Genomic DNA, 144,179 nt, shown 5'->3' with positions numbered 1-144,179 from the left:
GTGTAGTAAGTAATCTAGATTTTAGGCTCAATAAATTGGTTTGACTGAGCAGTTGAGGGCGATTACACATCCATCTTTAGAAGCTTGATTTTAAATATATTAATTTTATTAAGCTATCTGCCATTACCAGAGAAACAGCAAGAATGTTATGCGTCGTTAAACTACCAAAAATATTAGCTTAGAGGGCACACGACAAATACGGTTCTACTTCTGCTTCAAATTATACTCTCTTCGTACCTCCGTCCCTTTCAGTTATTAGATTCTATTTCTTAGTTGCTCTATTGTTCTTCTCTGTAGTCTACAATTCATTATTAAAACGAGGTAAGTAGCTAAGCGATAAAAAAGCTTGGGTGTGAACTATTGCTCTACCAGGTTGTTTCTTATACTTTGAAATGACAATGTGAGATGGTGATAACAAAAATAACACCCGGCTACGTTTTTTTGTGGACGTCTTCTTAGACCAGGGCGCGTTTGGAAGTCTACGAATGTAGTTGTCGCCATCACTAGGTACTCACTACTATGTACACATTTTGTATGTAATCAACGTATCAAAAGTGCCATCTATGTGCCTATAAGAAATATTTGACTTTTACTTTGACTTTAACAATCTATCATTCACTCATCAGATAATGCCACAGCGCCCACTTTTCTTGTGAACGCAAAAAAGTCCAAATATCTGAACACGAGAATTAAGCAATGTTAAAAAACTGAAAGTTGTTAGTTGTGTGTACCTGCACAAATCGCCATACTTTGAGAGTAATCCTGCAATAAATACGTGTCGAAAAGTAGTCTGATTTCCTTATAAACCTAGGTCACCCTATTCCCAGGGATGCAAGCTGGCGCGAGGGAGCACATCCGGCGGTCGCCATGGCTACCGCCGCGTGCCTAGTCTACCTCCTATACACCCATACCTACCTGGTCCAATACGGTTCGTTTCAATTATTTTACCTACAAATTTTGCCATTTCCTTGAAAATTTTAACGTTTTAATTTTTTATTTGACTCTTTTTTAGTCTATGTACAGGAACTAAGGATAAGCTTATACGTGATAGCCCAGTGGGTAGGACTTCCAATTCACTTTCGGAGGGCCGAGTTTGAATCCCAGCACGCTCTTCTAACTTTTCTAACACTAGCTGACCGGTGCAACTTCGTCTGCACCAAATCAGTTATTATCGGAAAACTTTTCATTTTCATTTATTCAGAATATTGGTAAGTGTACAGAATTGACACAATAAACATGGTGCCACGATAACTGTTGCAGTAGTATAAACTGTGTCGCAACAATTAACGCCCACCTCCAACAATCATTGTACAAAACAAGAATAAAATGACATTTATCGCCCCCGAAACCCCCTGTATACTAAATTTCATGAAAATCGTTGGATCCGATTCCGATACTCCAATTATATATATATACATATATAGGAATTGCTCGTTTAAAGATATAAGTTGCGTTTAAAGCAAATAAAATATCATTTGCTTAGCGGTGAATGAAAACATCGTTAGGAAACCTGCATGCCTGAGAGTTATCCGTAATGTTCTTAAAGAAATCTAAATAATAATCGAATCTAATAAAAATCTGTCATATTTTGCTATAGTTCATAAACAAAATAAACTAAGCTAAATAAACTAAAACAAAACTAATTAAATATTAATTGTAATTATATAGCTTTAATGAAATTAATTGTAATAATTAATCAAATTCTGAAGGTTATTAATTATCTTTAAGTTAAGATTTGCATGCCTTTAAATGGGCTAAACATTGTTCTGTATAGCTTTTTGTAACATCTATAATTTGAAATGTTTTTTGGAAATAAATAACTGATTATGATTAAAGGTGTGAGTCCACCAATCCGCACTGGGCCAACGTGGTGGTCTAAGGCCTAAATCCTTTCACATTGTGGTTGGAGACCCGAGCACTGTAGTGGGCCGGTAATAGGTTCATATGATGAGGCTGAGCTGAATCGATTTTGAGTGAAAATCTACATTTGGGTAAGAAGAAGATTTTTCGGAAACTTACACTACAGTTCTCCAATCAGAATGAGAAGGGTTAAGACCTTTTAGAATATCTTTGAAATATTTATCTGTTAAAATTTATAAAAAAAAAATAATAAAATTCTTATTCATGCAATATATAGAATGAGCATTTGCTTAGAAAGTTTCTAAGCAAATGTAGATTCGCGTAATACGAAATAATGTTGAAGGATGCAGTAAGTATATTTTATAAGGAATCACCCTGTAAAAATATTAAATCAAAAGAAACATATTTATTTTTCCATACAAAATTCAAAACATTCTAAGCGTTTACTTATCTCAACCCTATTGAAGATAAAAGACCGGCACGCGCATAGTATCTTATTTCTTTCCGGAAAAACTATGGCAGTGGCTAACTCAAAAAGTAATAGGTTTTCGGTTTCACAGATAAGCCTCAGATACAGTACATAATGTACCTCTAAATCATGTGAAGTATTATGTCGGTTTTCATTTACACGTTGTATGTAGCTTGCGTCCTAAAGATGGAGACAGTTTATTCTGGGAAATTAACAGGATAACTTTCCTGGTGGATTTATAACCTTTTTTACCTTCGAACGACCTTAAACCTAAACCGATCATGGAGAAATCTTTGAGAGATGGCTTGCAACAGACACGGATATAGGAAAATCACCAGGATAACAAAAACTTTAAAAATTGAAAAACACCGAGTACGAACAAGCGTTCCACTGCTAGTAACTGTTTTTTTTTATTTTCATCAGTAGCTAGTTACCTACGTACTTATAAACTAAATCAGTTTAATTTATAACCAGCGAAAATATATAATTCCCAGAGCGGAGGAACATCAAAAGCTTAACAAACAGCCAGACGTACCTACCTTGTTAAAAGTCACAACAAATCTAAACACTGATTGAATAATCCATTAGCGAGCTATGGCATGTACCTTTGGCAGTTTGTATAGCGATGCAACGGGGTGCATCGGGGGGCAACCCGCTCTGCGTTAGGGCAGGTCGAGTGCGGCAATACAGCGTCGAGACCAACTCTTACTCAACACTCTCTTATTAAACCACTCACTGCTCGCAACCATACTTTCGTATCCATTGCTGTTTTTAAAAGACTCACTTATATTTCTTTCAAATAAAGCAAGCAGTGAACAACTTAAATATAGGCGGTTAGAAAACCCGTAGCTGTAGCCGTCAAGCTAAACTTTTACCACGTCCCGCTTTATAGACTACACTATACGATTGAAATTCATATTGTTTATCCATTGCTGTATCTAAAGATATAAAAGTAAATTGGTCTATGTTAAGCAAGTAATGAATGGGGTGAGGCGGTTGTTTGTGAGAGAGAAATTTGAGTTTGTTATATGTAGTGCAGTCAAATTATAATTTCCCAAAGAAAACAAATCGGGAAATGCACTCGTCTGAAGTCGGTACATATTTAAACGGATTGCGTTGATTCTGCGAGTTTCGTGGATAATTATCTGGGTAAACTAATCGCTGGTGTGTGCAGTTTATCTAGATTTAGTAAAACAACTAAGATCTTTAGTCTTAGGCATTATTAAGTCAGTTATTTAGTCTTAGAAACTACAATCAGTGGCGTGCATAGAAGGTATGCCCAGATAATGCAGATGATATAAAATGTAGAAAATCTTCAGTACGAGTTATAAAAAATTTAAGGATAGGCACTGTAAGAGTAAAGATATGTCTAAAAAGCCTACCCTTAAGTATTTATAACTCGTACTGGATATTTTCTTTATTTTGTATTATCTGCATACCCTGTGCATACCCTCTATGCACGCCACTGACTACAATTATTTCAAAACGTTTATAGCCATCCGGAATCAACTGAGGATTTTAACGAAAGTTTATATCATACATCCGAATCTGTTCAGGTATTCAAAAGTTATAGTGCTCTGAAGTTATAGTGGAATAAAGAACATCACAAATTTACATACATGAACCCTGGAAAATGACACCCGTTTTGGTCAATCGTGTAAAAGCAGCCACGACGATAATACAATTTACTATTTGTATAAACGGTATGACAATTGTATGTAAACAGCAGACAGACGGACTGAACAGTCAATATATAAAACGGCCATTTTCACGCCGGAGTTAAAAAAAAATACCTCAATTTAAAGAGCATCCAAAACTTTTTTTTTAAATTAAAGAACATCTGAACGCAAAGTACCTACGCTATCTCCGAAACATACAATAAAATCGCATAAAAATTTTGGTCAAGCAGTAGTCCAATTATAAAGCAAGCATAATTGGACTCCCAGACACTCTATTTCACGAATACATAAAAGAGGAAAACGTACAAAGTCTACAATGTGGGTGGTTAATATTAAAATCCTATATTTTCATCTTGGAACCACAACTCTTCAGACCCGGAAATGCAAACGAACTTTTATCATTTAAAAATGAACCAACTATTCATTAACAAAAGACTTAAATTCCGTCAACATGTTTAACGTTTCAGCTAGCACTTTTGTGATGCGAATGCACTCATCATCTACATTAAAAAATGAAATTACTTTCACAAGACTTACGGTTGAAAATGAAACAACACTAGTAAATGTAGATACGCTTCTTCAATTATGATATTCCGGTGCATAATACAATGTAATTCTAAATGCAACTCTACAACTTAGAAGTTAAGGTTGATAATAGAAAGTTGTGCCGTTGTATATAGGCTTAAAAGCTATAGTTTAGTATGCACAATGCATAGCGCGTAGTCTGAGCCCGGGAGTTTCGATCCGTCTCCCGAGCTCGTCCCGACTCCATACAGAAATATAACACTGCATGTTGCAGAATCAATGGAAAGCCCCATTTTCCTTTTGCTTTGAGTATCTGAGTTCTCGAATGTTCTAACGCATTTTCCTCCGGAGAAACTATCTTTGATAACGTAGATTAGGGTAGTGCGATGGTAATTATTGTACTAGGGAAGCAGAAAATTAAATAGTAGTACGCAGGAGTATCGTTTGATGGGAAAGTGTTGATGGGAGCACATTCCATTAATTTTAAGGTGGAACACAAACGGAACGAAAAGTGAACACAACTTGAATATGTATACTATAAACGATTGTCTGGTGTAACGTATATAAATATTGTAAAATTCCTTTGTCACACAGATTTTTCTGATAATTTTGTCATTAAGGCTCAACCTCGGAAACTCGTCCATGGCCCCACCCTTAAGGCAAAAGAAAAGTACAACCTTTATTTGTACGACGTTTACATAATCTTCCCAATCAAACCTTTAGATCAATAAATCCTCAACGAGGCACTCCAAGTTTCTACATACTGCAGGGCTAGCGTCTCAACATTATATCCCCCCCCCCCCCCCCCCCCATTGTATCCCTTGACAAGGAATATAATAAACGTGTCCACCTGCTAAAGCACGGAAACTTGGATTATTGGAAGTTTGCCCCCGTTTATTATTACACTTATATTATTAGGATCCACTTGTGCGCCAGTGCTCTGAGAGTTAATAAAGCTGTAGGAGAAAATAAATTTTTATCCTTGAGGGAAATAACTGACGGCCGAGTGGCGCAGTGGGCAGCGACCCTGCTTTCTGAGTCCAAGGTCGTGGGTTCGATTCCCACAACTGGAAAATGTTTGTGTGATGAACATGAATGTTTTTCAGTGTCTGGGTGTATTTATATATAATAAGTATTTATGTGTATTATATTCATAAAATATATTCATCAGCTATCTCAGTACCCATAACACAAGCTACGCTTACTTTGGGGCTAGATGGCGATGTGTGTATTGTCGTAGTATATTTATTTATTATTTATTTAACTGTTCCCTGCCCATGCTAGCCGTGCTTGTGGTTCTACATATGATGTTCAACTAACATAACTCATCATAATATCAACCCATTACCGGCCCACTACAGGGCACGGGTCTCCTCCCACAATGAGAAGGGGTTAAGGCCGTAGTCCACCACGCTGGCCCCGTGCGGATTTTCGTGGACTCCACATACCTTTGAGAACATTATGTAGAACTCTCAGGACAGTTTCCTCACGATGCTTTCCTTCACCGTCGAAGCAAGTGATATTTTTAATTACTTTAAAACGCACATAACTTAGAAAAGTTACAGGTGCGTGCTGGGATTCGAATTCGGCCCCCCGATAGTGTAGTCCAGCTCCTACCCACTGCGCAATCACCGCTTCATTTCACCTATCCCTCAAACTAACATAACTAACATGCCATTAAATTAGTTAAACTTGTGTTTTATAAATACGTGAACAAACCATTAAAAGTGTAAACAGTGAGTACAATCGAACTTAGTTATAGTATATTAATATACATAAATAACTGATTTCAATTAATAACTTTTTTTTCCTTTTTTTTAAATCTGTCTTTAATTTTTATTTTGTGTTAACTTCTCAATTTTGTATATGGGTCCCCGACCTGAAATAAAATGATTTTATGTTATTTTTATTCATATATTTTTGGCTTAGAGATGATTGAATCCAAACTAATATTATATATGTTTGTTTATTTGCCTGTTTGTTTGTTGGTTTGTACTTTCTTTGCGACCTAACTAAGCAAACAATCAACTTGATTTTTGGCATAGAATAAGTTGAAAAGACTGAGAATAACATAGGCTACTATCCCCGAACGATTCCCACGGGATTTGTAAAAAACTGTTATATAGGCGGGCAACAGCTATTTACTTAAATAAATAACCAATAATTCGTCTCTTTCGTACGGAACCCTCAGTGCCTGCTGTTTTTTTAAAGAAGCATTGTAGCACAATTACCACAGTACGCAATAATGACTAACGCCGGCTGCGTAAAAGGGCCCAAAGGCTGAAATATGATTTGGTATAAAGAGCGGCGTTTCCTCATTAAATCCGCACGCCTCACTTTACTCCTCTACACTATAGCCGGGGGAGGAGCGTATTTCCATACTTATTGGATTTTACGCTGTTCTACAACGATGCTGTTACTTCCTCGTTGAATAGCCACTTTTAATTTCTTTTCACACCACTCTCTGGACCATGCCATGTTATCATCATCATCCTCATATCAACTCATTAACAGTTTACTACAGGGCACGGTCCTCCCACAATGAGAAGGGGGTAAGGCCGTTATCAACCACGCTAGCCCATTGGTGGACTCCACACACCTTTGACAACATTATAGACAACTCTCATGTATGCAGTTCACGATGTTTTCCTACACCGTTGAAACAAGTGATATTTTAATTGCGTACATTACTTAGGAAAGTTAGAGGTGAGCGCTAGGATTCGAAGTCGGCTCCCGAATGTGAAAACAAAGGAAGAAAAAAAGATTTTTTTATATTTGCCCACATAATTGCTTACTTTAGGTAAACAAAAAAAGTTGCAGTCCTACCCATTGGGCTATCAATACGCTACGCTTCAATTTATGCTATATAATCAATTTTTTAAGACCTGTTAACTAAAGGGAAAGTACATTAACACGTATTTGTAGTTATAGTAATGAAGGACGGGCCAAGCACGTCTGATGAGGAATGGAAAATCATTGCCTATGAATAGAGCAACTATTCGCATGGCAAGCAAGGAGCTCGTCTTGCTATCGAAAAACCTGAGCTGCGGAGATCATAGAGATTATTGAAAGAAAGAAAGAAAAATCGTATTTATTGTCACACATTTGTGTAAAATGTTACACTTGTGAAATAAAATAATTGTTAAAGTATAAAAATTAAAAAAAAAATGTGTGACAAAGGAGCTGGCTCAGTATAGCTGCAAACTTAAACGCGCAGCACTGGTTTTCAGCCAGCCCCATTATCTTCGTCGTCACTGAATCCTCGCGACTAAACAATAACAAAATAATCATAAAAAAGAACAATAACATATAATATAATATATAAACAAACAAAAGATATTTTTCATTAAAACAAGCTTATTTACATAAAGAAATACAAAATCATCAAAGAGGTAAATAATAAACAAAATCAAAAATTATGTAATTAATAAACATGAAAAACTAAAAAAAGAAAAATACTAAAAATCTAAAATCAAAATTAAATGTAATGTAAGTGTCTTAATGTGAAAAAAAGGAAAAATTATATAAAATTATATAAAAGTACTAAAAGGTGTGAAAAGTAATAATTTGTTATTTATTTTTATTTTTTTATTTATTTTTTTTTTATTTTTTTTTTTATTTACTGGTGGTTATTGAGATTTTTTGTTATTGAAATAACCCTCTGTTAAAAACTTATTTGTTATTGAAATTGTTAATTATAAATTTCATTTCAAACTCAAACTCCCACTGTCAACGTTAGCAGCAGTAATTTACAATACACATACATTTAAAAGTAATAAAATAGAAAGCTTGATAAATTATTAGCTATTATTCACACAGCCTTGATTTTGTTGATTCGCGAAGTTTAAGAGTGGATGTAAAGTAATATGTGGAAAGGTATTAGGTAGTGTATTTGTATTGGACGCCCCTAAACCCAAACGCCTTGCTACACTCAGAATTCCGGATGAGAAATAAACGAATGATTTAGACTATAAGTAACCCCAGTGGTGTGCACAGGGTTTTTGACCAGGATATGCATAAAGAAGGAAGATGGCATAAAGTTGAAAAATCCTTTCCCTTTATGAGTTATACAAAAATTTTAGTGTATGCAGTGCTTTTGTGCATGTATGAAGTGCACGCCACTGAGTAACCCTATAGATGTGATACTAAAGTAGCTTTTTTTATTCTTCATTTGACGGTTTGACGGTGGGTTGACGCAGTGGGCACCCTGCTGTCTGAGCACAAGGCTGTGGGTTTCAGTGTTTGGGTGTTTATCCGTATATTCTAAGTTTTTATGAATAATATACATTTATTCATTAAAATATTCATCAGTGGTCTTAGTACCTACAACACGAGCTATGGCTTACTTTGGGGCTAGATGACGATGTGTGTATTGTTGAAGTATATTTATTTAATTGATTTTGTTCTGTGAAGTCTCAAACTCCCGGGATGTCCCGAGACTCAGATCCTGAGTGGTATCGTGTCCCGGGTCTTTTTAAATAACTTCCTTTCCTAGATACTAGAACTAATGTAGCATCCAAACGCACAATCTCTGAACGGTTTTATTACGTCATTTTTGGAATGTTGGTTAGTGATCTCGTTGGTCTAGTGGTGAGCCTATTCGACTGCAGTTCACTGGGTCCTAGATTCGAACCCCGTGTCGAGCCCATGAATATTAATTATTTAATTGTTTAATTTTATTATTGGGGTTTTTTGTCAATAAATTGTACCATTAATACCAGCTCAGAGTTTGGATACTGTTTCAGCCACGTGCCGCGGAGAGTAAGCTGTCGGTGCTGTGGCTGATCTCTTTCCGGTCGTGTCGGATCTGCCACCGGACTATGACAGTAATAGTCTAGTCCCAAAGTAAGCGTAGCTTGTGTTATGGGTACTAAGATAACTAATGAATTATTTTATGATTACCATGTTTTATTATTCATGTTCATCACACAGACATTTTCCAGTTTGGACCAGCCTTGGACTCAGAAAGCAGGGTCTCTGCCCACTGCGCCAATCGGCCGTCCAAAGACAGACAGACGGACAGTGAGCAAATAGAGAGTGTAAGTGGAAAATCTCTCCGGATTTCGGATTGACCAAAGTGGCCGATGTCGTGGTTATTTAGTGACGTTGGACCGTTCAACTTATGAGACGCTGTGAAACTGACGTGTTCCTTCAAACCACGTAACAATAGACGCAATTTATGATGCGCAATGATACGTGTTTTGGAGGAACGCCAGTGGGGTAATGGACAAGGTAGCAATGCTCCGGAACAAGAGGTCAACGAATTGTCTCGAGTTGGGCGCATTCCAGCTACGTCTCCGCTACAACTTATGGGATCATTAGCTGAGGGGATAATTTGTCGTTTTAATTTCAAACATTTGGAGGTTTTACTGCTGTTTTTCCAGTCTTTGTATTATCATTATCAACCTTATAGTATGGGACGTACTTTAAGATTGATAATGATAAAATTATCACCTTATATTGGGCTTCTATATCCACAAACCTAACGTTGGTGAGTTTTGACGTTTATCGTGGGAAATTAAACCTAGTAACTGCACCTAACTTGATGTCCCCGATATTTTATTAAATTTATTAGTATTTCTAACTTAATTGCTGATAATTCTTGTGACTCAAACGATGCAAAGTTATCAGGTATCTTAGTCGTTATCAGGTCACAACGTTCTAACTTCTACATCACCTTCATTGAAATATCTTTCTTCAATTTATAAGAAAAGGGTTTTTTTTGTTTGACTTGAAACAGTTTTGATAAACGATGCTATATATGTTCAGTTATAATAACCTATTGAAGGCATCACTTGATCTACAAGACACGGGTGTGACATCGTTAATTGGATAAGTCCAGGGTGGTTTTCTTGTCAATCCAGTACTAAGCGTTTTTGGGCCGTAGGTGGTAATGAACTCAAAACATGCCGTATAAGGTTACTAGATTTAGAATAGAAACATTGTTCGACACCTTTGTTCTCGTGTTAAAAGCCGACGTCGTCTAGACAGCTTTTTCACAGTATATCACAGAATGCAGATACCAATATATATACACGCTATATAGGTCCCTTAATACTCAGGCCAGTAAAGATTATTTCCTAGCCCCGCACCTTCCGCAGGACTTATATGTTTTAGTATACTAGTGAAGCGGTGACAGCGCATTCGTTAGGAGCTTGACTACACTTTCGGGGGGCCGAGTATGAATTCCAACACGTACCTTTAACTTTTCTAAGTTATGTTCGTTTCAAATAATTAAAATATCACGGGCTTCAACAGTGAAGGAAAACAGCGTGGGGAAACCTGCATGCCTGAGAATTTTACAAATTGTTCTCAAAGGAGTGTGGAGTCCACCAATCCGCACTGGACCAGCGTGGTGGACTATGGCCTTAACCCCTTTTCACTGTAGGAGGAGGAGATCCGTTATCCTGTAGTGGGCCGGTAATGGGGTATATCTAGTATATTCCACTGCATGTATTTAGTAGAACTCCATCCTAGAGTAGATCTTTTATTCAGATAAATAAAATTTAAATGGAACCAATTAAACATTAACGAGCGGTAGAAATCTAGGTTTGTCAAGATGGTATGGGCTACCATACTTTTGAATAATAATAATTGTAATATGCAATAGAAATATAACGTTCATGAGATACAGCACCCTGGCAGACAGACGTGATGGACAGATTGACAGCCAAATGAAAAGCGAGGTATTACTATCCCGTTGGTACCCTTCGGGAAATATTGGTAAAGTAACAGATTTTTATTTTATGGTTATTTGATTATGGTAACTATAATTTCAGCAACCGGGTAAAACTCGATTAACTAATATAATTTTAGCTGCAAAACGCGCTTTACTGGAGCGCTCTCGGTAGTTCTTGGTTCTATCTAATAATTTACATCGTTGCATACACAAAAATATTTATGGGCCTAATTTACAAAAAGTGCCTCGGTCTTTTGGGGCAGGCATAAGAGTGGACGTACATTGGCGAAGGTTTATTGACCGAGTGCATCTTTCAGGACATTATACATCACTACATAAGGTACATAATACTTAAAGTCAAAGTCAAAAATATCTTTATTCAAGTAGGCGGCACTTTTGATGCGTACATAAGAACTACACGGTAGTGAGATGATGGCGATAACCACATTCGTAAACTTAAAACTAAAGCTACGAGGGTTCCAAACGCGTCATGGTCTAAGTAGAAGCCCACAACAAACTTATGTTTCTCCAAGACATAAAAAATAATATTATAAATGCGAATGTCTATTTATTTATTTGCTTAAATCAATTTTGGTGAAAATTGGCAAACATGTAGCTTACATCCTTGTTATGGACAAATAATAGTACTTATTTATACCAGAAAAGCTGCTGGTAGAAGTGCGGCCGGCCTATCTGCGAACGTATGCTCCGAATTACTTTTACGATATGCATACTGCATATCAAGGGGATTGGAATACAATGGCCGCAGAAATAACCTCACGAAAACATTTTGAAATATACTCTCTGCGAACTTACTCACTACTGTGCTGAATTTTTTTTTATGCAAAAAGATACTTTTCCGAATAAAAGTGGTTATTAAAAATATTTATAAGCTTTACCCGCCTTAAATTATAAAAACAAATCCTCTTACTCGGGAAGCTTGGGTTTTGTAAGTATTTTTTAAATAAAAAAAATAGTTTTAACTTTACAATAGCAGTTATTAAATTGTATGAGGTTGACAGCCGATCAGTGCATCAGCCAGTGACCCTGCTTTCTACGTCTACGGTTCGATTCCCAGAACTGGAAAATGTTTGTATGATGAACATGATTGTTTTTAGTGTCTGGGTAACTATATGCCTTGTGGTTCCTACAATTATGAGTAACAACTTGTACGATTTTTCAAAACTCTGTGTTAATTTATTTCACAAATTTTTTTTTGCTTGACTGCAATCCCACCTGATGGTAAGCTATGATGCAGCCTAAGGTGGAGCGCGCTTGCCTAGAAGATGCCTATTAACTTTTGATTTGAAGGTACTCATATATACTGGGGAAAATGGAAGTTGGAAGGGCATTCCAGATCCTAGCGGCGCGAATCAGAAACGAAGATCGTACGCGCTTCGTACGCGTCCGCGGTATATCGACCACGTAGGGATGCAGATCCTTACGGTGCCTCGCGGTTCTATGGTAAAAATTAATAAGTCATGTTATTTCAGTGAAGTGAAATTACACTGTGAGACCAAATACTAACCCTGTTGCCGAACCGCTGCGAGCACGCACGATACAGTTATGGTTCGCGCGCTGTAACCGATGTTCCATTACAGAGTAGTAATAAGTAGAGTATCTTTGTAAAATATTGATTTTAATATTTCACAGACTATTGAATTAAAAAAAAGTTGTAGGACAAAAGTTGAAGTTTTAATGTGAACTACTACAGTTCGAGGACGCTTTCTAGTATTTTTTATTTTTATTTTACCCTGAATATTTCATAAGCATTTATGTATATTATTCATAAAAATATTCATCAGTTGTCTTAGTACGCATAACACAAGCTACGCTTATTTAATATTTTATTGTGTTTTGAATAATTTGCGTAATGTCTTTTTTTATTTCACTGCATGAAAAATGAATTTTAAATTGCAAATTGTTAATTTTGGAATAGAACAACTACTGAGTTTCTTGCCGGCTTCTTTTCGGTAAAGTCTACCTTCCGAACGGGTGCTAAAGTAACTGCAAACCGACAATCGGCTTGTCGTATTAAAAGTCCGTATAGAGTGAGCCTACTTGAATACCATTTAACATTTAATTTTTTTACCTACTTGAATTTCGAATTTTAAACTGTGAAAGATCCTTTAAAAGATAAAGATAAACTAAAAAAAAACCCTATTTTCAATATAGTGCACATGATTTTACAAGCCGTTTTATTTGATACCCATATTATTAACGCAGTTGTAAAATTAAATAAAAATGTTATGCGCCATTTTGTGGCGGTGGCCATCTTGGACCGATTTTCATCAAACATAGCCGAATAAAACAAAATCAAAATCGGTTCATTCGTAAATACGTTGTCGCAGACACTATTATGATGATGTTGATTTATAATTCAAAATTAATCAAAAGTTTAGAGTATCATATTGCGCCATTTTTAGAACAGAGCTGCCAACTTGACAAAAATAAACAGCACTGCATGAATATCAAGACATTACATCAAATTTTAGAAACTCACGTTATTTACTATGTCATAGCTGCCAACTCTACAAAACCGCAGGATATACTAATATGTTCTCGATAGTCGACGTGTAAACAAATAGTTGTCACAAATCTCGTGAAATAAAAACCGGAAAAACATACTACGCAGCAGGCTGTCCACCATTAGCCTTAATCCCAGCTGAATAGGCCCCCTGTAGCGGAGGATTAGAAAGAGGGGTTTTTCCAAAACCATTTCGTTTTTAATTTTTATGTACTCCTGGACGGAATGAGGATACGGGAGAAAAATTAGTTTGAAGTCCTTTACGTATTTTGTGTGCCCGGAAAATAGCTTAAAGGCCAAGTCGAAATACCTAGTCGATATTGGAGCATAGACGCAAGGGAATTGGCTATTTACATTATAAGTTTAGATATAGTCATATTCAAAATGTGTTTAGTTTAGTACACTAGTTAAAAAAATAACATTGAATGCAGCTTTTAAAGTTCATTGTATTACGGACCGACCTATTCGAAAATTTTTTTCTCTGCAGTGCATGACCAGAACAGCAGCTAATACAATCGCACCGCACGGCTGGGACTGACTATAGGGTGTTTCTTTCGCACCAAATTAATATAATATCAGGTACTTGCGAAGCATCATTAATGTGCGGTGAGCGTAATGAATACCTTACGTATTAAATTAGGCCCCCTTATTTGAAATATTTTGGAATTTCCTTACTGGTATTACAAACGTGAAAGTAGGTTTGTTTGTCGTTGCTTTACGCACTAACTTACCAACCAATCCACCTCATTTTCGGCAAAGAGTAGCTGTTAGCTGAGATTACGGAGAGGCTACTTTTTTATCCCATGAAAGTTAACGGTTCCCACGGGATTTGTAAAAAAATCGTAATAAAATCACCCTGTTCAACTTATAGTCCACGTCTCTCTGTGCTTCCCACTTCAGTATAGAAAGCTATAGAGTATGTACAGGAGTGAAGCCAGCAGGGTGTCCAACACTGGCGCCCGTCGTGATGGATTAATACGGTGGGGCAGTGATCCGATAATCATTTCACGGGCTTCCCGCTCTGTGTTGTTGAGATGAAATCCGATTTTCCTTTTCACTCGTATTTTGCGCTCTTTGATAGAAACGTATTAAATATTTTTAATAACAGATAGGTTGAGGACTTAATTTTATTAGAAGTCTATCCGAGGTTGTACATGTGTAAATGATATTAGGAATGAACGGGCCTTGCGCAATTCGATATTCGAGTTTTAAACAGTTGTAAAGGTTCAAATGACTGTTAAAATAGACTAGTGACGTTTAGATTAATGAGAAAATATAGACTAACTAGCTGTTGCTCGCAACTTCGTCTGCGTTTGATTTAGTTTTTTGATGTGGCATTAAATTTAGTTGTAGTTCTAAAAAATTTAAATTTTTTTTTCGATTTCGGATTCAGTATCGTCTTAAATGGGGGGTTTGCTGCCGTCCGCTGAGGAGTTCTGTCCTCCATCTCCAACCACAGTTTGGGCAAAATTAAACACATATTATAACCTCTATAGTACAAAAATAATTATTGAAATCGGATAATTTGTCGGAGTTATGGTGTAAAATCGTCGAACACTTAGCCCCTCTCCCAAATGAACCGAGCTTAATATAGGTATTAAAAGTATCCTATATTACTTCTAACACTTCCAAGAATATGTGTACAAAGTTTCATGAGGTTCGGTTAAGTAGTATTTGCGTGAAAGCGTAACAAACAAACTTACATTGACATTTATAATATTAGTAGGGATAGGGATAGGGATTGATTAGAAATAAGTTTAACGGTGTGTACTCAAAGGAATGTGAAAACCACCAATCTGACCTTCCAGCGTGGTGGACTACAGCCTTAACCCATTCTCATTGTGGGGGGAGACCCGTGCCCTGTACAATGAACAATTGTTACGTCAACATCTCCTGAAGATGCTCCGGTTTCGGAGCGAAACGTGCGTAGAGTGTACATTGCTGAGGATCTATTTGGTGTGGAGTATACGGATTGAAGAAATTATAAATTACACCATACAGATTCTCCTGCTGTTCGCGAAGTATAGCCAATTAAGCTTAATTTTCATGATACGTTAGGATGTTATCCTTCACCTTGAAGCAAATGATATTTTCATTGCGCAATAGGCACATAACTTATATAAGTAAGAGGTGCGTGTTGGGATTCGAATTCGCCCCCCGAAAGTGCAGTCGAAGTCCTACCCACTGGGCTCTCACCGCTACAAAACATTTACATACTTATAATATAAACATCCAGACACTGAAAACATTCATATTCATAACACAAACATTTTATAGTTGTCGGAATCGAACCCACAGCCTTGGACTCAGAAAGCAGGGTCGCTGCCCACTGCGCCAATCGACCGTCAAAAGCTCAAGCCACCTTGTCATTCACCACAACAAAGAGAATACCCAGCTAAGTACCCAGCAGTTGGAACCCTCTTAGCTTTGATTTGACGACCTTCGTTTAGTTAAAACCTGCGACTTCATCCGTGTAGATTTTTATCTGGTCGAAACGACAGACAAATAATTTAAAAACGTGTTTTGTGCTACCTACTTATTTTTGTACATTGTAGATATAGAAAAAAAATGGAGCGCGGATTTCCCAGGAATTAATAAAAAGGGCGGTACAGTACCAAAATAATAAACAATTATTCAATTTAGTAATCAGATTTATTTATTTGTATCGTTTTATACTCGTAGATGGATCTTACTTCTAAGTAAAAAGATGGATTTACCAGGAATTCATAAAAAGGTATGATAATAATATTATAATATTGTGCAAGATACTCGTGCATTGAAAGTGTATTGGATTATAGAAAGTCGTGGAGACGCTATGAATCGAAAAGAATTTTCCAATAATGCCGTGCACTGAAGTTACTCGTACTTTAGCCGGGTGCACCGCCCACCGCGGTCTCCGCGCCTCGCCGGTTGCCACGGCAACCAGCGTTGCAGGAAACTGCAATCGATGCCGCCAGACGTTGTGGATCAATGTGTCTCTAGTACTACGCCCGGGCCCGGGAAACCTGCGTGCGGTAGTGTGCGACTGCCGCTGTAGCTCCATCTCGCTTTAGACCACTGAGCTTGAACTGCAGTGTGACGTCGCGCACCCACAAACCCATACAAACGATACCCACACATGAAAATGTCGCAGCTCTATTCAAATTGGCCCGTTTGGCGTTCGTGTGGGTAAAAGTGTCAGCACGGAATACGGATCCCCGGCTGGTTCACGTGTGTGTGTTAGCCGTGTTCTATTTTCGAACGTCCGCGTCGGGAAACTTAATGGTTTGTATGTGTGCGAGATTGTGTGTGTGTGCGGAGTACCGGCAACTATTGTTTGTTTTGTTATTATCGTTCAAAAACCGCAGTTTTGCGTTTGATGGTGATGCAGGTGAATTGTTTTATTTTTTTGGGTTTTTGGATCATTGTCCGTTATTTGCCTGATTTTAATAACGACAAGTACCTCGTTGTGGCTTTATCGGATGACTTATTAGTCTAGGCCTGGTAGCAAAAGCCACAAATACAAATGATTGGTTATTACTTTTGTATGCGTTGATATAGACCTAGCAGATAACCTTTTTATTCTTTGTACTCTCTGCTTTAATAATTTTTAGTAATGGATTTTTTGCAGTCATCATTATTGTCAGTCTATATTATGATATTTAAAGCATAGAACAATCACGCTGATCCAGTATTGTTTGTGTGGTGGGTTTTAAAGAATTTTGTCACACAATTGAAATAATAACCGGGACAGATAGCTTAGCGTGCTCTCCTAGGCACGGGCGTAAACATAGCCAATTTCCTAACTACAAACTGGTGAGCACCTGCTGAGAATTTTCAAAAATTCATTCCATTAATCGGATTCGAACCTAGAACCTTGAGGTTCGTACATGAGACCAACGAGCCAGTTTTGCAGTATCGTATGAATTATAAGTCCACCCTTTATATTTTTCTTTTTATAAATTGCACTAGTTAGCAATCGACTTCCATCTCACCTTCTCTCATTTGCAGCCTTATAACAGATTTGTTCGCTCGAAATCAAGAAACGTTTTCGAGATACGCATTAGCATTTCATAAAGCATAAGAGATTGTAATAAACTTACCACGTTGTTCACTGTTAACAATTTTTCATTGTAATAAACTTGCCACGTTGTGTACTGCTAGGTTTGTGAGTACAACTTAAATGAAAAAAAAAAATATATATCTTAATACCATGTCACAAAAACCCTATGTGGTTTGAGACGAGGTGACTTACGTAATTGTCGTTGATTGTTTGATAATTAAAAATAAAAAGTTAAAAAAAGTTAGAGTTTTATCAATTATAGCTATATTGCTTTCTCCGATTAAAGTACTCTCCGTGTTTTCAAGTTATTCTATGCCAAAAATCAAGCTGATTGGATGACAAACAAACAAACTTACTATAACATTTATAATATTGCTAGAAAATGGATGCCTTATCTGAAGGACGTTACGCCCTGGACGGACTCGCTTTTCAATTCCTTCTTTTTATTTTAAAATTTGAAAAGCACGTCAAGAGATTAAGGCATACAAAAGTAGGTAGCTATAACATTTTTAGGTACTTCGTTTCCAGAGAGACGCCCTCAGAGAATTTCGGTATCCAATAAACAGGGGGTGGAAGTTTCTTATAAATAAACCTTGATAATAGGCCAAATGTATCCTTACAGCCGTAGACATTGGGCTTATTTTTGAATAATTAATTAGCGTGGAGGGAAAGTGCTATTGACAATATTTTGATGACTGGCGAAATATTGATATAATATCTCAGTGAGATGTTATTGCTCCTAGAGTCCGCAATCCGTTCAACTTCACTGAGGAGTGACTGCCATCCGTGCGTAGGGTTTTTGTTCTAAAACAGAAAAATATTCTTCCACCAACTCGCATAGAGATATAAGAAAGAAAAATTAAGGGTGCTTTTGTGCATCTATGGAGTCCAAGCAAGCCACTGGTCCACGGATATCAGCCCGGTTTGATTGCTAGGATGCAAGTTTGAATCCTTACGCCTATTAGTAGTATCCCACGTCTAAGTTCAGGATGCTAGCTATTTTTATGCAAAATTTCGTTAAGATCGGCTTAGCTTTCAGTCAGTGTATTGTACTACGCACAAATTGTAGGCTACTTTTAAATCCAGTGGGAATTGTTCCCGGTTGGTCAACGATTCAAAAGTATCCTATGCCCATCTACATGACGGCCTACCTGGTTCAGCGGAGAGCGCTGTGGTTTTAAGTGATAGGTCCTGGTTTCGAGACCCGGGGCAATTTGAGAATTCATAATGTATGAAGTTTCTCTGATCTGGTGGGGACTTCGGCCGTGGCTAGTTACCACCCAACTGACCACCTTAGCGCAGCGCTGGTCGTTTTATGTGTGAGGCTTTTATATGGAAACTTATAATAATATTCTGAATTTCTGGTCCTGTGGGAGGCTTCGGCCGTGGCTAGTTACCACCCTACCGACAAAGACATCTAAGCGATTTAGCGGATTAGGGGGGTTTCTATAACTGCCATACTCCTAAAAGGTTAGCCCGTTCTTATCTGCAGGTGAGATCGCGGTCGAGGGCTAACTTGTAGAGGAATAAAAAATAAGGATTGTAAATAAATATACTGCGATAATAAACACAACGCTTTGGGTACTAAGATGACTGATAAATATTTTTATGAATAATATACATAAACACTTATAACATACAAATAAACACCCAGACGTAAAAAAACATTCATGCTCATCACACAAACATTTTCCAGTTGTGGGAAACGAACCCACAGCCTTGGACTCAGAAAGCAGGGTCGCTGCCCACAGCGCCAATCGGCCATCCAAGTCTGCAGTCAATATACAGCTAAAATTTCATAAAAATCAATGCTGCAGCCCAATATAACTACAAACATACAAACTCACTTTGGCTTTTGTAATGAATGAATGATGAATGAATGAATACACTTTTATATTAGTTTTTATTTTATTTTAATTTTATAATATTAAAAGTCTAGATCCTAGAGACGGTAAGAGAAGAAGGGGAAGACCGCGACAGCAGGACCTCTGTGGACAAGGAAAACCCATGATCGCGAAGCATAGAAGAACCTGGGGGAGGCCTCTGCTAAAGCAAGACAATCAAGCGTAACCGGTAAGCCCAATCGATAAGTAAATAATAATAGTAGATGGTAAGATATAAATAGTAAGATAAGATTTTAATAGTAAATAGTAAGATAAGATTGTTGGAAAGGCTATAAATAAATAAATAAATATTAAAAGTATGGAATAATTTTAGTCAATAACCGAACTTATATCTGAACTTATGACAAAATTTCCCTCACACGTAACGGAACACCACTTCTGATGGCTGGTGTACAGTCACGAGTGGCGTCTGGATAATGCCAGTATAAGCCCTTGAGACTTGACGCCTCGTCGGGTGTATCGCATCGCAGGTGAGTGGTGCATAGAATTAAGAACACACAGAAACCGTGTACACGACTTATGTTGAAGTATTAAGAACCGCTCCACTTTGTTTATTTATTTATACTCTTTATAGAAAAACGAGAAAAAAAAGAACAAACACACTTTAGTATTGTTTCTCGTACTAACGGTTAGTCCCTTATTTGTTTATTGTTTATTAATTGCTATATGCACATACATGAGACATGCCGCCCCGCCGTGGCATTGCAATTAAATTTGTCGAAATTATTTTTATTTCTTTATTTAATTTAAATTATTATATCCAAATTAAAATTTACTATTGCAATTAATTTAAATATTAAAATATGTCAACTTAGAACTAAATAAAAAAAAACAAAATATTAGAATTTGTCAACTTAAATATTATATAATAAACTTCATACCATTTAGCAGTTGACAGTAATTAATTTACCTCTAATGTTCTAAACGTTTACCATGAAATGGGAAAATTGAAAAAAGGTTTGTGAGCTACCAACATTCCGCGGGTGTAAAGCGAGACGTGCGCGGGGCGTTTTCACTGTTCTTGGACACAATGCATTACATACAGTAATGGCTGAATGAGGATTCTGTATGTTCTTAACTCAATGGAGTGGTATATTTTGCCCTTTCGAGTTAGGTATCCGTAAACTTCTTGTTATATTTATACTAAGTCTACATAAATATTTTGTTTAATTTTATTATTCCACTAATCTGCTGAGTTTCTTGCCGGCTCTTCTCGGTGGAATCGTCCTTCCGACCCGGTGGTAGAGTCACTACAAACAGACTGACTTGACCTTTGAAAAGCGCTTATAAACGGGGCCTAGTTGCAAAAAATGAATTTAGAATTTTTTGAATTTTGAACTATAAGTAAGAATTTGTAGCCTAAGGTAAAGGGCTAACCTGTCATGGCAGTTATAAAAATCCATACTCCTCATCAGTTTACACGCGACATCGTATCGGAACGCGCAATCGCTTGGCGGCACGTCTTGGTCAGCAGGGTGATAACTAGCCACGGCCGAAGCCCATAAGAGCAGGGAATATTCAGGAATTATAAATTTCTATATTTCTCAAACCCGGGACCTTAAAACTACCGGCGCTGCGCCAACCATCGTATATACTACAAAAAACTTTTTCAAATGTTTTTCTTTGCAACTTCGGAGACAAATAATAAGACCAATTATGTTTATAATGTAAGTTTTAAAGATAATTCATAAACTTTGGAGTTTATAAAAAAAACACGAACGTAAACCCTTCATTTATCTGGTAACCACATTTAAAAATTAAATTTTTCACGTTTTTGCCCTTTTTAATAAATATAATATTCCAATAATATGGCCAATGCACATAGACCCGGGCCACATAAGGGTGGGTACAAAACGTAGGCTCACAATGTCCATTTTTGAAAAACGACTTGAAGTACACTCGAATAGAACACAAATAAAAACGTGTACCACAGCGATAGCATAAGTACAAAGTCGAGTAGGAATCGATGTACATACTCGTAGTTCGTAACAATGTTTACAATGGAGTGGCAATTACTAATTAGTGGGGTACTAAGCCTTAATTTTCAATTCCCATTGGAGAGTACAATACTGGGGATAGAAACTCTAGATGCGTCTTATTTAATAAAAAAAAACTGTACACAAATAGGCTTTATCGGGATTTTTTTAAAGGCCTATTAAATACCTTTAAACATCCACAGAGTTAAGAACATACAGATTCAGTGATTATTGCGAGCAGTGCATTGTCCAAAAACTGTGACTGTGACAGTGACAGTGACTGCGACTGCGACTGCGACTGCGACTGCGACAGCGACAGCGACAGTGACAGAGATAGTGATAGTGATAGAGAACAAAACAGAACAGAACAGAACCGCATTTTCTGAGGTAATCGCGTTCAACCAAACAAAATTTAAAAGCTGTATAACATTTCAATAATGCCTATCAAAAAAACCACGTCAATCTAAAATTCCGTTGCGTGAATTTTGAGAGATAAATGAAAAAAATTGCGATACTATCCTGTAGAAGCTGTTTGCTTTTCCGGGATAAAAAGAAGCCTATGACCTATTACAGACTACGTTGTAGGTATCTCTGTCGAATTTTAGCCAAATCGGTTCATTCGTTGTGGCGTTAAAGCGTTACAAACATCCATCAATCTATCCATCCATACATACATCCATCCATCCATACATCTATTCTCACAAACTTTCGCATTTATAATATTAGTAGGATGGTACGCATGCATTCGATCGTTGTCCCATATGCCTTGCGACTTGCTGTTATCTGTAAAGAGTTATGTCCTTGATCTCCGACAATATTCATCAGATCTTCATTAAAATTAGACAATAATGGCTCGGTAGTACTCACTGTCAAATATATAAAAAAATTATTAAAATCGGTGAAAATTTAACGGAGATATGAAGTCATTCCATCCCATTTCCTGGAGGAAACTTATTGTTTATCGGGATATAAAGTATCCTATATGTTGACCCGGGATACCAGCTACCACTATACCAAATTGTAGTTGACAGACAAACAGACAAAAATTTAATAAAAATCTGTTTTGGACTCAGTATCGATTATATAGCATCCCCCGGTCAAAATTTTAAAAATATATTAAATGTACAAAAATCTTCCAGTTACAGATTTATTATAAGTAAAGATAACATGAATGATAAAAAAGCTTGGGTATGAATTGCTCTAACCTCATAGCTGAATTTTAATTTGAGTGTAAGATGGTGATAACAAAAAAACCCGGCTTAGTTTTTGGGCTCTTCTTAGACCAGGGCGTGTTTGGAACCCTGCTAGATTTAGTTTTAGGTTAACGAATGTTGTTATCACCATCACCTCAAAATAAGTTCTGTCACAAAAGCAGTAGCAGACCTTTTTGTGGCAGAGCTCGCCCGAGAAAGTCTTCGTGCTCATTTCTCAAGCCTAGTAGCACGGACCGATAAGAATATGAACCATTCGCATTTATATTCGCTTCGCCGGGCTAGATTTTGCTTTATTTTATTTAAACAATAAACTTACACCATTAAATTTTTAATTTAAGTCTCATAATATATTAAATCATTTATTTCTCTCCGTATTCATTCTCTTCTATTCTCTTCTCGAGCGGGTGAAGATCATTATCTACACATGTACACCCAACTATAGAATATCATCATAGTAAATAAAAGCTGTATTTGACAGTTTGACAGTTCAAAAATAGGATTGCTCCGATCGTCACCAAACTTTACAGCATTACTTGCCAGGTCAATCCGGAGATTCCCTGAAAGTTTCATTAAAATCAGTCCAGCCGTTTCACAGCCTATACGGAACATACCCACACACTTTCTCTTTTATATATATATAGATAGATAGATAGATATTTCTGTGAATATTTCTGATTAGATCACGTAGAGATACTCCTAACATACCTCTTACCATCGCCTCTGAGTGACTCTGATCCTTCTTATGAGGCACATAGTTAGCGACCACGTTTCAGATCCGTAAGTTATCACTGACAATACGCACTGTTCGAAGACTAAACAATAGGTTTAATAGAAAAGTTAAATTAGAGATAGAACGTAATAAAATGCACTTAACTGTCTCTATGCTTCGTTTATTAATATAGCTAATTCGTGTAGGCTATATCTACATAATATATCTGCAGCCGTCGTAGGGGAAGGAGTGGGTCGTGGAAGAACTGAACTTGGGTAATTTTCAGATCGCGTGCTGCGATTTACGGGCTGAATACAATACGTTTACATAGATATACACAGTTTACTAGAAATCTTATAATAATATATTAAGCTATAAAGTTTGTTTGTTTGTTTACTTGAACGCCCTAATCTTAGTAACTACTGTTCTGATTTGAAAAATTCTTTCAGTGTTGGATAGCCCATTTATCGAGGAATGCCATTGTTTATATATCAGCTATCGCTAAGACGAAAATTAACAGCACTATTGAAAACTGTTTCAAAATCGGGTTTTTTTTTCTTTTGAGAGGTACGGTTAGTCGCAAGTGCTACTTGCTCTTACGTAGTCCATGGATGCTTAGCTTTGTATAGTGAATGTATGCATATAAAATAAGTAATGAAATAAACTAAAAGTATCGTATTAATGTACTTAATACGATACTTCTAGTACTTTTCATCAAAATAAACTAAAAGTATCGTATTAATGTACTTAATACGATACTTTAAGTACGTTTCATCACTTATAATTATTTAACTTTAATTCTAGATTTTAATTAATTACTGTTTTTTTTTTCTTTATTTATTAATTTTTAAAATACGTCTTTTATATTTATTTTATGTTAACCTCTTAATTTTGTATATGGGTCCCCGACCTGAAATAAAATGATTTTTTTTAATAATTATTATTTTAATTCAGCAATTAAAACAACACTTGCTTTAACAGTGAAGGAAAACATCGTGAGTAAACCTGCATGCCTGAGTGGCGAAGGCGTATGCAGTTAAGTAGGTACCAGTCCGCACTAGACTAGACTACGGCTAAACCATTCTGAGGTTGTACCCGTGCCCGGTAATGGGTAAATTTATAAGCAAGAACGAATATAGCAAGTAATTCACATAACAAGTAACAGTTACCAAAAGTTTTACTTTTTACCCAGTTTACAAAATTACTGTAACAATAACTTATTATCCTCAATATGGCATACACAACTTTTTTGTAAACGCGTATTTTTTACTTTGGTGTTTTACTAAAGAACACAGATATAATAATTGCAGATAATTACTCCACTCTACGAACTGACAAAGGCCAAAAATATATTCGGGGCAGGGGAATTTTGGCCGCAGGCATTTCTTTACAAAAGTGGTCTTTTTGAATGTCTATGTTTGCCCACGCGCTGAGGTAGTAACAAATAATCCTCAAATAAATTCAAAAGTGATCCATGCACCATGTTCCTAAGATTTATTTTAGGGTGTTTTTCTCTTGGATCCCCCAAGTATGTGTTACAGTAATTTAGTTATTTGGGTAATTAATAAACCTTTTGATAACTTTTAACCTTATATCTGCTAGATTTGTTTTTACTATTTTATTAAAAATTTAATTTATTCAATAGTTTTCATGAAATTGTTAAAATTATATTTGACTCACAGACATTATGTCGGTGAGTATTTTGATATATATTCTTATTTATTCCTCCCAAGTGAGCCCTTCACTGCAATCTCACTTGCTGGTAAGTGATGTTATTGGTAAGGATTATATTAAACCCCTTTTAAATTAAGGAAGTTATATTGAATAATATACCCCTAAATCGCTTAGCCGCACATCTTTTTCGGTAGGGTGATATTCGACGGCTGATTGGCGCAGTGGGCAGCGACCCTGCTTTCTGAGTCCAAGGCCGTGAGTTTGATTCCCACGACTGGAAAATGTTTATGTGATGAACATGAATGTTTTTCAGTGTCTGGGTGTTTATATGTATATTATAAGTATTTACGTATATTATTTATAAAAATGCTCATCAGTCATCTTGGTACTCATAACACAAGCTACGCTTACTTTGGCGCTAGATGGCGATGTGTGTGTTGTCGTAGTATTATCCGAAATAAAACCGCCCGCCGCTGCGTCCGGGGTCCGTCATATACGATATACGAGTAAGTACCTGAATATGACTGCATTAGCGATAAAGTTCTGTCTTGAGACTCAGACGGCGGACTTACCAGTATATTAGACATACTACTCTGCTTGCGAGCATATCTAGTGGAAAGCATTATTTGCACGCTCAGCTCCGTGTTTCATTGCTTCCACGTTGTAGGTCAGTTCCTGCGGGTTAAAAGCTTCGCGTAAGCATTGTTATGGGGAATTAGGTAAAAACCCCCGTTTACTCGCTGTCTATTTAATGTACATCAAGACGAAAAGTCTTAGAATATCCTAATTTAATAACTGGTTTAATTTCCGGTTAATCTACATCCGAAAGTTTGGAGAAATATTTGTATATTTTCTTTCGCCTTACAAACTTTGGAGATAAAGGGGAATGACTATTTTAATTTAGTTACAAGGATTGTTGTATTTATATATTTATTTAAGTAATTATATATTTCTACGTTTATATATATTATTTAGCACCACCTCTCTATTTTCTGGGTTCATTTTTATTCGCCATTGGTTGCTTGTTTTAATTTAACGCATGCAGTTATCACCATCACAAACATTAGTAACATGTTTAATGTGTGAACGCTTCGTAAGTGCCTGTGATAAGGTTTTTTTTTCGAAATCCCTATGAAGCGGTAATTCTGCCTAATTGTATACATCGTTTTGTTATACTTTACTTTCTTATATACGAGTACTTTTTGTGGTGTGCAATGTAAGTATATTCATTCATTCAAAAAAGGTGAAATTCGAACTCGTATCGATTAGCTAGTGCTAGTGGTACCACTTATTTATTCCCTATCTTTTTCGCGAGTAAGTTAACTTCTATCCCGTCTCATATTTCTTGTGTATCTATTAAAAATCTTTCCCTGGATGATGATACACTCACAACATTATACATATATATTTATAACTATATATGTTTATTTTATTATATATATATTTATATAATTATTTCTTATATGTGTATGTTATATAGTATATATTTTTTTTTGCCTGTGTATGTCTTATTGTTTGCACCTTTAAATAAGACCGCCTTTGCACACAACTGTATTTAACTTTTTTTTTTTTCTTGTTAATTGTTTTTATTTTAATTTAATTTAATTTTCTTTTCTTGTGTGTTTCTTGTATTGTTTCTAAGTTTGTGCAATAAAGTATTCTAAATAAAATAAATAAATAAAAACATTTTCAACTGTAGAACACAAATCAAATTTAATGAATAAATTACAGTTGTTTGATTACAAACGAAATTATTATTTAGCGAATGCCGTACTTCAAGGTCTTTGGGGTTGGAATAATGAATGTGGAGCAACGAGCACCTAACGGGAAAACCTGTGAGTAAACGAGGACTTTCCCGCCATTACTAGGATACCTAGAACAATGATCGATAGGTTTGTTTTTAGAACTAACACACGCTGAGTTTCTAAGGCGGACAACCTATCGGGAAATCCAGATAATCTATGGACGTCAATAAAATCGCGGACTTGTATTTTTCCCCAATAAGCCACGCATAAGTTTTTTGATTTGCTTTTCTTTTAACGTATCTATTTTTTTTTATAGATCTGTCATCAGTAACTTGAAATTCGAAAGAATAAGATAAAAGTTTGCGTAAACAATGCAACTGCTTCACAACGTTTATCATAAACCACCTATTTATCATTTCAACATTATATTGTATTTGTTTATTCTAATTAACGTTTTAATAAGGAGATAATAAGTTTTCCAAGCTTTTATGCAAGCTTGTTTACTAAGTTCAGCAAATATTTTTTCACCGACCGCCCCAGAAAATAGGTTACTAAGCATAGTTTCTGCAATATAACTAAGCTGGATAAAGAACAGAAACGTGAGAAAATTGCGAACTGAATTGAGCACACCTTTAAATCAAAACCTTTTATTATATTAACCGCAGAACACAAAAACAAATCACGGTTAAACGATCGGCGCACAAAAACCGTCCTGTCGGGTCATGGGAACGCGGAGGATGTATAAAAATAATAAAAGAAACTGGCCAAGCGAGAACTCTCCGTACCGAGAGGGTTTCTGCTTCTTGTTAATATTGTTACAGTATCAGTGATAGTAGTGTGAACCTAGTAAGGCTTCGGATTTCCTTTCGTGGAGATCGAGTTTGATCCCCAGCACGCACTACTGCCTTGTCTAATGTAAGCAATTTAAATAACACATGCTTTAAACGGTGAAGGAAAACATCGTGAAGAAACCTGCGTGCCTGTTCTCCATAATGTTCTCAACGGCGTGTGAAGTCTACCAATCCGCACTTGGCCAGCGTTGACTATGGCATAAGCTCTTCTCATTCTGTGAGGAGACCTTGTAGTGAGCCGGGTGGTGATGATGATGATGATGATCAGTGATCGCCCGTAGGGTAGGACTTTGATTTCATTTTCGGTGGGCCGAGCTCGAGTCCCAGGACGTACCTCTAATTTATCAAAGTTTTGTGCGTTTAAAGCAATATCACTTGGTGAAGAAGAAAACATGGTGAGAAAACCTGCATGCCTAAGAGTTCTCCAAAAGGTGTGCAGTGCGTGGAGTTCACCGATCCGCACTGGGCCAGCGTGGTGAACTACGGCATTAACCCCTTCCCATTGTGGGAGGAAACCCTTGCCTAAATCAATTAGCTTTCCGAACCGATGGGAGAGTCACTACATACACTGCTTGTAAAGAAGGCCTACTTAGAATAAATGAAGTTTGAATTCTTTACCAACCAAGCCGTGCCGCCAAGCAATGGCGTTCTGGGGGAATACCGATTGGTGTGTAGCCCTAAACAAGCTACCATTTTCGACTGGAAATTAAAAAGTAGTGAAAAAAGTCTTTGTCATTTTCTGTAACGCGCTTTTTAGTACGCGGTCTAACAGATCCCTAAAAAAGTAAAAATGAAGGCTGTTGAAACGCGAGCGACGGAAGCGAGGGGCGGATGCGACCACCGCAGCCTGTACAACCTCGATCTTGGATGGTGGGATGAATGAAATATTAATTACTATTTACTTGTTCACCTACGTTACTTTGTACGCAGGTTTACTTTATAGAACTAATTGACTGACCCAGCATGAGCTGATGGTACGTGGAAACAGAGCGACACTTCGCAGGGCATGCAAAGAACACGTCCAGCAATATGCCTCAGTGTGTCCATCAACCTGAGACGTAGTCAGCCTTCAACAATGCTGTATAGCTTCAGAAATAAGCAAAATTGTAAGGGGATGGTGATAACTTCGTTCGCCAACTTAAATCTAAAGCTACGAGGGTTCCAAACGCGCCCTGGTCTAAGAAGAGCCCACAACAAACAATTTTTTTTGTTATCACCATCTTCCAGTAAATTTATATTAAGCTATGAAGCTAGAGCAATTCACACCCAAGCTTTTTTATAGTTTAAGTAATCCTTAATATTATAATAGGATTTTTTTGTAAGCTTACATACAAACTTTGAACGTATTGTGAGACATCTCAAGGTTTCATTTGGTAATTTGTTATAAAATAATATACAATTGCCCTTGAATGAATTTGCAATTTTGTGTAGCACCTAGTAACTGCACAACGAGTTTATTTTTGCTTCTAATATTTAAATTGTTACAGTGCATTTTCTTTTTAAAATTTGATATATTTTTATGGTCATAAATTAAATTAAACTAAGTAACTTTTCGCACAAATGGAAATACTATCCAAATAATCTGAAGCGGTGATAGCCCGATGGGTAGGACTTCGACTTTACTTTCGGAGGGGCGGAGGGCCAGTTCGCACCTCCAACTTTTCTAATAATGTGCGTTTTAAGCACTTAAAATATCACTTGCTGCAGAGGTGGAGGTAAACATCGAGAGGAAACCTGTATATCTGGGAGTTCTTTATGTTCTCAAAGGTGACAAATCCACCAATTCGCACTGGACCAGCGTGGTGGGCTACTGCCTTAACCCCTTCTCATCGTGGGAGGAGCCCCGTGCCCTATAGTGGGCCGGTAATAGGTTGATATAATAATATACGAGTAATAATAAACTAGGTAAACTTCCGATCTCCTGTTACCGTGCTTTGACAGACAGACGTATTCATTTTATCCCTTGTCAGGGTATATAATCGACTGATTTCCCGGTAATTAATTATCATGAGCTATCTTAGTACTTATATCAGAAGCTTCGCTTACTTTGAGGCTAGATGGCGATGTCACCGATGTGAGTACTGTCGTAGTTTATTTACTTATTTATGTTTATTATGAATAAATTTTCATCAGCTATATTAGTACCTAACTATATCAAAAGCTACGCTTACTTAGAGGCTGTGTGGCGATGTGTTTATTGGCGGAGTATATTTATTATTAAATTTAATTTATTTAATCGCTCACAAGTGGAAATAATATCCAGTAGTAAAATACCCTTCGAGTAACAAGGACAATCTTGTCCTATTCCCTGTTAACTTGCTTTGAGCTTTAAGCATTAACAATAATAATAATATCTTTATTTAATCAGAAAAGCTAACCATTAGACCATCGCAGAGCTCTTTTCATAATCACATCCAATACTTAAAAGCACATCGCACCCTGTCATCCGAAGCTGACACCTGCGGACGAATTTAGTTTACTTCCGATGGATACACGAGAAAAACGTGTGATCGTGCCCAAGTAGCGGGCGGCGCGACAGATGGCGGGCCCAAGGACCTATTGTCAAAAATAGGGTGACCATGTTCTTTGACATAACGTAGGACTAAAGCTGGTTTCTTGGACACTGGTATTGTTTTTTGACGTCCTTCTTTTGAGTGCTTCCACTGCGCCAAGAATACACGGTGGGGGCTATTTGGGAATTTACAATTTCCGAATTTTCTCTGGTCGCCTGGGACTTTACTACCATCGCTTCAAACTGGCTGTCTATTAGGCATACCTGGCCCAGCGGTGTGCGCTGTGGCCTTAAGAGTGGAAGCACCAGGTTCGATTCCTGACGGTATTGAGGATTTATTATTTGTAAACTTTCCCCGGTCTGGTTTGGTGGGAGGCGTCGGCCTTAGCTTGTGACTACCGTAGGGTACCGCACGAGTTGGTCGGTAGCGACCAACTCGTGCCACCGAGCGATTTATCGTACGATTTCATAAGCACATTTAAGATTGCGTAGAAGGGCCAACTTGTTCGGAATAAAAAAATACCTTGACGTCCTAAAAAATAAGTAATTATGTAACAAAAAGTCAACAATATTATAATAATACTGCTTTAGAACCCAGGCGACCAGATGGATCGACGTCCAAGAAATCAGCTCGCAGCTCATATTAACGTACCTTCTGTTATTTAGCTTTTCAGCTTTCACTTATAGATCCTGCGGGAGATTAGTTGTTTCCGAAACAAAAATATATATTATGTTCCGGATTCATCTACATCCTCAAAATGAGCCTAGTGATTGTGGCGTGAAGAAGTATCATATGTACAAACATTAAAACTTCCACATCTATAATATTATATTTATTCTTTCATTTATTTTATAGTAATTATTAACGGGTGATGGCCTATCTATAATACGTGTTCCATGTATGTGCTGCGAATGGTTTTCCTCTTTATAGGCGATGGTTTGGCACTTAAAAAATTCAAAATTCATTTAAATTTTTTTGAATCTTGCATGCATGGAACACGTCCTGCAACGTTCTCTGTGTCCATCAAACTTAGGATTATGTTAAGCCTTATGTGCCTCTAATTACACCGGCAACCGGAAAACGCCGAAGCAACAATGCTGCTTGGCGAAATAAGCATAGCGGTAGTAGGTACTTCCCCGGACGAGCTCTGTCAAAAAGAGCTGTAACAACTTCTTACCTAATGAATTTCAGACAATTATTCACAATCATAAAAGACACTATTCTCTATTTGGAATAATGAAAAAAAGTGCAGAATAAAGTTTTTAAATTTTAATCTTAAAATTCGGTGCGGTGTCACCCTAATCAAAAAACTTTGCACTCATTCTTAAAATGATTTTTTCGAATTTCAACTTTCCAGCCTTTATAATAAGATGGTAAATGAATTGTAGCGCGCAGAAGTTGGTCGGGTTACAGTGTCAGGTTACAGGCTCACATCCTGCGAGATGAGGTCCTTTAACGATTTTGTTTATTGGAAATTAAATAGATTACGTCTACATAAGCTACTTTAGTAAAGTTTTGTAGATCAACAAAAAATCAACTATGCTGTCAACATTGGTACGTTTTGTAATTTTCCAAAGATGGCAGCACTGACATCTTGGACATCTTTCCATTCAACATCTTGGAGATGTCTCTTAAAAAGTTCAACTTCAAAGTTTGTATAAAACGTAAGCTTATAGAAAAGTCCTATTATAGTATAAAGGACTATGTAATCGATAAAAAAGTTTGGGTGTGAATTATTGCTCTAACCAGGTTGCTCTTCTCATAATTTTAAATGACAATGTGAGATGGTGATAACAAAAAAAACACCAGGCTAAGGTTGTTGTGAGCTTCTTCTTAGACCAGGACGCGTTTGGAACCTTCGTAGCTTTAGTTTTAAGTTTACGAATATGGTTATCGCCATCTTCTGACTACCTTTTAATTCTCATGTAACATACGCATCTAAAGTGCCACCTATGGACTGAAATAAAGAAATTGTTGACTTTGACTTTGACTTTGAATTTTCACCAAAAAAATATTCAAACAAGCGATGTAACTCATTAGACATAGCTCCAGTGATGGGTTCTTCAATGTTCACTTGAAGAACCACTGCTACTGCTGCTGCTGCCGCTGCTGCTGCTTTCTCAGATATACTCGGTCTTAGTAGTTGGTTTGTACGTCACCTTCGGGCAGAGGAGGGGTGGTGACAACTGTATTCTAATCTGCCGTTACCACACAACACTGTATTTTGATTTATTATGGCAATGACATTTTATCGTTTCGAATAAAGCTTCACGGGAATCTTCAAGTTTGTAGAAAGTAAGAATACTTCCCTTCGAGTTTTAATCTATATTACACTATTTCTGTTTCCTTTCACGTACAAGTGGGACATCAGTGGGTCACATTAAGTGAGTAGACAACAAGTGCGCTACATGGTAGCAGCCTTACGGCACCTGTTCCAAAAACTCACCTTTCCTATTCCTTCAAAGATTTCTTCATCAGCAACACATCAATCCATTACCAGCCAACTACAGGGCATGGGTATAACAATGAGAAGGGGTTAAGGCTGTAGTCCACCACGCTAGCCCAGTGCGGATCGGACTCCACACACCTCTGAGAATATGATGAAGAACTCTCAGGTATGCAGGTTTCCTCACAATGTTTACACACACACCTTTACCATTGAAGCAAGTGATATTTTGATTGCTTAAAACGCATATAACTTAGAAAAGTTAGAGGTGCGTGCTGTGATTCGAACTCGGCCCCCCCGAGTATGAAGACCAATACCCACTGGACAATCACCGCTTCGGGGGCTTTTTTATCCCTTTTTATTTCTTCCATTCTATTTTTCTAAATTCGTTAGCATTTCTTAGTTACTTACTTAGGTATATTAAGTTTAATACATGTAGAAGTATGCAGTAGATGCTTTAGGTACGTACGTAATATAGATAAGTAGGCCCCGGATCTCGGGTATACGCGTTGAAGTTCTTTAACTTCAAAGACTCCGACTTTTAACACTCAACTTTCCAACACAGTTAAATGAAGGAGAAAATTTAGGTCACACCTTAACTGCGGAACACACTAGCGACTAACGACGACTTGCCGCTTGATAAAATATCGCAATTTTTTTAATTGAGTTGTACATATATTTACTTAATTAACTAAGCCTGACTTTGTTAGTTCCAACCAGAGATTTTATAATCAAATACCTTAGGTTACTATGTACTTTTGCTTCAAAATTTGCTATCCACTCATCCACTCTCTCTTATTTTTTTTTTGTGTTAGATTAGCTAGTTTTTTTCTATAGTATATATTGTCAACATTTTTAATATTATTTTATATATAATTTAAGTATTTGTTTTTTAAATTTATTCTAAATGTATGTTTTTGTTCGCGGTGCTAGATTTGTCAAGTTTATGTCACAGCCTGATGGATCTTACAGCTTATAAGTACTCTCATGTCTCTCTTAATCGTTTTTTCTCCTTCTAACTGACAATATAGCTTTGTATTTTCAAGTTGTGGCAGTCTTTAAGTGGGTCTACCATATTACATTTATATGTTTTTTCATTTTTTGTTTAGTTTTTAAGAGTTGTTGTTGTAACCTGTTGATTGTCCCTTAAATAAATAAATAAATCACATCAGCTTTTATAAAGGTTTCGTACAAATCCCAAGGAAACCGTTTGTTTTCTGGGATAAAAAGAAGCCTTATTGCTCTCCGTCTTTTCAACTAAATCTATGCCAAAAATCAGGTTCACTTGTTACATAGTTAGGACATCAAGAAAGTACAAACAATACATCCCACATTTGCATTTTTTATCTATAGGCAGTGGCGTGCATAGAGGGTATGCAGATGATATAGAATGAAGAATATCTTGTCCCAATTATAAAAAACGTAAGGATACACTTTGTAAGAGTTATTAAATACCTACCGTTAAGTATTTATGGCTCGTACTGGAGATTTTCTTAATTTAATATAATCTGCATATCCTATGCACTGTCTATAGGTATATATCATAAAACGGAAAGATGTTTGCTTGTTTGTACCCAATAGGCTCCGACAGTAAGAGTTGGACCGATTATTTCGCCAATTGTATATTAAACTAGCGTACCGAGCCCGCTTCGCCGGGCTAGATTTTGCTTTATTTTATTTAAACATTAAACTTACATCATTAAATTTTTAATTTAAGTCTCATAATATATTAAATCATTTATTTCTCTCCGTATTCATTCTCTTCTATTCTCTTCTCGAGCGGGTGAAGATCATTATCCACACCCATGTACACCCAACAATTTAATATCATCATAGTAAATAAAAGCTGTATTTGACTGTTTGACAGTTCAAAAATAGGAGTGCTCCGATCGTCACCAAACTTTACAGGATTACTCTCAGGTCAATCCGGAGATTCCCTGAAAGTTTCATTGAAATCGGTCCAGCCGTTTCGGAGCCTATACGGAACATACCCACACACTTTCTCTTTTATATATATAGATATATAAACTAAGGGTTTTCGAGCATCGGATTGAATTGGATTTTTGCATATCTAACTACTTAAACGTATTAACGTAACGTTTTTTTAGTTATAATTTTAGGACGGACCAAGCAGATGGCCCACTTGATGGTAAGTGGAAAACCGCCAATAGACTTCGCAGCTGGCTTTCCTTTCGTGGAGACTGTGTTCGAAATCCGGCACCACTGACATTTCGGAGTTAAGTGCGATTTTAATTTAAGCAATTTAAATATCACCTTTTTTTTGAATTTTCCGGCTGGTAAATGCGTTTACGCATCCCTTCCGGAAATATTTTAGTAATCCAGTCCACTTCCGGAAGAGTATGTGGGACTCAACAGCCGAGAGGCGGCTGGAATACCCACTAAAAGTAGTCAGTACCAAATAAAGTAGCTACATTTGTATGTCTTAGGTCACCCAGTGTTCGCAGATTAATCTTAAATTAATGCTAAATATAATACGCAATCAATTAATACCACTTGCATTAACGGCGGAAGAAAAGATCGTGAGGAAACCCGCATGCCTGATAGTTCTCCATACTGTTCTCTAAGGCATGCGAGGTCTACCAATCCGCAATTGGCCAGCGTTGGACTTCGGCTTAAATCCTTCTCATTCTGTTGACTGGGTTGATAACGATCAAAATGATGAAAAGTCAAATTAACACTATAGCATACAAGATTTGGTCACTCACATACGAGTAGTTTTCGCATATCAAACTCGATAAACAGAATTTAGAACATACAGAAACCGTGTACACTAATATTGAAGCATCAAGAACCACTCCACTTTATAAATAAATATACTACGACAATACACACAACGCCATCTAGTCCCAAAGTAAGCGAAGCTTGTGTTGTGGGTACTAAGATAACTGATGAACAATTTTATGAATAATATACATAAATACTTATAATAAACTTATAAACACCCAGGCACTGAAACACAATCACCGCCCATTGTACTTGTGTTTTATTGTGTTGTTTTTGTTTATAATTTAATTTCAGTTAGGTGTACAATAAAGTGTATTTTCATTTCATTCATGTTCATCGTACAAACATTTTCCAGTTGTGGGAATCGAACCCACGGCCTAGGACTTAGAAAGCAGGGTCGCTGCCCACTGCGCCTATCGGCCGTCAAACGTCAAACTTTAGTAGTCTTTCTCGAACAGGCGGTTGGTCAGTTCATTCCCTTTAGCAGTTGACAGTAATTATTTTACCTCTAATGTTCTTAACGTTTACCATAAAATGGTAATCATTGAAACTACTATAAAATGAGGAAAATGGGAAAAGTTTGCGAGCTAACTTCATTCCGAAGCGAGATGTGATGACTTTAACTGTGGCTAAATGAGGGTTCTGTATGTTCTTGATTCTGTGACTCAGTATCGTCGAAGTAAGATGGACCTAAGTGTGACTAGTTTTAGAGTCGGAAATCCCGTACTTCTAATGTTTGTTTCACAAACGTTCTGGCAAAAGCCCGAGCTGAACAATTATAGTCAAATTTGAGCTTTAAGACAATGTATATAAGGTCCATTTACTACGATGTTCCAAGCAAGTCCGTGCTCAAAAACGACTACTCGATTGCGAGCTAGCAAATCTTGTACAGCTACTGATATCAAGTTTGTTTCTTAAAAACTCGTAATCGAATTACCAAATATTTATAATTAAATATTGTAAAATACTGTTGTTTCTTTAGTTTCATCTTTCATTTTTTGATAGTGGTAGGATTCGATTCATAAATTGATTAAAACTTAATCGAAATAACTTTCGATTGTTTTGAAGCCCACGCGTAAGATTGAAAGTACTAGTAAACAATCGTGACAGGGTAAATGTAAAATATTTTTTAACAGATAGTCAAATGTTTCTGTTAAGAAATGAGCCAGGGTTTCTACGTTTGTTTACTTTAATACTTATAATAGTCTCTGAGCCCTCAGTGCAACTTTTTGAGTGAAAATTAAGGCATAGGTATTGGCGTAAAAAAAGACACATATTCACAAATTTAACACCATATCAATATTGACTAATTTGAATTCTATGATTTTCCCAAAGCCACAGTGGGTTGCTCAAAGTTAGGAACCAAAAAAAAATTTTTGGGGTAAATTTGTCATTCCGTGTGTCATACAGGAGGTAAAATATAAAGGGTATATGGGCATATGGGACTGCGTTTGAACGCAAGTTTCGATGCAGTTGTAGTTGATACAAATGCACTTTAACTGCAAATGGCTTGCAGTTGGAAGCAAGCAAGTGGAACTGCATGTCATCAACCACGATGTTTAAACTGCAATTTTGAAATTGGTTTGCAGTTCAAATTCAGTCCGTCTATATGGAAACGAAATAAAAGAAAGTTTCGAAATTTATAGTTTATATTAGATTTATAATAAGATATGTAGTCTACAAAATTTCACAAATTTTCACAACGTTATTTGAACCTAAAGCGTCTACCCATTTTATTATGAAAATAAAATTATATCGAAATCACTGGATCTACGTACGACGGGGGCTGGTTTTACGCAACCATTATTTTTTAAAATATAATCTAATAGGCAGTTTTTTTATTCTCGCGTATCGATACATGAGTAAGTCAAAAACTAATAACGGTAAAAAAATAAAAAAATATCAATTCATAAAAACAGCCCCCCGTTAAACGAAATAACAACGTCGTCCGATACAAATACAATTAATATTTATTATCGTTATATTTAACTAGAGTTATACAGAATAATGATTCCTATGAAATATAATTATGCATTCTTTAAATTTATTCAATATAATAATAATAATAATACTTAATATGTATCAATAGGTAATGATTAGTCAATGTCGTGCTACAAACTACTGTAGTATATAATAATAATAATAATGAATGAGTCGTATTATTTCTTTATCATTTATTACTTTAATTTATTACTCGATATTAACACTAACGAGCAGCCTCGGCCCGCGCCGGCGGCCTCTGCGGCGGCGTCGGCGGCGCGGGCGCATAATCACAAAAAAACATCGTCAACACATAAAATAATAATCAATAATAATAATCGTACAGATAAAAATCATTCATAAAAACATTACAATAAAAATCTAAACATTAAAACACACTTAAAACAAACATTATATTAATATTATCATAATCATAGTGTGTACGTATGTATAATATCATTTAAGCGAATAATCGTATAGTAAAAATAATGAGCAAGGCGCGCGGGAGCGGCTCGGGCGGGCATTTCCTACTCTGCGACGCGTCTCACACACCGCACTGCATTCGCTAATCCATTGGCTAGGCCCGCAGCTCCGCGCCGCCCTCGCTGCGGTATTACAATTATATTACGATATCTTAATACTTTACGCTACTACGTTAGGTAAGCTTTATAAATTTTCGATTTCTCATTTACGCTATCATCAATAATAATAATTATACAACTTTTTTTAAATTTTATGCTTTTTTTCGAAATTCTATCGTAACGTACCTCGACTCTCTCTGCGGCGGCGAGCGCGCGGGCGCTTGCCGACCTAATAAAAAACGTTCATAATAAGAAAATATATCGTGAGTAACTCTGCCGACTTACGATAGCTACGACCGCGGCGCGGCGGACGGGCCGTGCCGGCGAGGCGCCGACTTTTGGCACCAGGATTTCGATTACGCGACTTTTTTTTTAATATTTTCGTAACGATTAAGTAAAAAAGGTCAGTCCCGGTGGGCGGGAGCGGCGCAGAGCGCGCGCTTACGACAGGATGCGGATGGCCTGGTGCGCGGGCGCCGCGCAGGCGGGGCACGGCTGTGCCGCCGCCGCCAGCCGCTGCGCGCACTCCAGGCAGAACAGGTTGTGGCCGCACGGCACCAGCGCCGCCGCCACTCCACGCTCGCCGCACACGGCGCACGTGCGCGCCGGCGACGCGGCGGGCGACGGGCGCGGCGGGCCCCACGCCCACACGCCGCCCGCACCCGGCGACTCGAACGACGGCGACTCTCCCAGCCCCTCGTCGCGCTCCGTGGACGACCAGATCCCCAGCAGGTCGCCCAGGCGGGCCGACGAGCCGCCCGACGAGCACGAGCCGGCCGACGAGAAGGCGGCCTCCTGCTCGGGCCGCAGCAGCGAAGCCAGTCCCGCGCGGTACAGCTGCGCCAGCGGCTCGCCCTCCGCGCCCGCCAGCGCGCCCGCGCCGGCCGCGCCGCCCGCCGCCCCAGTGCGCAGCGCGATGTGTGCCTCGATCTCTTTGCGCGCCGCCTCCACGCTCTCGGGCAGCCCCGTCACCTCGAACACGGGCTCGCGCTCGCGCGACGGTGTCACGATGTACGTGTGCGTGGTGTGCTGGATGCGCTTGATGGTGGCGCCCTTGGGGCCCACAACCAGTCCCACCACGCGGTACGGAACGCGCACTTGCGCGGTCACGTGGCCGGGCGCTCCGGCGGGCGGCGGCGGTGCGGCGCCGCACTTGCGCGATGCGCGGATCTGCGAGAAGTGCTCGGCGGCGGAGAGGATCTCGCGCTTGGCGCGTGCGACATCCTCCTTGCGGCCCGTAACCACGAACACGGGCTCCTCTCCACGCACCGGGGTCTTTATGTATGTGTTGGTCTTCGCGCGCAGCGCTTTGATCTTGCATCCTGCAACAAGAGAAGGGCCGTGTTTCAATATCATTCAAGTTTTTCCAATACCCAAATAGATTTACTATATAAAAAAACTTTCAATTTCATTCCTAAACACAACACAAAACTAAACAGTGATGGTCCCAATTGGGTGCCAAATAACAACAAAGTCATATTTGGCGCCCAAGTTGGAAGTTGAGAAATCCGCCCACAGACCAAAGTAATCAATATGAGACCACCATTGATGGAAAAGTTTCATACGAACAAGACATACGTAGAAGCTTAACTGAGAATATTATTAGTAAATGTAAGAAGCTGAAGTAAGGCTACGATGGACCAAAGTTAAGAACAAAAGGTCCTAAATATTGATTGTGTAATTCACTATGTATTAAATACAATTTACACTAGGAATATAGTGTATCACTGGCTATCGTAGTATTGCACTGCACCGGCTAGACGCTCCATTATCAGTCCTGCGAGACGCTCTACCGGCGCGCGGCGTCAATGCGAGCCTCCCGCACGCTACGTCACGTCAGCCCGGCCGTTGCCATGCGGTTACTAGAGCGGACACGTCACTCGCCGGCTGAGAGCCGCGCGAGAGAGACGTCCCAAACCTACCCCAAATAATTTTCAGAATACTGACACAGCTACCAATTTCGTAAGTGTATTTTCGAGGTAATAACTACTAGCATAAATAACCGAAATAACCATTTAAATGATATGGATAAGTAAAGTACACAGGCACCACGTGGTCCCAGGCTCTACGCTACGTATCCCGTACTGGCTTGTGGTTGTATTGTATGGCTGTCCCGCTCGCGCGACCCCACTGCGGCAAATCGTGGCAGCGTAGCGTGCAGTGTCCTGTGCGAATTCACGAGTACATAATCGATACCACGCGTATTCTTAAGACGCTTTTCCTAGGTCCATTGCTTTTTACCGCATAAGAATAGAAAATAAGCAAGTTTTCGGCTAAGCAACGTTTTTGTTATTTACGTCGCATAACATAATTAAAAAAATCAAACTCTGCCACGAAAAGCTTTCTATCCACAAGATTTTGGTTGGTATTGTCGGTATTTTCACAAAACCCGTGACAACCGTTTATTTTCCTGCGATAAAATGTTACTTGCAATATGCCAAAAATCAAGTTGATTGATTGCTTGGTTACGACGTAAAGGAAGGACACACAAACATACTTTCGCATTATAATATTAGTAAGAATTAGTAAGGATCATGGGAATGGACTATCTCTTTTGCAATTAACAAAAAATAAATCCGCAGCAAAACCGAATCTACCATTCAGTAGTGGGCGAGCCGTAATTCCGGAGCTTAAATTTTATGGATGGAGCTGAACATTGGCTGCGCTCCAGCGGCACTACGCGACAAAAAAACGCTGACCCGACTCGAAATAGTGGGGTGCTGTTGATATAACAGCCATTGACGTATAAAAGGACCAGCCTTATAGAGCCAGCCAGCAATCTCATAATTACGTCTAATGTATCAAGCTAAACTTCTGCTGAAGCTGATCGCGAAGAGCGTGTTTTATACGAAAAATGCCAATCGTGCGTGAACAATGCCACACTAATAATACCATTTTAATACCGAAATAGTAAAATGAACGGAAGCGAACTATATTAAAAAAAAATAACACAACCATAACGTCATGTAAGAGACATAATTTCGAACAAATGACACGAGGAGTTTTCTACAATAGCGAAAGAGGTAGCCGTATGCTTGGAACGCCGTATTTTAGCAAGTATATCATTGACACAAGTACCAAATTGTACAATCGTTTTCTTTGGATAATTTCAAAGGATTTGTTAGAAATCTTATGCAGTAATAGTTTATGCTTTGCTCAGAGCATACCAATAGCATACATGATACAACCCATGTATATTCTTTATTGAACCTTAACCTTTCAATGCTTGGACGTTTGTGATTATTATAAGTATCTGTACACATCATCCCGTTTATGAAATAAATACTAAATTAGGGAGCCATTTTCAAAAAGGGAAAATCAAGTTTTTTTTACAACGGTAATTGCGCTACGAAATGTTATTATATTTTTCAAAGTGGCAATATTTTCTAGAATCATGCTGCAATAAATAAGCTTTGCATAAATTACCTGTCTCCAAATGGGAAACATTTCAAGTGACAGCTTTAATTTTTATTTCATCGTAAAGTCTGTCAAGTATTATTTATGCAACTGATATGAAATGAATATTTTTTATTTCAAAAAATATGTTTTCGCCTCTCATCTCATTAGTTAAGAGGCGCAAATACACTTGTTTTTTAAAATAATCATCGTACTTAATATAATTATAATAAATGCGAAAGTGTGATTTTGTTAGAATTTAATTTCACGCAGCAACTGGTCATGTGCATATTTATATTTATCGAGTCTGAAAGTAACATAATCTGCTACTTTTGTGCCGGAAAAACAAGCTCACGCGTATGATTTCTACTAAAATATTGTATAGTGCAGTCATGACAAAATCCATTATTCAAAGAAGAAGAATCTATTTATAATAAAGAAAAGTGTTTGTCTGTGTATTTAATATAACATCGTGTTTCTTCCTTAGTCCTCCAAATAATCATATTATATAGGGGGTATCGTACTGGAAAACTAAATAGCTTGACAGATCCTCGGTGGTAAGCCTCCCCCCACCAGTCCAGGGGATCATAGATAGTGCTCATCGCTGTGCTAGGAAGGTTATCACATTAGTCCTTATTACTCAGATGTTACAGTGTAAATTAGAGGTCTTTTGATGGGCGAGTTTATCAACGACTGGAATCAAGATCGGACGGGAGAGCTGCGGAGAGTCGGCAGATCTTCATACAGATGCATATGTAAATAGGTTGTTGCCATAGCGACATGGGGACGGGAGGCCCGTTGAGATGCGCTGAATTATTTAGCACAAGGCCTATTGTAGAGGCGCAATAATGAACGTGGCAGAGCTTCGCGCTGTGAGACGACGCGGATGGTTAAATTGTTAATGTGACTGAACGTCTATTTTTCTGAAGCTAGCTACATCGTGATAATCACAAGCACGGCTAGCATGGGCAGAAGATAATTATATCCCTGGGGAAAGGATAAAAATGTATCTCTTCCCACAGCTTCATCAATTCTCAGAGCACTGGCGCACAAGTGGTAATAATATCCAAATAATATATGTGTAATCTTCTCCTATTCCATGTTCCCGTGCTTTAGCAGGTGTATAATCAGGGGATATAATTCTTGTCTCCTGGCTGTGTGGCTGAATGAACCATATATCATGACCATGTCTGGTTTATGTATTAGTATGCAGTTATTTGTATGATGTTCTTAACAGTGTGCCTCACCTTTTTGTCACCTTTTTAGTTTTCCTAATATTAAGGTTGCCTGGCAGACAATCTGTTGTACTTTTTGATTTTCTGAACTTGACGTGGAGTTCAAACAAAGAGTATAAATAAATAAATGAAAACTTAATTCACGGACTCAGACCGCATCTCTCATAGGAGACGGTTTTAGAGCATAGATCCACCACGCTGCTCCAATGCGGGTTGGTGGGCTACATACTTTTTTTAGTTTATCTACGTAGGTACTTCCCGTTGGACTGCTTTCATACGTTCTCATACCACCACAAACTTAGGTAAGGGAATATTAGTCATACTAACATGAATGATATTCTTCATAAAAGCCTTCGTACTGAATACCTTAAAGTTAAGATGCGTGTATCGTATAAACCTAACCTTGTTATGGTTTCCAATGTCGATAAAACGGAAAAGGTGTCTGTAGAAATGAAATATATACTCGCAGAAAGTCGTATATCTTACTAGGAACGAAATACTCCCATACTCTAGAGAAAACACCCTTCTTGGAACATTACAGTACAGTATTACCGTACGTATCTATTATGTATAGGACATAGGTATTTTTACGAGATCCATTTTTGTTTTTACTTTTTATTTTCACCCCATTAAAGTTAATGCGGTGATAGCCCATTAATAAGGATTCAGACAGCATGAGTATCGGGAGGACTGAGTTCAAACCCCGGCACGCACCTCTAATTTTTCGGAGTAATATGCGTTTTAAGTAATGTTTTAAGCCTGTATAATGTTCTAGAAGCGTGAAGACTGCGAATCCGCACTTGGCCAGCGTGGTGGACCTTTGTAGCCCTTTGTAGCACCTTGCTTAGCAGAGCTCGTTATTCGAGTGTACTTATTTCTGTCGATAGTTCTAGAATTTTAAAATATATTATTCGGATTTAAAAAATGTACAATATGAACCAAATTAGATTTAAATATTAATCAGACTGGTTATCAAGTCTAACGCAAATTACAAAGGTTAAATAAAAAGGTTTAGAGATATGTACCAAACATCCTGTATGTATTTATGAATGGTACAATATGGGCTACATGATACAGGGTGTGATTTATTATTCAAAGAGCCGGATTACACGCGTTCGCGTCCGCGATTACTCATGCTGTGCGGTTTTCGAAAATATTTTTTAAATGCCGCATTGTATTTTAAAAATTTAGATAGAAATATTTACTCGTACATGAATTTGAGTATTTATTATATAGATGTTATCAATCAATACTAGATACGTTTTATACTGAAAGATATAATTTGCAAAGAATATATATATATTACCATCTCTCCCTACATCTCTACCCTTGAAAAGTTCCTTCTGTAGGTGTATTTGTAAAACTGAAGTTTTGCATTGCCTTTGAGAATGTAGTTAGTAAATTTATTTTACTACCTAACCGAGCTAGTTTTTTTTTATGTATTAAATAATACATACGGTTAGGTTAGGTCAGGTTTCAGTTTTTGCTTTCTAGTTTTTAAGTAGATGTTCACGTTTCTTTTGCACTCACTTTTTAATAACTAGAATATAATGCAAGGCTTTGTATTCCGACGTCATTATGTCAGTTAAATACTATGGTACTATCAATTAAAAGCATTCAAGTAAAGACTTCGTAGCACTAGAGCCGTAGAGCCTAGTTCTCTCTCACCTACATTCTGTATGCGTAGCGCTGTCGTAGCGGCCAGTGCACTCTACGCCGTAGAACCAGGTCAACGCTACGCTACAGCCATTTTATGATTATTATTTTTTTACTCACGTTTTACGCGAGAATTTTAGTGGTGCTTTATTGGATTTTTATCTTTATGACTCAGTTGACTCTTCCTTTCATATAAACTTAATTTCAAATAGATGAAATTAGGACCTAATACATCAATAAATACGTGTTCTTACTCGTTTGAAAATCAATCTAAACCATATTATGTTATAGACGTACATTTTAAAAATTGATCTCCATTAATATTGTTCCTGTATTTAACATGATCTACTATTGTGACATTAATTCGGAATACGTATGAATGTTTGCAAACGTTCAGTAATTAACATAATAATGTATACAATTGGTTAACTTGTATTGTTTTTGAAATGTGCATGTCATAAAATTATAATCTGATATTAATTACAGGTAGGTAACCTTTTAAATAAGCGTATTATACATGATTTATTATATTAACGATTTTTTGTAAAGCAAATTAAGCTAGAAACTATGAGTATCGAATCATTAAGTAGCGTTGTAAAGTCTACAGCACTGACGCCTGTTTATCATGTTTTAACAGTATATACTTTTGTGAATGTGCTCTGGACATTGGACTGAAAAGTGAGACGCCGTGAAACTGATTCTTGTGGTTTAGACATAAATTGGACCAGTACGGTACTTTTTTGCAACCGACAATCGGCATTGTCTGGGGAAGCGCGCCTATTACTCAAGAAAGCGTGAGGCTCTCTACCTAAGACGTTTTGAAAAATTCAATGTGAAATCTGTCAGTTTGTATCGACTTTGACACCAGTTCAGAAGGCTGACCAAGGAAAAGCTTATATTAACATCGCTAATAAATAGAACTTAATATAATAAAGGTGATACGTATGGGCATAAACATTGGTTAAACCTCTATGCGAAGAGTAGTCGAAATAATTACATTTTTTTTTGACTACTCTTCTCACAGTCACTTGTTTTTAATAGAATTTGAGGAGGACGCGGGTCTTATTTTTTTTATTGGTATATTCAAAATAGGTCAAACATCCCTAATAGAAGGGAAGTTTCAATAAAATACCAGGAAGACAGAAATCGTGAGACGTTGCCATAACAACGGCTGGCTGGCGGGGTAGTGAAACGTGGCCGCTCGAACCCCACGCGCAAAAGGTACGTACAGTTTTCCCGCGCACCCTACAGCTGTTTCTCCATACATTGTTATAGATATACAACCTACAATGGAACCCTGGGAATGCGCTCTCATATATTATGCGTAACAATGTTATGTTTCCCTAGTACGTTTCTTTTTAAAAAGTAAGACCGTGTTCCAACTTATATGTATTTTCAGGGTTCCTTTAACGAAACGAAACGTAAATTTGTTTGTCTGCCTGTCTGTCAGAGTATCCAAATATCAAGTTGAAATTAATAGTGATATGTTTTGATATCACGACTGCATACCACGACCCTACTGCTATTGTAACTTAATAAATAATTAACATAACATCCTTGTGGTAGTACAACCAGACACTTCGCATACATATAGGCACATCAATGGGGATTCCAATTTTCCCGTTAGGGTACAATCCCTCTTGGAGAGCGAGTTTAACTACAGCTTAAATGCCTTTTTTATTATCGTTCCACGATTTTTAACGGAAAATACGACAGAATGTTGACTATTATTTCATCGGAGCTAGAAGAAACGTTCCATCATAGCGATTTGGCGCTGAGCCAGCAATGACGCATCTCGATGTCACAAACATGGGGCGTCACGCTGAATACAGCCGAGATAGGCGAGGTCACACAAATTAAGAAAACTTCTAAATAACGAAACAAATACAAAAATCCGCAGTGAAAATTACTATTTCATATTAAACTTGTGTATAATACTTGTTCCCCTAACCCGCATAAAGCAGCGCAGAGGGTCTGTGACGAAATCCCTCTGTTCCACGAGAGGCCACGGAGGACATTTCCCAGCAGTGGGACAAAAATGGGCTGAAGATAAAATCAAAGATGATCATAATGATATTAAGTTTTTTTTAGAAAGGAGTATACTTTCATTGATGCCGTCCGTCCTGCAACAGCTTAAATTTTTTTTATTTTTTTTTTATTCTACTAAAAGTTAAGACTGCAATCTCACCTGGTTGTAATTGATGATGCCGTCTAAGATGGCAGTGGCCTAACCTGTTAGGGTGTATGGTAGTAATATTAAACGCTAAATAAAAAACTCAGAAATTAAAACTTCACGAATTTCCTGCCGGGAATCGAACCCGGGAACTCCAACTTAAAACCACAGCACTTACCGCCACGCCAGTGAGGTCTTATATTTGATAATCTTGACGTTTTGTTTTAGAATTATTGTCCTTATTTGTAGAAAGTATGGCATTATATGAACTGTTATTTTAGAATAAAATAAATCTATTTTCCTATAATAATTAATAAGCGATGATAGTAAGGCCCAGTAAATGAATTTTATTGTATTTAAATAAGATACCGATAATCTGTCTATCCATGAACTATCTCCTTAGTAGTAAACTAGTTATGCCCGCGGCTTACCCTGCTTTTAACCCTCGTGTACAAAATAGATAACATACGCTATTCAATAATTGATTCAAAATGTTCCCCGTAACCTTGTTCGACTGCTTTCTATGACCAGGGTAAAAAGTATCCTTTGACACGCGTTCGAATTTATAATTTAACTAAGTATGTTTGAACCGGCTATTCAATTCGTTTATTTGCCAGAAGGGCTTTGTTTTCTAATCTCTAAGCTTACTGACTAATCCAAAAGAATAATGGCTTTTTATAGGGCTACGAATTTTTCATGGCCAAATATTTGCTTGAGCTATAGCTAATCAAAGGAACTATCTATATAAATATATAAGAAAGTTTAAAGGAATAAATATGTGCAGAAAATGCTGCGGTTAATTACTCTTAGTATACAAACTACTAAATGACATTTGGTCTAATATTATTTAATTTTAACATTAACGTGTTTGTAGTCACGTGATATTCTCACAGTACCGCACGTTTTAACAACAACCATCTCGGTTGTACACCGATCATAAAAGGTTGCAAGCACAACCCTATTTATTCATATCTAAAGTTGTGATCAACGTTAGATAATAATAGAATATAGCTGATGTAATAGGTATACCTTTTTCATTTCCCGCGCAAAATAGGGTAGAGAACTTGGAAGCCGGTTCCTAAAGTGGAGCGAAATGTCGCATGCGGTGTTTCAGCGTGTGTGCGTGTAGGGGTAGGGGGTAGGCGGTGTGGTAGCAAGGGGAGTGGGAGCATGCGGAGGGCGCGGCGCCGCAGGGGCGCGTTCGTCACCGATCGATACCGGTCAACGACCCCGGTCGGTGCATTGGCAGCCCCTGGCGGGCGCGAGTTTAACCCACATTTTGTATAATTGCGCCTATCGGAAAATTATCGCTTGCACAGGTCATGTCCACAGTTTAACGGATGTTAGCTTAGACTGATTGGTCCCTAGATTACGGTGCCTCTGATATTAAGATTAAAGATTATGTTATTTCATAGCTACCTACTTATAATTATTAAGTTAATGTTTTTTACAAAAACGATATAAAATGTAAATAAATACATTTAATATTAGCGTAACGGTAAGCCCTACATTGAAGGGCCTACACTATTTTAGAAAATAAATAAATGTATTTGTAACATTTTTTAATTAATGTGTTACTAACGATTTATTAAGTCAAATATTGATTGTATAGGTACGGTTAACAATTTATTCAACTTCAAGTTTTATGACACCAGCATAAAAATTTCGATTGCAATTGTTTTATACTCATTTTATTGGATGGCAGATTAGTGCAATAGTGAATACGCTATAAATCGAACCTAAGTATATACCGCTAAGTGATGCAAGTCTTATTTTTAGTTCAATAATAAGAAACAAATATTTGCTTACGGTTATCCTCTCAGGTGGCAGAAATAACAACCTCTTTAACATGAATGAGGTACAGGTTAACATAATAAAAGAAAAAAATTGTAAAAACCGGAATGAAAGTAAAGTATTCAGGAAGTGAAACCTTGTTAAAAGAACAGTTTCGCGGTTCTCCAACAAAAAGATCAACGAATTAACATTATTTTAACAGTAATGGTAAAGAATTAAGGTCCAAAAGAAAAATGAAGCGGAGCAGGAAAACAGATTTTCCTGGTGTTTCCCGCGGCCATTGCACTCGGATTACATAATACCAGGGCTACAGCGGTAACGAGGAGTCAGCGCAAACAAACGCAGGGGCGTAAGTCATCGACCCTTAGCGATCTGAAAGAGGCTTTAGTAACATAACAATAGGTTTCTTATTATAACGGTCTGTGGTTACTAAAGCGTTGGAATGATTAATGGTGTGTCTTTAGGTGTGCGGTAGGATTGCGGGGGGAAGGCCGGGGTTGATCGAACTGAATTTGAACCGTTCATTGCCCACCTGACATTTTGTTTATAGAACACACAGTTCGCACTAATAAATTATATCATCAAATATTTAAGTTCAGAAATTATTGAGGACGAGTACCGTGTTGTTTCGAAACACAAAACGAAGCGTTCGATTTAGAAACATTTTGAATTTGGAACAGGCGGCGAGAAGACAAACGAACATAGCACGCGGGAAATACCACCTTGCACTATTGGTTTAAAGTCTGGATTACGTTGCAGATGGTTTGTATTCCTTTACGTTTTTGTCCGTACAACGTGGTACAACCGGGATGGTGTTAGTTACTTAAGTAATTAGAGACTTTGTTACAATAGCAATAAACGTTAATATCGTTTATGGCGGGGTAACGACTTGATACTTTATGCGGCTGGCTGACACGTGGCATCTAGGGATAGTAGTAAGTGCAAGCGAGAGGGGTGTAGGTTGTTTTTCTCTGATCGGCCGAGATAGACACGTTTCCGAAGAAAGAGAAATGGTAAGACGAGTGGTTATTTTAGTACGGTTGTCCTTTTTACGGCTCACTGCAAAGATGTGGAGTATGGGGATCGTCTTGAATGATGAGCTTTATTAGGCCATAGAGAATAGAGATAGTGTTTTGAAGGTCGGGTTTCTTACTTGGTAGCTTAATATTACGTACTATGAACTTTCATGGCACGTCTAAATCAGTCCTAGCGTTAAAGTGGGTACAAAATTAATGAAGACTTAAGACTATGTGAGTAGGTATATGTTTTATAGACGTATACGTCAACAAATTCTAGTGGAAAGATTAAGATAAGTGAGTGTTAAGATGTTCGGAAGGTCCTAGGTACTAATAGAATGGTTTGACTGAACCTAGGTCTGACTCAATAAATTAACATCGTGAACAGATTCTTAAATTTTATGCTTGAGACCGTACTTGGTACTGTTGTCATCTCATAGGTGTTTTTTTCCTCTACAAGATAGCCCTTAACTACAATCTCACCTGGTGGTAAGTGATAATGCAGTCTCAGATGGTAGCGGGCTAACCTGTTAGGGAGTATGGTAGTCATACCCACTAAATCGCTTAGCGGCACGTCTTTGTCGGTAGGGTGGTAACTAGCCACGGCCAAAGCCTATCACAAGACCAGACAAGAGAAAATTCAGAAATTATAAATTCCCAAATTGATCCTGCCGGGAATCGAACCCGGGACCTCCTGCTTGAATTCACTGCGCTCACCGTTGCGCCGGGGAGGTCCTCTAAAAGGGTCGGTTCAGTTTAGGTAAGAAATCATCATAATCAGTATCATCTCGTCAACCAATGAACGTCTATTGTTGGACATAGGTCATTTGTAGCGAGTTCCAGATACCACGGTTATAGGCTCCCTACGACTTGAAATCTGTCCACAACACGTAGAGAAATTCCGAACATAACTCTCTCCATCGCCCGCTGAGTTACTCTGAGCCTTCTTATGAGACCTATAATTAGCGACCAACACTGGCAACCAGCACTGTTCGAAGACTTTGGTCTTTAGGCACTGACGTATTTTTTAATCTTCAACTACGCCAAAGATGAGAGGTTGCATTTGCGAGTCAAATATTGTTCTGTATCCCATTGTAATATAATAATATAACATAATATACTACGACAATACACACATCGCCATCTAGCCCCTAAGTAAGCGTACCTTGTGTTATGGGTACTAAGATAGCTGATGAATATTTTAATGAATACAATACACAGTAATACTTATAATAAACATAAAAACACCAAGACACTGAAAAACTATCATGTTCATCACACAAACACTTTCCAGTTGTGGGCATCGAACCCACGGCCATGGACTCAGAAAGCAGGATCGCTGCCCACTGCGCCAGTCGGCCGTCATTTTGGATGGAAGATGGTCGATCATACGAAGCGAATACTTTAACGCACCAGAATTTAGGCAAAAACTTCAAGAGTATGTAGAGGATACTTAAGTAAAAGCTGTGTAGGTAAGTATTACGCAATTTTTCCAAGAGGGTTTCAGTTGTACAAGGGGTGTAGGAGGACATAGGAGTCTCTCCTTCACGGGCCCTTTGATCAAGGCCGGGTCGAAGAGCCTTATTAATTAGGCAGTCGAGCTCAAGTTACAATAACAGCTTTGTAGACAGATTCTGTACAGTAATACTCTGTTTGATTAGAAATTGCCAACTATAATTTTGTTTTAAGTTCACATTAATAATCGCTATGATATAAAATCGCTAATTACGCAGTATTTTTATTGTTGTTGCTTAGTTATCGGTAAGAGATATACACACATTTAGTCATCATCATCCTCAGTCTATGCCCGCTGCTAGGCACACATAGGGCTCCTCTCTCTCTCTCTCTCTCTCTCTCTCTCTCTCGCTCTCTCTCTTACGAAGTGATTTACGGATTTGAGCTCAACGCTTCTCTAATTGGGAGATTGCTGGTTCTACAGATTTATATCGCATTTTACTGATGGTGTCCAGGAAAACGGGTTAACCGTACTCAGTCACCGACTCTCAGGGTGGTGATATATGAATGGATTTCAGGTGTATAGAATGAAAGCTAAAATTACACAAGCTGTCATACTAACAGACAATCGGATGGACAGATATTATTAATGGTTCCTATTTGGCTTTGGAAATGTAAAAAAATATTTTTAATATTATTGGATATTTCTAAGCAATCAGAGTATAAATTGGGAAATTTTAACATCAATCAAGTGTAATGCTGAAGAAATGTAACGGATGTTGGGAGGGATCATAGATATAAGGGCAGGGGGAGGTAGGAGTGCGGGGAGGGTACGGCCCTCCGACCCTTGGAGTCACATTTGTATGTAAAACTACGACTTAGGAATTGTTTTATTGAAGACGGATTTGCTGATCTCAGACCCTACAGATGAAATTAAAGCGAAATATGAGAAGAATGTCTTTCGTGTATCAACTTTAGGATGGAAACACCATAAATGGGCACTGACGTAACCAAACTATATGGTTTTGATTACCGAAACAAATTTTTTTCATCAAATGAAAGGGACTAGTAGAATAATGAACACTATATTGAAAGTCGGGGGTTTCACAAGTAAGCTCTTGACTGCATTACGGCGGGCATTGTGAGTGGTATGGCAGTTATATTAAACCCATATCGGTTTCTACGCGGCATCGTACCGGAACGCATAATGGCTTGGCTTGTGTGTACAGTATTGTACCGAATATAGTACCTATAGTACACATGCAGTTATTTTAGTGCCAAATGTCGCAAAGGCAGGCGGGTGCTAATTTTTACACATGTAACGCCATAAGTGTCTTCGCGGCCGTTACTCCCGCGCCTGACTAAATAAATGACTAATTATTGTTTTAGCCGACTTCAAAAAGGTGCTGTAGAAAGCAAAACTTGAATGAACGAATGAATACACTTTAATTGTACAACACATAAACATATCGTAAATTTATAAATAAAAATTTAACAAAAAGTTTACAACTTGCCTTGGGGAGTAAGCTGGTGAAGAACAGAGCGTTACCAACAGTGTGATCGGGCGAGACAAACGGAAGTTAAGAGGGAAATAAAAGTTAGTGAAGACAGAAAGAAAGAGAGAAAGAGTTACGTTTGGTATATATCTTAGGGGCAAGAGAGAGAGGTTCGAGAACGTTTCTACTTCAGTATTGTGGTCTAAATAACATTCGTTGTATTTTTATTATTTGAGCATAGTATTCGATGCCTGAATACCAGTCCAAGTTTATAAAATTGACGGTCAATTGTGATCACAAGTGTGATCAAACCTGCATTTCCTCCAGCAGAAACTAGGCCCTGTAGTGTCGTCAACCCTGGTTGGGTCAATGATGATGATGTGTATTCGATGACAGCGTGTAGGGTCAAAGCTTTAAATACTCTTACTCCGATGAGAACAGACGGCAATGGGAAATTTTAGCAATATCACTAGACCTTGCTAAATCGCGGTGAGGAGAAAACATTGCGAGGAAACCTGCTTTCCTGAGAGTTGGCCTTAATGCTCTTAAAGGGGTGTGAATTCTACTCCGCACTTGGCCAGCGTGGAGTCTTAAACCCGTCTTATTCTAAGAGCAAACCCTTCATCTGTGGGTCGATTATGATGTTGATGAAAACTCTTCCGGAGACGTCACCAAATTAATATTTTAAATTAAGCCATACAATAACAGTAGCCGGTGGGTCTGTAGTAATTTACCTGAAAGAAAGAAAAAAACAGGTCAGTAAAGTGTTAAAGACATTGCTTTTTTTTTAATTAAATTCGCAAAACTGTCTATCAATGAACTTACTCTAAGGTAAACTATAGTAACGGTGGAATAGGGAACTATCAGGGTTACGGGAGATTGAATAAGGCTAAAACAGTGACTTTAAATATTTAATAACTTTACAATTAAACTGACATACAAGGTGGACTAGTGTGAGCGGCGGGCGAGGGACAACTGACTCCCTCACAGACGTTCCTACAAGCCTTTTGGCGAAACCGCTGACGCCGGCAGGCCCGCTACATACGTTTGTATAAAATGGTGCCTTCTCGATGCGAACATAGCATGCATATCCGCTTAATTCCTATGTAGAAATAAAAATTATCAGCGAGTGATCCAATGAAGTCTAACACCATGCAATTTATCTCAGCAGCCCACCACTCTGTCAAGAGTTGACGACTCAGAAAAGAATTCAATAGATAATTCAAATTAGGCGCACAAATCGTAAAACTAAACTAAATTGACAGTTTTAGTTAAAGGTGCTAACTATCCCTTTCTTTTTTGGATATTGTGAAAAGGAAAACACTAGACCTGTCAAATTAGTTTAGCGTAGAAATATGTGTGCAGCCGAATAGCACCACTGTAACATTCACTTAGAATCAGAGTTTACACTTAATTAATCTCACAATATTATAAATGCGAAAGTATTTGTTGGTTTGTTTGTTTCAACAGTTTAGTAACATAGTAATTTTTACCCCGAAAAATGCGCAGTTTGATATTTCACGCCTTCAAAGACTTAATATATTTTAACCTCAAATTTCACTAACACATAGGATCCCGAAATACTTACAATAATATTTCCATGTCCAAGGAGGATATAAACACTACTTGGTTTACTCCTTTCCTGTAGCCACTTTTACATTATTGATTTGTACATTTTTTTTTGATACCAGTACACGGTAAAAGCTTTTTATTAAGCTTTTAATTAAGGCACATATACTTTAATTAATAAATGAGATTGTTAATTTGTTTGTTTGTTATGACTTGACTATACATATCTGTGAGGGGCACAGAAAATGACGTTAGTAACTAATAATACCACTCCTAATAACTTTCTAAATTATTTTCAGAAAAGTATAACCCGAATTAATTGATAATTGATTGATAATCTGCATAAGTGTGAGAGAAACCGCGGGTATACTCTTGTCGTCTATAAAATTTAAATTTCAAGTATCAGCTTACACATTAATTTACAAAACAATAGCATACGTAATTGTTTAAACAGAAACGCTTAAAACTAATATAATATATTAAGTGCTTGTATATAATGTATCGTTCGAGATAAGTCAAAGGAAGGTGAGTGAACAAAAACTGGTGACGGCGGTTAAGCTTGCGACTGCCCGCGCGGTGCAAATCTGTCGCTTTTAATAAATATAAAGATGTCGGAACTTGTATTTAGTTTTAATCTTTCTAAGTACCATTTTTATTATTAATCAAAGATTTAGGTCCAGAGAATCGGATATGTGTAGCTCGCCCACCCAACTGGAGATTTTTTACTGGAAACTATATCTGACTAATAATATTTAAAAAAGGCTGCATGTTATAACCGTCATATAACTGCGCTCCTACACTTCACTACAAAATACAGCAATATTTTTCTGTTGTTTTATTGTTTTATAGTTCAAATTCTTCCACGCTTGTGTAGTAAAATATGAATTAGCAGTAGGTACACAGTTTCCAACGCTAAAATGGTCCATATGTCCGTATGACGTTACACTGTTTTTAAGAACTTACTTGAAAATTTCATAAGATTTCGAGCATACAAACTAATCTTCTGGTTAGGATGATTCAAGCGCTGTTGAAGAGTGTGATTTCAAGAGTTGGTGGATCCGAAGTTTTACAACTTTCTTTGTCTTTCTTTCTCTCACATACATACACGTATGCACACACAAACACTCATATGTATAACTTAAAAGAGAAGTAGGCTTACTGAAAAATAAATGAGCAAACATCAGAATCCGCAAGTACCAAAGCAGGCAGATGTACTTACTAGGCAAACATAATCAAGTGGAATATATTTGAAATTCCTTGCTTTTCCCTCAGACAAACAAATAAGTTAAATAAACAAAATTAAATGAAGGTACATGAGCCATTAATCACTATATATTATAAAACAAAATCTTCTGTTGCTTCTGTCAGTCAGATGTTTGTCTGTTTGAACACAAAAAACTCAAAAACTAGCGACCGTATTTTCATACCGTTTTCATTAATGGACGAAATATGACGATGTTTGTTAAAGATTTTGGAAAAAACGTGCATTAACTAGCGTGTATCGCGATAATAATTGATGATACATTAAAATAATTTATTAAATGTTTATAGTACTCATCATTCAATTAAAAAAAGTCCGCGAGTCAGTATCAGTGAAGGTACGTAGATATGTACTATCAACTATATAATGCTTTTCGTTGTCTCAAGGCTGAGTTTTCGTCTGCTGCCCGAAGCAACGCTTATTATTGAACAAATTATTTTGCTGTCTTATATTAACAACACCGTAATCTTATTACAAAACTCCGTTTTAACAAAGTTTCTCCAGGATTCTCAGTAGCAAAAAACGTCCGATTTTAATTAAGACTCGAATTTTATTTGATTGCTGATCAATAGCGATTTGAGTTTTATGCAGTCCTGGTATATTACCCGTCTGAAATTAGTAAGATTTTTAAGTTAAGTGGTTTTGTTAAACATTACCCATTTTTCAGTTTCACTTATAAACTAAATTTTAAAGTTTTAACACTTTTTGTTTGACAAAAGATTGAAAAATCTACAATGAGATAACGATTTTTCTAGTATATGTAGATAATTATATAAAACACACAATATATCAATCAGAAATGTTATGGCCATAGAGAAATACTAATTTATGGTTAATTTATGTATGACGTCATAGTGTCAGATTGTGTCCATAACAAGGCCAAGAAATGATCTTGACCGTTAACTTTGAATACAAAACTGTCTATTCCTAGTTAGTTATATAATGAATATCAAAGTCGTACAAAAGACATAAATAATTTGCAAATATTTTCAATTATGAATGATTTTCCGATTTGTTTACTGGAAGGTTCTACATCCAAGCATTTCCCAAACAAGTACCTTCGCTAGCATTTAAATACATTAGAAGGCTATTTATAAATATTTTCTTTTACTTTAATAAACCCTTAAATATTGTTATCCGGCCTATGGTTTTATTCCTTCTAAGTAAGTAATAATGTAAAGACATTGTTTTTAAATGGCTACGATATTTAAAATTCGGTTACTAGTGAGCACATCAGCTGATTGCCAAGAAATAACAAAATTAAATAATAAAAATCAAACCACTGCTATGTGTTCAGACTTCTGAGACCTGAATCTATAATAATAGATTCAAATTGATTTGAGAAATTCGAACAAACAATGTTCATGGCTATAAATTTGCAGGATTTCCCTCGATTGCTTTGGGATCCTCTCATCCTGTCTTTTTGACGATCGAATATATGTAACACATCAAAAAAAATTAAATACAGACATAGAACTTTAATAAAATTCGGTTAAAATATGTCGACGTGTAATATATTTTAAGTTGGATATAATTAATAATGTTGGCCCGCTACCAAGGTTAAATGGTAGCATACGTCTACATTACATACTCGTTTGTCGAAATGTTAAAGGATTCCATTGACACCAGAAGCTTACATATACCTAAAGTGTAAAATAAGATATATAATATATCCTTATTTAAATGGCTTCTATAATTAAATTTTTCTTTTATTATTTACTAGAACTTGACGAGAATTCCGCCGCAATTTGTTTTTAAAAACCCTGCGGGAACCGTGAAAATACCAAGAAAGTACCAAAACTGTTGAAACAACCAAAAAAATATTCTATGTATTTTGGAATGCAAGCTATCTCTATCTAAAATTTTGACAGGATCGGTTGAGTTATTAAGTTGTGAAAAATGAGACTTAATGATTCGCTGTCGAATAAACTAACCTCAAAGAGGCAGTTCAAGATCTTAGCATTCATCTTTCGGAACTTTCCGCGTAAACGTAACAGAGCAGTGCATAGTAACACTCCAAAAATATATCTTATGTGCTTTTCCGACGCTTCTCGTATTTATATACAACTATTCTCCCGTGAAGGTTTCAGCGGATGCTCTACAGGCAAAGAACACTGTACGTCAACCTTGTCACTCCACTCAGTAGGGTACTCGTATGTTCTTACTTTTAATTTGACGACCTCGCTGGCACAGTGTGGTGTGGCCTTTAGGTGGAAGGATTTGTTTCCCAGCTGAGGCCAGTTCAGTTTTTCATATATCCTATCCTCGTTGGAATAATGCTCAATTTCTACTATGGATAGTTGACCCTGGTTTCTATTATTGAGTCTTGCTAAAATTAGGTATTGAATTTTTCTGACAACATATTCAGACTTGTCCCCAGCTCGGAGTTAGGCTGTTGAGTTGTCCAAAGAGCATGTTAAGCCATTTGTCCCGGTTATTAGTACTAACACTAGCAGCATGTAGTGTGTAACACGCTTTAAATCCTGGAGTTCTGTATCTAATAATAGCTTCCGTATAAGAGAGCACGCATTTAGTTTTTCTTGCAATACTGATTTTATATTTTATAGTATTCAATATAAAATAGCGCATCTGACAAAACTTGTATAAAATCTAGCCTAGCCTAAACTTTGCCTAGGAACATTCGCTGTTGAATTATATGTCGTCTGAAGAATATTTTTTCTCTCCTGTTTATGTCTAAGTGAGATGCACTTCTCCCTTTGCGGCCGCAAAATGGCATTTTTCTGATTAGCACAGAAAAAATGAAAATCACAATGAGCGAAAAATATGTTTATTGCTCAAGTTCATCTAACGATGACCATTTGTCGAAGCGGTCCAAACATGTTATTTAAAGCATTACATAAGCATTCTAAACACGTAAATGACCTAGAATTATGTAGGTATTAAAACTTCTTTAAATGGGTACAAAAACCCCAAAGTAACCGGATTCAAGAAAATCTAGTACTCTTTACGTCACTTGATTATTTCTGATACCATCTATAGTCTTAGCATAAGATTAGTGAGCTCGCTCGCTATCGAGTATCGAATTGCTGTGACGTCAAAGTAAAATAGACCTAATTTTGTTAACGTTGGAGTAGGAAATATACTGAGGATTTTAATTTCTCAAACGTTCCGCCGTGAACGCTGGTTGTAGATGTGCGGTAAAAATTTAACTTTAAAACTAGAACAGTAAGCTTTAATTTAATCTGACGTCTGACGATCCTCGAAATCGACTACCTACAATTGCGAACGTACAAAGCTTATTTTAAGATTGCCTACTGGAAGAATAAGTTAATGTCTTTCACGTGAAATTGTCACATTTTTGCTTACCTACTGATTATTATACCTAAAAAGATTTTAAACATTCAATGCATTTTTTTTTTTAAGAAAACGCTAGCAGTGTCAGAATAGATAAGGAGTATTAATATGAGGAAAAACGAGTAGACGAAGACCAAACAAGATAGGAAGGGATTGAGCGAAATAGGATATAGGTCTAAAAGGAATGGGATAGTGAGTAAACGACCGATAGAAGTGAGTTTAAGAAGACTGTGCAGAAATATAGATTTTTTCCAAGTTTAAAATGTACTTATCATAATATCATTATTCACACTGCTTCAAATATTATCATACTCGTATTAAGAGTAAATTCACTGGTGTAGTAAAAGCAATAATTAATTTATTAATATCCTTAATAGATTATATGGAATAAACAAACTTTGTTATTAACCATAAGTATAAAAAGGGTTTAACAATCGTAAACATCTAAAGAATTTACCTGTTAAATGACTCAGTGGGTTAATATGTATCAGGTTTTGAATCTGTTACTAAATTTACTCTGCCGGTCCCACGGGAGCGTGTGTACACAGTAAATACAATATTTCGTTTTAAACCGAACTATTAATAACACCCTTATGTGAGTACAGATAAGGTTTAAAGTTCAACAATAAATTTAAGAATTTACTAAGCTAACAAAATATCGCTGAAGATTGTACGTGACTAAACCTCAATATGCAAATGTATTTTTGAAAAATCACATTTTTATTTATTACTTCATTACAAAATTGAAATTTACTTTCGAAAATTTGAAGTACTTAGTTTCGCTGGGAACACTTAGAAATGGGTATTTTCTCTCGTAAAAAAAAAAAGGGATTTACTGCTAAAGGACTTCGGCTACACTTTCGAAAGGCCGAGTTCTAATCCCAGCACGCATCTCAAACTTAAAAGTTTTGTACGTTCCAAATAATTAAAATATCACTTGCTTCAACGGTGAAGGAAAATATCGTGAGAAAACCTGCATTGCCATATTCTCCATAATATTCTCAAAGGCGTGAGGAGTCCACCAATCTGCACTAGGCAAGCGTGGTGGACTACAGCCTTAACCCTTCTCTTCTTCTTCTACTCATTGTGGGAGGGGATGCCATGCCCTGTAGTGTACCGGTAATGGGTAGATAGGATGATGATGACGATGAACCAATATAGTGTATACCAATAAGGGAAACAAATTAAATATTAATATTATACATTTCGCTTTAATTTATTGCTACGCGAGTGTTAAAATATACTCATCGCGATTGAACCTCAGTTCTGAACGACACCGCAATTGTTGCATACAATGCCGCATAAATTTTTGTCTGGACGCGCGTACACCCAATAAATTCGCGAGTTTTCATGTATTTGATTGTTTACGAGGCAGGTTACAGGCAATGAAACGAACGTTTCCTACGACCGCTTAATCCTAATTAATGTGTAATAAACTGATGTGTACATAACAATGTAACATCTTCTGTCGCTCGATTGCCTAATAACTTTTTATTTACATTCCCAGTTAATGACGTCATAGTGCGGCTTGCTACTCTTCTGGAATAAGCTGCAATGACTGGAATACTTATCCATAGTGCATTAAAGAAAAACAAATCTATTATGAGTCACGAATAATTTTAATGTACGAGTATATCCATCCGTCTGGGCTCTAGCTAGTTCAACTCTACATTTGTCAAGAAAGTTTACCTCGTCACACACTATAGACCAGGGACACATATACAAAAGGAGTTTATTAATATCCGAAAATATGAGCCCCAAGGTACATTTTAAGGCTGTGCTTGGCCTAAATTCACGCCCTAACTGGATGGCACTCAATTATTTGTGTCGACTAAACCCTAATTTAGTAATTTGTCCTTCTAAAGTAACTAAAACAATCAAATGCTAATATGTTGAGATATAAATTCTCAATGAATCAATAAGTTAATAAATATTGTAAATATACGTATAATTTTATAATTACATAGTGTGTTATTGGCTGTATCTAACAAAACAAGCTGAAAGTAAGTCAAAGTAAACTATAGGCAATGTTATATAAACGTCTTAAGTTCCCTTCAAAAGATCGTATCCATGGTATCATATTATTATGAAGTCAAAGTCAAAGTCAAAGTCAAATATTTCTTTATTCAAATAGGAGCATAGATGGCACTTTTGATGCGTACATTACATGTAATGTACATATGACATAGAAGTGAGTTGATGGCGTTAACTAAATTCGTCAACTTAAAACTAAAACTACGAGGGTTCCAAACGCGCCCTGGTATAAAAAGAAGCCCACAATAAACATTTATGACATTGTCACTGATGTTAAATTTGGAAATTTCAGCTTGATTGGAAGCCAAGAGTGTTCATATTTAGCCGATAAATAATTAATGGAAATTATTAAACATCAAAAAAATCCATTTCTTCGGTGAAAAATTATTTCCAATACAAAATACAAAACTATTGGTTACAATATAATATCAATGGTAATTTTATTTGCAAATATCAACAAAACTTGCTCATTTAAAAATACAACCTAATTATGACAGATCTCGTGGTTCCTTGTACTCCTATTTATCTCGGTACTTTGGTAGTTTTTTTGGTTCCTATTTCTGCCTTAATACATCCAAAGTAGTCTTCTAATTTTAGTTCGTTTCAACGATCGGGCTCTTATTTATGGGTAGTTCAATGATCTCCGCAGCTATGCTTATGAATCAGGTGTGAAATTACGTATTACTACGTACTTGGTATGCTCAGGATTAAATCTACATCCGAAAGTGTGCTTTAAATCAAACGTAGTAAGAAACGGAACCGTCTACGCGAATTTACGGTCAGATCCATGACGTAAGAGATTTGTGATATTAGGTCAATAGTATTGGAGGCATGGCTAATGGTGGTGTCAAAAGCAAACTAAGATATATTCGAACATCTTAATTTTATGCATTTCTTAACTAAATGTCGACTTTATTCTAATAGCTCTGTTTCTAAACACTCGTTGATACATGTTCAGTATTCCTTAACTTGAAAACTATAACTCATTTAAAGCTGAAAAGTGTTTAATTTATTGTTTGATAGCGATGAACTAATTCAGCGAATTAAAAATTATTTTTGTGTTAGATAACCAGTTTGTTCAGGAAGATTTTATCAAGAAAATACTATATATATTAAAATAATAATTGTTTTTTCAGAGAACAAACTGACCTCCGTAGCACACTAAAAGTAGACTAGGACTACTTTTTTTTTTAAATATGATGGATACATTATAGCTGAGGGCAAAATTTAAAGGGCTAGGCCAAGGCTGAGCGGCCATATCGGATTTGTCGCCAACGCTCGCAAAGTCAACAAATCCGCGGTTTGGTAAAACGATAAGGCACGTCGAGTAAAGTAACAGTCAAAATGTTTCGAGTATCGTGCCGCATACGCGTAAAAACAATCGTTAATTATCTTTTACGAGGTGTTCTTATGGGTGAATGTACTGGCCCGCTTGGCCCGTCGCCAGCTCTCACGGTGCGCTCCTAATCGCATCGCCGGTTACAGAGCTCCTGATAGCTCATAAACGCCTAGTACTTGTAAAACAGTTGCGAGTTACGGGCGCTTGCTTCTAATAATGTTCTGAATTCCTAGTTCGTTTCCATTGTTGTTGGTGACTAAAAATTAATAAATTATCATACGCAGCCTACTTATTAGTGGCCCAGCGCTGGGCGAAGGCTTTCTCTTTCATACGACAGATGAATTAAAAGATTAACTTTTTCACGCTGCTCCAATGCAGGCTGGCGGGCTTAGAATTGTTTTAAACTCATAGTTAACGATTATTATAAGGTCTTAGTAATAATGGCTGGGCTAAGCGTGCTCAATGCACTAAGATAAGTCAAAGGCTAAGCTCGAATATCGGAAGTCGCACATCCATTCATTTAACGCAGCTTTACCAACACCATTGGTTTATTAATTGACAATTAATTTTATTTTCGCTACAAAGCGACAGCGTAAATAAACCAATAAATAAATCTTGTTTTTAAGGTGTCATCAACAATTAAGATGAAACGCATGAAACTTAACTTTTTAAGAAATATTTTTTTGTAAGACATGTCAAAAACAACGTTAACTTTGTTGTTACGCAATTTTGGTGATATTTTCGTTGAGTCGGGATTTACGTAACAGTTAACACGATAACATTTCTTATCGGTTGATCAACCCGGGCTGCAGATGGTGACATAGACCTCAAATAAAACCGAATTATCTTTTATTTACATACCTATAAGCAAATTCTTAGATTTTCTTTATTGCGAGTTTTTTGGTCTGCATCTAGTAAAATATAATGGTACGTTTTTTTGTTGCCCCGTCGGCGAAATATCAAAGTTGCTTTAGGAATGTGTGGAGACTTATGAGCAACGTAAGTCATGAATATTTAAAATCACACGCAAAATTAGGCTTCAAGGCAAATAATACAAGTGTTACATTTCTATACACACGAAAATGTTAAGATGACCACTGTACTAGGCCACCATGAACTTAGATGTTGATATAGTGTCCGATAGCACAGCCGAAAATTTGACTCCGCGTTTCCGCCTCAACGATCGCGAATACGTGAGGTCAAACCTAGAAGGTTACATAACTAATGCGCAAATTTTGATGTTCAAGGAAATTGACATGACGATCTACTTCCACGAGCGAAAAGTATGTTCGATTTTATCTATAAACGTAATTGGCTCCTTGGACACGATTTTGAAGATATTTTGCGTCGCAAAGGTCGTTTAAGTACTTTGAACTTTTTGGCTCCTTATAGAATAGAACCTTTTGAGTACAAAACACCTGTTGAAAGGAATTATCTTTGTGTATTCTTACAGGTTATTAGGATTCTGTAATGAAACAAGGAACCCACCCTTGTTATCTCGCTATGCCAGTATATGTCGCAGTCTTAATATTCGGATTTCTTAAAATTTGAAAAGCTAAACTGAATAGAACGAACAATTTCTTGAAAATAAAAAAATGCTTACAGAAAATTCAGTGCTAAAGAAGAAAAAAGTTTTACTTCGGTAAGTTAAATCTCTTATCGACATGTAGTTATCAACTATTTTAAATCATCTAGTTTCAATGACCTTCAAAAAAATTATAATAGTCAATTTAGTTTTTACGAATATAACCTGTAGTCGCTTCAACTGCAACTCAGAAGAAAAAAAAAAGAGTTTAATCGTAAGTTATTTATTGGAATGCCTGCGGAACTCTTCTTATGCATGTAGGCACACCCTTGACCAGTTTTTCTTGTCTGGTTCACTTGATCTTGCTATTTGTCTGCCTCGGATCGTTTGATCGAGAGGTAACCGTCCTTACTGGCGTGTTTGTGACTCAGTAACAAATAGTTCGAAAACATGTTCTGAAGAATCTTCACAATAATAATTCATATTGGATTTTTCCAGAACAGTGACAAAGGATATTTGTTTGCCTGCCTGTATGTTCGATCTGCCTCGTTAAAGTAATTATTTTGATAAATAATATATTTATAGCCGTCGTCTTGCCGTTATGTACACGTGTCAAGACTAAAATGGGAAAACCTAAAATACGCCTCTTATTAAAATACAGAGAAAATATACCGAAAATACAACTTAATAAAAATGAAACTTTTTATTCAAATACGCCTACATATGGCACTTTTTGTACTTCACATACGTCATATATTTTTTTAATGACCCGCGATTCCAATACCCTACTTGAATAGAATAGGGAGGGGTGGAGGTTTACAATAATTAATTGCTACTTATTTATTTTAAGTTGAACTAAATATACTAAAATTATGAAGTTTCTACCAGGGTTGTTTGAAAAGTGAAGAGTTCCGAAAACGATTCTATTTAGGAGGATCATTGTATTACAGTACTTTGACATCTGGTCTGGGATCTCGGGTTTATGCTCCCCGAGGATAATTCCACGGAATATAAATTGAAAGTCTACACGAGAATGGAATACCCAGGTATCTTGTATTATAACTTTCGTTCAGATATTTTAAGGATTTTCACTATCACGATGCGTATCAAGAAAGGTAATATGTCAATAATGTGGTATAATGATTTAGACATTTTTCGCAAGAATATTTTACTTACGTTTTTATTAAAGTAGACCATAATTAAAATAATGAGTATGGAATACTAAAACATAATGCTATTGGTAGGCAAAGATTGCTGAAAGTTTTTTTGACTAAAATTAACTCTGTTGAGTTTACCATAACAAGTGGTCAGCGAAGAAAAAATATTGCAATGAAAATCCAATACGCAAGTAAAAATAATCTCCAGATAATATACCTGTAAAATGAGACATTATGCCCGCCATTAAGTACTATAATATAGTTATTTGTTGTCTCATTATAGGCGATGAGAAGTACCTAATCAAAAATAATTCGCCATTCACTTCCTCGCAATTTAACAAAAATGAAATTTAATACGTAAAAATCAAAAGTTAAATCCGTGTGATAAACGTGTTAATATTAAAGGTCAGGTGTTGGAGTATAATGTTTCAGCACAGTTTACCAAGTATACAGTTCGGATACAGTCCAATATCGTCGGTACGGGCTCAAAAGTCGCTTAACCGATAAACGCGCAGTTCTGTGTATTAGACTGTTATGTAGTTTTGTGTATCTGATCGTCTTAACATCTAAAAAGATCCTGATAAATTGCACGGAAATATTGGATAGGATTCTACACTATCATTTATTTTTATACATTTTTGTTTCAAATTTTCAACAGGGAATATTATTATTATTATTATTATTATTTATTGATTTATTTATTATTATTAATATCTCTGTCTTGTGAGACATAAATTATATGCATACGAAGCAGTAATAAGTGTTCCACCTAATTACTATTAGTGCTTGTTGTTAAAGTGCGATTTATAAAAAAATAATCATACATACATATACATATTAAAAGTTAAAACAATATAGCACAATAAAAACAGCACAACGTCGCTTAACGGTACGATAGTTCATCTGTGGTCTCAGAAATAAAATTATACGTTCATGCCACCGCTTTGGACGTGTTCCTTCTTATCAGAGTTATGGGGACAACGGTTCACTGAAGGTCAAAAGTGGTTTTTGCTGAAGACTAAAGTTCCCAACCGTTTCAGACACGTCCCTCTTTTTTATCAGTCTATTAATGTCCCACTACTGGGTTTACTCTTTCATATGAGAGGGGGATTGCAAGCTTTGAACCACTAAGACTTTAATAGGGTGAGGTATAATAAGGGCACACCAGGTCTATACTGTTAAGAAGAAAATGCAGTAGTGAGCTCGCTACAATAGTAATGAATAATGTATAGTTTTAAAATCTAGGATTACTTATCAAGCTATTGAACGAACGCAGACGGTAGCTGCGTCTAATCTATAGTTGGCGCCCGAGCTGCAGCTACAAATACACGTAACTAGAGCTAGCGCGAATGTCGAACTGAGAGCTTTTGGTTCGCAAACAACATTATCATCCGCTCCAGTCTATCGTTGACCCACTGTTGGGCACAGACCTTTTATTTGGGGAGAAAGGGCTGTGTTGACACTGCAGCGATACAGGCTTAAAATTCATACTAAATATGACAGGATGTGCTTTTTAACGCACAGAGGTAGATAAACTAAGTTACCTTACTTCTTTGATAGTTACCTACGTTTGTAACTTCGAATTCAAAAATCTTTTATTCATGTAGACCTTATGAAGCGTTCATACATATAGCATGTTACCACAAATGTTAGGTGATGGTGATAACTACTTAGTTTACTTAAAACTAAAGCTAGGAGGGTTCCAAACGCGCACTGGTCTAAGAAGAGACCACAAGAATGACAAACTTAGCCAAAAATGATTTTTGAATCCTCATGATCCGTACTTAACATGCTGAACACTAAGACGACCACGTAGTAGATGGAGATGTTGACTTGACAATGAATAATTGTTTAGATAGACCTTCACTGCTGGACATGGGTGTCTTTTTGGTTGAGATTGTCACACTCGGCTGTTGTTCTGCGTCCTGCGTATAGAAATTCTCTCAGATTCGCTTGATGTCATGCGTTCACCCTGTGGGGGGTCTACCAACGCTGTGTTATCCAGTACTTGAACGCTAATCAGACGAAAACCGCATGTGTTATTTTACATTTGCTGTTGCCCGTAACGGAATTACGTTCTCCATCTCTGAAGTTCCTCGGTCAAGAAATGGCACCGAATTCAACGGATAATGCACTAAGAAACATCTATATACAAACATAAGTTATTGTCCGCGTAATTCGCTCGGGTTTATTACGTTTTATGCAAATCCCGTGGGAACTGTTTGTTTTCTGGGATAAAAAACCTGTGGTACTCTCCATACTTTCAACTAAATCTATGCCAAAATTCTTGTAGATTTGTTGCTTGATCGAGGCCTCAAGTAAGAACAAACAAACACACCTTCTAATTTTTAATATTATAGTATATAGTATAATTTTTTTTCTTCAAATCGATTGATCCAATTTTTTAGAACTTGGTTTCAATCGAGGATTCTCAACTCGACTCTTACATAAAATTTGACTTCAAGCTATTAAACAAATTAAATGTTTTGTTCTATTTCTTAATTTATAGTGTGGTTCTCACAACGATCTAACCCGTATCCGTTTATCCCACAACCCAGATAGCAGTAAAAATGCAATTCGGGTTTGGTAATAAAGAGGAAGCGGTAGGATGGTGTGTAAAAGCGTATACACATTGAAATGTTTACAAACACTCGGTTAAATGAGTTGAGTCCACAGGCATCATGGGACCTTCAACTTCGCAACAACGTTCAACAAATTCGCCTGATAAACAAAGAAATGAACAGAACTTTTGATCACGCGAACTTTTGCTCTATTAATTGGGGAAATAACAATTTAATAAACTCAATGCAATTCTTAATAGCTCCAAAGGGTAAGTTTTAATCCGTTGAACTATTTCTGGCACAACAAGGATGGGACTAGAGTATCATAATCTTTTTACTTTTAAATATTTACAACAGTCCTTTTGTCTGCCTGATAATCTTCAAATTATTTTTATAACAAATATTATTTCTATCCCACTAACCATTGGAGTAGCGTGGTGGGTCTATGCCGTCTCTCCTGTAAGAGGCCTGTGACTAGCAGTGGGCTTTTGATAGGCTGCGGATGAATGTTGATGATTATTTCTATATAGCTTTAAATATTTTGTGACCCAAAGGTCCAGTACATTGGCAGAGGGGAACATTGTATTAGCATCTCCCTCTCGAGGTGACTAAGGAGCCTCGTGGCTTTTTGCGCGATCCTTTACAAACAAGCCAACTTTCCGTATACGCGAGATATTTACCGACCGACCTTTATTAAATAATCGATTGTTATTTCTGGCTGCCAAGTGTCAAAGTTTTTTGCCACTCCGTCATTATGACGGGTCGAAATTGCTATGCACCGTTGCGGTTGCGGGTCCGTTTGAAAAGGTTTTGAAAACACTCAATTAATTTCGGATTCGATTTGACAGCTCCAAATTACATACTGACAATTGAGAACTGAGAAGGATATCGGTGAGTATAATGAGCGATAGAAACATTTGGGTCGTCAAAAAGTGTGTCGGTATTGCGTCATGATGGGAGAATCACGGTGGACGCAATCCACTACTTTTAAAGTTATTCAATTAAAAGATTAGTAAGAAGCAAACCGTATATTTAAAAGGTTAGCTGGACATAGTCATTTTGTAGTAGCGATGAAATGTAAAGGGTTGATGAACAATAAGGAACAGTTGAAAACAAGAACGATAGCAAACATTTGGGTCGTGAAAAAGTGTGTTGGAACGCGATGAGACAACATCGATAGACGTAATCCATTACTGATTGACAGTCGTATTCAAAAAAGTGCAGGAAAGTCCGTCGATGTTAAAGACCAGCTGGGCTGGAATAAAGAAGCTAGAAGGACAGTTGATGAAACTAGAAGGACAGTCGTAATACTCTTGTATTACGAGCGCAAGAAAACATTTGGGTCGTCAAAAAGTGTGTCGGTATTGCATCGCAATGAGGGGATTTAGTTGCATGTAATACATTACAGATTAGCACTAGCACCGAGAATTGTTCGTGTAAAGAAAGCCATCGATGTAAAAGGTCAGCTGGGTGGAATAGTGGCGATGACGAATGTTAGGGGTTGATGAACGGCGGATCTATTTCCGAGCGACTAAATGCGGCGGCGGCTCACCGAGTGACATTTCGTCCGACTAGGTGCATCCGAGTCCGACCCTACTATCGAAATACTAACAACATACCGTCGACGAAACTTGGATGACAACGTGACTCAAATTTCTGACTTTATTTAAATGAGATAAAATAGAAGTAAGAAATATAACAAAAATAAAACGATCGATTTATGCAGGATAAAAATTATGTAATGCAAATGCATATGGAATTTCTAATTTAATTGAAAATAATGAGAATATTAAAAAGATGGGAAACAACAGACTAAAGATGATTCCATGCATGGAAAAATCAACGAATTCTAGAATATTAAATATGTATTCGTCCTGTTATAGAAAATTCAGTATTTATGCTCAGAATATTCGATTACACCTTGATTGATCGTAAGCGTTAAAACAAACCGGCAATACGATAAAGCGTTAAAAGATTAGCCTCTAGTCACTTCGAGCAGACGGGAAGCCTAAAAAGTTAACGTTTGCTTTGTAATCCAATGCCTAATCAAAAGAATGTTTACAAATGCGATCGTTACACGGCACGTCCATTTTTTTCAGGCCAGTTTGCGCCTGAATACTATGCTATCTTAGTACATGTTAAGTATACAAAAAGTTGACCCCTGAGTAACACCTAAATCGTAACTATTCATATATTTATGATATGAACGTGAAAACGCTAAGGAAATTCGTCATCTAAAAGCCGATGCATTTTAAACTGTGTAAAAAAAACTCAGTGAAAAAGTTAGTCATTTGTCATAAAGCGCTCACATGGAACGTTAGAAGGCATTTTATTTAACTCTTGTGTTGGTAAATAGCCTCGGCTGAAGACTGCAATTAGTAGGGCAGAGTCACATCCAGAGTTTTCCTTAGTCTAGTGTCTACCTAGCAAGAAGTTAGCATAGAAGGCAAAGCTGCAAGACCCGGTCAAAAGCCTAATTTAAAAATTCAAACAGCGACGCGTAGCAAATTAGATTAAACTGTGAAATAATTAGTCCGATCGTTACAATAAATAAACGCACGAACTAATCGTTATAATAGTCATTCGCGGTTCATATTTTGCGGGTATTATTACTTTTATGGCCGTTATAGAAAAACAAATTGGTTAAGTGATTGTCAAACAATCATATTGCAGGTTCCGTATTCTTCGTATATTAGATAATGGACGTCCACATAGTAATTTTGTTGACATATTTAAATACCATGGTCTTCTTTTGCGACTCGTTTGATGCCATTTGCCTACCCAGTACCCCGGGTCTACCAACTCTGCGATTTCTGGTTGCAACTCCAGCGTCTTTGAAAATCCGACGTCTACCGGTTCTACGTGCTTTGTGCCCTCTTATTACTTCCTTATTCTCAATTCGTTGTATGGTTTATCGTATTTCACTTGTATGTGTTTCTAATGGCTTTAAAACAGTATTTTTTTTTCACAAACCTTTGTTAATTTGTAAAAGTATAGTGACTTCGTCGATTGACTGGCTTTAAAAGGATCACTATAAATGATCTCAAAGACCAAATTTAACTTGTAGATCATTTAAAAAAATAATTGTGTTGGATCCACCAATGAATTTGTAATTCGTGTGAAAATATTGGATCTACCTAAACGTCCACGACGTATGTGGTCTTTGTATAAGGAAAACGATTTAAATTATAAATTGACCATACTCATTAAACCTGCTATAAGTTGCATAAAAATGGGCACAGTATAGGAGAGTCAACTGATGTTTATCAAGTTATTGAAATGGGTATTATTTTTCACGCTAAACAAATAATAACAAAAATATAAGATAGGTGGCATCCCATTAACGGAATGAGTAATGAGTGGCAATTCGGTTATACATAATTCTAAACTAAATTAGCACGTCTAAAATTAGAATTGTGATTAGCACTATTTTTAAACAGTGATGAGAGAGCTTTTCTATAAAACAACCACCAAACTCTCAATAGGCGTTCAATAGGCAGTCAATAGGCAATCAATTAGAATTTGGTTCTCTTTAATTTTATGTTCTTCATTTCACTTTTTTATTAGTTTCTTAAAAATAGTAAAAGGTAAAGTAGTGTGTACTTTTGCGATACATTCATATTGTTAGTTTCTTTATCAAGTTTTTATCATTACTTAGTAAGGTTTTTTTTATACATGTATTACAATAAGAACTTATTAAACCTTAACACAAAGGCTTCGCTTCGCGGTTTACTCGAAAATCTGATAACTGTCAATTGTTTTTAATTAGCGTAATACATGTGTGCGATATCTACGCAGATATATGCAGACAAAACTGAAAGTGAAAGCTCGAGGATCTAGGGGAATTGAATGAAGCTCACAAAATCACTAGCTTTTAACAGAGAAAAAAATTTCAATAAGTCTTTCGACACTGATTCAATCGAAACAAAAGGCGTGTGCCCTAAATGACCTGCGCGGTTAGGAGCAAGTTTTTACTTTTTAGACGTCAAAACGGCTGTAGAACGCACCATTAAACAAAATTGATACCAATCTCGATCCGCGACCGCATGGATTCGGTTTCAAACATTTTAATTAGGGTACAGATTCAACTGGAAAAAACGTAAAAAAATAAACGCTCGAAGGTTGCATTTAAGATATCTATTGTGTTAAGAAGTTATTGATATTTTTAACGCTTACGAAGCAGTGCAAAAGGCTTTAAGGGTAAGTTGCTGGCATTGACGCATTCGACGGCCGATTGGCGCAGTGGGTAGCGACCCTGCTTTCTGAGTCCCTTGGACTTCAATTCCCAAACTGGACCTGGTTGGTTGGTGTTTAAGGAGTTTATTATCATAACCAAAATATGCAGTTTTTCTTTCCATCCGAGTGACTATCATATATAAACTGAACCATAATATGATCCATTCGGGCAAACAAAAAAAATACATAGTAGGTACTGGCATCCATTGAGTCACGGTATGTGATTTATGTGTTGAGTAAACCAGTACGGGGAAATGTCAGACGATGCAATTTATATATATATTTTTTTATAATCTATCTACACAGATAAATATATTTTGAGTGGGAGCTGTTTCTGATTTCGAAATTATTGACTAAGTTATCTTTAAAAGCCCAACTCACGTTGCGGCATGGTGGAGGGTCTAACCTCTAAATGCCATTTTGTTTTCTATCTATTTGTCAGTTTATCCACACGAATCTTCGGAACGGCTGAAATAACTTTAACGGGACTTTCACAAGCCCGTGGAGTAGTTTAAGCTTCTTTTTGGCTGAAGCGATTTCGACGTACCTTATTCAAATTCTAAACTACTGTGACTATACATTAGAGTTATTAAAATCTTTAATATTTCTTATGGGTAACACTTATTTGTGTTGTCCACAGTGAGAGAGAGCCACAGTTTGTCTCTCTCTCAGTCTAGATCGTAAAGCGAAGACGTATTAGTTTAATTAAAAAGCACATAAAGAAGAAGTTCTTCTTTGTGTTTCTCTATAATAATTAGCACTAAAAGTGAACAGCAACTTTATACCGAGGGAAACGGGAAAAGAGAAATACACCGCCGATATTTAAAGTCCCATAAAAGCTACTTTAAAAATAAAACAAAATGAGAAAAAGATACTTATCACCTATACTTCTTTTTAATTTAATTTCAGTGGAACTCGTCTAACTTCTATTTTGAATTTAACTTATAATCATTTATTAAGCATTTAAGTAGGGAGTATCATTTATATAGAGGAGCAATTTAATCATTATCATTTTTAACCCAATACCGGCTCAGGACTCTCTCAGAATAGGGTTCTTGGTTAGGTCTCCACCATTCCGGTTGGTAGAGTTCGCAAATCTTTGGAAACATTACGGAAAGCTCTCAAGCAAGCAGGTTTCCGCAAGATTTCGAATTTTCGGAGTTATATTCGTTTCACTGTTGAAACGAACATAACTCCGAAAATTTAGAGGTGCGTGCCGGGGATCGAATTTGGTCTCCCCGGCAAGGAGGCACCATTTGGCTAACACCGCTTCAGCCTTTTTATATGCTAATTAAATAATGTAACGTAGCGTATACTAAGGTCACATAAATACGACGCAGTAAAATTATTGACACTGTAGGTATTTTGAACAAATTGGCAGGTCATCGACCGCGGAATGACCTAACCACCAGGATATCTAGCTTTGCGAGATCTTTCGCACGCACAATCGAGCAAGTCATCATAATGATTCAATAAAATAGATACCTTTGACATTCTAATTTGATCTGGCTTACAATATTATCAATACAAAAACGTGTGACAGTTGGCGCAGTGGCAGCGACTCTGCTCTGATTCTGGGTCCAAGGCCGCGGTTTCGTTCTATGTTTTGCTATCACCGGGTATAAACTAACTCTACCTTGCGAACACAACTTTACATTTTCCGCAAACAAGAAACAACGAATTCATCGACTTTAAGTATTCATAATAGAAGTCTGTGAAATAGGTGTATTATTTTATGGCACGAATTGTTAGTATAAATAAAATCTGTCAATGATTTTGGATAAGAAATCGAGCTTCGAATAACGAAATCAAGATTATGGGTCGAAAAAAAGCTCGAGCGAGTCCCGTCCAGAGAAACAGCGCTTTCATTTTTACTCGTCCTCGCGAGTCGCGAGTCGCATCTATTCAGGTTTGGGAGTCACTTTTTCTTTCGTTGCAGCTAGATGCCGATTCGCCTTGACCTTCAGCGATCGGTCGCGGCGGCCGTTCACCCCCACTCCGCGAGCCTTCCGCAAATTGTGACCGTTCCTTCAAATCGCTATTTTGTTGCCTAGTGGTCAACGATATTACTTGAACCAGTTGTTCACAGGTTATTTGTGTATTTTAACGTTGTTCTTCATTGTCACGTCAGCACGGGTTAATAAAAACATTTAATGAAAAGTTTATATTGTTTTGTACACTCCTTTCTTTTTTTTAAGTAGATAACAATTGAATTCTTCAATTTTGGATTTATGGGTAGATTAAAATATAATTTGATATACGTACAACAAGCTTGTCGCTAACGTTGATGTTAATGTTATGAAATATGTCACAACTAAGGAAGAAGTAAAAATCAATCAATCAGAAAGAAAGACAAATCATTTCAAAATTTTCTCATCTATTAACTAAAGCCATGCTATTAATACTAATTAGATATAAGGGAATGAGAAGTAATTTTTAGCTGTTAGGTTATTTAAATTATTCGAAGTTTTTACAGAAGTGAGATTATTTTTCAATTAAGTACACAAACATGTCATTCCATTGTATACTATTATTTTTGTGGTAATATTTTACAAACAATTGTCTTGCACCAAGTGTAATCTATTGTAGAACGCGATACCTAAGAAGCAAAACCCAGTAAGTGGAATTTCAAAACGAAATAAAAATTATTCGCATTATCAATATTGTCTCATATTAATTTCACTGTTTGGTAAGACGAGAGGAGTATGAATTCAGTTTATTCAGTAAACAGAAGGAAATGGTTTCAAATGAGATGGAACCGTGTGCCCGGTGTCGTCGGACACGTCTTGAAGGGGCGCCTCGCGAGCCGTGACGCCGTTCGTTTCCGTTCACCGAGACACACAGTTCAAAAGTACGAACAACTTAGTCAAGGCCGCAGTCTTTGTGGAATATTAAGTTTTTGACAACTTTCGCGTGTTTACTTTTAGTTTGGCGTAATAATTTACTGAGAAATCGCGCCTTCTGCATGAGCAAAGGAGGTGTTCCTTTGCTCATTCTACAAGAAGGTTAATGCCATGTTGCATTTTCTTTCAATTTCCCTGGTATTTGTGGAACATGTATTGTGTATGCGTGGTAATATAGGATATGCGTGTTCACCACCAATTAAAAAATAAGTGCGGCTGAACAAAATGGACATAGACTGCTCTAATGCAAGTTGGCCTGAATAAATTGTATACATTAGAAATAAGTTTTTATTTAGTCTTAATAATAGTGTCTGTTAGGTAGAGGCTGCTTGAATGTATAGAATGCACGCAACTGCGACGTTTAGCAGGGTATCGACCTACCCTAACTCCATAAATACTCCGATTACAAAGTAAATGTCCGTCCATCATTGCGCGTCATTGTCGACGACACTGAGATGCCTTGTTAAACATACGAGCACTTGAATTATCGTGCGTTAACGGCGCACACATGAATGGTACATACAACATGCGAGCGTACGCGATTCATTCAATTTGTTTACTCGACGAGCGCCGTCGCGACGCCCCGGTCAAGGGCGTCATCCATCGCCCGCTCCCAACCCGTCCGAATTAACACTGAACCAACTTATGTAGCCATGTTATTCATACAATGTGATTTTGTCGCTTATGATGTTTTTATGTACGTCTGTTGTCGTATATTAAAAGACAGCATATATTTTACATGGTATTTCAGAATAAGATTGTTTTTGAGGTAACAACTTTCTGTTTATTTAAGTTTTTCAGGGAACAAATCTTATACCAGTGTAGCGGCGGTGCGACTTTAGCATTTTATAAGGACATGAATACCTTATGATTCGACAACTTCTTACGACGGATTAGCATAACTCAAACGTGAAGCTTGTAAGATTAAGGGATTAAAAATTGAGTAAATAAACCTTAATTCCATAAGAAACACCCAAAAAATTGCTATGATAAATCCTTGAATGGCTATTTGCTATAAATTGTGTAATATTAAGTAAAGAGCGTGACTTCTCAAGACGTCAATCGAATTCGCTCCGGCCTGACCGACCATAGAAGATTTTATTTAAATGTTAGTGGTAATTAATTAGTTAACGGCAACGATAGAGGCCACATGCTGCCACCACGTGGTGCTCAAGACCTTCGCGCGGACCACCAACTCTTTAGGTCGTTTACTCCAATTACGTAACACCCGTGTAACGACTCGCTATATAATCGGCGGAATTTTTATTGACTAATTATTCGCCATTTTTTATAAGCGGTGAAGTCAGCGGATATCGCTAAATATTCAAGCAGTGTATCATTCGAGGCTAACAATAACGTACAAAAAATCCGAACATCGGAATTATCTCACGTCGATATCTAATGTAACAAACTCCGGCATGGGGTTTGGAGAACAGTAGGGGTGGGCGATACAATCACAGTGGTTACGGGAATGACGTAAGGAATCCATCAAACGGAAATAATCCTCAGTTGGGTCCAAGATGGGTTTGGAGTAACTTTAACAATAATTTCAAGGCCATCAAAATATCTAAATGTCACAAAAAAAAGCAAATAGACAATATCTACAAATAGAATACAATATCTACAAATAGATGTAGATATTGTATATCGAATCAATCCATCCATAACGAATCGAAAGATATGTTTTGATACAGTTAAGAATCGAAATAGCCAATGCCTAGTGAGCAGAGTCGGGCTGGGAGTTTGTGTGGTCGCGAGAAATGGCTCAGCTTATATCGGAGGCTGTGCGGGATGCATCCACATTCCACGACGATGACTCGACGTCGGTCCTCCATTGTGACTTTTTCTTTTGAAGACGCGTGGAAACACATAAGTAATTTAGATTTTACTGCACTCATACTCGGGCCTGCTCGGTGGAGGATAAGTGAGCTGTCGAGCGACGGTCGCGAGCCAGCATGGAGTCAACGCCCAGACGGATTAAAGGGCCGATTAACGAGCACAGTTTAATTTATAACCGGAATAATAAAAGCTCACGGAAGGACCGCCGCCGCGCGCACGCCTCTCGCTTACCCATAATTCATAACTGAAATGTCAACACAATGCCTAGTGTTAGTTACTTATGTAACTACTTACGTGACGGAAACGTTACGTTAATCTGCCAAAGTATGACAAATTTACGCTTACGTAGATTTGCAGTTTGCTTACTTGGAAACAAAAGCCACTGAATCAATTAGTATAGAAAATTCACTGAACATTTGCATGCCTTCTTTGAATCAACTTTCAGTTTCGCACACGTTGTTGCTGGTTTAAAGCAGACCGATAATTTGTATCAGAGTCACCTCCGAAACCTGTCTGGCAAGTCGAAAACTGTATTTATGTTAACGAGGTGTAGGCCATACGGGCTAAATCTAAATTTGATCTGTAAAATGTATAATTTACTATTCATACGCATTCTTTATTTTATACAATTGGGGAGTGTACCTAAGTCGCGTGGCTGACTTTTATAATGTTTGTATCTACTTGATAAGCACGATAAAGTTATCGAGACCGGAAAACTTGGTGAGATTTGCCCGTAAGGCGGGCGGGACCAGGGAAGCATGACTGATAAGGAGGTTACACAACGGGCTGTGACAGCCAAGGTCGCGGCAGATGTGGGAAGCACAGGGGCGTCGTTCACTGCTTATCTGGAGGAATGTTTGCCAAGCTCAAATAAGCAGCTTCGAGCACGATCGGCCGCGCGCCCGCTCCTCATGTTTATTAGGTGTGAACGCACTCCGCGGCGCCGTGAGAACTACACTACTACGTATTAGGAATGATTGTGCGATAACCAGACACGTGGTTATCGCAGCTTGCAGAACAATGTGACTATTACGTGGTATCATATCTAATAGTACTGCGACGCCCTGATTATTTTCAGCTGCTGAGCTATTCACTTTTATCGGAGCAAGCCTCGATTTGGCAGGATATTTTCCTAGTAAATTTATTTATTAGTTTCCTATCAAAGTTCACTATCAGGTAAAATGTATACTATGTATACTACTTGATACATTGCCAAGGCATTCCGGTATGTGAGTATAAAATGAAGTTCATCTGGAACAATTTTAGTCGCAGAACTGATGTGCCACGTATTAAGATTTTAATGCGCTAAGTGAGATGTACTCGGGAGAGCGGCCGATAAAAAGTTCACGCGTTCTCGGCAGGAGGCCGAGAGGACGCGCCGGCTAACATTCCGAAACCGATATTATTTATTTTTAATTATGGCAATGAACGATCGAGAGGTTTACCTTCGATTGTGTGTAAGCCTTCGTTTCCTGCTCGGAGCTCATGAATAGGTGAACATTTGCATACACGCTGCTAAGTCGCGGGTTGGACGCTGACGAAGCGAAAATCATTCGCGAGAAACGCGGTCACAGGCAGTGGGTCAGTGTACCCGTCGGGAGCACGCCTCCGCCGGCATCCCTGCCCTGAAGGCCGCCATTCATAATTAAAATGACATCAACCGCGTGGGAACATATAAATGCCAAATTGGACGACCGGTCAGACGGGTGTATTTAAATTGCGAGATTCTTGATTGATATTAGCTAAACGACTTCGCCTATACTGTTAATAAACAACGAAACTGAAAGCCGCGGGGTAGGGGCAGCAAAACGACGAGCTTAGAGGCGATCGCGATGCGTCAGCGCAATGCACTTCTCCCGTCCCTGTCTTCTACGCCGCACTTGTCTTTGTATAGTCATCTTTCTCATCCATTAGAAGAATGCGCCTTTCGCTTCTTCCGTCTCGTTCTTGCCTGATCACACTTTGTTTGAGGAAGTGCGTATCGGACTTACGGGATCGCTCTTTAACTGGCGGCCGCTTTGCATCGCACATCGAGCGGATTAGGAGTCCAACGTTTGGTCGACGAAGGGAATCAATCGTCCGAGGCGCGCGTGGGGCCGCGACATTTCCCTCATAACAATGAGTGATAGTGCAGCCGTCTCTTTCGCGGCGGACCTTGCCGTGCTGTTGATCCGGCCAAGTTCAATATCCCAGACCTTGGGCCGATCGAGAGTGGGCACCCGCAATGGGCAGTTGAAACTAGTTGGCCGTACCTACCTACCACCTGCAATAATTTATAATTTTGCCTCTATTTTTAGATCTCTAGGTATATCGAACGGAATGAAACAATTACTACACGAGTCGATCGGCTGTATCGTGTGACCGAAGGGGAAATGGATTATTCTATCGTGTCTTTGTCGGGCGCGCCGCTCGCGGGGCACCGTCACGTTTGGACATAAACGACTCTACATAAAAATTGGTTGTTTACGATTTCACTACCGAGAAAACTAATGAAGCCTCGGAGGTCGGCGCCGCGTTAGCACCCGCCTCGGATAGGTATTCGAGCGGCCAATTAGATGTCGGGCGCATTGCTAAAATATAAATATTAGTAGAACCGACAAAGGTTTTTAATCACCGATCTCGATGTGTTTTATTCCTTTTGCGGTCCGAAATTACAGGCTGTGAGTTCGCTCACCCCGACCGCCGCGCTTAGGGCAACTATGCCCTCATGGATCGTGTGAAAAATTACCCGCGATTTGCTTTTATTGTGCATTATAAGTGGAATTCGATATGTATAATTTTTGCATCCGGTCGAATACATTTAAAGCTCCGGCACACGCACACGCATCAATGCGAATTAGATTCCGGGAATCTGAAATCGACGATCCGATTGTTGAATGTCTTTATTGCGCGCAAATAGGATGTTCGTAAAAAAAAAAAAATGAAACCGAAAGCGATGTGTGGCGAGCGCGGGCGAGTTGTGAGCGAGTCGGCGAGCGCATCTCACTGCGCCAAGGTTACGTAGTAGGGGCGGCGACCGGCGCGGCGCGGCGAGACTGGCATGACGTCACGGGCGCCGGAAACGCTTGTCCGCCTCATAGTTACGGTTACATTTTGAGTTTAGAAGAAAGTGTTCCATTCCGCGTGGGCTAGGTCAGTTGCTGCACTTACTGTAATCGCTTATAAAACATCTTACGATTCGTAACCGCCTGGTAAGTGCGAGCGGTTTCGAAATCGAAAACGATGATTATTTACGCATGATTGCGTTTCGAATGTTAACTTAAAGGGACAACAAAAGATATACGTTTCGTTCTGCGAAACCTACAAGAAAGCAGGCAACCTCGCCGAGTCAGATATTCGGCTGATAAACATATTAATTGCAGACGACAATGCGTGTTCGAACACGAAATCGTATTTATTTTTTTACTTCATATAAATTAACTTACAGCATTCTCGGAGAATAAAAACGTTTGAGGAGCGTGATTGTATGGGCCGAGCGAGTTGCCTACTCGGAACGAATTGTGCGCGATGTGAGGATATTTACCTGTGAACAAATAAAAACAAAACATTAATAACTACATTGCAACTATAAAACCATTCAAGTAACATTTTTACTGCGCAGACGTAATAAAATAAATGTAAACGACAATCTCCGGACAACTTTTTTCATCGGAAAATAAACAATCGACGCTTATTATCGATTTTACTTGTAGCTATAATGACGAGTCGATTAAGGTTATAATAATATTAACAAAAGATAAAATACAAAAGAAATCCTTTAACTGTAAAAGATGAATGTATGACGATGTTAACTTTAATTTACTTTTAGTAGGGACGTGGGAAGGTTTATTATTTGCTGTCAATTTACAACAATATTTTTTTAGAAAAAAAAAGGGAGACTTTTATGATAGCTTATAACTGTCTACTGCGGGACCAAAGGCCAACGGTAGGTTTAGCCCATAATCATGTTAGAAGTAGCAAAAACAACTCTGCTGCCCATTCTCTGTTCTATTCCCCTCGAGAAAAGATTATTATTATGCGGCCTTATCGCTTAATAGCGATCTCTGCCCGGCAACCAAAAAAAAAGTGCTGAGAAATCTTTTTTTTGTTCTGCCATCAATACACGGCAATTGAGATTTTGAGCTATCCTACCAGTTTGTTTGTAAGTACGTATCAGACACTCGACTAGCTCAAAAATGTCATAAATGTGGTAAACATCCGAGCCACACGAATAAGAACGGAGATGTTTGTTAAATCTCGCTTTAGATACTGACGTAGGTACTTGACGAACAATCGAGATTGAGATGTCTGGAATTTGATTGGAACAACGAATTTCATCAATAAGAATCACCCACACAGCAATTTAATTTATCGTATTACAATAATTCGCAGTCCTTTTATAACACCAAAAGTATGCAAGAATAGGTATAGTGAATTAACGGTCAAGTTTTAGATAGAGAAGTATAAAGTCAGGCAAAAGTTATAGATAGGTCTTCTTTTTAAGCACGTGCTTATTCAAGTGATACTGATTCTCGAATTATTATAGAACGTTAATCGCGTACCATGCAAAGTTACGGCAGATCGTGAAAAATGTATACTGTCTGTAAACAATTGTACCAGCTACACGGTATATGTCGTCGATCCACCGACCAACGCTTTCTAGGGTACCTAGTCACTCAAAACTTGGTACTCCAACATACATCGGTCCTCTAGAGATACCTAGCTAGTTATATGCGCCATTCTGGAACTCTAGAAATCTCCTCACTTCTGTAGAGATACTCAAGTAGATACTCCTCTGAGTATCTACCCTCTCCATCGCCCGCTGAGTGACGGCCCATAGTTGTATCCAAAGGGTAACGGGACCCTATTATTAAGACCCCGCTGTCCGTATGTCTGCTGTCACCAGACTTTAACTCATGAACCGTGATAGTTAGAGTTAAAATTTTCACAGATCATGTATTTACAGATTCTCAGACATAATCAATAAATCGTTAAGGCGGTTTTATAGGAGTGTGCTTCTGAATACTATCAAAATTTTATACTTTATTAGATAGTACGGAACCCTGTCATTGCGAGTCCGAATCTGACTTGGCCGGTTTTTATTATTATTAATAAGAGTGTTCTCCGCTTCGTAAATATGGTAAAATGACTCCAGTAACATTATACGTTGTGCATAATAAAGAGGGGCACCCAGAGAGCGATGAATATTGAATGAGGGAAAAGGGATGCGTCAGCGTCGTCTTTATGAAGACGTCCTCAAAAATTAAGAAAACCGGCCAAGGGCGAGTCGGTTCCACGAAATCAGAAATATATCCATTAATATAGCTTATCATTATATATATTAGTTTATTATTTTTATATTTATTCCATATATATATATATATTTTTATTTGTGTAATTTTTATTAATGTATTTTTATTAATGAATGTAGGTTTAAAATAATTTTACACCGCCTATTTGTTCTCGCTCTTGTTGTCCTAATCCTAAGGTTGCCTGGCAGAGTTCGCTTTTAAGCGATAAGGCCGCCTTATGTATTCTACTCCAGTCTTTGTTTATCTCTATTCGTCCTTTATTTTCCTAACTGTGTAGTGGTGTACAAATAAAGAGTTTAAATAAATAATTAGTGTGATAGTAGTGCGCTGCTAAGTTTTTAATTTTTCGGCAACCCAAAATAAATAATAAATAAATAAATAAATATAAATATACCACGAAGATCTACCCCCAAAGTAAGCGCAGCTTGTGTGGTACTAAGATAGATGATGAATATTTTTATGAAACACCCAGACACTGAAAAAAAATCATGTTCATTTTTCCAGTTATGGGAATCGAATCCACAGCCTTAGATGCAGAAAGCCGGCTATCAATCAATACAACTGTATAAAGCACTATGTCTAGCAGCGGAAGTCAATTGTTTAAATTGATGATGTTGACGATACTGATACCTAAGTGAACGATTCAATACTTAGATAAAGATGTTGAGAACACAAATAAATGGTCATATAAAAGTGGGCACTACGTGTTTTAATACGCGCCTCGAACGTCCGTGTTTCCGATAGGCGATAGCTTGTGACGCAGTACTGCGTCTGGCGAATACAAAACAGCTCAGTCGTAGATACATTAAAACTTTAGCAATTACCTACAACGAATGCTAGTAATATTTTTTTTTTGCACTGGCGTGCACTTCATACATGCACATAATCACTGCCTACCCTAAAATATATATATATATATATATATATATATATATAACTCGTATTGGAGGATATTTTTTGCCGTTTTATGCAATTTTCCTGCTGTATGCATACCCCGGTAAGAAACCCAGTGCACGCCTCTGACCTGGTGGTAAGTGCTCATGCAGTCGTCAAATGGTAACGGGCTAACCTATTGGGTTAGCTATTGACACTGAGCTTAACCCAAGCTTTTTGTGAGAGAACTCGTCCGGGGAAGAATTGCCGCTATTCTTATTTCTGCCGCCAAGAAGCATTGCTGTTTTCCGATTTCAAGGGCGTGGTTGCCGATGTTATTACCTATCATCTTTTATAATATTTTTTTATGTGAAATGAAGCGGCTATAGCGCATTTGGTAGGAGCTTGCACTGGGCTACGACGACTTCTTATTGTGAGGGGGAGACGCGTACTGGGCCGGTAATGGGTTCGTGTGAGATGTGAGAAGAATTGAGATTTTTTCAAATTCATACTGCGCTGTAAAATAATTTAAACGGATTACTTTTGTTTTTTCTGTCACAAAATCACAATTTTGGGTTGACCCACGAATCGAACCAAAGAATATATATAATAACCAAACGAGATAGTTATTTATGAATCCTTTCCTTTAAGTACGGTAAAATAAACAATTGGCAATGTAGTTACTGAAAACAAATCTGACTACAGAGAGATCATTTATAATAAACTGTATATCTATGGAGTTCTATATCATTGTGAATGTACGCTCGAATTAAACTAAAGGCAGTAGGCACTAGGCCTCATGCTAGAACATTCTATTCATATTTTAAACGGCCGCAGTTTCTATGCCCATCATACTTAACTTTAGTAAAGAATTCTATGGTTTTTATTTCGTTTTATCAAAAGGTTTGCCTATTCAATGCTTGTCGCTATGGGACTTCCGAATTTATAAATTGAATTGAATAGGTATAGACAGGAATAGCGAGCCATTGGCACGAGTGGCATTAATGGCACGCAAAATATTTTATTCGATGTTTAACGTATTTAATAAGTACCCGCAAAAATTCCTATACCTGACCAAACATAATCAGAGATATGTTGCATCTACTATAGTACATTGTAAAACGAGTGCATAAAATGGGTTATATGACCGAATTATACCTACACTATGCTTCTCAGTAGATTGCAAGAAAAAAAGGTGATATTATTGGTTTGGAGTCCATTTCGAGTCTTAGGAAAATATAATTCCGTCCTTATGGAGTGAGGGAACAGGTGATCAAATTCGTCACAAACCTTCGACGTCTACTACTAAATATGTTTAGGTGTTTTGTAGAAATGTCCTCTCTCCGCGATCTTGTTCTGTTTATGAGCATACTGGAAAACGTGTATCAGATATAATTAGCACGAAATCACGTACGATAATTGGACAGTTTTAAACAGTTTTTTGCTTCGGCATAAGGTAGGAAGTCAGCCTCCAAACCGAGTGTTAAAGTATGAATTAATGGAAATAAACAACGTTAATCACATATCCAGACTAGATATTTTTTGTGTGATCAATTATATTTTACGATTGACACCAATTTGTACGGACAAATATGGTAAAACAAAAATATGTTATTTTTTAAATTTTGATTATTATTCGGTAATTTTAAAATAACTATTATTTTGTGATCTTTTGCCGTAGTAATATGATTTGCACATTTTTTTACCAGTACTTTTTTTCGGAAAGTATGTAGTTTCCCTATATATATTTGACTTTGACTTTTGACTTTGAAATCGCAAAACAATATTTTCACACGAGCCGTTTAAACTTTTAATATGTGCTAAAAAGTAATGAACAAATTCTGGTAGGTGTCATTATCGTTCGCTGGGATATAATTCAGCGTACGCGGGCAGTAAAATTAAAAACGCGTAAAGGCTTCGGTGGGCCCGAGCCCTGCCAACTTCAATTAGATTTCGCGAGAGGCGAACAATAAGAAATAAAATCTGCTCTTTTACGATCGCCCTGTCAGCCGTCGGTCAGTCGAGATGGTCGTAAAATCGGGAATGCAACGGGTTGCGGGCTAAAAGACCAAAAAGTGATCGATCGGATTGTGCGTTCGCGAAAATCTCGAAAGGAAATTTGACGGGGTGGTTTATTGCTCCAGAACTGGGTCAGCCGCGTTCAAAGTCGCTGGCTCATACTTTGGCCGAGACGAAACGACGCCGCGAATTCGAAGAACGAAAAAATCAGGGGTTTTTACCTATCTACATTTGATAATAACAAACTATTAAAATTAAACAGTGTTTTGTCACACTTAAACTGTCTGGCAGTTGTAGTGAACTAAAAACTACAATATAATAAAACTATATTTTTTCAATCGTATTCAATGAAGTAACAGTTCTCCTTTTCCCACCTCAATTAATGTATAATTTACAACACACAGAAAGGTATTTAAACAAAAAATATTGCTCAGGAAATGTTGCAGGCCATGATGCAGGACGTTGCACGTCTGAGTGAATACCGGGCAATTGCCTGGTTTTGATAAAGCCAATATAGACTGAGGGCGATCATCTACACTTTAATAACATAGAGACGACTGATAAGTTTTGACTCCTAAACGCGAGTTTTGCGTGGGAAGCGGCGCTGTCATCTATTATTTATGCGGGCGGCTCCTTGCCGGATCGATTCAGTGCAAATTTTGATTTGGAAACATCGAATTCGCAGGCATCCGCCGCACGAGAATACTCGCGGAATGCAAAACGGAATCTGGCTCGGTCTTTGTTGCGGATTCCCAGACGTCGGCGACGGCAAGAGGTAAAAAGCGGTCGCGGCCTAACTTATAAATTATGAACTCCGGTTCGGTTATTAGTTGTCGAAATGACAAAACGTGTAACGCCGCTTTACCGTTAAAGGGCCCTCTAATACGTGTAAAGATATGAAGGGCGATAGGGTCGCGAATCCAGTTTCGTGGGGCCCCGTTTTCTTGCCCCTTCTGATTTAAATTCGAGGTCGTTCGAGGAGTTGTTAGTGGCGACTGAAAAAAGTTCGTTATAAGTTACAAAGCGACCAAATAAAGATTTTTTACAATAAACACAAATAAACCGCTCCGGTATTGGCATGTGCGGAAAACGCGGGAATACACTTATAAATATTAAGACATAATAAATGTAAGGTAATCCCATACTCGTGTAGCAGTAGGTACAGTGAGTACGCTATTGAAAGCAGGCTCGCGTACCAACACCTATGCGATTTAAGACGGGGCTCGTGTAAACGTACGCAATTTAAGACGTCAAGACATGTTTGCTAAATTATATTCCTTAATAAATTTTATTCTATTTCTCAAGAGTTTTCTAAGCATATCATATATTTTTTGTTTTAATAGTTATAATGAGTAATAGGTACATTTGATTAAGCTTTTTTCGAGCAATAAACTTATAACTTTGACATCTTGCGTTTGAAAGATGCAGCAGTTGATTGATATAGGCTGATACATTGTTACCTGTCCGTGATAGTAGGGTAAGGTAACGCGATGTACTGTATTCATAATTATAAATGGAATCGCAGTCTATTAATGGCCAATGCAGTAACATTGTTATCGAGTGACATATTGAACCGCCCGGGAAGCAATAAGTCAACGACTCTTCCATTGGAATGAATGGAGTCCCTTGAGACTTGCAGATTATTATATTATTAGTACTACCCAACATTATTACGTAAACATTATTAATACATTAAATCATCATGCATCGATTTTTTTAGGGTTACGTAACCAAAGGTTAAAACGGGACCCTATTACTAAGACTCCGCTGTCCGTCCGTCTGTTACCAGGCTTTTTCTCATATGCCGTGATAGTTTGACGGTTTAAAAAAACAGATAATATATTTATGTTAACGCTATAACATGAATTAAAAAATTTAATAAAATAAATATTTAAGGTTCTTCCATAGAACAGACATTATTTTTTGCGGACTAATCTAATTGGGTTCTACCCGTCCGTCTGTTACCAGGCTGTTTCTCATAAGCCGTGATAGTTTGACGGTTTAAAAAAACAGAATATATTTATGTTAACGCTATAACAAGAACTAAAAAATTTAATAAAATAAATATTGAAGCGTCTTCCATAAAACAAACATTATTTTTTGCGGGCTAACCTAATTGGTTTCTACATGGCATAGAAATTCTACATCAGTTGTCCAATTACCTTTCAAAGATGAAGTTGGCGGCACTTCATCTTCGATAGGTAACTGGCCACGGCTGAATCCTTTCATTGAGTGGCTGGATACAAGCGGCACTAAACAATGGTGTGGGATCGTTACAAAAGGTCTAAAACCAGCTGTGGACGTCCATCGTTTGAAATGATGATGATGAAAGAACCTCGAACCTTGACTCGCACAAGCTATAGATATATACTTGCAAAGATATCACCTATAAAGGTGCCACGAAATTGGTTGTCACTAGCTAAACTAAAAGTTGTGTATTGAAGTGATATATTAAAAAGAATTTAATTTTAAACTTACAAATGCTGATATTTAAATTTTATGTTATTTATTTTCTTAATAAAACTATTTGTTTAAATATAAGCAGTAAGGTCCAAACTTGAAAAGGAGTAATACATAAATTAATAAACTATTTAAAATTTTGATATATAAATACCTCCAATTATATTTTAGTAAAAAGCTTAGGTTAAATAGCAACCTAATTCTATATAATGATTGGCCCAACCGTTTTAAAACGTATTTAAAGATGATAAGTATTGTTAAACGAGCAGACGAGAGATAAAGTTTATTTATAAGTGCATAAATAAGATGGAAGGTCACGACTGTCGCGTCATCATCGGGGTAGGTCGGGGACAAAAAAGTGTTTGCACCTCTGCCATCCTCGGCTAATCCGTAACGTTATTGAAACATCAGAGATGATTGATGCGGTGCAATCAGGCGCCACAGAAAATAAATTCGTACATTGTTTTCGTTTATTCGACCGCCTAGAGGCCATAATCACCTAGTATTACCATTGTAAACCAAATCAGCTTAAGCGTCCTTTGAGTTATAAGCTCGAATTTGACCTCTAACGTGCGGTCAGGTTATAAATATCAGACCTTGATAATAAGTCCTGTACCTACATACACTTTATAGACTTTTGTACAATGAGTTATTGAAGCACTTATCTCATTGGATATTATTACAACTTCCAAGTGGAAATTAATAATCATGTTGGAAAATAAATAAAGCGGATTTATTTCTTTGGACAAGGTTGAAAATATTTTTTTAATAAATACCTAACTTGAGTACACAATAAATAAACGATATTAATATTTAAATATTAATTTTGACAAAAAACTCTTATCACCTTCACTTTTTTTTTTAAACGTTCAAGCTAAAGCGAGTTACTTACTTACCTTCTACGCGCATAGCATAAAAAATTCCAGTGTTTTTTTTTCATTGTAGTATGCCGTGCAAACGAATCATACCTACCAGGCTAGCATGAGTGCAGAGGTTGTGAAATTGCGTGCGACCGCAAGACATCCGGCGGACAATGGCGCACGCCGGACGAAAGCTCGCCGGATGCACGTAATGCGCGGATCGCGAGGTTATGTTTATTTCGCTTTAGGCTCGCCTGTGGCTTCATCTGGGGAAGTGATTGCGGAGTACGGGATGTGATTTCACTTTGCCGGGGAACATTGAAATATAACAATGTAGATGCTTAACAACCGTTTCAATATCATACCTACTTTTGAAATAATAAAATAATTTTTCTACCTCTACCATATATCATATACCAGATATATATAATATAATACTTCTCGTATTGACAAAATTATGATACATTGAAGGATCATTCAGTAATCTGATGACTAACGCAAGAAATTAATAATCAATTCTGATCCAAAAAATCTTCGCATTGAGTTTGGTATATAAAATTACATTTTTTTTTTTTTAAATAACGGATAAAACATAAGGCTTTGAAGTGTCGCTTATGCCTTTGCACTGATGGTAGAAAGAATTAACGGAATACTGCCTGGTTGGTTTAGGACTAGGCGGCTCTACCCACAGCTCGTGATACTTTAAACCGTGAGGTTGGAGGTTGAGAAACCCATGAGTGAGTTTCACACCTCCATGCAACCCTAAAAGTATACGATACGAGGACCGCATAGCCGTGTAGGTGGTGTCAAATGAAGCGGTCTATCAGACTCCACCGCAAACTAGGGAAGCCGTGGATGTGTGGGAGCCTGGATCTGGTTTGTCTATGCACTTGTCCAACAGATACGAAGTGATTTGTTTCTTGTTTTTGTTCCCCTGGTAGTCAGGTACTTGTTACTTGGTCACTTATCTGGTATCATATATCATTGCGTAGTGAAATAAATAAATAATTGCGGCAGGATTATTATATTCAACTTAAATAATCGTGTTGGGTAATACGAAAATATGTAAACTTTCCTTTGTATTAAAGACACGACGCACTTATTTAAACTCATTAAACAAGTGTGCCCGACAGTAATATCTGCATGTAATATCACTCGGTCGTATAAAATGCATTGAAAGTGTGTGAAAACGCTCATTTTCTTCAACGGCGAAATAACTTTTGTTCGATGGCAATTTTGTAAAAATGAATGGCGCGTTGCACTTTTTATGCATTAACTGTATGAACGGACGATATTACAACGTCAAACACGTTCACGGGATATTTTCAGGCGGATTTCTGATTTAATTAAATTGAAACTTTACTTAAATCCGAAATCCGCCTAGATCTATTTTCAGATACTATTTGATCGATTATAGGTGGGTTTTGACTGGGTTCTCCTCGCGTCATCGCTCGCGTTAATGTAAATTTTGTCGATCAAAAGTTATTCTTAAATCACACGGGTTACTTTTTTTGGACGCCATGTCTTTTTGAACCCCTGACATTTCCACCCAAAATTGAGACATTGAGCAGTTAAGGCGGGAAAGCTTAACAAACCAACCTACCCTCGCTTTTATAATATTACTTGTTATTTTTTTATAATACAAAATTACATGATTATAATCATCATTAAGCCATTAGCTGTCCACTAAAGGACACGAGATTCCTTCCAGAATGAGAACGTTTTAGGCCGTAGTCCACCAAGCTGGCTAAGTTCCTCTAGAGGCTTTCCTTCACCTAAAAAGTAAGTGATATTGAAATCCTTAAACCGCACATAACTTGGAATAGTTAGAGATGCGTGCCGGGGTTACAACCAGTGGCGTGCATAGAGGGTATGCACAGGGTATGCAGATGATATAAAATTCATTTTATATCATCTGCATACCCTGTGAACATCCCCAGTATGAGCTATAAATACTTAAGGGTAGGCTTTCTATAACTCTTACTATGCCTATCCTTAACTCTTATCGCAGATTTTCTTCATTTTATATCATCTGCATACCCTGTGCATACCCTCAATGCACGCCACCGGTTACAGCTCGGTTAAAGTAAAGCCGAAGTCCTAACCACTCTGCTATCACCGCTTCAATTACATAGAACCGTTTAAATTTGAAACGTGGTCGAAACGACTTTGTAAAGAGATCAATATAATTATTTGGATAGACACCGCAAAGCTATTTATTACACGCGACCTTCAACACTACATAGAGCCTGATAGGTTAATTGCTGTGAACCGATTAGTTTTTGGCAGTTTTTTCCGCGATTCGAAACCTCCATGCTCTTTATGATTCATAATGACTATACTGCTGAGAGGCAATCACCGAACCTATCATTATACTGTACAAATAACTACTTATTTATTATATTATACACTCGTAACCACTTGCTGGGTTACAAGCTGATGTCCGCGACTTCTTTCGTCTGGGTGGTATATCTATACAGCGAGGTAGTTCAGGGATCGTCAATAACATATAGGTAAATATTTCTCATAATAACTATTATTTTGATTGATTGATTGACGAATAGCCCACCTGATTGTTGGTGGAAAACCACCGTCTAAAACAGAGCAGAATAAAAGAGAAGATACTCTTATTTATCCCTTAAAAATGTACAGTTCCCGTGGTATAATTTTCTAATTTTAGACAGAGCAAGAAATCCGTTTTTATTGCATGGGTTTTTGACGAACCCCTTGGCATAGTAAAGAGATTTTTGAAAATCTTTCCCGTGCACCCCTACGTGCAAGACGCGTTGTCCTTCTATAGGTTTGTTCGTGTTTGTCAGTAAGTAAGCTAAATACATTAATTTATTAATGATTTCCCACATATAAAAACGAATACTATAAAGTGCATTAGTTGCTTAACCCTGTATCGTTAGAGAATTATTGATTGGCAAATTGTTGCGGAGATTAAATAAATGCGAGATGATTTATTACTAAATTTCGTCGAAGGTTATAGTTTAGCTAACATACAGTTAGGAAACGAATTCGTAGAAAATCCGGGGCGAGGCCTTGTAGCTTTACCTTACTTCGAAGGATTGGGCTTGAAGAACAGTCATTTTTTAGTGTTACACCACCGATTAAAATTTCCTTTTCTTAACGTAATAATGATATTATTAGCGTTATCATGTTACTTTGTAAAAGCCAATGCAATGCCATTACATCTCTAAAATACAAAAAAAAAAGAAAATCGCTCGTTTAAATTTTAAATATTTCCCAACGTTATTGATAATATTGATTTCGTTTGAGTGTTTCTTTATAATCATTTGTCAAATTAAACCTTAGAGAGTTATTACTCTCCGACAGATTTCCTATATTATGTGCTATACATGAACAGAAAATGTCAAATTAATTCGTAAGCTGATGTTAGTTGCTTGTTGTTACTAGAAATGTGCCCTGAGACCAAGAACTTCGAATTTTTGAAATTTGAATTTGAAAGGTCTTTTTTATCTGTACACTTTCCCTTTACAGTGCGTGTAACAAAGCAAGTAACATCATAAAGTTGCTATGTGCAACGTCGTTTCATTACTGTATCGTTGCTAAACAGTGGTGATGTATAACCAAGTTATTATAACAAAGAAGTTGGGTCAGTAATATTTGCGGTAACGGAATATTAAGATTAATATCGATATTTTTTGCTCGGACAGAGTGAAGATTATGATTTGGGGTCATTACGGACCTCCATCAAACGGTTCGTGTGTGACCCTGCACAAATGCAGCTATGACGCAACCGGAGGGAAAAAAATGCGATGTATTCTTAAATCTTGAACTCTATGCTTTAGTTAAGATCCTTATATAATGAAATTTTATTTAACTGTTAAAAGGTGATTCAGGAAATTGATAAAGGAACGGTTTGCGGTGAAGCAAAAGTGTATGAACCACATAAAATTAGGTTCTTAGACGTGTTTTTATCAACATAATATGGCAAGACGCTTAAGTTAATGTTTGTATTGGGTAGACAGTGCCTTAAGGCGTATACGTACTGCAAACCACTGCTATAGATGTCATAAAAACTTTTCCAATAAGAAACAAAAAACGAGCGTAATAAAGCGAGATGATCTACGAGCATGTGACAAAAGTTAATTTTTTTTTTTGCTCTCAAGATCTGTTTGCATTTATCTATCTAGTGTTACAAATGGCGATTGGCAACGGTGCATTACGAGCACATGTCAATCCCAGATACTCGCTCGAAGCTGTAAAAAAGTTAACACGGCGCGAACTCATTCGCCAGTGAATAGGGGCTTTAATACATACGAAAGGTCATTTTACCAGACAAAATATTAAGTTTGCGAAACTTTATGGTATTAATAAACAAAAGTTGATTATATATTGTTTATAATTGTATATTATAATAGCACTAGCTAAGCCCGCGGCTTAATCCACGTGTACTGTATCGGTACTTCCCTGCTTATGTTATAAATGCAAAAGTTGCTGAGTGAAACTAGGTCGAAACAACAAACTTTCGCAACCAACTCAGTACCAACCGATTTCTGGATAAAAATGTGTCCTGGGTTATGTTAAGCATATTATTAAGATATCTATAAGATTCCAAAGGCTTTGTTATAATATTTCCGTCAACTAAGATGTATTTATAAACGCAAAACTACCAAAATGCTCTAAGCTTTTTTAGCATGAGGCATGAATAGAGATGCTATAGAAAAATTGTAGCTTTTGAAAAATACTCAACAAGTACAATACAATCCATAGAAATCTTAATAACATATGAAGTTTTCTAAAATAAAACACTTTGAAATATCTAATATTTAAAATGCACGTGTGTTCGGCGGCACACTCCTCCGAAAAGGCTCCTTTTTCTTATAATTTTTATTTTGCAAATTCGTTACGTCTGAGAATCGGTTGTAATTTTTTTTTTTTTATTATAATTTTTTTAACATCTAACAATAATAAAAAAATCGAAACAAGCGTGGACGATTTTGTCTTATCTAGTAAGTATAAAATAAATTGTTTGAAAAATGTCGAGGATGATCTTTAGCTAAAATGCTGTTACGTGGATCGCAGGAAGGTTACAATGCGAAAAAACACTTACTCTTACGTAAAGGGATTCGCGAAGAAAGTCGCGGGCATCGGTTCGTATAGCATAATTACGAAACTTCTAGATTCTTGGCTAAGATTTGAACCACTAGGTCATCCTCTCTCTTCCAATTTTAATTCATTCATAATCAAATGAATACCCGAACATCGCCGCGCGTTTAAACAATAGTGGCCTTATTAAAATAATAAGATAATCATACGTCTGGGCTAATACGGCGAAACGGTCTGTTTTTGTAACCCCCGGCGGCCGGTGTAGCGATGTCTGTCTCGTTGATTTGCTCCCGCCCAGTTTAACTAGTTCAAGGCGAGGCGAGATGTCTTGATTGTGAATGGGAAGCTTTATTTTTTGCGCTAGGTCGTCTTTAGGTCACCATGGCCGTTCTACAGGCCGCTGTAGGTCACCATGGCAACATACGTTCTTCGTCTCGCCTTTTGACGACCTCCCAGCGCAGCGGCCGGCAAAGACAATTCGGGTGTCGGTTTCGTCTGGAGGGAAGCTTCGACCGTGGCTTTTTACAACCTTACCGACAAATGACGAGCCGCCAAGCGTTCCGATACGATGTCGTTAAGAAACAGATTAGAGTTTAATATAACTGTTAATATTACTGTTACCCCTAACATGTTAGCCTGTTACCATCTTAGAATGCATCATGACTTACCAGGTGAAATAGTAGTCAGGCTGGCTTGTTGTGTAATAAAAAATAATATACACTAATCGCAAAAATTAATAAACCGCGGATAGCGCAACCTTAAATGAATATCATATAGTGTTAAGGTATACGAAACACTCGAAATAAAGTCCGTTCCATAAAAATCTTACGTTTTATTTTATCGTTTTGTCAAACCAATTAGGTCCAACAAAAAAAAAACAACACCGTACACTATATTATTATCCGCTTAGAAGTTTTATTATAACAAATAATAAATAATATGCATCAATAAAAGACCCGATTCAAAATTAATTAGCTATTTACCATAATAACTTGATGTCGGTCCGTAAATGCACATTTTTTTATTTATATTAGTCGATTAAAAGTTAGCTCAGTTGATTCTCTGTGGCCACTTAATTTATTCTAATTAAACTCCGGAGTGGTACTGGAAATTATTTTCTGCCAAGCAGAGAAATACAATTACTGAACACGCGACCCGGGAATAGAACCTGGAATCTCGTGCTCCGTAAAGTCAAAAACATATTTATTCAAGTAGGTAGTTATCACTTATCATGAGTGCGTTACAAAAAAAAATGTATACATGGTAGTGAAATGATGGCGATAAACATATTCGTAAATTTAAAACGAAAGCGAGGGTTCCAAAGCCCTGGTCTAAGCCCACGACAAAATGTTGTTTTTTTTTTGCTATCACCATCTCACATTGACATTTTAAGTTATTAGCAACAAATCACACCCATGTTTTTTTATCGGTTACGTAATCCTTTATACTATAAGAGGACTTTTCTATGAGCTTACGTTTAATACTAACTTTGAACTTTTTAAGAGACATCTCCTAGATGTCAACCGGTAGTTTATTGTAGAATTGTTTGCAATTTGTAGTCGAAATAACCACTAGAACAGGCAGTGCTGACGTGTTGTAATTACGTAAACTACATAGTAGGTGCTAGATTCTATTCTCAAAGTTATAATATTCTGGGGAGTTATTAATGTACACACGTAGTGCGCAAGTACCCTAAGTTATTTCATTAATAACTGAGTGCATTGTACTGGATATTAACCGTAAAGGTGATAACACATCGGCGAGCTGTAACCACCAGATTTGTCACCACCCCACCTCTTCCGGTGTCGTCCGAGGCGACAAACGGAATATAAAATAAATTTATAAATAAATGTACTACGACAATACACACATCGCCATCTAGCCCCAAAGGAAGCGTATCTTGAGTTATGGGTACTAAGATGACTGATGAATGTTTTTATAAATAATACACATAAATATTATAAGATATAGATATATACCCAGACACTGAATAACATTAACGTTCATCACACAATTATTTTCCAGATGTGAGAATCGAACCCACGGCCTTGGACTCAGAAAGCAGGGTCGCTGCCCACTGCGCCAATCGGTCGTCATATACCGGAAAACGAGCAACAGCGTCGAAGATATTTCTTACTTTCATTTTATCTATTAAAAAAACTGTATCTATTATGGAACCGACGTAGATGTAATATCGCCAAAAATTAAATCACGTCATAATAAGAACCTCCTTTTTTATGACGGTTGAAAATAATAGCCATTTTCGAAGATGGTAACCCTAAATATATACTGTAAAGAATATCGTCCGTATAGTTCTAAATTAGTTTAAGGTTATTTTGATTACGGATGGATCAGAAACGAATTACCGATTCGTTTAAAATGATGAATTATACGGATGACGCCATCTCGGACAAATAACGGGCTAACGTCTGCACGCTTTCCTAAATGTAAATTGTATATGCGGCACTAATAAAGCTTCTAAGGATGCTGCACACGTTAAGTCTTAAATGGCCTGAAATAAAAATATTTTATACAGATGATGATGGATCAAGTTGAGCAAAGGGGCACCGTGAGACTGACAAACAAACATTTTTTTGTCCAACCGATTTTCGATAACTGACATATGACACTTTCTAGCCCGCTGAAACCAACACATTTTACAAAAAAAACCAAAAACAAAAGGCGAAAATAAAGCCATATTGTAGCCACTAGCCAGGATCAGCAAGTGATTACATGACTGAAAGATTTATTTACTTTCTCCATGGTACTTATAAAACAACATGAATATTATTTACGGGCTATTTATAAACGACTTAAAAAAAAGAGGAGATTTTTCAATTTGGTTGTATTTTTTTCTGCTATGTAGCAATAAGGCCACCAAATTGTACCCTTTTATTTCTGTAACTACTTTTTTCTTTGGTATACAATAAGAGTGTATAAATTCATTCAAGCAGTTATATATGTGGTGGCTGATGCCTGAACGAGTTAAAACCTGTGCCAACAGGACCTTTCCCCTTGATCATTTGCCTGGTTGTCCCACCATTTCTTAGAAAAACTTGATGGTGAAATTTTAATTAATAATTTGTATTATCAGACAATAATACAGTAAAATATGTTTATAGAATAACTTTATCATATATGAAGGCACATGTTAGGGTCAGAATAAAATTACACGCGGGACAGCAACGGCCGCGAAGTAGGTACCTAAGTAAATTTTATTTCTAGGCAACGCGAGCCGGCGAAATATCAAAGACCTGTAAGTAGTTCTTAATTATATCACAACTTCAACAGTCCAAGTGTGTAATATTTGTTTTTTTAATTGGCCGACTCAAAGAGCATAAAATCGACATTAAACTTGATCACAGGTGGATTGAGACCACCGCGGCCGGCCAATGTGACTTACAAGTAACATTGCTAAAAAACTAATAAAACAGGCCACCGGCGGCCAGTAAGTCATCCTTGTGCATATATTAAGATAATCTGCGCGAGGTATCAAAATATATGTCAATCGCCCGGCGGCTTTGATCTATTGGAAGGTGCAGGATCCGCAAAGTAGGTACCTCAAATTATTCGACGATGAAAAGTCAATATTTTAAAACACATTATTATCTTATATGTATATATATATTTCTTGTGTGCGTGTGTATGTCACTGAGCTCCTCCAAGACGGCTGGACCGATTTGAATGAATTTTTCGGTACGCATCCGCATCGGGTGGCATCCTGGATGCTTTAGATTCACAAATCAGCCCGACAGATGGCGCTGGGATCAGCTAGTTTATATTTAATAGTCTTTTATTATAAGTTAATTATTCGTTTTCGTTAACCCAAAACATAGTATATTTATCTAAATCCGATTCAACAATGGTAAAGTAAATAAATATTCATCCACTAATCAAAACATCTTCGCCTCCGTTTCATTCCTTTACGGAGTGACTCTAAAAACGCTGAATTCCTGTGCAAAATTACATCCTTAGATAGTATTTATTTATGAGTAAGATTAACTCAGTGTCGTAATTGAGAATTGAAAGGTTTTTAAGTTAAAATGAAACGAAGGGATAAGATTTTTTATTGATGGCTAAAATGATCTGAATGTTATGAATAATTTTTAATTAGGTAAATAATTTAGCCAGCAGAGTGACATTCATAATTATTACTTGAGAACAATGAACCTTTGAAAAAAAAAACGTGTTTACGAAATCTGTTCCATTTTGTTCCCTCCATATTCGTGTAGGCATGACGTTATTAGTTTTTCGCCTTAAAGCGATAACATCTAAATGAATTAACGTTTTGTTCGAGTCCGATTTTTATGTGAAAATAAATGGCTTTAAGATATGCCGATCGCGCCAGTTCAAAAGCCGGGCCTCTATGAACTTTACCGATGGACATATTTGGGTCTATGATTTATATTGCCCTCCTCTATGACTAAGGCACTAGGTTATGCAAATGGGGTCATGATATAACGGATTGTTATCTGATTATCAGATAACATACAATTAATAGCTCCCTGGGACTGTTTACCCTAATATTTGAGAACAGCTGTTATATATTTAACTGTAAAGCAATGACTATGTCAAAACTTATTTATAAGATCTAGAATCTGAAAGTTACAGGCGTTAGGTAAAGAATCTTACAAGCGTACAAAGAATCAGACTCTTAGTTTCATGAAGGTATATTTCAAAATTCTGTACATCTAGGAAACTGGTAGAGGTAATGTTAACCTTTACCTACCGAGATTCTTGGCCTAACCATTAGTGCAGAGAAGCATAAATTTCCAATGGAATAAAGCTCAATTTCCTGTAAGACATTTATAAGTGTAAAAATTTGTATAAAAATTGTTGAATTTCAAATATTAAAAATTAAATCACACTACAGGTCCCATTGTATCTTTTACGTACTATATATGTCCATTAAGGTATGTTTATTCACAACTATGGAAGTTTAGATATGTGGATTTAAGTTACTCAGTCTCACTTAAACGTAAATATACGTATGATTTGTAGTAGTTGGGACGTAATTATACATGCATAATGAATTCACTAGGTATTCTGTAATATAATCGATTGAGTTGTTATCATAATAAGATTTTTCCAAAATGGACTAGTCCGCGTAAAACCAGAAGTATGTAAGTCCTACCACAGACGACATTTCCACGTAAGAAATTAATTTTTGCGTCGGCATTTTAAAGATCGGCCGGCCATACCTAAAATATCGATAGCATGTTTATTGCCTTTGTGTACGTTGTGGAGTCCGTTCTCCTAAATTAAAACGCGTGATTTATTGCGAGGTTTGTCGTCGGTCGCCTTAATTAAATGTTTTCTCAAATACCAAAAAATGTAATTCATCTGTAATCTATATTCAATATTTAATTTATATATTCAGTATCGCATTCTTAAGCTTTGCTTGATCGTGCAACGCCACAGAGCTTGCCGAAAATAACAGAGAACGTACAATAAATCTTCAAAAGTATATATTTTATTTGTACCTACACGTATTTTTTAAATCGGTCAGTCGCCTGTTTAGTCGTACTTATGGAAACCGACCGGTGACTTTATATTGTAGATATAAAACATCGGCACTTGCCCGCACTAGAGCAGCTAGACAAACTTCTGTCATACTTACGACGAGAATGTCCGCGCGACAACAACGCGACAACACAAGTGGCGAAGTGTAGTCAAGCGAGCGAAATTTATCACGACGCGATCGTTTGATTCGCGTCAATGTTGCGACACTTATCTTTGCCGAATACGACGTGATGAAGCGTCGCCAAGTGACAAAGATATGTCGCAAAAACGATATTAATCGACGGTATTCTATACTAATATCAATATGCCAAAGTGTTTGTTTTTTTGTCCTTAGTTTTTAGTTTACTCTCTAATTTAGCAACCAACCAACTTGATTTTCGGCACGCAGTTAGCTAAGAGTACAGAGGAATTCCAGGGAAACCAACGGTTCCTACGGGATTTGTAAAAAACCATTATAAATGTTGGAACATCCAGTATAACGTATACTCAATAAAATTTAATCTTAATACGAGTTTAATTCAGGGCATGTTCAAAACAAAGCTACTAGGAATCCATAAACTTTCCGTGTTATGTTCAGTGGCGAGTGACGCTAGACGCGTCAGCTGGCAATTCCCTCCGGACGTCCCGGCTGTACTTTCACCCCCATTTTACCCTTAATTGCGGGGCACTCCCGTGCTGTGTCAACACTGATAAGCAAAACATATAAATTTAAAACACCTGAGCTACAATAAAACGTGTACGGCTATACAAGTATTAAAAAAATAAAACAAATCCAATAAAGTGTTACCCCATTATAATACCTAACGAAGTAAAGATGATATCTTATATCTGAGGCTTTTAGAGTACCTATTTTATTAGAGTACCTATAAAATTTATGCAAACGCTATTTGTACTACTTTAATCCAACGATACACTAAGAAAAAATGAAATGATAAAATAAGTTTTCCACTAACGACATTTGTCGAAATATTAGAAACAAATAATTATCTGAAATAATTTTCGTTAACTTGTCAGCAATAAGTTTCGAACCAAGTAACCGAGGCGACTGTTTTAGTACCCTTAGTAAAGATCAGCTTGTTCGCTACCCAGTTGTTTTCTGGTACGGAAATACTTGAACATAAGAGTGAAAAAGATCAAGTTTTAAACCTCAAATTTGCCTGCAATTCTTCAGCGTTTTGCAAAACATTATTAAAATAAGTACACTACACAGAGAAAAGTTAATATTTCTTTAAAGTCACAGTTCGATATGCACATCGAACGCGATATGCGAGTCGTTTTCGAGTATGGAATACTTAACATCGCAGTAAAATTGATCTTATTTACATTATGTTAAAGCTCATATTTGTCTGCATTTCTTTAGCTCGAGCTATAGACAGAACTTTTGTAAAACAAAAATCAGAAGAACAATATTTGCGACTTTAAAATTAATGACATAAGCTCTACTTTCTTTGATGATACCGCGTTCGATATGCGAAAACGACTCCTCGATTATGAGCAAACCTTGTACTAAGGGTGAACTGGTCGTAAAATAATTCGCGAGCTTAATTTTTGAAGTGTTTACCGTCATATCAGCATAATCTCGATTGGCCATAACTAAGTGTATGCTAAAACGCGAAGAACTTAGGCTCTCCGCTGGCGGTATTGGACGATTTTATTATAATTGGCAAAGCGGTCAACGCGCTTCGAGGAAATTGTTTTTTTTTTCTCAATCCTTTATTTCGAACATTTAGCCGATCTCGTTTTTGCCGTGGAATTGTTCGAAAGCACCTTTGTTCTCGGCCATATTGCTTTTGATGTTTCGCAAAGAACCTACCTACGTACGTGAGTGAAAGTAAACGCACATTGTAGTCCTGCGTCTCATCCTGCATATATGTTTGCGTAAAATTTCTGACGGGAAAAACAGAGATTTTTATGTACAAGTGTGCGTTCACAAGTTAAGAACATAATATGAGGAGTTAACCTATCGTTAGGTATAATATCGAGCCAATTACCACCGACTTTATGTAACCGACAAAACGCAAATTTTACATTTTTGCGGTGTTAAATTGTTAAATTACAATAAAAATTAACATAATATAAACTAGTTGTTTTTACATTTTTATAACATACACTAAACTGAATAGATTGTTTACTTTATTACATTATTTATATTGTTTATATTTTTTTTTGGTTTTTTTAATAAACATAACATAACATACTAAACATTTTTCTTCTTTAGCGGTAACATTAAACAATAAATTCATATTATATTATCTTTAAAAAATGAAATCGTTTTATCGATTCATCAAAAAAAAAAACAATTTTAAACGCAAAGGTAATGACTCGATATATAATATGTCATTTTGGTCCATCGTATTTGGTCTTTAAGTTTCGCCTAGACAAACAAACACACAATTTCGGATTCATAATTAATTAGTATTGAAGAGCTTGATAACTACTGAAAAACTGTTAAGCATGGTAAAATGTATTCGCTCAAATCGTGATACAAGTTCGCTATATGTACAAGATATAGCTTTTATAATAAGAAAAAGCTGAAGTGCCCAATTTATTTGAGTTGTGTAATTGAACGGCTGGCGGCGATCGTGTGCCTTCGCATTCCGGAAAACTAATACGTCTGCAGATGATGAGATGATGCCTAAACAAAGACCTACTCACGAACCACGGTAGAGCGGCTAAGTATATTAACATAAAAGAGATATCTTGTGTGCACGATGTAGAAAAAAATAAATAAAAACACTTTTGAAAAATCTAAAATTCGGTTTTAATATTTAACCACATACCTACTCACAGATTAAGTTAAATTAATGTATGCATAGAAAACTTAAAACTCCGCCAAATATACAAGCTGTAATTAATCCTGTAGCTGAAAAATATTTACATAGCTATTCTTAACTTGAAACTTTTTGTTCCTTGTGTATCTTTCTTAAACTTCTCGTTAAATGAAATTTGCTTCTTATTGTTATTTAACTATACTATTCGCTGACCTCTTTTAATCACATACTGGACTGGCTGTCCATAAACAAACGACAGCTTAAATATTGTCCCCATTTGAAGCACCACATGACTGTTACATACAAGTGTTTCTTCAACTAAAAATTTTAAGTTACAAAAGAGGTTTTAGTCATTCAAATTTACAGAATAAAGTGGCAGCAGTGGTAATAATGGAGGTCAGTGATACTATGCCATTAAAAACATCTCTCGTATTGTCCTATCTATCAATTTCATAATTAAATATCTCAGCCCTAAAACCAACGATCCCATGCCTAAAACGAAATGGTCTGTCGCAAAAGGATCGATGTACTGGAGCGCCGCGTCGGAGCCGATTCTAAGGATCATTACCAAGGAATGCCGCTCAGCGGCTCTCGCTTTCGCCCTGCGCTTCACTTCGCCAGCCCTCGATAAAATCGTTTTATAGTTTCTTTAGGCTTGTCGCCCGAGAATAAATCTATAATCAAAACCGAAATAATTACTAAACTATACAAATTAGATAAATAAATAGACAAACCATGTTATTAAGCTTATAGACTATCAATGGAGGCTTATAAACCTGAGAAGTTTTAGCAAAAAAAAAGGAGAGTAGAAGTGCGTGTTCTAAAAATAGTCGTAATGTATTATTTTGAAAAGGCTCCGTGCGCCAGGTGTCAATTGCAACGTTAACTGCTTTAAAGAGGCAACTACTACGTAGTTATATGTAGATATAGGTACTGTATTGAAGCTGTTTTAAAATATGTTATTGTGAGAACGAGATGCGCATGCGTTGTTCGTTGTTGTACCTTTCAGAGGTATGAGTTGCGTTGGAAATAATTTTAAAAGTTACTAAGGCAACATGAGTTATCAGGCGGCGTGATCGCGTTTGTAAAAACTGGAGTTTGGACTGGAGCGGCTCTGCGGCAGGTGCGAACGGCAGATGTCTACGAGTCGTGTGGCCTCAAGACGATATTTCGAAAACGTAAATGTATATATACCTACTTTTGCATTTATGTATTACTTGTCTGCGTGTACGTCGTACCCCCATAACTCAACTTTTCAACTTACGTTACATATCCGTTACTGCGTTTAATTCTCACAAGAATACTTTCCCACATTTTTCATCAGTAAATTAAGTTATGAACTTAAAATACGTATTCAAATGAACTTTCACGAGCTCTTTTGAAACGTCAAAGGTCTGTCGTTTCCTGATTTTTCATTTGTAATACGGTTTCATTGTTTGCTCGTGGTATGAGTCGTTGCTAATGCGCTTCTGTAAGATAAAGCCCGCGATCTGTGTAGCCTTTCTATGAAGGTGATATGGAAAAATGGACCACATGTATTGAATTTGCAAATAGTTTAAAAAACTTTAAGGATTAAAACGGCAACATTAAGTCTTTAATACATTTTTTACATTATGTTAATAATGATGATTACGATTGACAACGAATTATTTCATTAATTTTACTAGGATTTCGAATGCAATGAGTTTTTATGTTTTTTATTGTTATTTATTTAATAAGAATCGTTTAAGATATTAGTAGTGAAAATAAATTCGCATGTGTAATCATGTTACAATATATGTAGCATTTTTTATAGCCACTTAAATAAATCGGATCTGAGTTAAACAAAAGACAATATTAAACTAAATACTATAAATTATCTCTATATATTGTAATACAGCTAGCTAACTTAGGTTATAATATAAAAATGCGTATATAGAAAAAAATAATAAAAAACCCGGTTTTCGATAGATACCGCCGTCATTTATCGGGTAAATGTCACTTGATTCATCGACGTACTGACAACATCTGTCAATAATTTATATAGGTACGTGTTACTTTAACTGACACTATAAAACAACAAGTGTCTACTCAAATTAATTACTTTGCGATTACCAATGAGAAGTTAACCGTCATAATTTATATAAATATAGTATGACTTATATATTATATGTTGCTGGGTTTCTTTTTCGTTTTTTTTAATCCTGTGAAAACTGTTAGTTGTTCTGGAATAAAACGTCAGTCCTTTGGATGCTATTGAAGTTATCTATGCAAATTTTAACAAGATCAGTTTATTAGTAAAGTTGAGCAAAAGCTACAAATCTCTGAACCTTTCTTTACCCGCTCAATTTTCTCAAAGATCGGTGCAGTTGTTGAGACGATGATAGGTAACAAACAAACAGGCACACAGTCGCATTAATAGTATCAGTATGTATATGGATACACGAAACTAATAAATCAATCATGCTACGGAAAATAATATTTAGTTCACATTTATATTGCTTTTATGAATAGTTGTAGTAAACAAGTTCAACTTTTGACCCTGGCTTCGTTCAGATCTGGCATAATTTATGCCACCACGCCTTGGTGTTTTTCAAACCACAGATTCATATAATCATCCAAGTATCCTTTTTAAAAAAACTAAAAGATTCGATTTCATTTTTATTCAGACATATATTGCTATAGAACATCACTTAAAAATTCGACGATTCGTTTTTAATTTTAAAAAAAAGAACCTTCTGAATTCGACGATTAATTTCGATGGCGTAATCCTATTTCGTAATTCCTTCTGTTTAAATTATATAACGCGGTTTGATAAAATATTGTAGAATTTTTTGGAATTCCGGCAATAGTATTTTTTTAAACTGATAACGTTACAGTAAAAGTTATCTAAAATTCTTTTTATTTCTGTGGTTGTTCTGTAATCTGTATTCGAATAATTTATAATTTATGCGAAAGGTTGGATGGCAGTTAAAAATAATTCACGTATGACGGCACGTGACACAGCACATGTCGTTTACGTTACGTTACGCGCTTTTACTCCACGCATCTGCATACGTGTGTTGCGCAGGTCACCGGACGAAACGACTATTACCGAAAGTAACGAACCGATTCAAAAATCGAATACGAAATTAGGTTTTCCAAATCGACTGGCAGATGGCGCCTTTCCACCATCTGGTTGTACAGTTTGGCGAGAAATTAAATATAAGACATTTGTGCATCTAAATGTATCAATTATTAAAAAAAAAATATAGATAAATAAATAAATAACCGACAACCGACCCTGTTATTCATTAGCCAATGTGTATATAAAGTTGTTAATTTGAAATGATCGTACAAAATTGTACGAGTTGTAGAGAAGTTAAAGAAAAGCTCTCAAGCCCAGACAGAAATAAAGTTAGATTAACTTTAATAACCGCGCCCATGAGTACGAAACTACACATTAAAGTGAAGGTGAGCGAGTCGAGCCTTCAAAGAGACAAGTCGAGACAACGCCGTCTTTACCTAATTACACCGACCTCCGGCGGCAGGTGGCGTATGAGAGCATTTCAGAGCAAAAAATTGAAAAATCCGTACACAATAATTAATGACGCGAAATAATGTACCAGCATGCAACGAAAATCTAAAGGCTCAACACGCACCACTCGGCAACTCGATACTCGGCCATTGAACATTTTCACGAGGGAAATATCGGTTTACACGAGAGGTCGCCACCCACTATGCGCTGTTTCGACTACCGACCTCCGTGTGTCGTCTGCGCCTCTGGTACTTACATACTTGATACGGGGAAAAAATATATTTAAAAAAAAATAACAAAGGCTAATCTGAGTCAGACATATAGTACGCAAAATCATATTGCGTAAGTAAAACTTCTTTGAAACCTAAAATTGTGAATTTCATTTTTTTTTTCTTTTATACAATACCGGCTGAATCTGAAATCTTAACTCCTGCTTCTTTAACACTCCTTCTTTACTTGTTTTATCAAGAACAGTCTTAATGCAACAGCGTGACAACTATAAGCATTTCGACAACTATTAACAGGTACCTACTTAAGATTCCAACACGCTATCCCAGTATTAAAAAAATATGGTCTTTAAATAAAAGCTCTTTTCAATTCATTATATTATTTCTAAGCATAGGTAAAAGACACAACCTACGTGATGAATTGTGAATCCTTATTGGGATAAATGGTCGCCGGTTAAGAAAGGTTTCCACAGCGATAGGATTCCATAATGCCCCTGAGAGCAGAATTATAAAAAAATAAGTGCACTAGCGTCAATCAAAGTAACGTGAGCTGCACTATTCGCAGTAAACAATATTCAGTTACGCCTCACCCCTGGCATATCGAGGTCGCTAACCTTATTTTGCTAGGCAAGGCGAAAGAATGTACTCTCATATTCTGAAATTATTCTATAGTAACCTATAAAAATTTTAAATAATTTTTAAAAAAATATTGAAAACCATATTTTAAGGCACGATTTTTCGATCAGACAAAAGGTGTAGGTAGTACCTTTGTTTACTGCGGGTTACATTTCACGTTTTAAAAGTTTTTGTTTAAATCAAATTTATTTTGGAGAATAAACCTTTAAATTGACGAAATTAGAATTTTACTTATACTCTTCAGAAGAGTTGAGAGTGAGTGAGTTGAGAAGTTGTTAATTTTTTTTTTTTAACAAGCCTAATGCGACTCTGAATCATAAACTATAAAATTATTATTAAATCGCATTACACGACCGTATTGTAATCGTAGTTTCTGGAAAATTAACTATTAATAATATTATTTTTAATCAAAATCCATTCCAAAACTCTAACATGTAACTACAAAAGTTAACTGGTAACAAAACATTTAAAGAGCGACGTTAAGTTAAAAGGTAACAACTTAGTGCGCCGCCAAAGTTACGAGTTTAATTTAATGTATGGGTACAATCCGATGATCTTATAGTATCTGTGATGATTCGCTTTAATTTACCGCCAATAATACAACGTTAATGCAGGTAACAATCGATGAGAGCAGGTAGACTCTCACCGGAATTCAAAACCCCAAGACTTAATAAGCGGTCGAGCGGAGCTTTTGAGACGCTGTTTTTTTCAGTGGTCATTTTAGAGTACCTACAGTTATGTTTCCAAAGAAAAAGGGCACCTTTTGTCCGGAGTGTTAAAGAATTTTACAATATACAGATAGAAATGCCTTTGTCTCTTGCTGGGCAAACGAGTTCTGGATGCGCCTTGATTATTATTTCATTCAAAAGTAGAGTTATTATTTAGTTTCTTGTTACTTTTTACACGTAAACGTTTCTTAAGATTGTAATGAGGGGAATAATAAAGCGCTCGCGTGAGTACTTTATGCAAATGACATTAAAAACAATGAGAGATACAAGTGTCGGTGATATGGTTCAAGGGAAGCAGCTCGCACTTGCAATCACTCTTATAATCAAAAAACAATTTATTTAAATCGCTGCCATACTCAAGCAGGGATCATCCCGCAAGTAGCGAATTATTTTATAGAACTTTAGCTTCTCAGCTTTATTGGTAATTCATATATGAATACTAGCGGTTCCATGTGACTTTGTCCGTGTACAAATTCGAAGTAACTTTTATTCTATGATCTACCGCATCGCATTGCCCGCCTTTCACCCGTCTTTTAATAAATCAATAAATAAATAGAGAGTCTTAGCGTGTTATTAATACTTTTTAGGCTACTTGATTGCAGAATTCTTGAGAGTGTTGAGTGTTTATAAAAATTAAAAATTAAGGTTCCACGCGGCTTTCTTCGCGTGCAACTTCAACGTCCCATAAAGAAATAAAAAAATTACGGCCTACCGTGTCACATCGCCCGCATGGTGTTTGACTCCTAACGGTCGTAGTGTGGTGTTAATAGGCAATATCAAAGGCTATTAATTCACAGCATAATTCTTGAAAAAGTTTTGTTATTAAAATTATTGATAATTAATGAAAATAATGCATCTCGTCGCTACTGCTATTACGGAGTTAAGAACGATCATATATTAGCTCAGCTAAATTATAATAATGTGTGGCATTATTATTTAACAAAGACATGTTCTCCCTTTATTTTAAGGAAATTCTTGACCTACCAATGCATACATTTAAAAAATGTGTAAAAACGCATCTAGTACAGCGAGGTTACTATACATTTGATGAATTCCTCAATGACAAGGTAGAATGGAAGCAGCCAGCCTCGCTCTCATCTCCCGCAAGTTTCTTGCCGGCTCTTCTCGGTAGAATCTGCTTTCCGAACCGGTGGTAGAGTCACACAAACATGCATACTTGACGTTTCAAAAGTGCTTATAAAGTAGGCCTACTTAAAATAAATGAATTTGAATATTAAAATTTAAATTTTTTTAACGATTGACATTATTTGTGGTGGATTTTATAAATCTAATTCTGTTAATGTTTAATAGTCACACAACTGCAACATTTTTTCTGTACACTTTTTTCTACTTCAAACGGTATCGCACGTGTTTTATACGCGTTACGCAAAGTAGTCGTATTGGGAGCAATAAAACATTAGGTATTGTGCTAGTACGGTTCCTCAAGAATCCCAGGAACAATTAGTTACACGTTTCCGCCAAAGCGATAACGGATTGATAACCTTGCATCCGCGGCGTGATACAGTAATACCTACGTCTACTGGCATATAACATATACCTACGATGACGTCACAGGCCTTGAGTCACATACCATTTGGTTGTCACATACCAATTGCGTATTATTTTATATCCTGAAGGCTGAGAGCAACCAGAAACTAAGGGTCGTTTCGGTTTATGGAGTGTACAGAAAAGAGAACAGTTCACAAAGATGAACAAAAAAAAAAAATAACAAAAAAAACAGACTGAATCTGAATTAAATGTTCATCAACATCATCATCACCATATCAACCCATTACTAGCCCCCTACAGAGCACGAGTCTCCTCCCACAATATTAAGGGTTTAGGGTTAGGGGTGTTGGCCGTAGTCCACCACGCAGGCCCTGTGCGGATTGGTGGACTAAATAAATATTATTACCTACTAAAAAGTATATTTTTTTTGTATTCCTACATTTAAACTATACGATGGCAAAAATCTCCGTTGATTTGTAATATTTTATTTTTAATTCCGTTGCTTGTCTCCGCAACTCTTCGTATGAAATTTATATGGAACTGTTTCGAATGAAATAAGTTTTGCAAATCCGTCTAGAAATGACAAAATTATGCCCGAACACATTAAAAATTAACATTAGAATTGATTACCCTTCGAAAGGAGTCGATTAAAAACATTTGACAGTTGTGTTTCATTTATCTCGCATGCACAAAGATGTCAAATAATAACGGTTGACTGTCTATTTTAAAATGAAAGATTTACGTTAACGTCGCTTTGACGTCTGTTAAATTGGAAACCTTTACTGAGGGCAACAGTGTCGTTTGTCGTGACGACTAGTGATCAAAGTCATAAAATCCGCACGTAACCCAATAATTACAATATAAATATTATTTATTGTTCTTATTATTTCACGCGTACGTAATTACGAATGCAGTAATGTAGGAAACGGCTATGGTGAAACAAGGTTTTTTTTTTGTTTTAAGGTCATTTTATATTTTGTTAATATATCTTTTGTAGTACTTCCAAAGGATATTTACCTATGTACATTTTTAAATTAAGCCTTTACTCGTAACTTTGTTATTGATCCCTTTATATTAAAAAAAAAAAATCTTTACTTTTTATACTACAGGGGGATGACTTGATTTTTTGTATGTATATAATAGATAACCTCAAAAACTTATTACCCGATTTGATTTTAACAATTCTTTAAATAAAAAAATAACAAGCCATTTTAATATACCTATACACAGACAATATTAACCTGACCAATATGCCTTTCACTCAGTTAATATTATTTGTCGATATTTAGGTTATTGTCAATTTGCATTGTTGGCATGCCATACAAAACTAGATTATTTTTTTAACCGACTTACAAAAAGGAGAGGTTATCAATTCGGTTGTATTTTAATTTTAAAGTTTGTACTTACTTAATTTTACTTCGCACCGACTTAAAAATGTTGTAGAAAATATTTATTTCTTACTTTTTAGTTGTATTACAAAGTCAGGTTTCTATATTTACTTTTAAAAAACAGATAGGCATACGTGGAGGCTTTGTAATAGTCCCGCTTTGTAATACTGAAAAAATGTACTTTAGTGGCCACTAGTGCCATTGTAGTACACATAGGCATATAAAAGATACCTATGAGTACAAAGTCAAACGTTACAAACACCCCAGTAAACCGATTCTCACGCGCGATGTTCGGCAACGGAACTGCCAGCTGTCGCACCACACCCGCTGCTGCCCTTTTTAACGACATTTTATTATGTTTTCGAGCAACAGTTCAAGCAGACAAGGGTATAACTAGGCCCTCGTATTAATGTGACTTTTGTTAACTGAGAGTTGATAAAACGGCTTTGATATTTAAATATACATTTTGAAGTCTTAATTTGGAGACTTAAAATCTCTATGTAAAACACCAATATTCATCTGTCTTAACACTACCTACTGTTTTTCTATGAAACTTAGGGTAGATGAAAGACTTGTTTCGGATGTTTTTTGTTTTTTTTTTTTTTTAATTTTATGTGTTACCGAATTACGAAATAATGTTGAAGGGTGCATAAATGTATTTTACGCTGTAAAATAACAAATCAATTTTTTTCCAAACTAACTCAAAACATTCTAGGTGTTTACTTATGACAACCCAATTGAAGATAAAATACCGACACGTGCGCTACGCGACGCGTTCCTAATAATGTGACAGGATTCAATTGATTTCACTTTTGCATGAAACATGAAAACATAAAAACTATGGCAATGGTTTTCTCAAAAACTATTAGCTTTTCAGTGACACTAAAGCCTCTAAAGTATAATTCCGGGTTTAATTTATAAGTTATATACTATATGCAGGTTATTAATATTAAATACCTACAGTTATCACCCAAAAAAAAAATACGCGTATCGGTTAGCTATCCAAATCTATAAAACAAGGAGAACAAGTTAAACTAATAACAAAAAAAACCGAGCTGTAATTTAAAACACGAATGTAGGAAGTAATTTAATTTACAATGGATTAAGCATGTAGGTCAAATAAAAGACCACCAGGTGTTTTACATTGCGTATGGCGAACTGGTGAATGTTAACTCACATGAATTATACGGAAGTAGGTGGGTAAGACCCCATGTTATGAATTATTGTGACACGGCGAAATAGATCGGCGATCCTGCTTTCTGAGTCCCAGGCCGTGGGTTCGATTCCCACTACTGGAAAATGTGTGTGATGAACATGAATGTTTTTCAATCTCTGGGTGTCGTATATTATAAGTATTTATGTGTATTATATTGATAAAAATATTCGTTGTACTCATGTTAGTACCGATATCACAAGCTATGCTTACTTTGGGGCTAGATGGCGACGCTTATATTGGCGTAATATATCTACATATTTATGTATTTTATTACTTATGTTTGGGGTTCCGTAACTCAAATGGTTCAATGTCTGTTCGTCTGTCTTTCTGTCCTTGTGCCCTTGTTCTCAAGCAGGCGTGAAGATATAAAGTTGAAATAAATATTGAATGCACAAATCTGGATTCCCTTGAAGCTGTGAAGAAATCTAATTCCTAAGTAAACGTAATCAAAACATACAGTGGTTTATGCCTCTAGTTTTGACACTCGCAAGTTTTCTCATTCTGTATTTAAGCTGGATAAACAAAGGAGGTACTTAATCGAAGCTATATTATAAAGTTTGGTTAGTGAGTCAATTTAATTTAAAAATGTATAATTTATTTATCGAAACTTGCTGGTCATTACTACTACAAATTAGAAATGTTCCTAAATCGAAGCAATAATATCGCAGAAGGTAATTGTGGCACATGAAACCACCAACCCACATTGGCAGCGTGGTGGGTCTAAGGTCTAAAACCGTGTCTCCTATTAATGACGACGCCTATGACCAGCAATGTGACGTAAATAGGCTGCAGATGCTAATGAAACATTAATGACCAGTAGAACGGTATATCTAATTAATTAAAACTCAAAATAGTTCGTAAACTTCCAAGTCGTTAATGAAATACAAGTTTTCGCTAGTTACAAATCGATATTTATTTGTGTGAGATTGTTTTTCATTGTACATTTTGCAATGCACAAATGCAATGCAAAAAAACATATTAAATATCTTCAGTCCACAATTACCTACAGCAAAAAAGCCTAATTACGCGGTTGATTAATAAAAACATATTCACTTGTGAGAAAGTTAAGACATTTGCCTTCGAATGACCAAGAATTTTATGCTGGTTTTGCATTTACTGTAATTCGATTTTTAACTTTTTTAGAATAATAACGGTAAATAAAGATATCTCTCAATGTTTATGCTTGACTAGCTGATGACAACGACTTTGCCTTTTGACTTTGTTTTACTAAAAATACAAACAATTTATTTGCGGTATTTCGCATCATCTCAATAACTTCTTAGACAGATAACTTTATTGCAGAAAAACTATATGAAAAACAAAGACAAAGTAAATAGATTTCAAGTGAAAGGTGGAAAGGCGGGGCCTTATCACTTAAAAGTGATTTAACACAGGCAACCTTAGCGTAAAAAGTTAATACAGTGTAGCTTTACGTTACGGGTAACCAAAAAGCGTTGCGGAATCATTTTTCGTCGAAGGTTTCTTAAAATTGCAAAAAGACAACTAAGATCCCAGGAAACGAAGAAAAAAAAAAGTTTACTTAAGCGATCTTGATTCTGAGCTCTGTAATAAAAATCCGTAATAATCCGCTTAAAGCTCTATCAGTACCGATAACAAGCAATCAAATGTAATCTGTGATAACATTTTAACAGCTAAGAGTTAATGCAAATTAAAAATGAATAACAGGACTATTCTACAACAAAAAAACATTAAAACTTTTGCAAACTTTGCTAATGTAAAATCAATTTAATACAAAGTTTGTACATTCTTCCTAGCAAACCCTCTTTCACTTGATATCTTCTCTATATACTCGTATATAAAAGAGAAAGTGTGTGGGTATGTTCCGTATAGGCTCCGAAACGGCTGGACCGATTTCAATGAAACTTTCAGGAAATCTCCGGATGGCACTGATGGTGACGATCGGAGCACTCCTATTTTTGAACTGTCAAACTGTCAAATACAGCTTTTATTTACTATGATGATATTCTATTGTTGGGTGTACGTGGGTGTAGATAATGATTTTCACCGGCTCGAGAAGAGAATAGAAGAGAATGAATACGGAGAGAAATAAATGATTTAATTTATTATGAGACTTAAATTAAAAATTTCATGATGTAAGTTTATTGTTTAAATAAAATAAAGCAAAATCTAGCCCGGCGAAGCGGGCTGGGTACGCTAGTAATAAATAAATAAATATTCTACGACAAGCTTGTGTTATGTGTACTACGATTACTGATGAATTTCTATGAATGATATTAAGATAAACACCCTGACACTCATTTTCCCATTTTATGGTGAATGCTAAGAGCATTAGAGGTAAAATAATTACTGTCAACTGCTAAATGGTATGAAGTGACAAACCGTTTGTTCGAGAAATCTTTCCAAAGTGAAGTGGTTTTTGATGCTTCAATATTAGTCGCGTACACGGTTTCTGTACGTTCTTAATTTTTAGTTAGGGCGTAAAGGAAGGACAAACAAGCAGAGCTAAATAATATCAGGAAGTGAGGACTTAGTATCAAAATGTATCCATCTTGTGTAGAACCACCCGATTATACTTTACAGTTAAAACTCCTTTAACATTGACACCAAATTGATCCATTAGCCCGAAGGTGGTTCTGCTATCGATAAATTGAAGACACTTACTGTAAAGGGCCCGGCAGGTGCGACTCGGCGGTTGTAAGAAACGGTTGAGCGGCGGTTACACGCAGATGTTAACCTAAACTTAACGATATCAAGTATTGTGAATATGTCAAATACCTGTTTATTTACGGAGACACGTTAACGTAATTCTATATATAACTGAACCGCATTTTTATATTAACACTATCTGTTGCCCGCGTCTTTTTCTGCGTTTGATTTTGTTTTTTGATGTGGCGTTCAATTTAGTTGTAGTTTAAAAAAAATTAAAGTATTTAGTATCGCTAAGCCTTAAATGAGGGGTTTGCTGCTGTCCGCTGAGTAGTTCGCTTTCCTCTATCTCTAACCACAGGTTGGGCAAAATTAAACGCATATTATAACCTCTATAGTTCAAAAATAATTATTGAAATCGGTTATAATTTGTCGGAGTTATGGTGTAAAATCGTTAAACACTCATCCCCTCTCCCAAAGGAACCGAGCTTATTGTCGGGATAAAATGTATCCTATATTACTTCTAATACTATCGCAAGCAAGGGTACACCGCCAATTTCCTAACTCTGGTATTGGGAATTCTTTAGAAGAAAATACACATGACCTAACAATGTCAAGTCCCAACTGGAATAGAGGCTTTGACTTTTAATGCTTTGGGCCTACTAAAAATATGTGTGAAAAGTGAGCAATCAAAATAATAATATAGCATCAAAATAATTACTGTCACTGACAACAGCATTTCGTACTTCAAATTGCTGATCAGACCTATGGATACAGGATTGGTCTACTCTTAAAAGATGATATTTTGCGTCGAAGTGGTAATCGGCTCTAGAGGTCTAGTCTTATACTAATATATAAAGTTTGTTTGTTTACTTGAACGCGATGATCTCAGGAACTACTGGTCTGATTTGAAAAATAGTTTCAAGTGTTGGATAGCCCATTTACCGATGAAAGCCATAGGCTAAGAACAATAGGGGCGTAGCACCCATAAAGCAGTGGAGTGCACTTCGTACAAGGACAAAAGCCTTGCCCGTAAATTTTTGTAGAACTTATAAATGGGAAGGATTATTCCATTTTATGCCATCTTCGTCAAAAACATTGTGAAAACCACTGCGTGCGCTGCGTAAACGGTTGAAGTTCGATAAAATCATGTTTGACAAAGTTGTTAGCTTTTAAGGATGAACTATACGCGGACGAAGTCGCGTGGGACCGCTAGTACTATTTGTTAAAAACACTATGCTCAAATAAGTACTATGATTGTTAAACTTAACGAATGGCAAGACAAGATCCACTTTTGTTGAATGTCAATTGTCGATGTATGGAAGCAAAATATGGACAAGGATACAGACACATGTGTCCGATAGATCGGGTACATTCTTAACGACAACATTTCGCACATCTGCGTCTGAGGACTTTGACTCGGCAGCGTCGTATCCTGTCATTAAGCTTTATAAGAAAAACGAACGACTTTTTCCATACAATATAATGTACATCGCGACAAATAAATTAACTCGTGCAGAATTGCTTGCATAGTTCCAGTGGACGCAATAATGGAGGAGGCCCGCGGGACGGACGCTGGGCGCTTATTACGAGGATGAGGAGTAAATCGAAATGGGAGTGAGTCTAATTCGCGGCGGCGCCTGACACTCCGAGATGGATTGTTGTCAACATTAGTGCGGAAAGCATATCGACTTGTCGCCCTACAACTCGAGCTCGTGCCGGCAAACAAAATAGCTCCTCAGCGAACCTTGCACAAGCAACAATAGCATCAAACCCAAAAGCATTAGACTCCATTCCCCATCACCGACTCCCGACGCTTAAGACTCAATAACTGTACCATAAATAATCGTTGCCGTCCACAAGTACACGTACCGAGGCGTCCGACATTCGATTTCGAACTCAGAAGCGAAAGGGCTCTAGGTCCATAATTAAACGGAGCAGCGCCTTTCGCGCCGGATTACGGGTTTATTCGTGCTACCGCGGCAATTAGGAAGTCATTCATTAGGGTCCCTAAGTTTCGCAGACGTGGGGGTGCCAGCTCACTGTGACGTCACGATATTCTTTTGCAACTCGCTATGATCGCGTCTCGTACGCTGCCCTCGTGACTGCACCGAGGATCATATTTGTTTATAGAAACAAAATGTTCCAATGTTTGAATGCACCTACAATACAAACAGAAGCGAGTTACTAGTTCCCGGAGCCGCTTGGCGCCACCGCTACGGGAACCGGCGAGCGAAAGAGACGGCGCGATATGGTAAACCTCAACCTTAAAAATATCTCCTAAAATCGTCTGCGTTCATACATAACCATAGATCTAATTTAGTGAGCGCGATAAGGACGCAAGATGCGGTTAGCGGCGTCCCAGAATGCATCTGTCAAGTTACATAAAAAACGGGGTCGTGGAATTTCGGGACGTATCCTCCGAGGACATAATATGCTCTTCTATTTTTTACGTCGAGGTAGTTTCATTCAAAAACTGTCGGCGGATAGAGATTTGTGTAATCTTGTTAAAGTAATAGCACTCTGGCAGTTTAACAAGCAATTCAGTGACCCCTTTGATCCTACGTTTACGAGTTTTAAATTAACTATGTATGATTATGCTTATCGGAAATTAGAAATGTTCTTATTCAAATGTAGGCATATTTTTATGTTTCATAAATTTGCTATGAAACGCTTAGCTTATTTAAAACTATCAAAATGAGTCAGGACATTGCAGCTGCTTTTAAATATAAATTAATTTTTCCGATTGTGCGATCAAAGAATATGATGACTAGAGTGAGATCTTTGCCCAAGCTAGATCATTATTCGATTCGAACTTAAAAAATAATGCTTTGGTTATTCTGAGCCTTGGTCTGAAAAACTTACGACAGCCGGGTAAAGTCATAAATTATTGTTACGTCATAATATGATATGGAACTACCTATGTAGGTTAGGCCTATGTTTTCCTACCATTTGCATAATAAATGTCTGTTGTTTATCAAGTTCGCTTTTCGTATCGCTCCATTTCCGTTCGTTACGGAGAGAGCAAGACGGGCGGCGAACCCGCGTGTACCAGGCGTGTATAAGTGAGCAGGAGCCGAAGCCTTGACCCTGACTGGTGGCGTCGACCGGAACGCACGCCGACTAGTTAGAGTACATTGCGAATCTCGTCGATTTCCTCTCACCGCCTAGCCAATGTTGCGATCTTGGTATAAGCTCTTCATACGTGTGATTTACTAGATTGTTTTCTCTTTCGTTGCTTAGCCTTTGTTATCTACTAGCACATAGGTAGGAACCTAATATATTATTCACCTTTAAGTTACATAGGTTCAACTTTAAAGTGGTGTTTTTTTCCCAGGCAAGTTAAGTAGGTACCTGTACAACGACGAAACGCACGGGTAACGTTAAAATCGAGAGTTTATTGTGTACAAAAACATGACTATCAAGCGTTGAAGTAAACAGAGGCCTGGAGAGGGGTTGGCAGTCATTGATGTGGAACCGGTCCTAGCGACTCGTCACTAAAACCGGATCGTGACGGACGGGGATGAGTTACACATCCATAGGTACCATATCGTAGATCGGGAACGGTTTGTGTCCAACAACATAATTCAAATTCCGGCCAAATTATGCTAATCAATTCAAAGCGCGTAAGATACCCAGACTTTAATGTCGTTATTATCGTGGTTTTAAAGTAAAGCGATTGTCCTCCACCGAATTCACAAGATGCAAAACAAGGCACGTCTCGCCACTACAAATCAAAACAACAAAAGTGCCGACAGGAGGTTCGATCGACATCGAGACAATCGTATATCGGCAATCGACGTTATCGATAGACCTGCTGCGGGTAGTTGAAGACCGGACGTGACGTCACGGCGTGTCCGCGCGTAAACGCGAGAATTTTAAACAACCTCCTTTTGGTATATTGCGTTGTCTCAAACACATGTCGTTTGTATAAAGTTATAAACAGACACGATTTTGCTCGTCGTTCTATTCCAGGGGAATAAGGTCCAAATTTGTAGTGAAACTAGTCGAGGATGGATCGAAGGATGTCCTTATTTTACATTCATGTCATATTATATGCGTGGATAAGGTCGTAATTATGTTTTGAGAAGAATTTTAAAGCGAAACCTGAGGAATTTGCGATTTTGTTGCCACTTGCCACGATATCCGTTTCGTGAGTTGACTTTTAAAGTTGTAAACGACTGTAACTGTTAACTTTACAGGCAATATAAAACTAATAACGTTTTGTATCAGCTTTTATAAAGTGTTAATTTGATAAAGCGCGATAAAATGCAAATCTCAAGGGCCGACCGATTTTGTTTTATTCGATGCACGTCCAGTGCTGGACTGGTTCGGGTTTTTAGACGGCCAACTAGTGGGCAGCGACCCTGCTTTCTGAGTTCAAGGCCGTGGGTTCGATTCCCACAGCTGGAAAATATTTGTGTGATGAACATGAATGTTATTCAGTGTCTGGGTGTTTTCCTGTATATTATAAGTATTTATCTTTATTATTCTTAAAAATATTCATCAGCCATCTTAGTACCCATAACACAAGCTACGCTTACTTTGGGGCTAGATGGCGATGTGTGTGTTGTCGTAGTATATTTTTTACTATTATATATTAGATTGCTTGATTGTTTTGTTCTCAGAGTCTTCATAAAACCCATAAGCCAATATTCAAACAGTAAACCAAATCTACGAACAATGCCAAGATACCAACTTTGTCTTGTGTTTTTTTTTTTCATTTTTGTCTTCCTTAGCCGCCATACTTGTAATAACTTTATAGAAGCCTAGATAACGTACGACACCTACCTCGTTTTTTAGACTTGTCAACTGTTTTTAGGTAACAGATTTTAAACCATACAAACAGACAAAAATTGTTTGAGTACTAAAATCAATTATCCTTTCCGTAGTCGGGTGCTGATGATGCGCACTTCTGAAGATGCAAAAATTTAAAAGCAATTAACTTAAGAATCGGAAAGTTGCTGAATAAATAAAAAGATATAACTTTTTATTTAATCAGCAATCGGATGTTTTCCTAAATGTGCGTTAAGCAACGTCTCCTCAAAAAAAAACATAACTAAAACTTATCTTCAAAGCGGAACGTCTGCAATAAGTTCCAGGTAAGTAGGTAGTTAAGTGACAGCAAAACCTCCTTTATGATGAACCTTCGCGAAAAGCTCTTGTGTATTTCTAAGTGGGTATTGAATTTCTACCATTCCATTGTGCTTCCCCAGGCGACCAAAACAAGTTTATTTCTAAGGAACATCTTGGGAATTTTTTTTTCAAAAAAATGCTCGTAAAAGAGCATTTTTTTGAAAATTTTAGTTTCATAGATTATTATTATTGACTCGAGATCCTAGTAGCATGTAAACAAAACGAGTAGAGAAAAGGCTGCTAGAGTTTTTGATGCTGTATGTATCATAAGTACTTTATCTGTAGACCTTTTTTTAGGTGATATACTAGCGGACCAGACAGAAACTAAATCTATATAACAGACCGCAAAACTAAAACATACTAACAAAACCAGCAGTCGGAATGAAAAGACCTAAATATAGCGATATAACCTACATTACAATACGAAACGCCCCGCAGATGGCACCTTGTCGCAATAAAGGGCCGTTGCCGTTACGAGCATCGGTGGAACAAAGCCCGCGGTAGTCGACTTGGACAAGGTTGCAAGTGTCCCGGCTGGCCCGTTTTTTTTGCTTTGCTTTTACGAGCTGGCTGGAAATGCAGCGGATACATGTACATTATATGTATATGTTGCCTATAATTTTGTATTATTGTTCTTGGGAAAGGTTTCCAGCTTTCTGTTACGCCGTCTGCGCGTCGAGTATTTTTGTTACAACAATTCATAACATACGGCGCTTATCGGGTACCAACAATCGGTAGTTGTACTTACGTTTATTGTTTTTATTATTCAATGTTAACGTTTTCATTTCATACTAATGAATTAACAATGAAGAGTAAGTAATACGAGCTTTGTATAGCTTTGTGAGCTTTCATGTATTTAAACAGAGAGGTGCCAAGAAGTCTTTAACGCAAGCAAAAACACTATAGTAGCTACCTATTTAGCAGTTTTCCTTTGAAAGCATTCGAAGATTACACTTATAGGTACCTTTGAAGATATTAAATCAGATCCCGTAAAAATTAAAAGTACAAAGATCCAATAAACGATCTCCTTCCAATGAAAATCTATTCATATTAAACGGGGAAATGGAGTTAAATATTTCCATTCGAAGGAGATAGTTTGTTTGATACATGTACTTTAAATTTTTACTGGATCTGGTATATAAAATATTACTGTAACGGGGAAATGGAGTTACATCGACAATAATATTGTATATCCATACTTTTAATATTATAAATTTAAAGCATTCAATTTGTCTGATTCGATTTCGATAAAATTTGGTAATTTGGAGATGTATTTATCGTTGGACTTTGACATGGGATACCTTTTACTCTGTGACAGATTTTTTATGCTGAGTAGGAAAAACTCCTTGTTTAAAAAATAATAAGTCTTGTTATTTAATTTAAAACAAAATAAATTGACAAAAAAAATCTGATCAGAGTTACGGAATTATGGAGTAATACTGCCAAGAAACAAATTAAACGTCCAATTGATAACGTACTCCTTTTTGGAAGTCGGTTAACTCAGTAAGTGAGCACACGGGCTGCTCAAAGTACATCAGGGACTAGGAGTACATACGTCAAAGGGCATTCACCGGAATGCAATTCCTCTATCGCGAGTCTCATTAAAAAGCAAGGGATATGCGCGCTAGTGGCGCCAACTCGGCAGTGGATTGCGGGAATCAGGAAGCACAACTCGGTTCGTAAGAATCGGGGACTAGATTTTTTTTGTTATTGGCAAGTGCAAAGGTAACTATCGTGCCGGGAATTTTTATTATTAATTTTTACTAAGTATTTATATTTTTTACTATGTAACTTCTGTTTCAATATTTGATTCAATTCGTAGTCAATAGTTGAAATATTATAAGAGTAATCCTATAATCTCTTTATAATACTTTGCAAGTGTTTAACTCAACTCAACTGTTTAACTCTTTTTTTTTTAGGCAGGTTACTATTTCAATATATTTTTGCAAGCCTTTCTGGAGGGGAAGTTATTATAACTAAATCAAAACGTACAGGGTATATATAATTTTTCGTATACTATTTATATTTTTGTACTTTACGCAGGTGATTTAGAGGTTCATAGCTAATATAAAAAATATGTATATGTTTTTAAGCTTTCTGAGCATGTATTTCAACAAAACTCTGAATAGTAAAAGTTTATGTGAAGAGAAACACATTTAACATCTTATAACATTACAAATACTTCGAAATATCTAGTTAACTGTAGGAAATGTTGATAAGAATCAATAGTAATAAGTATTATAGATCTTTCTTCTTAATACATAATAGGAAAGGTACTAGGACTCGCAAATTTTTGGTCACACTACAAAATAGCGAACTTTTCTCAATGCAGTATAATTTTTTTTTTCTTCTGCAGTATAGGTACATATGCAAACTTATTTTAAACAACATTTTATCGAGTTATAAATTTTTATAGCTCCGTCATCAGAGTGATCATCTGTCAACCAGCTTATCTTCTGAAGGTAAAGCTTGAGATGATTGGTTGCAATAACCTTTTCTATTTAATATAACACGCTAAACTGGTATATATTGCTCGAACCACGCTGCTTCTTAAATATTTTCAAATGACAATGAGAGATGGTGATAACAAAAAGAACACCTGGCTAAGTTTGTTGTGGGATTCTTCTTAGACCAGGGCGCGTTTGGAAACCTCGTAGCATTAGTGTTATGTTTACGATATAGTTATCGCCATCACTACTCACTACTATGTACACATTTTGTATGTAATCAACGCATTAAAAGTACCATCTATGTGCCTATTTGAATGACGAAATATTTGACTTTGACTTTGAATGCTAAAACCTGAAAGGATACCGTGTTCCTTAATGAGGGTAGGTCGAAAAATATATTCCCGAAGGTGATGAATGTTTATAAAGCGATACTGTTGCTTTTGCATATTAAAGCACGCAAGTACATATTTATTAAAAGTTATAATAGAATCTCCGTAATGTGCGATTTTTATAACGTGGGTTGTCTACTAGACACAAAGATACGTAGGTAGCATATAAGAGGCCGAAGGGTCTGTTTTAACCCGGATCAGAAGTTTACGGCAACAAATGAATTCTCCATTATGTAGTACTATACTATGAAACAGAAAATCCATTTTTATACCAAAAATCTGGGCCCTTACTACCATCGTTTACAACAGTTTTATAATAATATCTTTGACGTTGTTTTAGAATTAAAAACCACAACAAAAATACTTTTGGAGATTATACTGTTTTAAGTCATAGCAGTACGGGCCCAGAACGTAGTTTTACACTCCAATATGTTATCTACTATACTATGTGATTCATAATTAATGCAAATGTAACAGACTGATAAAACTTGGCAATTAAAACTAATAAACCATGCGAAACTACGGCTAACAAAAAAACTGGTTTAATAAAAGGTCAAATAGGTAAATGATAAAGAACGAAAATTTTAACTCGTATCGTGAGTGGTTACCTTTGTCTACCTATTCACAAATCTACAAAGAGGCATTGTGGGTCAAAACTACAGATGCGAGCAGTGTGGTACTTAAAGGATGTTTCCTACTCTAAACTGTAAGTGAATATTAGGAAATAATACCAAATACATTGGTTATTTAAAAATACGCATTGCCATTTGGTTTCTTATCTACCTAACTAATAAACATAAGTAGGTAGTTTAAATGAAGACACAATTAAGAGTTAAAATGTCCGTAAGGGATTTAACAGTTTACTTGGAAAGGCTGAAAGTATTTTATTTATAGTATTTAATTTAATTTGGACTTTTACAAGTAGGTAGATAGGACTTTAGGCAAGGAGTAATCTAGGCTACTTTTTATGAGTAAGACTGAACCGATTATAGTGAAACTTTTTCAGTTCGGTAGTTTAGGTAGGACGACAAATTAGCAAGAGGTTTACCTATTAAGCTTAAGTATAGGTGCTGCGGCAAACGAGTTGCGAGGAAAGAAGTTGCAGGACTCTCTGTCTGTCTTGTCGTACTTATCTAAGTTTTTATAATTTCTTAACCTCATGTTTATTTGACGTTATTAAAAGCCAGTCGTACCTAGTTAAATGTTTGTCTGATCAGGCTCTTTTACACGGCTGCTAATTTTGATTGATCTTTCACATTAATTGCCTCGACGGGACTTCAAATATCAGTCCCAAAGAAGGTAGGTAGTTACGTCTTCGTAACTATAGGAAAATTATAACAATAATTTAGATCATGGTTCATACTGTAAATGTCAATATCATACATCCAATAGAGGACAACATAAAATGTATAAAGTAGAAGGCAAGAGATGGTAGGTTATAAATTACAACCAATAAAGTAAATATGAATGTGTTGACGCTACTGTTTCTCAGCATGCACGAATAACTTAAAAACTAAAAATAGCTAAAGGTAGATGAAAAAAAATGCGTGGAACTAATGATTCGATACGAGGGTAGGTAGTTATAAAAAACCACAACTATAGAATACGCCATTAACGCGAAGAAAATAACTCCCAAAGAATCTCACCAAACGACCATGCAATTAGTTTTTTTTCGCAAATCCGGTGCACATTTCAAAAAATTAGACCCAGATAAGGCGGCTTCGAACGCTTTGTCGGAATTTTTTACGCTACTCTGGAGAAAAACTACCAACATCCCTAAGGGTCTAATTTTTTGTTCGTCCCTGTTTTAATTAGAACTTCGTAGTTTTTTCACAGGCGGCTCGGGTAGACTCACCGCACTGTGGGGCCGAGAAATCACGTTTACGAGTGCCTGCACCATGGGAAATCACTCTGCACAATAATTTATTCATTATGCACGGTCTATCTGATTTCTACGTACTTGCATTCGCCTACGTTCTAAAGCTACGATCTACGGCATGAAACGTTACGGCTACGAAGTGCAGACTGCGGAGCTGCGAGTTGCGGCACTCGCGATGCGGGTAAACAAACAAAAAATATCTATACTGGAATTCGGCGAGTGATCGAACATAACCTCTCGCGGCCGGCGCGACACGTGCGCCCTTACATAAGGGTGGTTGGAGTTCGTCGGGGCCTACCTTGTCTGCCGACGATCTCCGCGACGTGCTCGGAGGAGGGCACGGGCACGCACTCCGTCATGTTCTGGGATTTCTTGGCGCGGTCGTCGGGCGGCGGCGCGAACCCAAGAGGGCTCGCCAGCGGGTTCGAAGACGGCAGCGCATCTCCGAAGTTCAGCATGCTAAGCTCGAGCGCGAGCTGGAAGGCGCGCTGGTCCTCCACCAGCCCACCGCCGCCCAGCTCTCCGAACAGACTTGACGGCATTTCCACTTGCGACGCAATCTTGTCGGTTTACGAGAGGGTTCCTCTCGAGTCACTGTTGTTATATCGGTGGAGCCGCGTTCGATCGTTTCGCCGCGTGGGTCGGTTGACGCTACGCACGTGTGGCTGGGTCGCGGCGCGGCAGTGAACTGAGTCGCCGGCCGGCGGGCGGCGGGCGCACGCGCTCGGCGTGGCGCGGGGCGCGGGGCCGCGGGTGGCGGGCGGGCGCGCGGGGAGGGGTGGGGTGCGCTGCACCGGGCGCCACCGCACGCTCTCGGGCGGGATGGTGCGACGCAGCTTCCGCCCGCCCTGCCGCCGCCACTCGGCAGCACCGCGTTGACACCTCGCAGGTAATTATATAGCGCTCGACACTCCGTAAGTAGTGATTAATTGATGACCGGCCAACTTCGGCGGTTCATCCAACGAACTTACAAGTTATACACGATAGCCTGCTTTTTGAGTCCAAGGCCGTGGGTTCGATTCCCATAACTGAAAAAGGTGGGTGTGATAAACATGAATGTTTTGCAGTGTATGGGTGTTTATCTGTATATTATAAGTATTTATGTGTATTATAACACTTGAAAAAATATTCATCAGCTATCTTAGTCCCATAAAACGAGCTACGCTTACTTTGGGGCTAGATGGGGATGTGTATTGCCGCAGTATAATTATTTATACTGTTGTCATAACAAGTATATAAAATGCTAATTGATTGGCAAGTATTCTTTAAACATTGACAAATAAGTAGCCACTTTCCCAACAATTACGTAAACAGATACAAAATATAAAAATAAGGGCAAATAGGTATTACAACTGTTATAGGGCCTTTGTCTGAGATTAGGTACAATGGGCAACTTATAAATATAAATATTTTTCAATATTAAAAAACTTACCTAAGCGTTATTTACTGCGATATTATATATTGTACTAACCCGCGACTTAGCCCGATTTCGAGCCCTTTCCCGAGAACACAGTTTCTTTATTTACTCCGTGCAAACTAATAGGTACTCCGAAATGTATAAGCCCTAACAAACAGATTGTGGAACACAGATTGTCGAAACTTATTTTTAAACGTTTGTTTAGGTTCTTCTGTCTTCAAATAAAATTATATCAGTTTAGTTGGATACAGTTATTAAGAAATCACCTATAGGGAGTACCTAGAACACTAAATTTTTTGTATATTTTGTATGACGTACTTATCTGACGGCAGACTGGCGCAGTGGGCAGCGTGGCCGTGGGTTCGATTCCCACAACTGGAACACGTTTGTGTGATGAACATGAGTGTCTTTCAGTGGCTGGGTGTTTATATGTATTTTTTAAGTATTTATGTATATATAATTCATAAAAATATTCATCAGTGATCTTAGTACCCATAACACAAGCTACGCTTACTTTGGGGCTAGATCGCGATGTGTGTATTGTCGTAGTATATTTATTTATTTATCGATTAGGTATTATCTCTTTTAAACGAACTCTCCGGGGCACGGGATAGACAACGCTAATAACCGTTAGCTTAATATAATCTAATAACTGATTTTAAAGTTTGTGAAACTATAAAATCAGTAGATAAAGGGGCAGAAGTTTTCATAATATCGATAAAATTTTACTTAACTAAAGATTGTTGTAACATTTGCTAAGACGGTTTAACTGATAACTAATGTGTCTTTTCGTATACCATTACAATTGCACTTGTTTCTTTGTGCCCAATAAAGTATATTATTATTATTATTGTTATAAAAAAAGAAAAGTATAACAAAACAACTTATACAATTTGGCGGCCTTATCTTTGGATTTCTTATAGACAACAAAAGGTGAATAATACAAATACAGAAAATAGATAGATGGTGCACATATACATAAACCCAATGACTAACTTGATCTGTTTCCCTTCATACGACCAGACACAGTGGTTTCTCAGGTTTGATACCTGGAAAGAATGATTTGAAAATTTATTATTGCTAAATTTTCTTTGGTTTCGATTGTGTGCGAAACACCGCTACTACATACTAGGTTGTTTAAATTGTTTTATCATACCGAAACAATGCGTTGCCATGGCTACCCACCTGGCAACAGCAATATAAACCCGACTTCACAGAGCCCTTGGAGATCTCATTCATACAACTCCGCCTTTGACTGGACCAGTAGTCAGGATTACTTATTGTTATTAGTAATTCAAGCGTACCTACTTTAAATTGCTTTGTTATTCCTTTTAGTAGTATATTGCTTTAAATTGTAACAGCTTAGCGATGGATTTAGAAGAGCTGATTGAGTTTTACCGCTCTCGGATCCTCCGGAGACTTTTAACGTCCCACTAGTCGTCACAGGAGAGTCGCTTTAGAGCATGACCCACCACGCTGTTATAATGCGTGTTGGCGGGCTTTAAAGTCAAAGTCAAAGTCAAAAATATCTTTATTCAAGTAGGCCCACAGGTGGCACTTTTGATGCGTACATAAGAATTACACGGTAGTGAGATGATGGCGATAACCACATTCGTAAACTTAAAACTAAAGCTACGAGGGTTCCAAACGCGTCCCGGTCTAAGAAGAAGCCCACAACAAACTGAGCCATTAACGACTATTATCACAAGTGATAATAACCGCGACCGGCGGCTTAACGTGCTCTCCGAGGCATGAGGGTTGACACCACCAATTTCATAACTCTGGACTCTCGGGCATGTACTGAGAATTCTTCAACAGAAAAGACCCTGACCCAGGACTCGAACCCAGGACTTTGTGGTCTGTAGTGAAACAACTATACCAACGAGGAATTCACAGTCTATTAAATTAAAACTGAAATCTTAGATTTTGTTAATTATTCACAAAATGTATTCTATTGCTTACTACTAACGCTTAAAGCAGTGTTATTTTAAAATTGTTGACGCTCTTGTTTGAGAATTTTAATTCACATTTTAGGGACGTGAGGTGTGCCATATAACTCTATTTTTAATTGGGATACCATATCCTATAAATACTAGTCAGTAGGTCTTTGCCGGTAGGGGTGACGACTAATAAAGTGGCTTTTGCCACTCTCCTGTCAATAAGCTATACCACTATAAATCCTTGTTCAGTTAGGCTAAATATTGTAGGCAAATTTGATCCTAAGTAAAAAGATAATCCATTTTACTCCGATGTTGAAGTATTTCGATACTCGAAAACGACTGCTCGATTGCGAGCGAGTGAATTTCGTACCAAGGCTGCAACAGGCTCTCGGCAACAAACTCGGTTATAATAAAGCTCTCCTGGACGCTATTGAGACAACTCTGCCATTGACTGTACTAGTATGCTATTGTAGTTGTACTTGCCGGTAGGGTTGGCGACTAATAAAGTGGCCTTTGCCACTCCCCTGTGCATCAGCTATACCCATCACTAAAAATCCTGGTTCAGTTGCTGTGTGAAAGTAATACAAACCAAAATACTTCGATTAATATTTAAAAAGATAGGGGAATTTAATCGTCATGAGTTAAAATAAACTTGTAGTGCAGTTAACTTGGCTACATAAAATGAGTGATTCATTCAAAGGAAATTGTATATTATTTTATAACAAATTATCTGATGAAATCTAAGTCTCCCAGTAAGTTCAATAATTATATAAAACCTAAGCTTATGGAAAAATCATATTGTAATGTTAAGGGTTACTTAAACGTTAAAAAAGGTTAGGTATGAATTGCTCAAACTTCGTTGCTAAATATTGATTGACTATGAGATGGTGATAACAAAAAAATACCCTGTTAATAGTTTTATTGTGGGCTCTTTTTAGACCAGGGCGCGTTTGGAACGCTCGTAGTTTAAGCTTTAAATTGGCGCACGTAGTTATTACTATCACATCATAATTATGTAAACATGTTATGTATGAACGCTTCATAAGTGCCTGTGATAGGTCTACATGTATTAATTTTTTTTTTTAATTTAAATTCAATATGATTCTGCAGTGCAGAAACGTCAAAATGCCTTAGTATGAGATTTGCCTGCAAACAATCGAGCAGTCCTTTTCGCATATCGAGCTTATACCGTCCAAGTTGTTTTTTTACTTCTGACGTTTAAATTCAAAAAAAATTAAAAAGGCAGAGGGTCTTTTTAAATTTTTCGACGGCCGATTGGCGCAGTGGCCAGCGACCCTGCTATCTGTGTCACATTTTCCAGCCGTGGGTGCGATTCCCACGACTGGAAAATGTTTGTGTGATGAACATGAATGTTTTTCAGTGGCTGGGTTTATTATAAGTATTTATGTATATTACTCATAAAAATATTCATCAGACATCTTAGTACCCATAACACAAGCTACGCTTACTTTGAGATTAGATGACGATGTGTGTATTGTCGTGGTATATTTATTAATTTATTATTTTTCGAGTAAAATAGGCCTGTCCTCCGGAGTTATTAAACAAATATTCTGCCAAAAGCCCGTGCCAAATTGCAGGCAAATTTGATCTTTACCATTCCATTTTACTCTGATGTCCAACTATTCCAATACTCGAAATCGGATCCTCGATTGCAATTTTTGTACTAGGCGTACTGGGCGCTATTGAGACAACTACGTCATTGAATGTACTTCTGTTGTAACAAAACTACGAGTACAAACCGATAGGGTTGGCGACAAATAAACAGTGGCGACTAGATCGAGGGTTTTAAAGGACTTCAACTATCGAATGTTTTCAAAAAACTTCGGATATAAGGATATGATTACTAAAGCTTCGCTGTTACACTCAATTTTTAACCTCCGAAGCAAAAAGTTAAGAATGGAAAAGTTCTCAACTCAAACGATTACTGCTCAGTATGTGTGTAATGTTTTGGCCAAAAGTTAGTTGTAGACAGTAAAGCCACTATAATCACCTGCAGTTTGCAGTCAACGGTCAGAGGTCATCGTTACGATGGCTTGACCGCCCCGCCCCCCGCGCACCGCACTCTGCCCCCGCGCTACAGGCTACGAGCTACGCGACGTGTCTGCTTGTGCAAACTGCAATACTACGAGTCTATAAAACTTATACCCTCTGTATGGCGTAACTTGGGCTGGAGACTTTTACCTCCTTTCTCCTTGACAACTGATCACCTGATAGTAAAGATGGCGCATTCTAAGCTGGTATCGGGCTGACCTGTTATTATATATCAAAACAAATCACATATTTCGTCTAAGTCAAGTAAACCTGATATAAGCATTTTTGAAACGTTAAATAGTCAATTAGTCAGAATAAAACTCAATAGACGAATTTTACGCGATATCGTGCTGGAACGCTAAGTCACTTAGCGTTTCGTCTTTTTCGGTAGAGCGGTTGCCACGGATGAAGTTTACAGCCATACCAAAGCAGAGAAAATGTGAGTTCGTCAAAAACACTTTTTTTAATTGGGGCAAACCAAGAAAGAAGGTTAATCCTCTACAATAGTTTTATTCGCTCCCGAGCACGGGAGGACTGGTTGGAATAATATCCCCAGTAACTAAAATGGTTAAAAGAATCCCCGATTCTATACCCTGGGCAAGGACTATATGACCAAATGTGCCGTGCTTTGGCAGATGGAGTTTGGAGTTGGCTCTATAAGTTTGACTTGTCTGCGTGTCTTTTGGTTTGAAAGGTGAAATAGTCGGGAGTTACTTTAGGTACGTTTTATGAAAATTGGTTATGAAATTAAAGGGCTTGACTTGTAGAATATGTAATGCATATTATTTATTAAAATATTCATCAGTCATCTTTCCCATAACACAAGCTACGCTTACTTTGGGGCTAGATGGCATTCACACATTGTCCTCGTATTTTTTGAGTTCTACATAGAAACTATTATTATAATTTATTGTCGTCGTAGTTAGTAGGGTTTTTTTTTTTAATTTTTATTTATATCTAAATATATAAAAATAAAATGCTGTTCGTTAGGTCGTTAGCACTTAAACTCGGCTGGACCGATTTGGCTAATATATTCTTGGAAGTCCAGGGAAGGTTTTAAAAGGTGGAAAAAATACTCAAAACGACACCAATATTCTGTATGTTAGCCACACAATTCCTCTTAAGCAGCTGGACCGATTTTGATGAAATTTTGTGTGTGTATTTCAATAGGTTCCTGGATAATTTAAAAATAAAATTGGATCCGGTAGGTGGCGCTGCTTTACCGGGACGACTTCTGCCCGTTCCGCTAGTTATTTATATATTTTCAATAATTTTTTCATTGTTATGTGTCTCAATATTAGAAATTAACACTTCAGCTTTATGAGTAAAAATGACAACGAAGCTTCAATGGAGTATGGGGTCAAGGCAACGCAAAAGTGACCCCGGTCACTCGCAAACTGCAGTTATTCAAGTAGTTCTACGTAGTGTACGAGTATTTTAGTTTTATAGCTCTGACCTTAAATCGAAGGTGCAAAATACAATCAATACACTGTGGTGACGTGAACTGAACTTGTTTTTAAAAAACACTAGGCCCAGTGAACTTTGCACGGCCTAAAGAATGCCATCTATTCAAAATAATCCGAAGTCGCAATTTGAATTTTTACATTTCAGACTGTTCCTTTTAGGGTTTTCTTATTTTTTTTTTAAATCACTGCAGTATTTTTATATATATATATTTCTTGTGTGCGTGGGTATGTCACTGAACTCCGCCTAAACGGCTGAACCGATTTAAATGAATTTTTCGATATGCGTTTGGGTGGCACCCTGGATGGTTTAGATACACAAATCAGCCCGACAGATGGCGCTGGGGTCAGCTAGTAGTCTTATATTAAAAAAAATAGGGAGTATTTGACAAATATTCCAAATGTTGCTTCAAACCAACTGCAGGCATTGTCAGAAATTGATTTCAACCACGGTGTTGGCCATCGACTACCAGTTTCTTTTACACATTGATCTTTGACCTTAAATCAGGATTAAAATTTTTTTAAAGGTACCGATCAGGATGGTCTACACAAGAGCTAAAACATATACAGTTGTAATTGTTTCAGCTCTTGTGTAAACCATTTCTATCAAAATTAAATTTCTCCGTAATCCGGTTTCAATTATTTAGCTTATTAAGTTTTTAATATTTTTTTTATTGGTGACGACCTTCCTGGCGCAACGGTGAGCGCTGTAAATTTAAGTACGCGGTCCCGGGTTCGATTCCCAGCAGGGGCAATTCGGGAATTTATAATTTCTTAATTTTCTCTTGTCCGGTCTGGTGGGAGGCTTTGGCCGTGGCTAGTTACCACCATACCAAAGATGTGTCGCTTATTAGTGTTCCGGTGCGATGTTGCGTAGAAACCTGACTAACCTGAACCAAGGCCCTAGACTGCATCATCATTTACCACCATTTGAGATGGCAGTCAAGGGCTAACTTTTAGTGTTATAAAAAAGTGGTTAAAGAATTTGAACCAAGCACTTTTCCTATCACAGTACGGGAGTCTCAATGCGACAAACTTCGTTATCGAAGTTCTATAGTATTGGGACAGTTTATTTTGTTTTTAATGCTTCAATTCAATCAACCAAAGTCAAAATATCTGTCGCGCTCTAACTATAGTAGGCAAAACAGGCAAAGAGTGTTTGCATTCAATCAATTTGGAAACATACGCCATTTGGTGCAGTCCCATTGACAACTGTTTCTGTTTGTCCATGATTGTACGCGGCATTTAATTGTGATTGGGATTTGTAATAAAATACTTAAAACAATTGTTGATCACTAATTGGAGTAAGATACTAGGCAGGGTTGCAGTATGAAGTATAGTATAATATCAAGTAAAGCGTTAAAATCTAGTATAATGCTAATATATAGTATGTAGTTTATAAACATATACTAAAAAGAAGCTAGAAGTAGGTACCTACAAAATAAAACACAGGTAATCTGCAACTGCCGATTAAACGCACATCTAAGATCGTGACATGGCCGAATTCGTGTTTGGTATGCAATTTTTTTTTCAATATTTGTGAAATCAAAGTTCATAATAATCTTTTTATTTATTATTTTGTTTTTCCTATAATATCATATTTATTTAATTGTATTTATGTCGTTTGTATGTATTTACAAAATAATTTAGTTCAATTAGTCAAAGTATTTTTACATGCCATGTTAGTTAGAAAATAAAATAAAATCAAATCATCTATTTTCCTTTTTATTTTATGCTAAATTCTTTTAAATAAATACAAGCTTTGCTCAAAATTAGTTTGCGCTTTTTCACTACGGGTCCCTTAAAACTGTAAGGATTCGCGTTAAATGTAGTATTTACCTGTTCATTCATATAACCTTTTTCTTATCGCAGTAGCAGCTTAGGCTAGGCAAGCAATAAAACGCTTAAAAATTATTTTTCTGAAAATTTAATAGGTAGACCACACTAAACTTCAATTAGTTTTTATCTTAAGTCGTCAAGGGGCATTGTATAGAAGTGTTACCCTATCTATCGATCTTATCTCTTCGTAGATTATATTTTACACCTATACTTTTATGAAAAACTTTTAAGAAAATCCGTTAAAAAAATGTTTAGGACAACGGAAGATTTATGGCAAAAAGTGGTAATAAAAACGCGTTAAAGAACTTACGATATGCGAGCCTTAATTAGCAGAAGAATACTTAATATATAAATAACTGTTAGCAATTGTTTTATCAATCAAACAAAATTAAATAGGTCTTTAGAGTTCTTTGCATGCAATACACAATATAAACTGAAGAAGTGTATAAGTCTTATTTTGGTGAAAGTGTATTTGGTTGACAATAGTGTTGCCCAAATGCAAGAACAAGACGAGACTTAGCCAGTCTTGGTCTTGGTCTTGCGCCAATACACCTGGTCTTGGTCTTGGTTTTGGTCTTGCGCTCCCAGTCTTGGTCTTGGTCTTGGTCTTGCAGCAAGAGTCTTGCAAGTCTTGCAATTACCTATTAGTCTATTACTATTTATTAAAGTTTACTTTAAATCTTAGAAAAACGTATTAGAATTGGAACATTGTGAGCTTGAATTAACATAGCCATAGTAAAGATCAAGCAGATTAATAAATAACTGAAGATTTGATAAGAAATTCGAAAAATCAACTGACCTATATGTCGTTTTCCATGGAAGTAACTGTTTCTTAATAAACATTTATGATTTATAAGCTTACATTTGCTAAAACATGTAAAAAAACAAATTAATTACAATAACTTGACTGTATTTTAAAGAACAATACTTATCTGTCTAGAAAGAGATTGAACCCTCAACTTATAAGAAATTTAATAAAAGAGTTTTACGATTTATCATTTATTTGAATAAAAAATAAAATACAACACAAATCAACAGCTTTATCATTAGGTTATGATACTTTATATCAATTCTTTTGACCAAGAATTAATAAAAAGTAACCATCTGGCTGACTCATCACTTAACCTATTTCTATGTTTTCTAATTACTAATGATGCTTTAGAAAATAACCTCTCAGCAGGTACTGAAGTTGCAGGTATTGAGAGAAAATCACGGGCCATTTTCGATAAAATCGGATACTCTGTCTCATGCGTCCTCCACCAATCTAAAATGTCTTCCGAGCTGGCAGTTCTTGGTTTTCTCAGGTACTCCTCCAACTCGTCTATCACTAAGCCTTGAAGACAAGATCCAGATGACGTCGAGGGACATTCATAGAGTTTATCAAAGTCTATTACGTCTTCATCTTCATCACATACTTTATTGTCTTTTTCTGGTAATTCCAGAGATTTGTTCAGTGAGTGTAGACTTTTATATTCTTCATAAAGTTCATTGAACTTGCGCAGACTTTCTGTTTTAAGTTGCTTCCCCCACATTGTCAGGTCAAAAGTCTGAGCCTTATGCCTTGGGTCTAAAATTAAAGAAGTACAATAAATCCAGTTGCTCTTCTTGTAATGTTTAAGCATTTTGTCTCGAGCTGCTTGGAAAGCTAGAATGAGCCTTTCATCCACTTCAGATCGATTAGGTTTCTCATCTAACTGTTTTACCATGGATTCAATTTTATCTAGCAAGAGATTAAATGATACAATGACTAGCGGTAACGTAACATATTTGTCTCCACCAAGTTTTGTACTTAAAAGTTTAAAGTTTATTAGAAATTTATGTAATTTTTCGAGTACCTGCCATTCATTAGCTGTGATTTGAAAATCATTCAATTCGGTGACAGAACTGCACAATATGTCAATGCCCGCTCTCACTTTTAAACCAAATCCAATCATATCATGTGTGGAATTCCATCTCGTTGGACAGTCAAGAATGGCATTTAGATTTGATGGCACGCCAGCTGCTTCACAAGCAGACTGAAACTTCTTCTTCACTATCTCACTTCTTTTTATTTTACTGGAAATACTGCGTAACTTTGTTACAGATGTACGCGAGTCAGCAATATTTGGTGCAGATTCTTCATCTTCCTCATCCTCAGTTTCGTCTGCATAGTCTTCGTACTGCTGATCTTGCGCGTTAGTGTCAGACTCACAGTGTAATGCTAAGGTCTTTAATAAATCTTGTACACCAAGGTTTAAAATGTGAGTAAAGCACCGGAAATGTTGATTGTCTGAATCAAAGTGTGGCGGCAGCTGTTTGCCCAGTTCATACATAAATTTGGTATTTGCAGTTGCGTTGTCGACCGTGATACCTTGTATTTTATCAATTATGCCATATTCCAATAAACATTCATGGAAAATCGTTGCAATATCTTCCCCAGTATGTCGACCGCGTGATGGTTTAAACCAAGAACTACAGATCGATACTTCCATTCGTTGTCTATATAATGAATAGTAACCCCGTAGTAACTCCTACCAGCAATTGACGTCCACCCATCAATGGTAAACGACATTTTAGATGATAATGGTTGAAGTCGTTCCTTGAGATTCAATTGGAGCTCTTCAAATCGCTCTTTGACTTTCCTTCTAAGTGTAGACCTTTTAGGAAACACCATATTAGGGCAAATACGTCGAAAATATACTTGTGTAGCTTCGTCATCGAAAAATGAGAAGGGAAGATATTTTTTCACCACCCAATCAACTGTAGCTGTCGTGATGTTGTCACTGCTGTTTTCCGACTGAAACAAAACAATAAATCTTGTGTTATTATTTAAAACATACTAGGTTTGAGCGTATAAGAGGAGGAGGTTTGTTGTTGTTAAATCGAGAAAATCGTTAAATTGATATTTGTTATATTAAGGTTGCACTGTACTGTAATTTACCAAAATAAAGTACTTAGTTGTTACTGGCCGATTAAATGAAAATATGGGTGTTTATAAAAAATATTTAAGACGATAATTACATACTTAATATGTCGCACCCCTAGATGAAAACACCACTAACTCAAAAATACTTACGTAAGTTAATGGCGTTTTTGAAAGTATCGCATGAATAGCTACGCGGAGTTAAAATTCTTTTAACTGTTAAAAAAATATTCTTACCTGTCCACTTCTTCCAGCGGTTACTAAAAAGCTTGTGATATCTCCACTTAATTTTGGTTTAACAGGAAGAAATATTTCTGATTCCTTTTTGTGGAAAGACATTAGATGTTTCCTTAAGCCTGAAGTGTTTCTGTTTTTCATTTTTATTTCAATCTTTTTATGTTGGCACAATTTACACAAGGCAGTTTGGGATGCATGAATTATTTCGAAAAACTCCTCAAATTTGCTTTTGGGCCTTTTAGATCTGTGACTCAAACTCTCGTTACTCGGACTAGAATAATTTGAATCTTCGTCACTCATATTAAATTGTACACGTGATACGTTTTTAGAAAACAACGAGAATTAGTAAAAACAATTATTAAGTTAGAATCGAAGCACAGCTCAATTGGAAATGACTGGAATTAAAATAATTCCTTCATTTATAGTACGTTTCCTTGCTTTTTACCGCGCCGCCTCGCCACGTGCCGGCTCTATGAAAAGGATGCCGCCGCAAATCGAACGATGCCGCGTGCGGCGTACAAACACACACTAAATATTACCTACTTGTACAGACGCGACCCGTGAATAAAATATATGTAAAGAATTAGTGCCAATCACTATTCTTTACATATAAGTGAATGTTTTGGCGTGCATCCATACTAATATTATAAAGCTGAAGAGTTCGTTTGTATGTTTGATGACAGAAGTTTTAAAATAAATAAATAAATCCTGAACGTCACTATACCTCCAAAGTTACTATTCCTCGTGGACGAAGTCGCGGGCACAGCTAGTAAATACTTACTCTCATCATCTCTCTCAGAGATATTCGAACACTTTTTTGCTATTTTTTCTTGTAAAAACTTAAGAAATATAATGACTAAATGTACAATAATAGTACCTAAGTAATTAGTTTAAAACCATATAAGTAATCAATATTATAATTACTTACTAGAATGAATTATTATGACATCTACTACCTATCCTCACCATTTTATCCTAATCATAATACTACTTGCGTGATCAGTATAATGTATTCATTTTCATTCTAAGCACTCTGAAACTTATTTATTCTTTGGAACACCTGTAGGTACTCTTAAAATTCGAAATTATTTTGCATGAATAGTGTCAAATGTTATGATTTCGGCGCGGCGGCAACGATTGTTTTAGATTTCAAAAGAAGCCGCCGGCGCGTGTATCATAACCATGTACTTCCGAAAAGCGGCAAATTTCTTTGAGAAGTAAGTACAAAACCTTTGATGCCGCATTATCAAAGTGCCGATGGTTAAAACATAACTATGCATGCACTTGTTAGGAAATAGGGAATTACAGCACTTTATCTATGATAAACCCGATGATTATATTAAATATATCAACAAATCATAGTTTGTATACTCATTGATAATGTATTGAAAATAGAATAATGGACTTTAGTAGACTGTCAAATAAAAGTATAGGATCTATGGCGGGAGACGCGAGTATGACAAGTTAGATTGGCGGCAAAGAAAAAGTGAGGACGGATTTAAATTAATTAATTGAGAAAAGGAGATTAAGTAAAGTATTGTGGATAGAACGTTACAAATTGGGAATAGATGATTTATAATGGAAACGATATACTGAAGGAAATATTGTTGTGACGAAACAAGAGTCGTATGTATTGGTGATGGAGTTGAGATAAGTTGTTGGTACTATGTTGGTACCTGATGTGGCATCAGATAAGTATATCTCTTATATCCTTTGGGTTATTCAGGTATAATATATGGAGCCCTAGCATTATTTTATACAGATAGCGTAAGTAGCAGAGGTTGCTCTATACAAACAACTTGTTCCAAAAGTCCTGATGTTATAAGTGATCATAGTAGTTATGTTTGACCTGTCTTATATGTCTTGTATCAAAGGGCCTAGCGTTATAACATATGATAATGTTGTAATTGTGTTTATAAGTCTTGTTTTAATTGATTGAATAAAAGAGCAACGGTAGAGTTTCTTGCCAGTGGTCTTCTCTGCCGAAGACAGCATTCCGAACTGGTAGTAGAGTCATTTGAAGGTTACAAGTAATATGAATTATAGAGAAGCTTAATATACAGTATAAGAGTCAGTCCAGTTGTTTTATTTCACTCCTTAGGAAGTCAGGTTTATAGAGTACAGACCCACAACACTGCTCTAAAGCAGGTTGGTGGGCTTTAAAGATTTCTTTTATAAAATGAATACTTTAATAGGAAGGAAGAATAATAGTCAAGAGAATAAATGATTACTGCTAAGAAACTAGGTATTTAGCTTCAATAATACTGTTAATTAATGAAAGATCTTAAGTGCCATCCTGAACATTGTTGGTATTGAAGTGAATATCTGAATACCTGGGCCTTCCATTATCTATATTATTTTAGCATCAGAAGTGGGATCCTATTCATGTCCAATTTATGCCTTTCTCTAATGCAGATTTACTTTTTTTAGAACCATCCCGTCAAATATGGACATAGTAAAGAGTTTGATGTTTTTTATGATGCCTCAACTATTTGCTGCTATGTGCTAAAACAGAAACACTCTGGAGACAAAGCACCATGCTTGGTGAAATTCTGTTTAAGAACCAATGGATAACCATCTTGGCAAATGTGGATATAGTACATGGATTGATGTTTTTGATGATGTTTCAACTAATAGCTGGTATGTGCTAAAACAGAAACACTCTGGAGACAGAGCACCAGACTTGGTAAAATTCCATTGAAGTATATGTGGTCCGGGGAACCAATTGATGTGATATTTTTATTTATCTTTTCTTTTTGTGGTTTCTACTTTTGAAAGATAGTACTTATTACCTGAAACTGATATGGCCTAGTGGCTCTTTGTTTATTTTGCTGAAATGATTAAGTCCTAAATAGATTTGATTTAAGTTTGTTTGTGATAACCAACGAGTCAAGTTGGCCAAACAGAATGTGTAATAAGTTTGATAAATTTGAATTATCAAGTTTTATTTAACTAGTCTGGTTAGACAAATGGAATTTGTGTTAAGCTTTATTTTATTAGTCTGTCAAGGTTAAAATACATAAACTGGTCAGGTTAGCCGAACGGAATGTGTGATATATTTTTCCTATGATTCTTATTTATTACATACAAGATTTCAAGTTTAAATTGAGCAACTAGTCAAGTTGGCCAAACAGAATATGTGATAAGTTTGATAAATTTAAAATTTCAAGTTTTATTTAACTAGTCAGGTTAACCAAATGGAATTTGTGTTAACTTTTATTTTATTAGTCTGTCCAGGCTAAAATAAATTAACTGGTCAGGTTAGCCGAACGGAATGTGTAATAGATTTTTCTTTTAATTCTTATTTATTACATACAAGATTTCAAGTTTATATTGAGCAACTAGTCAGGTTAGCCAAGCTGTTGACTTTTATTTAGGAACTATTCTATGTACTTCGAGATCGAAGTACTTGTCAGGAAAGCCGAGATAGGAGAGATTGTGTAAATTATTCAGAACATATAAAATAATACACAAAAAACAAAACAAAACAAAAAAAAAAATCAAAATTTCTTGGTAGAATAGAATAGAATATGATTATGTGTCAGAACAATACATATAGGGAAAATTACTACTGAATAGCTAAATGAAATAGTTTAGTTTCTATGTTGGGTTGTGTGAAGAAAAGAATTAGGAGTCAGCTTAAATGTTGTGGGTTAGGTTAGGTCAGTGATCTTTCAGTATGATGTTGAGAGAAGTTTTTAAAAATGATATAAATAAAATACAATATTAAACTAAATTAATGTTGCTGCTGCAAAGGAAAATATATTAGTTGCATTATAAATAATTAGATTATACTTAGGTTTACAGTTGTTTAAATTATCAAATTTTATGTGAAATTTTAAGAGTCCTTGCATGATAAATGATTCTGTTAAACAGGTGGTTTAATTGATGTTTAGATTGAAATAATAGAAATAACAATTAAACATAAACCTTGGCTTTTATGATGATATGATAAAAAAAAAAAGAGGTAAACCCTCCATAATAGAAATAATTCCATCTTAGCGTTTTTATATTAATTTATTTATATTTATCTTATATATTACTTGACTTGGACAGTGGAAAAAATATGAATATCACAAGTGGGTGATGATGTTGTTGATATCACCAGTGGGTGATGATGTTATTGATATCACTTGAGAGTGATGATGTTGATATCACCAGTGGGTGATGATGTTATTGATATCACTTGAGAGTTATGATGTTGTTGATATCACCAGTGGGTGATGATGTTATTGATATCACTTGAGAGTGATCATGTTGTTGATATCACCAGTGGGTGTTGGTGTTTTGGTATATATTGGTTTGACTATTAGACTGTACTGATTGCATCTGTGACTAAATGAGACTAACAATGTTAATGACAGAATTGATGGGAAATACAATTACCTGTGTGGATATTTTGATAAAGTTGGACTAGAGGCAAAAGGATAAATTGTTTGAGATTTATATTGAGATGGAAATATTTGGATTGTGATTGTACATGTTAAAATGTACAAGAAAAATGAAAATGAGTATTTTTGATTTACATTGTTGAAAATTAATCATTTTACTTTATTAGAAGTATTATATTGTTGTAATATGTTAAATGGTTTGGAATTTTAATGAAAAATTTTTTTTGGTCACTTTAATTATAAAATGTTTTGATTATGCCTATCTTTTGATAGAATATTGTTTACAGTTTATTGATAAAAGTGTATACAGAATGTAACTGATTTGATGATTTTTTATGCTTATATACCATTTGAACTAATTTTATAGAGGTGTACATAAGATGATGTACTTATAAGCATGTTCTTTGAACCTAAAGACTTATGATACAAAGCATATACCTAAAAAGAATAACCCTATGTACTTCGAGAACGAAGTACTTGTCAGAATGGCCGTGTTAGGAAATAGGGAATTACAGCACTTTATCTATGATAAACCCGATGATTATATTAAATATATCAACAAATCATAGTTTGTATACTCATTGATAATGTATTGAAAATAGAATAATGGACTTTAGTAGACTGTCAAATAAAAGTATAGGATCTATGGCGGGAGACGCGAGTATGACAAGTTAGATTGGCGGCAAAGAAAAAGTGAGGACGGATTTAAATTAATTAATTGAGAAAAGGAGATTAAGTAAAGTATTGTGGATAGAACGTTACAAATTGGGAATAGATGATTTATAATGGAAACGATATACTGAAGGAAATATTGTTGTGACGAAACAAGAGTCGTATGTATTGGTGATGGAGTTGAGATAAGTTGTTGGTACTATGTTGGTACCTGATGTGGCATCAGATAAGTATATCTCTTATATCCTTTGGGTTATTCAGGTATAATATATGGAGCCCTAGCATTATTTTATACAGATAGCGTAAGTAGCAGAGGTTGCTCTATACAAACAACTTGTTCCAAAAGTCCTGATGTTATAAGTGATCATAGTAGTTATGTTTGACCTGTCTTATATGTCTTGTATCAAAGGGCCTAGCGTTATAACATATGATAATGTTGTAATTGTGTTTATAAGTCTTGTTTTAATTGATTGAATAAAAGAGCAACGGTAGAGTTTCTTGCCAGTGGTCTTCTCTGCCGAAGACAGCATTCCGAACTGGTAGTAGAGTCATTTGAAGGTTACAAGTAATATGAATTATAGAGAAGCTTAATATACAGTATAAGAGTCAGTCCAGTTGTTTTATTTCACTCCTTAGGAAGTCAGGTTTATAGAGTACAGACCCACAACACTGCTCTAAAGCAGGTTGGTGGGCTTTAAAGATTTCTTTTATAAAATGAATACTTTAATAGGAAGGAAGAATAATAGTCAAGAGAATAAATGATTACTGCTAAGAAACTAGGTATTTAGCTTCAATAATACTGTTAATTAATGAAAGATCTTAAGTGCCATCCTGAACATTGTTGGTATTGAAGTGAATATCTGAATACCTGGGCCTTCCATTATCTATATTATTTTAGCACACTCAGTTTGATTTTAATAGATATTTTTTTATTCGCTATGTTTATGGTATTAGTCGTAATGCGCATAGGTCCAGTTTTTCATATTCTTTGATATAGTTTTTTGCGTCTCATAGAATACCTAAGCGTACCTACCTACCTATACACCGAACTGTTACACCTAACTACTCCGTGAAATAGCGCTAAGTCCTAGCTGCAAGACGCAAGAGTCTTGCAGGCTATGTCTTGTTCTTGCTCAAGTCTTGCACGGTCAGTCTTGGTCTTGGTCTTGCTAAAAATACGCGGTCTTGTTCTTGGTCTTGGTCTTGCAAAAACGCAAGAACAAGACCAAGACTGCAAGACCAAGACTGAATTTGGGCAACACTAGTTGACAAATGTTTTTTGATTTCAGGTTGCCACAAAAAAAAGTTAGAAATCAATGAACCTTACCTGACAAAGTATAAGGTAATTTGAATAACTAAAAATTACTATACAGGGCGGCCCTTCGATTCAGATGAAAAAAACGAGCCGAATTGAATGCAGGCTGGGTGCAGTGACAGCTGTTCTCAGATCACTTGGATTATTCCTTTTCATAGTTACCACCCAGGGCTTCTTATTACACAGAAAACATAAAATTATACTAGGACAACATAAGTTAGAAGGTAATAAAAAGAACTAAGATCTGATGCGGCAAAAAAATGTAGCATTTAGCTATAGCACTATCATCGTAGTGACGCTCGAATTTAATTCAATGCATTGAGTATTTTGAAATAAATGTCTTATATCCCAGGTAACATTGCGATTATAAAATCGTCAAGATAATTACCAGCTTACGTGCTCTTGCAGCCGAGGCCGGGTGTAACGACAGATGTTAGACCTGCAGGGAGTCCCAGAAGGCCTTAAAATGTTCCTTTCTAGGCTCTAGCTTAGGACTAGGTTAATTTTTTCTTCGTTATATGGTATATTTTAATAAGGTTTCAATCACTAGATGTATACGTCTAGCGGTTAAAAATTACCGATTTGACAGTTGTTTTATAGATAAATTATATAAGTAAAGTTATTTTTCACGATAGAAATGAAAAAACAATAAAATAGGATTTGTCGATTGGAAACATTTAAGTTAATCTTTAAAAAAAATGTACTAGGCCTCATAATAATATAGAAAGTAACAAAAAGAACTACAATTTCGAGCGGCAAGGATTGATCGCATTTTGCCGATGGCGTTTAATTCGCCTAAATTTAATTCAGTGCATCGAGACTAAGTCCAAACATTAAATATCCCAAACAACAAAGCGTTTATAAAATCTTCGAGAAAATTACAAGCCGACTTGGTCTTGCAGCCGAGGCCGGGTGTAACGACAGATGTTAGACCTGCAAGGAGTCCCAGAACGCCTTAGCCTGCCTTTCTAGCTAAGGGCTAGGTTTATTTTTTCTTCGTCGCACCATGTGTCATTTGTTTTTATAATTTTTAGTAATGCCGCCGATCGGGTTATAAGGTTTCTTTCTGGTACAGACTTCAGCAGGTAATCTTTCTTGGGCCGATATTTTAATCACTAGATTGTACTTATATTTAAGATTACCGTTTTGATAGTTGTTTCATAGGATTTTCCTATATATAGGAATATGCTAGCAATTTACCGATTGAAATTAAACTACAATAAAATTTTAATCTATAAAAAAATGTACTAGGATAACATAATAATAGGAAATAACAAAAAGACCTGAAGCGATTTCAAGCGGCATAAATTGATCGCATTTAGCGGGTGGCATTTGATTTGCCAAAATTTAATTCAGTGCATCGAGTCTATAAATCAAAACGTAAAATATCCCAAACAACAAAGCGTTTATAAAATCGTCAAGAAACTTACAAGCCGCCTTGAATGCAGCCGGGGCCGGGTGCAGCGACAGCTGTTCGGCGGGCCCGGCCTGAGCCTGAGAAAGGTCTAACAAAGCCCTCAGCAGGGTCAATGGCTTATGAATTTGCAGCGCGAATCTTATCGGGACTACCCAATAATGGGGGGAGATTTATGCGATGGGAATCAAGTTTTGATTTTGTTTTAGTAGCCTAACGAGGTAGATTCGATCTGTGCTCCAAAATTTATTCGGACATTGTTTTGGTATTTTTTTAAACCAGCAATACTAAGCAAGAACTGTAATTTAAATTACGGTTAGGTCATAAATAGCTTATGGCGGCTTTACGAATAAAATGGTTTGTATTTGATTTAGCGATATACCTACTGGGTAGAAACCGATTAGGAGTATGGGCTTAGTTTAACTGGCATACCCCTAACAGATTAGCCAGTTGCCATGCTGACCTGGCTTGCAGCCCGCCAAAGCTGATTTGTAATGAAATAAAAATAAAACTATTTAACGGATATTCAGATCAAACTTAATGCAGAATGTAAATGGAGTATTATTTTATTTCAATAGTATTAATTGACAGACCAAGCTATAAACAGCGCAAAAATATTATTATACAAACTATTATTACACAGAGCATTCAAGAAACACACTCTACCAAATGCCGCCCTCTGTCCATAATCCTGAGACACCGGCAACCACGCCCTTCAGACCGGAACACACCATGCTGCTTGACGGAAGAAATTAGCATGGCGGTGGTACAACCCCGGATGAGCTGACACTAAAGGCTCTTTACTATTGCTGACCAAATATCCCGAATAAATACTTACAAACTGCGAATATGTCGTCTCCATGCAGATATGCATTGGACGTTGATTATGCGTGTGCTAAAAAAATATAAAGGATGGAAAGCCCAGGTATTCAGATATTCACTTCAATACCAACAATGTTCAGGATGGCACTTAAGATCTTTCATTAATTAACAGTATTATTGAAGCTAAATACCTAGTTTCTTAGCAGTAATCATTTATTCTCTTGACTATTATTCTTCCTTCCTATTAAAGTATTCATTTTATAAAAGAAATCTTTAAAGCCCACCAACCTGCTTTAGAGCAGTGTTGTGGGTCTGTACTCTATAAACCTGACTTCCTAAGGAGTGAAATAAAACAACTGGACTGACTCTTATACTGTATATTAAGCTTCTCTATAATTCATATTACTTGTAACCTTCAAATGACTCTACTACCAGTTCGGAATGCTGTCTTCGGCAGAGAAGACCACTGGCAAGAAACTCTACCGTTGCTCTTTTATTCAATCAATTAAAACAAGACTTATAAACACAATTACAACATTATCATATGTTATAACGCTAGGCCCTTTGATACAAGACATATAAGACAGGTCAAACATAACTACTATGATCACTTATAACATCAGGACTTTTGGAACAAGTTGTTTGTATAGAGCAACCTCTGCTACATACGCTATCTGTATAAAATAATGCTAGGGCTCCATATATTATACCTGAATAACCCAAAGGATATAAGAGATATACTTATCTGATGCCACATCAGGTACCAACATAGTACCAACAACTTATCTCAACTCCATCACCAATACATACGACTCTTGTTTCGTCACAACAATATTTCCTTCAGTATATCGTTTCCATTATAAATCATCTATTCCCAATTTGTAACGTTCTATCCACAATACTTTACTTAATCTCCTTTTCTCAATTAATTAATTTAAATCCGTCCTCACTTTTTCTTTGCCGCCAATCTAACTTGTCAAACTCGCGTCTCCCGCCATAGATCCTATACTTTTATTTGACAGTCTACTAAAGTCCATTATTCTATTTTCAATACATTATCAATGAGTATACAAACTATGAT

At 36.7% G+C, this 144,179-nt stretch overlaps 1 protein-coding gene across 1 annotated transcript; it reads right to left on the bottom strand.

The window, feature by feature from the left end:
* Positions 1–38,439: 38,439 nt before the first annotated feature.
* On the bottom strand, positions 38,440–123,308 carry LOC120632768 (RNA-binding protein MEX3B). Its single transcript, XM_039902765.1, has 2 exons — positions 122,933–123,308; positions 38,440–39,441 (listed from the first exon to the last, which is right to left on the bottom strand). Exons 1-2 carry the CDS (start codon positions 123,174–123,176, stop codon positions 38,561–38,563), a joined length of 1,125 nt encoding a protein of 374 aa, XP_039758699.1. The 5' UTR covers positions 123,177–123,308; the 3' UTR covers positions 38,440–38,560.
* Positions 123,309–144,179: the final 20,871 nt, after the last annotated feature.

Source organism: Pararge aegeria, chromosome 20 (genome assembly GCF_905163445.1).
Source record: "Pararge aegeria chromosome 20, ilParAegt1.1, whole genome shotgun sequence".
Classification (NCBI taxonomy): Eukaryota; Metazoa; Arthropoda; class Insecta; order Lepidoptera; family Nymphalidae; genus Pararge; species Pararge aegeria.
The sequence above is the reverse complement of the archived record's forward strand: the minus strand, read 5'-3'. Positions and strand labels throughout refer to the sequence as shown.

Bases quoted from the DNA above. Each gene is read 5' to 3' on its own strand.
- LOC120632768 (XM_039902765.1), bottom strand. From the start codon at position 123,176: ATGCCGTCAAGTCTGTTCGGAGAGCTGGGCGGCGGTGGGCTGGTGGAG. The intron at 39,442-122,932 runs GTAGGCCCCGAC...CTCTTGTTGCAG, and splicing joins GGAGATCGTCGGCAGACAAG to GATGCAAGATCAAAGCGCTG.